Source organism: Pelobates fuscus, chromosome 2 (genome assembly GCF_036172605.1).
Source record: "Pelobates fuscus isolate aPelFus1 chromosome 2, aPelFus1.pri, whole genome shotgun sequence".
Taxonomy (NCBI): Eukaryota; Metazoa; Chordata; class Amphibia; order Anura; family Pelobatidae; genus Pelobates; species Pelobates fuscus.
The window spans coordinates 244,246,178-244,390,356 of NC_086318.1; the positions used below are offsets into that span (position 1 = coordinate 244,246,178).

General features: G+C 40.6%; 2 protein-coding genes across 2 annotated transcripts in view; one reads left to right on the plus strand and one right to left on the minus strand.

Moving 5' to 3' along the window:
- SYTL3 (synaptotagmin like 3) overlaps window positions 1–13,223 on the plus strand; it is a 100,877-nt gene extending 87,654 nt beyond the window's left edge. Inside the window, exons 14-15 of the mRNA XM_063443302.1 lie at window positions 838–1,043; window positions 12,211–13,223. Of these exons, the coding sequence (XP_063299372.1) occupies window positions 838–1,043; window positions 12,211–12,341 (337 nt within the window). The 3' untranslated portion in view covers window positions 12,342–13,223. The remainder of the gene's footprint in view (window positions 1–837; window positions 1,044–12,210) is intronic.
- A 29,105-nt stretch (window positions 13,224–42,328) lies between these two features.
- On the minus strand, window positions 42,329–103,825 carry EZR (ezrin). Its single transcript, XM_063443301.1, has 14 exons — window positions 103,718–103,825; window positions 101,653–101,743; window positions 72,501–72,584; window positions 68,800–68,895; window positions 64,864–65,138; window positions 62,060–62,143; window positions 57,915–58,061; window positions 52,081–52,177; window positions 50,509–50,672; window positions 49,636–49,766; window positions 47,478–47,638; window positions 45,819–45,911; window positions 45,232–45,480; window positions 42,329–44,171 (listed from the first exon to the last, which is right to left on the minus strand). The coding sequence occupies exons 2-14, from the start codon at window positions 101,662–101,664 to the stop codon at window positions 44,007–44,009; spliced, it is 1,758 nt and encodes a 585-aa protein (XP_063299371.1). The 5' UTR covers window positions 101,665–101,743; window positions 103,718–103,825; the 3' UTR covers window positions 42,329–44,006.
- Between the last annotated feature and the right edge of the window lie 40,354 nt (window positions 103,826–144,179).

Genomic DNA, 144,179 nt, shown 5'->3' on the forward strand with positions numbered 1-144,179 from the left:
AGGAAACAAGGATACCAATAAACAGGCCAAGGTCAAGCACAAGAAAAGGTAGGATACACAATACACAAAGCCAAGGTCAGGGATTCCAGAGATAAGAGTAGTCAAAATTACTGAGCCAAGGCAAACCCAGAAAGCACACTGAATACTCTAACACACACTCTGGCTATTAAACGACCACTATAGTGACAGTAAAACAAACTTGTTTTCCTGGCACTATAGTGCCCTGAGGGTGCCCCCACCCTCAGGGTCCCACTCCCGCCAGGCTGAAGTTGGAGGAAGGGGGTTAAACACTTACCTTTCTCCCGCACTGGGCTCCCTCAGCGCTGGGGTCTCTCCTCCTCCTTTGGCCGTCATCAGCTGAATGCGCATGTGACGCAAGAGCCGCGCGCGCATTCAGCCAGTCCATAGGAAAGCATTCTCAATGCTTTCCTATGGACGCTAGCGTCTTCTCACTGTGAAAATCACAGTGAGAAGCGCGGAAGCGCCTCTAGCGGCTGTCAATGAGACAGCCACTAGAGGCTGGATTAACGCATAGGTAAACATAGCAGTTTCTCTGAAACTGCTATGTTTACAGCTGCAGGGTTAACCCTAGATGGACCTGGCACCCAGACCACTTCATTGAGCTGAAGTGGTTTGGGTGCCTATAGTGGTCCTTTAAGGATTAAAAAACTACCTATTCATTTCCAAGGACTACATGTCCTGGGCACTGAGGCGAGCGATACAAATTAGACATGCCTGGTTATTACAATTTGGAATACCGATGTGCGAGTACATTTTAAGTAATGCTGTTGATCCTGAATTCTTTTATGACTATGTGACTATGTGTTCCTTTTTCAGTTGTCTTGTTATACCAAACAAAGGGGAGAAAAAGCAAAGTACACCAGTTCTCAAGAAACAAGTTTGCCCTGAATGGAAGCATTCAATAATTTTTAACATTCAGAATCCAAGCGATCTTCAGAATGCTCAACTTGATCTTACAGTCTGGGACCAGGCTTTTGGTGGTATGAATGACCGTTTCCTTGGTGGTGTCAGCCTGAAATCAGGTAAATATATTTAAACCTTGTGATCTGTTTCATGTCAGTGGTCCTGATTCTCCTATACCTACACTACCTCCTGTTTCCTTTTAAAGGTGGCTCAGTTGATATGATTACGCATACTTGTCACATTCTTTTAGATAACTGCCGGGTTTTTTGGTTTTCTCCTTATTTGTTTATTTGTTTTTTGCTTCAGGTACATCCAGCTCCTTTGTTATTTTTAACTATATTTTCCTTTTTGTAGTCACATGCACTCTGTTTATGCCTAGCTGGTTCCCTGTGATGAATTCACATAGTTATATAATAACATATGGGGCAATTTACAAAAGTGAGCATTCGAAGTGTAATTGAGGAGAATTTCAAATTTAAAGCCAAACTGAAAGCATATCTGACTTTTAATTCTCACTTTAGTGAATAACTCTGTTAATAATATTGGCTGAAAAAGATTAAAGTCCATGTAATTCAGCATTTTACATATTTGTATTGTTGCTGTTGATCGAAAAGATGGAGAAAAACCCGATTAGCTACAATTTCCAAATTTGCCACAAATTCGTTGTTGACAACAAATTGGCATCAGCAAGCAGTTGCTCCAAATTTTAACTACTACTTAAATATTCTGTTAAAAAAAAATTACTTTGGCACTCCAGATCTTGTGGACTACATCTCTCATAACACTGAAGTAAGATCAGGGAAGATGTAGTCTAAAATATCTAGAGTGCAGAAGGTTGTCTATCCCTTATCTATGTATTGTAAAAACCAAAGAAAAGAAAAAGTTACCTGCGCTCTCTACTTAATCCCTATGTATATTTAGACAAATCATTTAGTTGCTCCAATTGCCAACGTCAAGGAAGACCCCCCTAAAGCGGGTCCTACACTGACCCTTCAGCCTGCTTCCTTGATCTTCTGGCAAAGATATCTCTAATGAGACAGAGAGGGGTATTTTTTAAATACACCCCTATATACTTATTAACCCTTAATAGGGAAAACATGGGATGGGCGGCAGCATTGTAACAAGGCTGTGTGATACAAAGTAAATACAAATACAAAAAGATAAGTCCTGCGCTCACTCCCATCAGTAGTGATGGGAGTGAGCGCAGGACTTATCTTTTTGTATTTACAGCACAAGTAAACAGAACATTAACCAATCATACAGAGTAGAAAGGCAATATACAGTGAGGGAAAAAAGTATTTGATCCTCTGCTGATTTTGAATGTTTGCCCACTGACAAAGAAATGACCAGTCTATAATTTTAATGGTAGGTGTATGTTAACAGTGAGAGACAGAATAACAAAAAGAAAACAAAATCCATCAAAAAAGTTATTAATTGATTTGCATGTCAAAGAGTGAAATAAGCATTTGACCCCTTCAACTTAGTACCTTTTTCTTGAGCAACTCCTTTGTTGCCTTGGCTGTTTGTTTTGGGTCATTGTCATGCTTGAATACCCATACACGACCCATTTTCAATGCCCTGGCTGAGAGAAGTAGGTTCTCACCCGACGATACATGGCCCCGTCCATTGTCCCTTTGATGCGGTGCAGTTGTCTTGTCCCCTCAGCAGAAAAACACCCCTAAAGCATAATGTTTCCACCTCCATGTTCATGGCGTAGTGTTACCAATGTTTTTCTCGGTGACTATGGTCCCAGCTGCCTTGAGATCATAAACAAGATCCTCCCACGTAGTTCTGGGCTGATTCCTCACCCTATGATCACTGAAACTTCACAAGGGGAGATCTTGCATGGAGCACCAGACCGAGGCCTTGTGTAGGTCTACAATCTTGTCCCTGAGATCCTTGGACAGCTCTTTGGTCTTGGTCATGGTGGAGAGTTTGGAGTCTGATTGATTGCTTCTGTGGACAGGTGTCTTTTATACAGGTAACGAGCTGAGAAGATTGCCAACTCCCTTTAAGAGTGCTCCTAATCTCAGCTTGTTACCTGTATAAAAGACACCTGGGAGCCAGAAACCTTGCTGTTTGATAGGGGATCAAATACTTATTTCACTCATTGACATGCAAATCAATTTATAACTTTTTTGACAAGCTTTTTTCTGGGTTTTTTTTTTGTTATTCTGTCTCTCACTGTTAAAATACACCTACCATTAAAATTATAGACTGATCATTTCATTGTCAGTGGACAAACGTTCAAAATCAGCAGGAGATCAAATACTTTTTTCCCTTCACTGTAAGCCCTAGCCCACAAAATCACCTCCTCTTTCTTTGATCATGAATGAACATAAACATATAAAGTCTATAGAAAAAGTAAAACATACGTTAAAAGAGGAATGGGATAACTCTGAATCACTATGCAGAAGAACCGGAACAGAAGGTAAATCCGATCAAAAAGAAACAAGGCCAAAGGAAGGCAACAAAAGCAAATAATATGCGAACTCTTAGAACAGACATAAGCTCAGTAGCTTGCTCTTCAGTTTAGTCCCCACTCAGGTATCAAAAATATTTTGCTCACTTGATTATAGGTACACTAACGCTAGCATAATCTGCAATCTTAACATGACAGGAGGTTTCATATTTGCTAGTTTGACACTCTGTTAAAAGAAAGAGAGACACGACCAGCTGGCTGATTGCATATCTGCAAGAGATGCTCCCAATAATAAAGTTAGAGAAATCGCTGCACCCTGAACAGAATGTGCTCCAAATTAAGAGTCAACACCAGCTAGACAAAAATTCCAGCACCCCCACTGAGACAAATTGGTCATAGACACTGCTTTAAAAGGGCACACATATGAAATTAGGAGTTTAATTGAACAAGAGAAAAGGAAGTCAAATCTATTTATTGCTGAAGCGCGGAAGCACACAACTTAGAAGAATTAGTAAAATAAATGGATAAGAAAGATAAATTGAATTTGATTTAGTGCAAAGAGAAATTGTGAATGTCCGACACGCAATAGAAAGAAACAAGGCATACAGTGCCTTGCAAAAGTACTCACCCCCTTTGGCATTTTTTCGTGTTTTGTTGTCTCACAGCCTGGAATTAGCATCGATTGTTTGAGGATTGCATCATTTCATTTACAGAACATGCCCACAACTTTGAAGATTTTTTTTTATTTTTTATTTTTATTGTGAAGCAAACAACAAATAGGACAAAATAACAGAAAAAGTCAATGTGCATAACTATTCACCCCCCTAAAGTCAAGACTTTGTAGAGCCACCTTTTGCGGCAATTACAGCTCCAAGTCGCTTTGGATAAGTCTTTATGAGCTTGCCACATCTTACCACTGGGATTTTTGCCCATTCTTCCTTGCAAAACTTCTCCAGCTCCTTCAAGTTGGATGGTTTGCGCTTGTGAACAGCAATCTTTAAGTCTGACCACAGATTTTCTATTGGATTTGACTAAGCCATTCCAACACATTTACATGTTTCCCCTTAAACCCTCCCCTTAAACCAAGTGTTGCTTTAGCAGTGTTTTGGGGGTCATTGTCCTGCTGGAAGGTGAACCTCCATCCTAGCCTCAAATCACGCACAGAGGGGTACAGGTTTTGCTCAGGAATATCACTGTATCACTCTGACCAGTTTCCTAGTCCCAGCTGCTGAAAAACATCCCCACAGCATGATGCTGCCACTACCATGTTTCACTGTGGGGATGGTGTTCTTTGGGTGATGTGTTGGGTTTGCGCCAGACATAGCATTTTCTTTGAATGGTCGAAAAGTTAAATTTTAGTCTCATCAGACCAGAGCACCTTCCTCCATAAATTTTGGGAGTCTCCCACATGCCTTTTCGCAAACTCAAAACGTGCCATTTTGTTATTTTGCTCAAAGTAATGCCTTTCTTCTGGCCACTCTGTCATAAAGCCCAGCTCTATGGAGCGTATGGCTTATTGTCGTCCTATGTACAGATACTCCAGTCTCTGCTGTGGAACTCTGCAGCTCCTCCAGGGTTACCTTAGGTCTCTGTGCTGCCTCTCTGATTAATCCCCTCCTTGCCCGGTGCGTGAGTTTTGGTGGGCGGCTGTCTCTTGGCAGGTTTGCTGTTGTGCCGTGTTATTTCCATTTGGTTATGATTTGATGGTGCTCATGGGGATCATCAAAGATTTGGATATTTTTTTTATAACCTAACCCTACTTCTCAACAACATTGTCCCTGACTTGTTTGGAGAGTTCCTTGGTCTTCATGGCAGCGTTTGGTTAGTGGTGCCTCTTGCTTAGGTGTTGCAGCCTCTGGGGCCTTTCAAAAAAGGTGTGCATATGTAATGACAGATCATGTGACACTTGGATTACACACAGGTGGATGTCATTTAACTAATTATGTGACTTCTGAAGGTAATTGGTTGCACCAGAGCTTTTTATGGGCTTCATAACAAAGGGGGTGATACATACGCATGTACCAATTTTCTGTTTTCTATTTCTAAAAAATAGTTTTATGTATATATTTTTCTCATTTCACTTTACCAACTTAGACTATTGTGTTCTGATCCATCACATAAAATTCAGATTTACTAAACATTGAACTGTAATGTAGGAAAATAGGTAAAAATTCAAGGGAGGTGACTACGTTTGCAAGGCACTGTAAGAAAGAAAGAGTATGTTTAGCTGAGAGTAGTGTAGGAACAAAGCAGAATTGTCTGTCCAATCACACAAGAAACATCAAACCACATCAACGTCCCCCAGAGAGGAGTATTTAAGAGTAAGCGAATGTGACTACAAAACAAAGGGTGTCTACCAATGGGCATACCGTGTATGGGAGCATGTGCAGTTGATATGGCAGATCGCACAAAAGAGTTCAGACGAAAAATTGTAATCACTGGATGTAGCGGATGGCATTGGACTGTCCTCAAGGGTTATATTAAAAATGCAATCCGTGTGTATATTTCCCTGTGTAATTAAAAGTGTATGTAGTATTCGTATGCTTGTTCATTAGTTTTCATCCGTATCCCATACGAATGAAAACTACCGAACCAGTAGACCACCCCGGAGAGAAGTGTGTACCTTATTAAGCTTTCACACTTCTCTAACCACATGTTAATTGGTACTTTATTGATGTATCTGGGCCATCTTACGCACGAAACCTCAGCGGTGTTTGGTCGTCGAGTGTCTGGAACTCAAATCGGACACTCAATTACCCGAACACCGCTGAGACCTCCAGAGCTCCGTAACTCCTGAACGGAGGGGCCAATCAGCCCCTCGTTCGGTGAATTCAACGTACCGAACAAGGGGATTCATACGAACACCATTTTAATAGTGGATGGCAAATATTTATGTATGTTTTATCTCCCGAATGGAGACCGACCGCAGGGCCAAAACACATGGAACCCTTTTCGGCTACCATCTCATGTGCGGTCGGTCAAATTGTCTCTTCCACATAACTCCCGAACCCCTGGTCTGATCTGGGTGAATTTTGAATATGTTCGTCACCCAGATCAGGACTAACAGGGGGTGCCACTTAGAGGATTGTACCTCACAGTTTTAGGGTACATCCAGAAACCGGGTAAAACTGTAACAGAGATAAGTGGATTATGTGTCACACTGAGGGGAGGAGATGTATGGGAGGTAACTATTGTACTATTGGCCTATGTACCAATTACTGTAAATCCCTCCCTTACATGGGAGAAGCCTTTATAAGGAATCTGTGTGATTAAAAGTTCAGTTCTGCTCCTGATGCTGTGTGTCGTCCAGTCATTGGGATTGATGTTGGGATATTGTTGGATTGTTTTGCCTGCTGGAATTATTGCCATATGGATTTACAATACTTGTTCCTGAGCCTTACTGGGATCTAAAGTGGAGATAACCTGTGTAATAGCAGCTCTCCGCTACACTGGAAAAGGGGCGTAGAAAGATCGAGGTGTCATTTTGGACACCAACCATAAATTCCAGGTGAAACTGTAACATATTCTTGTTGCTGTAGCCCACGAGTCCCATAAAAGATCCTTAGACATTTGCAATAATCCTTCGACTGTCTAAAATCCCTGACTGTTTCCCCAGAAACAGTCCAAGCCACCAAGTGGAGGTGGTCCTGGAGAACAAGTTGATGAGGATTTCCCAATGGATCTTTGAGCAGCATCTGGAATAATGGAAGCAGACACAATCATTCTAGGAGGTCTGGGAACCATGCCTGACAAGAAAGGGGTTATTAACAGGATTAACACTCTCTGTAGATGGTGAAGAACCTTTGCTATCATCAAAGGGGGGAAATGCATAAGCTCCCTGTGGTTCACTCAATATAAAGGCCAAAGATCACTGCTCTGGGATTCACCTAGGTACTATAAATATTCAGAGAAACTGTGGTTCACCCAGACAATATAAGAGCACCAGGGTTAGCTGAAATATTGTATAGAGGTTGTGACGAAGTGCCCTTTGCCACTTGTGCCTGGAGAGCACTAATTGCCAGCCTCCTGCCATGTGACTATTGTCCCTGGGAGACTTTGCCAGTTAAAAAGACTATTTGGGCTTATTGGCTTTTAGACTGTTTCTGCTCTTTGATTCCATGGGAGCATGCGTCTCTTTCCCTCCACCTCTAATACCTATACCATTGTTCTCCAGCAGGGCGTTGTCCCAGGGACACTGCCAAACCAGTTGAAACAAGCTGTTTTGTCCCAAATAGGACTTTTACCTAACTTTTGAACTACTGGAGGGAATTGTATGATTTTTGGGTATGTTTATAATTAAAGTGTGCTGAGTTCGAATATGTGATTATGTTTGTGGCATGCATATCTTTAAAGTTACAGTGTATGTATAACAAGTGTATTTTTCCTGCCTGTGATAAATTACATTAACCCATTGTGTTCAGTAATTATATCACAGGCAGAGGGGAGGGATTGTATGTTTGTGCTGGGTGTGTTTTACGGTTTTCCTGTATATGATTGGTTGTACTGTGTCCCACCCTGTGGGATGTCCCCTTGCATGGGGACTTGCATAAAAGCAAGTGTGTGGTCATTAAAATCAGATCATCTTGAACCTTTCTTGAAGCCTTGGCTCATGTTTGGGGGAAGGGATACCTACACTCTTGGGATTGCTATAATCACTTACTCCCCAGAGTAAGCTCTTGCAATAGCTTGATTTGTTCCTGCTGCGCTCTCTGTATTTAATAGAGGTTCACCCACTGGGAGCTGGATCCTGGTCATGGATCCAGGGTGGGTGGAGACGGCGAGACCCCGGCGCAGCTGCATCGCTGGAAGTGGGGTCTGCAGTGCTGATGGTGTCGGTTGGAGTACTTGGAGTCCTCAGCGAGCACTAGGAGCATCGATTGGCAGAGGTACTCAGTCGGAGTGCCAGCGTTCTGTCACATTTGGTGGCAGCGGCGGGATGGCGTCCTAGTGCGAGGACCAGCAGCTCGGAGACACCGGTAACGTGTGGAGTTACGGATTTATATTTGAGGGCAACGCTAGTATTCGTACAGCACCCCTGTTCACAGCAAACATGACCTATCGCTTTGAGGGCAATGATTACAGGGAGGAGGTCAAGAGGCAGTTAACCAGATATGGCCCGAATCCTTCGACAGACAATTATAGCAACCCTGCACAAGTTGGCTGAGGAGAATCGAGCGGCATGGGAATATGAGCTTTGATTGCGGAGATTGGGGCTGTGGCCAATGTGTCTCTCTCCCCAGTGGCAGCATGCATCCCAGGGAGAGAAGATTGTCGGTCCCTCGTCCCTGCAGAGACCATCATTACAGGGAGCCGAAGGTGTCGTCCTTCCTCCCCAGCGGCAGTGCGAGTTACAGGGAGAGGAGACAACCGGTCCCTCTCCCCAGCAGCGGGAGGAGGTGATGGTAGATCCTTCCACTGTACAGCAACCAGCGCCCTGGGGAAGGGAGGCAGCCGGCCTCCCTTTCCAACAGCAGCCAGAGGTACTAGAGGTGGGCAACCTCATAGACTTGTCCTGGGGGGACACACAGATGCCCAGCGGAGATGGGACCGAGGTCTCTCTGCTGGCCCTACAGGGATGCTGGGCAGTCGGCCCAGGTCCCCAGCAGCAGTATACTATACAGGGAGAGAAGACAACCGGTCTCTCTCCCCAGCGGCGGCTTGAGTTCCAGAAGGAGGTGATGGTAGATCCCTCCACCGTACAGCATCAGCGTCCTGGGGAGGGGAGGCAACTCCAGGAGAAGGGGAGAACAACCCTAACCACACTGGCGCAGATGGGACCGCGGTCTCTGTGCCAGTCCTACAGGGATGCTGGATGGGCGGTCCAGATCCCCAACTATCCCCGCAGGGATACCAGGAGGAGGAGGTAAGCGAGCCCTCCCCTCCACAGCTACACCCCGACCGGGTCCTGGGGGCAGTGGATGAGCCTGCGATACCCACTGACCCCCTCCCAGCTGGCCTCTGCCCCCCAAGTAGCCCCATCTGTTTGCATAGCTGCACCAGGGAGACCGAGGATGCTGAACTGTCCCGCCAACAAATATTTAGACTGAAGGTGATCCCAAGTCTAAATAAGCCTGGGAGCACCAGAGAAAGGTTCTATGAGTCTTGCCCATTCAATAATAGTAAAAACACCTTTATTATAGGGTATAGATTCCCCACAAAATAAAGGAAACTTATATAAAATACTAACACTTCTAATAAAGCATTCAGGGGAGATGGTAATCTTATATCTGAAATAGGAGTAAGCAGATATCTTTCAAGATTGTGCACTGTTATACTCAATGCACAAATATGTCCATATAGCATAGAGTTTCTGTAAGAATCTTAGTAATATGTAAATACAGGTGGATAGACCTCCTAACAATAAGGGAAACTAAGATCTCTATGAGAAAAAAAAAAAAAAAGGATTCTCAATACCCCTTCAAAGTCAAGCTACTGCCTAATGTAATACATAATAAAAGTTGATACATTTAGACACTAAAGCCTTAGTAAAAGTATCCATTAAAGTATCCAGGAACAAGCAATTCTAAATAATAGGTTGCAGCTTCCTAAACAAACGAGCGATGAGCTAGCTTTGCAAAAGAGGTCTAAGCTATAACGGACTATCTGTTGTGAACAGACTGCTTAAATATGCTAAAATACCATATCATTAACCTCCATTAATCCAAACTATCTCCCCTCACCCAGTGAGCACACAAACAGTGCTGGTGATAAAATTAAAAGAACATAACCTAACGCACGTTTGCTGGTGCTTTCTAAATAAAAAATAATATGATATATAAAAGTATGCCATATTTAAGAGTGATACAATGATGCCTTGGGGCTTTCCATAATATGTATATTAAAATTGTGGCGAGTGACATAATGCAGGGGGCTCACCCCACATTCAATAGTATGTGATATGGGGCTTACCTCAGATTCATTCATTTATAGCAGTAACAATTGTGGTGAGTAGGTATAACTTAACTGCTATAAGAATAATGGGTAGGTACAATATACATATAACCATGAGGACTGCATTCAGAACCTATAAATGTGGCCAAACAAAGTAGAATGTATACTTATATAAAGCAAGGATAAGGCAACTTGATAAACATAAGGTATAGCATAACTGTAAACTAAAAAATCAGCTGTTGGGGAGAAAACAGCTGATTTTTTAGTTTACACACCAGAGAAAAACAAAATGGCCGACATAAAACTTGCATATGCGCAAGAACCAATATGGCCACAACGATTAGGGAAGGCTACAGACCAATTCTCCCAATTTGACAGGAAAGGGGGGCACTGGAAGGAAGTTCAGTAAGTGACTGGAACAAGATAACAAACATTATACAAAGTGGGGGGTGCAAGTGAAAAGAGAACAAAATGAATACTTATATTCAATATTCGTTAATCTTGTAGATAATCTTTCTGTATAAGGCAATACGGGTTGTTTACAGGATCATGCAGAGTTGAAGTGGTTGAAGCAAATACCGTATTTATCGGCGTATAACACGCACTTTTTCTCCCTGAAAATAGGGGGGAAATCGTGGGTGCGTGTTATACGCCGATATCCCATAATGACTTACCTGTCTTGAAGCGTGGGCCGGTGTTCAGCATGCACCGCGGTACTGGAACTTCAATTTCAGGTTCCGGTTTCTGTGCACACTTCCTTTCAGTCCCGCCGGAAACCGGAACCTGAAATTGAAGTTCCTGTACCGCGGTGCACGCTGTGAAGCCGGACCACGATTCAAGACAGGTAAGCAATTATGGGACAAGGGAAAGTGCACTAGGGGACACTATGGGAGGGGGTGGATAATTCTATGGGAGGGGGGGGAGAATACTATGGGGGGGAGAATACTATGGGGGGGGAGAATACTATGGGAGGGGGGAGAATACTATGGGAGGGGGGAGAATACTATGGGAGGGGGGGAGAATACTATGGGATGGGGGGAGAACACTATGGGAGGGGGGGAGAATACTATGGGGGAGGGGGGAGAATACTATGGGGGAAGGGGGAGAATACTATGGGGGAGGGGGGAGAATACTATGGGGGAGGGGGGAGAATACTATGGGAGGGGGGGGAGAATACTATGGGAGGGGGGGAGAATGCTATGGGAGGGGGGGGAGAATACTATGGGAGGGGGGGGGAGAATACTATGGGAGGGGGGGGAGAATACTATGGGGAGGGAGAGTGTTATACGCCGGTGCGTGTTATACGCCGATATATGCGGTAAGTACCTTTCAGTATAAGGCAATGTAAATAAGTGCAGGATGATGTAATTCAGGTTGCTTATAGGAGCCAGGATCAGAAGTTCTTTGTTGGAACACTGACTATAATGTCAAGGTGGAAGGAAGTTGAGTAAGTGACTGAAACAAGATAAAAAACATATAGAAAATCGAATTGCAACCCTGGCAGGAACTTGGAAAGGATAAAGCCAATGGGAAATATATAGGTAAAGGGCAATAAATGGGAAGGAATAAATAGAATATAGACAATCAAAATGTAAAGGGATTTCATTAAAGTGATGCACAGATTATACAAAAAAATAATTGGAATATCATCCATGAAACGACGGTGACACTCTGACCTGTACTGATATCCAGGAGCAGCAAATATAGAGGAGATACCTTGAAGCCTCCTGGGATGTGTTAAAAATTTCAGGCATGCCACCTCCTCTTAATGCCCATATCTAACCACTGCATATCTTTGCAAATGTTTGATTTAAATATATCATTTAAACAGGAACCCCATTCAATAATTCTAAGAATTTATTGTCACCACTTTACATACTATTTTATGTTGTTGCATTTTATACGTTGTTTGTGTGACTAACATTTTTAATGCATTTCTAAACTAAAAAGGTCATAATTTTGCTTTATTGTAGGAGGGGATATCGATACCTCTGAAGCTCACCAATCAGCCCACTGCTTATGGCAGCAGCTGCTTAACAGGCCCAATGAATGGATGGAGGAGACTCTTGTTTTGCAACCCAACGTGTCAGCCTTTCATTTCTAATTTTCCTCATATGCAACAGCAAGCCATTACAGGAGCTCTGTTCTCTGATAAATAATCTGTTTAGACATCTACTCATATCTCATTACGCTCAGTAAGACTACAGAGACTTTGACTAAGTGAAAAAAGACTGAGATAAACCAGGAGAGTACTGGTTGCTACAGTATTACAGTGGACAGTGATCCAGTGAGCCGTACACTCTGTCTGACATTAGGCCTGGCAGTGCCTGACTTTTCTCATTGGCTGAGAAACAACTTAGAAGCTTTCAGCTCTCTAGTGGAGGTAGTGGAGGCAGGGAGTGGCATTTTGATGACCCCATGTAAAAAGTCTGACTTTTCTTAAACAGTTTACCTTCTTACAATGATTGGGTAGCCAGGGCAGACCTTCACCATAACCACCACACTCTGCTTACAGTGGTTATGGTGCTTGAAGTGTTCATTTAAGATATATGAAATCATGGTGATATTCATATGGAGCAGAATAAAGCAACTTGATTTTGTGCTTCCTGAAGTGTATTAAATGGGCACATTTACAATGTATTCATATGTTACCAACTCAGGTGGCAGTTCCTTTAAGATACAATGTCCAAATTTGTTTCTGCTAGTGCCATTTACAGAGTATGTAAAAGCAGCCCTGTCAATTTTTTTATTTTTATTTTCCTTATGCCCTTTATATCTTCATGATCATATAGTCCCCATTGCCTCTATTTATATTTATTTCATTTCTTCCTTGTGCCGGATCTCAACATCTGGTTGCAGCCATTTTGTTCTCGTCTCCCCATGATGTTATTGTTTGTCCCTCTGAGAGATTGAATTTACTGATGGATTGTGGGTAAAATATTTTGGCAGCAGAAACAGAACAATACTTAAAGGGACAGTCCACTGCCTAAGAACAAAAAATAAAATACTATTTAAAAAAATCTTAAATTTAACAGTGCATTTTTTTCATTGGGCTATATCTAAAAACACCCATCTCTTATTTAAAGCCTTTGCAAGCCATCCCATTCTAACCCCGCCCAGGCTTTCTGTCGCTGTCCAATCACAGACTTCCCAATACAACTCAATGAGAAGTCTTTGCAAGGCAGGTGCTTTGGGCAATTGCTGCCTCTTGAATTTAGCTCTGCTGAGCTATACTACCAGGAAATAATAAAATCAGGTTGTCTGATTGACAGGCAGGGGGGATAACAAGGTTAATTTAGGAAAGTGCAAATTTCTATTTGATTTATTTGTGAAATGAAATAATTGACACACACACAAACTATTAACAGTTTAATTGATACGCTTTTATGAAGAAGTGGGTTTTGAATTAGTGGAGACTGGGTGAGCATATAACGGAGGAGGGAAGTGAATTCCACAGGAACGGTGCAGCCCTTGAGAAATTTTGAAGGCGAGCATCAGAGGTGGGAGTACAGACAGAAGATAGACGTAAGTTTTCAGCAGAGTGTAAGGGCCTAGACGGGACATACTTGTGTATTAGGGAGGATAAATAGGAGGGAGCAGCATTATGTAGAGATTTGAAAGCAAGAAACAGAATTTTAAATTGAGCCCTATATCTGACAGAAAGCCAATGTAGGGACTGACAGAGGGTGAGGCGTGGGAGGTTCGGGCGGACAGGAAGATGATCATTCATTATGGACTGTAACGGCACAAGTTGGGAGCACGTAAAAGAACACTGAGCAGCGGATTACAGTAGTCAAGGCGAGAAAGGACAGTGTAATGGACCAGCTCTTTAGTCACATCTGGCATTAAGTATGTTTTTGAGATGGAAGCAGCAGGATTTAGCGATAGACTGAACATGAGGTGTGAAGGAGAGGTCGGAGTCAAAGAGAACACCTAGGCTTCGAGCCTGAGTGGTGAAGCTGATGGTAGCCCCGTTGACTTGGAGGGAGACAGACACAGGAATAGCAACACTTCAGGGAGGAAAGACCAGAATTTCAGTTTTGGTCAAGTTGAGTTTAAGGAAGTGGGCAGCCATCCAGTTAGAAACAGCAGAGAGGCAGTCAGAGACACTAGTCAAGAGGGATGGGAAGAGATCAGGAGAGGAGAGATAGGTTTGCGTATCATCCACATAGAAATTATATTGGAAGCCAAATGAGCTAATGAGTTTACCAAGGTAGGCAATATAGATAGAGAGCAGTAGGGGACCAAGGACTGAACCTTGGGGGACACCAACAGAGAGGAGTTTGCAGACTAATTTAACTGTTGTGCTACTCAGACATGTTCAAAGAACCACCAGTTCAAGCATATAGTCAAGTATTTATTATTATGCTTAGGAAATAGTACTTAATCTATTACCAGGGGAAGTACTTTGAGGACAGGTTCTGAAAACAGTATCCTAGTGCAAGTTCTATCCATGAATGCATTCTCTACAATTTATTCATGTCACTTATTATAAAGCATGGAGTCCTCAGGTGCTAGCCCAGCATTTAGTGTTAAACCATTTTAATAGCAGTTTAATACTGAATGAGAGTCACTGGCTTCCCACAAGCCCAGCCCCTACAGGAAGGATTGTACTCTTCCTTCTAACCACACCAATTCATACCAGTAATGGGTAATTGATGAGAGTGTCTGCTAACTGCTATTAGTCTATCACAGACATATATTGCTGCTCAGACTGATGCTTCCTCATGAATGCAAGCAGATGGCCTGCTGGGGAATCTTATTTAGCATTAAAATCTTTTAAAATGGTTTAAAGATAAACTCCACACACACAAAGCACTTCAGATTGTTCCACTGAGTTAAAGGGACACTTCAGGTACCCAGACCACTTCTGCCAATTGGAGTGGTCTGGGTGCCAACTCCCACCACCCTTAACCCTGCAAGTGTAATTATTGCTGTTTTCGTAAACTGCAATAATTACCTTGCAGGGTTAAGTCCTCCTCTATTGGCTGTCTGTCAGACAGCCACTAGAGGGACCTCCATGTTCTTAGAACACGAAAAGTGTTTTAAATGATGCTGGACATCCTCACACTATGCATGAGGACCTCCAGCATCGCCAGAATCCCCATAGGAAAGCATTGAAGAATGCTTTCCTATAGGGGCGGTCTAATGCCAGTTCCGCACGTACACATTAGGTCTCCCCTGCCAGCTGACGTCAGTGAGGGAGGAGCATGGGCGGAGCCTGACCAGCGCTGAGGGACATCGGTTTTAACCCCTTCAGCAACATGGGATAGGGGGTGGGAGGGAGAGGGGCACTGCAGGATCCTGCAGTGCCAGGTAAACAGATATGTTTTCCTGGCACTGAAGAGTCCCTTTAATGGAAACAATAGGTGCACTAACGGAGAGCTTACCTACCACTTTCCCTTCTCAATAAGCTGTATTAGGAAACCTGCAATCATTGCCTTCAATGAGAAGCCTATAATCAATATATTCCCATTCAGTTTGTGCTAGAAGAAAGAGAGGAGGGCTTGCAAAGAGCTTCTGTCTGCAGATTTAGCAAACTCTTTTTTTTTTATACCCCCCTCACATATGCAGAAAAACTACATACATTATTTTTTTATGGTTATATCTACTAAATTGTTTTCAAAAATTATAAAAATATATTTTTTTTTCATTGGAGTGTTCCTTTAACACTGAATGGAAGTATGGTGCCAGACGGCCCCAGACAATATAACCATTTCACTCAGATAAGAGAGTTACAGTGCCTGTAGTGTCCTTTTAATATTGCATTTGTTAAACTAATTTATCTTTCATCAATAGTATTGTTAATGCATAGTAATTTACCTAAATTTCTGGCTATTTAATAACCATGTTCTAGTCACAACAGGTTACTGACTGGCCGGTATTTGAGGCTGCCTGGTATTGCAATAACATCAACAATGCAAATGCCGGTATTCTTTTTCAGTATAGAATGAGATTACGCAGGGCCGGCGCGTCCGTAAGGCGGCACAGGCGGCCGCCTTAGGGCGCACGGGCTCTGGGGGCGCAAGATTTCAGTGACCGGCAGGAGGGAAGCTCTCCCTCCTGCCGGGCCACCATCTCGGCCCCCGGTGCGGCGTGCGGCTGTGCCGAGATCAGATGCGGCGAGGGAGCTCTAACCTCTCTGCTCTGCTCCCTCGCGCGCTGCCTGTCTGCTGATACCGCGAGAGCCGGAATATGACGTCATATTCCGGCTCCCGCGGTATCAGCAGACAGGCTGGGTGCGAGGGAGCAGAGCAGAGAGGTTAGAGCTCCCTCGCCGCATCTGATCTCGGCACAGCCGCACGCCGCCCAGCAGCCCCACTGGACCCCAGGGAAGGATTCCTCATCCACACCAGCTCTCCAGGTAGGGAGGCTGGGTGGAAAATATGTATTTGTAAAATAATTAGTCAGTGTCTGTGTGTGTGTGTCTGTGTGTGTGTGTCTGTGTGTGAGTGTCTGTGTGTCTGTGTGTGAGTGTGTGTGTGTCTGTGTGTGAGTGTGTGTCTGTGTGTGAGTGTGTGTGTGTCTGTGTGTGAGTGTATGTGTGTCTGTGTGTGAGTGTATGTGTCTGTGTGTGAGTGTATGTGTCTGTGTGTGAGTGTATGTGTCTGTGTGTGAGTGTATGTGTCTGTGTGTGAGTGACGGCGTGTGTGTGTGTGCGAGTGACGGCATGTGTGTGTGTGTGTGTGCGAGTGACGGCGTGTGTGTGTGTGCGAGTGACGGCGTGTGTGTGTGTGTGTGTGTGTGTGCGAGTGACGGCGTGTGTGTGTGCGAGTGACGGCGTGTGTGTGTGTGCGAGTGACGGCGTGTGTGTGTGTGTGCGAGTGACGGCGTGTGTGTGTGTGTGTGAGTGACGGCGTGTGTGTGTGTGTGCGAGTGACGGCGTGTGTGTGTGTGCAAGTGACAGCGTGTGTGTGTGCGTGCGAGTGACGGCGTGTGTGTGTGTGCGAGTGACGGCGTGTGTCTGTCAAATCAGTGAGAGTATGTTTGTCATTGAGTCTGTGTGTGACTATCAGTGTGTCTGTCAATGAGTCTGTGTCTGTCAGTGTGTACAGAGTGTAGCGCGGTACAGGAGCTTCTGTTTCCTGTACCTGGCCAGACTGACAGGAGGTGCTCACAGAGAGAGCACTCCCTGTCAGTTCGGCCAGGTACAGAAAACTGAAGCTCCTGTACCGCGCTCCGCTACACTCTGTACACACTGACACACCAGGAAGGGGAGTGTGACCACTAAAGGGGTGTGGGGTGCACCAAGGGACAGGGAGGGAATGGGAGAGAAACACCAAGAGACAGGGAAAAGAGGGGGGAGGGGAGAAGAACACTAAGGGACAGGGAAGGGACCAGGGAGGGGCTGGTTAAGAGGCACATAGGTGAAGATGTTTTTTTTTTGGGGGGGGGGGGGGCGGAAAAATGCATCTTCGCCTATGTACCTAAAAATCCAAGCACCGGCCCTGAGATTACGTTCTGCAATACCAGTGATGGCAAATAGGGTGTGCTATGTGTGGAGAGAAGCAAGTTAGGAAGTTACCTAATCTCCCTGCCTCTCTCTACTGACTGAATCCATGGAAAGCAGCACTTCACAGCAAGTTCAGCCTGTATCTCCCAGCCAGCAGCAGACTGCATATCAGACACGTGAGGGATGGGAGAACAAGTGGGAGAAAAAGCTAAATCAGACACACTGGCAGAAACACAGAAGGGGAGACACAGATGAGAATTAACAGGAGGAGAGACACAGCTGGGGTTTAACAGGGGGAGAGACACAGATGGGGTTAACAGGAGGAGCAACAGATTAATTTTTATCTGGGGAGAGACACAGATGGGGTTAACAGTGGGAGAGACAAATTAATGTTTATCTGGGAGAAAGACACAGATTGGGGTTAACGGGGAGAGACACAGATGTGGTTTAATAGGAAGAGAGACAGAAGGGGGCTCGGACAGGAGAATAGACACAGACTGGGAGTTTGGATAAGAGGAGAGACACAGATGGGGGTTTGAACAGATGGAGAGACACAGACTGGGGGTATGCACAGGTAAAGATACACATTTTTGGGGTTTGGACAGGTCGAGAGACACAGATTAGGAGTTTTGACCGGTGCAAAGACACAGATAAGGGTTTGCACAGGACGAGAAACATAGATTGGGGTTGGCACAGGAGGAGAAACACAAATGAGAGGTGATACAGGAGGAGAGACACAGTTGGGGTTTTGCACTGGAGGAGAGACACGGATAGGTGTTTGCACAAGAGGAGAGACACAAATGGGAGGTTATACAGGAGGAGAGACACAGAAGACAGACAGCAACTAAGGAACGGTATAGTTCTATATATATACATATTGCTCATGTGGCAACTCTCAATGTCTTTTTTGCATGTGTGGTGAATAAAATCAAGTGAATCATAAAGCATTTAAGTTACTGCCCAGTGCCCATGGAAAACACTGTGAGCATCTACAGGAGTAAATGTCCCCTATAGCCATTTTAATAATTTAATATTTGTATGACGTTTTTCTTTTCCCTGCAGGAGCTAATGTTTCTAGAATATAACAAGCTTTTCATTTCTGTATTTGTATGAGTGCTAATGGCTTGCTAATTGAGTTTATCAGTTTTGTGACAGAGTCTGTGACATAAATGATACCACTGGGCTTGAGTGAAAACCAGTTGTGTCAGCCTAGTCATCAGTTCCGAACAGCTCCCAGACTTAAAGGACCACTATAGTGCCAGGAAAACATAATCATTTTTCTGGCACTATAGTGCCCTGAGGGTGCCCACACCCTCAGGGCCCCCCTCCCGCCGGGCTCTAGGGTGAGGAAGAGGTTAAAATCTTACCTTTTTCCAGCTCCCTCTGCGCTGACGAATCTCCTCCTTCTTCTGCCGTCATCGGCTGAATGCGAATTCAGCCAGTCTCATAGGAAAGCATTCTCAATGCTTTCCTATGGACGGCAGCGTCTTCTCACTGTGAAAATCACAGTGAGAAGCGCGGAAGCGCCTCTAGCGGCTGTCAATGAGACAGCCACTAGAGGCTGAATTAACCCTAGTGTAAACATAGCAGTTTCTCTGAAACTGCTATGTTTACAGCAGAAAGGGTTAATCCTAGAGGGACCTGGCACCCAGACCACTTCATTAAGCTGAAGTGATCTGGGTGCCTATAGTGGTCCTTTAAGCACTGTTAAAGTGAAACTAAAACAATGAAATAGAAGCAGAATAGTGTCATTTTAGGGTGTCTTGCTTCAATACCTTAGCCTTTTGTATGCACCCACATGCCTAAAATATTTATGTTTTCTACATCAGCCTTATTTTGAGACATTAATTCACAAGACATTTAGGATTGACAAATACAAAATAATGTTTTCTAAAATAATACACATTATACAACCAGAACACCACAAGGAGCACAATAGTCATATAAGTATTATTATTATTACTGTCATTTTTGAAGCAGCAAAATATTCTGCAGACAAGAGAAGATAATCAGACCAATACCAAAGGTAAAAAAGGCTTTTCGATGAGCTGAGATATAGCCACTGAAGCTCTTCTATACAAAGCACTTAGCTAAATCTTATATGAGGTTACAATCTAGAGGTTAAAATGGGGGAGTTGATAGGGACATTTTGGGTGTGATGTTTGGAACAATTAAAGGATACCTGTTGCCACTGATAGCATGTAAAGAAAATGAGGATGTAATTGAGTGAGAGCTCAAGCAGTTGGAGAACTTGCAAATAAGTTAGAAGGAACGAGGGTTGGTTGGGTTCTTGGTGCAGGGATAGGCAACTTTTAGGACTCCGTGTAATAAATAAATGCACAAACTGTACAACTATTCAGTGAAAACAAATAATGTTATAGAAATAATAGTTCTCTTCATATATAAGTGGTATAAAGATACATTGAAAACATATGTGTGTTTGTCAGAAATGGATTTATGTGAATGTGTGTTGTTTGAGATTTTGTCTAATTTACTGTACTATTCAATTTCTATGGTATTCAAAGTTGTGGTGTGTAACTAGATTTTCTAGGGCTTCAGTTGTAGGATTTATACCCTCCAGACTGAGCAAGAGGTCAGAATTTTAGAATATGGGTTTTCAATGATACTCATTATGATATTGTCGCATTCTGGCCTGTTGGAGGGTCCTGAATTATGCTGGAAAACTCTTGTTCATTTTCTCAAGCTGTAATGAATAACACGTTATTCTACGACTCATTAAAATTGTAAATATGCTAGTAATTAGATCACATTTTTTGCACATTGCACTTTTTCTAATAATGTAATTATTGCACAATTCTTTGCAGTGTATAATAAATTATATGCTTAATTGCATTAACTATGAGCTGTTGGGAATTAAATATACACCATCGTGCCCATTAGGGCTCTGATGCTTCTCTATGAACTCTAAATTGGCCAGAGATTATTATTGAGGATGATTTTAGAAGATGAGGAGTAGCTGCCATGGCGAGACCAGGACATGTTTAACAGATTTTTTTTCTTTTCATTTTAAAGGGAGTTGGGCATACCACAAAGTTAAGAAATACTCCAGCAATAAAAAGGAATCTATTTATATAGTTATGTAATGTTCCTTTAAAAGACTGGAAAAAAAAACTAATAAATATGGCATATGTAAAGGTGTGGGCACCCTTTTAGTCAACACATAGTAACGCTATTTCTAACAGTTCCAGGTTTTGTCTTGACTTCAACAGTTAACCTTAATTTACATTTCAGACTGTGAGAATTGCAGAGTACTCATTTAGAGATCATTTTTTTTTTTTTTTTTTTTAATTCTTTATTTTTGCACACGATGGGTAAGGCAAGATTCATACAGCTTGGAGGCTTGCGCAGAAGCCAAAATATACACAAACAGTTTCGTAAATGCGACAATGCAACAACAGCATGTAGCACAAGCCACCTTGATAATTCTATTCAACCTGCCCCCCATCGGGGGTTTTTAATTGTGTATATAGCATAAGTATCAAAATTCCTCACTTTTGCCCGAGGGTGTCATAACAAGAACGGTACTATTGTGTGTCCTGCTTATAAGCCTCAGTGGAAGAGATCGGTCTGTGGAAAACAGTCTTAACGACAGCTGTCCCCCAGACACGCTTATCCCTAGTTTCCGTGGCGCCGGATCCCCATCGGGGATATGGATTTATGCCGTACTTTTTGGCTGTTGTCTTCCATCATCTATTCGGATAAAGGACCAGGAATGTAATGTAACGTGTCCGGTTAGCGTGAAACCACATTAGTGATACAAGAGGTCACCTAATAGCCATAGCCAAACCATCCCGAGCTTCCCCGTACAGGTCGTCACAGTCAGCTGCCTCTAGTTGGAGGAAGTGTATATGACTCGGGGAATTACCCATTATCCCACAAGGTGTCTGGCAGGAAAAAGGCATCCAGAGAATATGGTATCTCCGCATTCCCCTATCGCACCGATCGTATCTGAGGAGATGTTGGGTATACAGGCAAAGTGAGGAACCAAGAAGGATGAGACCTTCAATAAAAAGAGAAAGCCTACCCCCGAAACCCGATGATGAGAAATCCGGGGTGGTTATAGGAGAGAGAGAAGTAAAAGATCAGAAGAAGAGAAAAAGAGGTGAGGTGCTGGAACCGGGACGCAGCGAGTGCGGGGCAACCAACCAGGGGCGCCACGCGACCGGCAGTGGGAGAGCCCGAGAGCCCCCATGCCCCATCCTCCTGGTGATCATAATCCGTTTACGCAGATCCTGCTACGCTATTATCCCAGGGCTCCCAGAGTTTTATGAACTTCTCTGTCGTACCCTTCACCCGTGCCGTCAGGTCGTCCATCAGTCGGCAGTCTCGGATCCGTGAGATCACGCCTGAGATCTCTGGACCTTCCGGGGAGAGCCATGCTGTCGCGATAGTACGTCTAGCCCCGAGGGTTAGTTTATGTACCAATGTCTGCTCCCGTTTGGTCCACCCGTCAATGGGTCTATTCAGTAAGTACACCCATGGATCCAGTAGTAGGGGTTTGTGGAAGGTCTGAGTCAGTAAGTCCTCTACTGCCTTCCAGAAGCTATGTAGTTTTGGACAATCCCACCACATGTGGAGGTATGTACCTTGGTTACCACATCCCCTCCAGCAATCATCGGTATCCAGTTTGTGCATCTTATATAGTTTGACAGGGGTGGTATACCAACGGAACATAGTCTTCCATGATTGTTCTTGGAGAGTGACGCAGACGGAGGAGTTCTTATTAGCCTCCCATATGTCCTGCCATTCCACCCCCTCCAGAACCTCTCCCAGATCTGCCTCCCACTGGTCGGCGTAGGTCAGACGTCCCCATTCTTTGTTCTCCGAGCTAAGGTGGGCGTACAAGAGTGTGATCATACCCTTAGGGACGGATCCTTCTCGGCACAGCTTTTCATAGAATGTCATCCCTGTTTGCGCAGCTCCCTTTATATGGGGTTTTTTGGCGAAGTCTCGAATCTGAAGGTAGCGAAAGAAGTCTGATGGTGTTAAGTGGGAGTCCCGTCTAAGGTCGTCAAACAGGATTATCTGTCCGTGGCGGTAAAGTTGGTGAATCCGCCTTAACCCTAGTCCCTCCAGATTCCTAAAATCTCCAGGAGCCATTCCCGGTGGAAATTCCCTGTTACGGAGGATCGGGGTCAAGGGGGAGGGGGAAGAGGACAGACCGTATTTGCAATTAGTCTCGTCCCAAATGCGGAGCGAGTTCTGGATGGACGGGCAGAATGCCCGTGTCAGAGGCCTGTATTCCTTCGGGACCCACATAGTAAAGTGGGGGACGTCGCTCCCCATCATCCTGGACTCCATCTCCACCCATCTCCTCTCCCCTGTCGGCGAGTGCCACATCGCAACCTGAGTCAACTGGGCTGCCAGGTAGTAGAAGTAGACGTTTGGTAGGCCCAGGCCCCCTCTATCCCTACGTCTGTAGAGGACTTGGCAGGATATCCTATGTCTCCTATTCTGCCATATAAATGCGCTGATTGATCTTTGTAACGGTATCAGTTGGGTTTTCGTAACTCGGATCGGCAAGGCTTGGAATAAGAACAGGATGCGCGGGAGGACGTTCATTTTAACCGAGTTAATCCGTCCGATCCAGGAGATGGGCTTGTCCGTCCACTTCTCCAGGTCTCCGGTCAGAGTGCGAATCACGGGGTCATAATTAGCAGAGTATAGGCGCAGAGGGTCGGCCGTAAGTTGTATACCCAAGTATTTCAGGGCATCTCTTTCTATTTTGAGGCCATAGGTCTCTTGAACGCGGTGAACGGTGGCATCGGACAAATGGATCGGCATTGCGCTGGTCTTGCTCATGTTGGCCTTATAACCCGACATCGCGCCATACTCTCTTATAACTCCTTGTAGAGCGGCCATGGAGTCCAGGGGGTTAGTAACGGTAAGGAGGATATCATCGGCGTATGCCGATACGGTGAACTCACTATCCCCCACCCGTGCTCCACGTATGTTTGGGTGATGCCTTATGGCTTGGAGCAAAGGTTCCAGGGCCAGTACAAATAAGAGGGGGGAGAGTGGGCAGCCCTGTCTAGTACCGTTAAACAGCCGAAACGGCGTCATAGGGGCTCCCGTGATCCGCACTTGTGCCTGAACGTTGTGGTACATGGCCTTTGTGGTTGTTATGAATTCATCCGGGAACCCCAGGTGTTTCAGTACCGTAAATAGAAATTGCCACCGCACCCTGTCGAAAGCCTTTTCTGCGTCGATAGCTACCACCAGCGTCGGTACTTTCGATGTCACTTGTTGCCAGATCAAGCCTATATTCCTCCGAGTGTTCTCAAACAGCTGTCTATCCTGAATAAAGCCAACCTGATCGGCATGCACCAGAGAGGTCAGTAACGGGTTTAGTCTATCTGCTTGTATTTTCGCCAAGATCTTAAGATCATGGTTGATCAGCGAGATAGGCCGGTAGTTTTCAGGTGCGAGCGGGTCCTTATCGGGTTTGGGTATCAGTACCATTGTAGCTAGGGCCATTGTTGGATCCAGCCGACCCCCCTGCCGGAGGTCGGTAAAGAGCCTGGTCAGTGGAGGCACTAATTCTTCCCTAAATATTTTATAATAAGAGCCCTCGAAACCATCAGGTCCCGGTGCCTTATTGCTTTTTAAGTTAGAAATGGCTTTACTTACCTCCTCCTCGGAGATATCCGCCGCAAGGGCAACCGCGGCTTCCCCCTTAAGTTTGGTCATCCCAAGTTTATTAAGGTATTCAAGTATGATCTCTTCCTCACCTACCTCACTCGTCTGCTGGTCCGGCGTATGGTTGTATAATTGTTTATAGAAGTTTTCAAACACCTTAGCGATCTCATCGGGTCTCGTTTTGGTCGATCCGTCTGGGTGTCTTATGGCTGTTATATGAGAATGTTCCTGTCTGGGTCGCAGAGTCCTGGCAAGGAGCGAGTCCATTTTGTTGGATTTCTCGTAAAAGGACCGCCGCGACCATACCATGGAGCGCGCTGCATCGTCTAGCAACAAGGTCCGGATGTCCCTCCTGACGCCCTCCAATCGTTCGAGTGTCACCGTATCTGGGGCCGTTTGGTGTTTCAGTTCAAGGGTCCTCAGTCGTTCCAGTAGAGTTTCCAATTGAAGATGTTTCAGTTTCTTACGTCTAGTAGCCAGCTTTATGAGGGAGCCCCTGATGACAGCTTTGTGGGCTGCCCAGATCGTGCTCGCGGAGACGTCTGGGGTATCGTTCATGTCAAAGTATTCATGGATGTCTCGACGGATCTGTTCCCTCAAAACGGGATCCTGTAGCAAGGAAGTGTTCAACCTCCAATTCCATGGAGAGGCCACGCAAAGGCTGCCCAAAGTAATGGTCACATCGGCATGGTCGGACCACGAGATGTTACCGATTCTCGAGTCGACTATCCTGGGCATCCCTGTTGCATTGGCGAAAAAGAGATCGATCCGTGAATACGTACCATGCGGTGCCGAATAGTACGTGTACTTCTTATCCCCCGGGTGGTGGGCGCGCCAGACATCCACCAGGCCAGAGTCCGTCAGAAACCGGTTAAGCAACCGATCCTGGCCCCCTCGGCCCTGGGACCTCGGGGTCCCGTCCCTAGTGCTCCTGTCTACTGCCGGGTTCGGTGCGGCATTGAAGTCCCCGCCGACATAAACCATACCATGGGGCAATGTCGCAATTCTCTCCCGGAGGTTCCGCCAGTAGGCGGGGTCTGGTTGATTAGGGGCATACACGTTGATGAGGTGGATCGTATGTGAGTGCAGTATGCCCGAGACTATAATGTACCGCCCCTCTGGGTCCGACTCTTGGGCCGTTTTCCTGAAGGGGCAACTGGATTTGACCAGGATGGCCACTCCATTGCGTTTACGGAGAGACCTGGCTTCATAAGAACCCTTGAAGGCATGGTCCCTCAGGCCAAACTTGGCCTGCTTAGGAAGGTGTGTTTCCTGTATAAATGCTATATCAGTATGCAGCCTCTTGAGTTCCCTAAACAATAGGCGACGCTTCCTGGGGGCGTTGAGACCCTTGACATTCAAAGTAGAGATTTTAAGTGTCATCTTGTTTCATGGTCCCCCCGCTTCTGTAGACCGGGACATACGGGTCTCCACTCCCCCCCCCCGGGTCCCACGACCCCACCGAGGCCCCCCCCCACCCCCCACCCCCCAGCTCCGCACCTCTTGAAGAGAGAAGAAAGAAAGAGAAAAAGGAAAGAGAAAAAGGGAAAGAAGAACCAAGGCATCCAAACCCAGGGAGGGGGGGGAGGGGGGGGGGGAGGGAGGGGGGAGGGAGGGGGGAGGGAGGGAGGGGGGGGAGGAGGGGATGTGGGAGGGGGGGGAGGAGGGGATGAGGGAGGGGATGAGGGGATGAGGGAGGGGGTACATCGATCCAAACAACACAAGAGGCATAGCATTACAAATACAGGCTGATTGCAATAAACGTGATAATTACAGTTCCGTCCTGGTGTAAGTTCACTTAGGGACAGGTAAGGCAGGAACCAGATGCCCAGGAGGCCGATGACTTCGGGTCGGAGTCCCAAGCCCACGGAAAAAGCCCCCACATACTGACACCCAGCCTCGAGCCCCCCTAAACCAAGCGGGGGGCATCCGGGCTCCCCCAAAAATAAAGCTTCCTTCCGTGGCAGAAGTGGCATACAGTAAATAAGGGGAAACTGGCAAACCGGGGGTAGCAAGAGGTTCTGCAGAGGAGTCCCGCAGGGAAAGCAATAAAACTGAGGCATCAGGGGGGGGGCGAGACAGGCACCGCTGATCTGGACCCGGCCAGGGCTTTAAAAACGCCCAGCATGGGCCCTAGCTCCATGACCCGTACCCCCACCCAAAAGGGAAGACGGCAGCCTCCCCGACCCGTGTGGACACCCTCCCCCGGCAACCCCCCTCCCCAAGGGGGAAGGCAAAAAAAAAAGGTACCCCTCCGGGGACAGGGCAGAAGGGCAGGGGTCCCCCGGGTATGGTGTGGGGAAGGCACATACACTACCCTGTGACCTTCAGCGATGGCTCCTGGCTCCGGCGGCACTCCAGTCGTTCGGCAGCTGAGGGAGGTCATCGATGTACAGGGAGACGTCTGGGATCTCCGAGGGCGGCTGAACTCCAAGGCTCCGCAGGAAACGCTGGGGATCGCCGCCAGGTGATAGAACGTGCGCCCGGTCACCCTTGAACACCTGCAGCTTGAAAGGGAAGCCCCAGGCATACTTCAGGCCTGCTCCTCGCAAGGCCTCAGTGATCGGCCGCCACTCCCTCCTGCGCTGCAGTGTCGTGGGCGCCAGATCATGGTATAGGGAGACAGCTACCCCCTCGTGCCGGATGGGCCCATCTCGGCTCCTTCTCATGAGGGCCTCTTTGGTGCCGAAGTAAAGGAAGCGGACAATGACGTCCCGCGGTGTGTTGTTATCCGCCCTCTGGGCTCGCAGGGCTCTGTGCACCCGCTCAATGTGCCACTGTTCTTCAGGGAGGTCAGGGAGGAGAGGCCGCAGGAGAGTAAGCAGTGTCTCCCGCAGATTTTCGTCCCGCACCTCAGGGAGCCCCCTAAGGCGGAGGTTGTTCCTCCGGGACCTATTCGCCATGTCCTCCAGTGCCAGGTCAGTATCCACCATGCGGGCTGCCATCTGATTCACCCGTTCAACAACATCGTTGTGGGCTCGAGCGGTGGTATCCATGCGGTCCTCCAGGGCTGCAGTGCGTTCCCCCAAGGCTCCGATATCTGCCTGGAGCACAGCCGTGGACCTGGCTATTTCCCCTGCCAGGAAGGCCCTGACTTCAGCCAGTTTGGCCAGGACAGTTTCCTGATCAGCGGTCGGTGCCTCAGTATCGGCCTGGGTCGGGGTGCGCGGAGATCCTCCGTCGCCATCTTGGCTCCCTGTTCGACCAGGCCGTTGCATGGCGAAGTGGTCGAGGACGGAGGCTCCGGATTCTGCTGTTTTTTTCCCCAGCTTGTTTGTACGCCTCCTCTCCATGTCTGGGGACCCGTTTTGGGGTAATTTGCGAATATTTAGGTCGCTTTAGTGGGCTTTAGGGCGCGATGAGTGCGGAGCACTAATGAAACACGTCCGTGTTCATCGACGGTTCGGCCACGCCCCTAGAGATCATTTTTATAACCATACCCTGTGTTGTAATGGTCAGAAAATAAAAGATAATTGACCCTCAATTCGGTACTTAAAAGAGCACATGGTTATCGAGTGTAAGCAAAAAAAAAAAACATAATAAACAGAAAACAAATAACCTTTTAGTAACATTTATAAGGAGCTCACAGCAAAACTGGAAAATTCCTAGGTCGGGAGATGTCATGACTCTTTTTTGTCTATTCATAAAAAGTTTGCGGCGGGGGGGGCGGCGCCTGACTTCTGGTGCAGATGGAAGCGTCTGACTAGAGCTCTGCAATGTCTGGCGACTTCAACAGCTATTTTCAACATCAATTGCCGCTGCAAAATCCCGGTACCTACCTTACCCGCTGCCAGAGACCCCCTATAAGTGCTAACTTTGGGCGGAGGGAGGATGTCCAAGCAGGACTTGGCCGTAGCCCCAATATTCCGCAGCCACAGAGAGAGGGGCCTGCCTCGTGCAGATGACCCGCCAGAATCAGACTACGATTCAGGAATTAGTGATCTGAGTAATGGCAGAGACACTGCACCAGTAACCAAGAAAGATCTTAAAGGGCTAATCAGGGACATTAATGCCAACATGGCCACTGAACTGGCGAAACACATTAAAGCAGGCCTTGATGCAGGCCTTGCAGACCTTGAAGACCTCACCAGGCGCACAGCTGCAATAGAAGACAAAATGGAGGATCTTACCACAACTACCTCCAATCCCGATTCCGCCATCCCAGACCACCAAGACCAACTGCGTAACCTGGAAGACTTAAACAACAGGATTCGAGACCTGCCAGAAACAGTGACTGCAGACATGCTCAATGCAGCCATCAGAGAAACATTCATCAGCCTGCTCCCAGAAGCACCATCAGCAGTTTTTCTTACATTGTGTAACGAGTATATACCCCTACACGCAGGATCCAGCCAAACAGAAGACAGCACAGAGGAGAGATACGTCTACCGGACCTTAGAGTGGCCGGACTCGACGTAATAGGAGAAGTACAGAGTCAGGAACGATCCGAGGTCAAGGGCACAAAGAGACAGCGTAAACGAGAACTAGCCGGGGTCTGGTACACAGGAATCAGCAAGCCGGCAAACAGTACAGACAAGGATAAAGCGAAAACGAAGTCAGAATACAAAGCCAAGGTCAAATACGGAGAAACACAACTGAACACAACAAGCACTAAAGGGAACTGTAGCAGAAACCACGATAGGGCAAGGAACTAAGGGAAAAGGGTGAGTATAAGTAGCCTTCAAACTAATGTGATTGGCTCCTGTCATTTCCACATCCCCAACAGGTAAGTGTATGGGGTGATTGGCATGACAGGAGCTCCCACTGTCTCTTTAAGAGCGCGCCCGAGACTCGTGGCGCGCTCTTAGCTGCAGGCGGGACACGTGACCGCATCTCGCGGTCACTGCCCGTCTTCCTGTTGGGAGAGTCGGATGAGCCGCGCGCGGCTCGTGCAGCTGCAGGACCGCGCGCGGCTTGGAGAGGACCGCGGCCGGCCCCCGGATAAGGTAAGTAACGCTACAGTACACCCCCTGAGGACACGCCCTCCGGGCGGGCAGGACCAGGCCTGGCAGGAAAACGCGAATGGAAAGAACGTACAAGGCGGGGAGCATGAACAGCATCCGCAGAAATCCAACTGCGCTCCTCAGGCCCATAACCCTTCCAATGTACCAAGTACTGAAGCCGACCCCTAAGGAAACGAGAGTCAATAACAGCAGACACTTCGAACTCCTCATGACCCTCCACAGAGACAGGAGGGGGAGGGGGAGTATGCCGGGTATAGCGGTTGCGTACGTAAGGCTTCAACAACGAGGTGTGAAATACATTAGGTATACGCAGATTCTTAGGCAGACCCAAGGCATAAGAAACTGGATTAACCTTATGTATAATGCGATAAGGACCAATGAAGCGGGGAGCCAATTTCATAGAAGGCACCCGGAGGCGAATATTCCGTGTGGAAAGCAAAACCCTGTCCCCCACAACATAGGAAGGAGCCGCTCTGCGATGCTTGTCAGCCTGAGCCTTCTGGCGGGCAGCAGAGTCCACCAAAGAACGCTGAACCTGCTCCCAAGTATTACGCAAACCAGCCAAATGCTCATCCAGAACTGGCATGCACTGTGAGGAGAATGCAGCCGGAAGAACCACGGGATGCTGGCCATAGACAACGTAAAAAGGGCTTTTGCCGGAAGAATCAAGAGTGGCGTTATTCCGAGCAAATTCAGCCCAAGGAAGCAGGTCAGACCAATTGTCCTGATGGTGAGACACAAAACAACGAAGGTACTGCTCCAGAGACTGGAAGAAAATGAGAGAGAAATACCCATCTCCGAACAAAAGGCTTTCCAGAACCTGGAAATAAATTGGCTACCCCTATCGGATACAATAGATAAGGGAATACCATGTAATCGAAACACTTCTCTAGCGAAGATAAGAGCCAGTTCCTTGGAAGTGGGCAACTTGCGAAGAGACACAAAGTGAGCCATCTTGGAAAACCGATCCACTATCATTAGGATGACTGTGTTACCATTCGAAGGGGGTAATTCAACAATAAAATCCATTGATAGATTAGACCAAGGTCTCTCGGGAACGGGTAACGGATGCAACAGCCCACAAGGAACTCTACGAGAGGATTTCATACATGCACAAGTATTACAAGCACTTATATAGTCAGTAACATCCTTACGTAAGGTATCCCACCAAAAATACCGGGAAACGGCTGACACCGTTTTGGAAATACCAGGATGTCCAACAGTCTTAGTATCATGATACAGTGACAGAATATCCCGTCTCTCTGGAACGTCAATGAACAATTTATCATTAGGCCTCTCGCTAGGTGCCATGCTTTGTTTCGCTTGTATGGCCTGCAAGAGGGACGAGGAAATAGACAATATAGTAGTTGCTATTATCCTGTCTGGGGGAATGACAGGAGTGACATCAATCTCCTGTTTGTCAATAGTTTCGAACTGCCTGGACAGAGCGTCCGCTTTAGTGTTCCGATCACCTGGCCTATAGGTGATTATATAATTAAAATGAGACAAGAACAGTGACCACCTAGCCTGCCTGGAAGACAATCTTTTAGCTTCGCTAAGGTAGGATAGGTTCTTATGATCAGTAAATATGAGGATAGGATCCTTAGTGCCCTCTAACAAATGTATCCATTCTTTGAGTGCTAAAATGATAGCAAGGAGTTCGCGATTACCCACATCATAATTCCTTTCTGCTTTGGACATTTGTTTAGAAAAGAAGCCACAAGGATGCAATGGCTTGTCAGGAGACTCTCTTTGGGATAAGACAGCACCTACCCCTATATCGGAAGCATCAACCTCAAGTATATATGGCAATGAGGGGACAGGATGCTGTAAAATAGGTTCAGAGGCGAACGTAGTCTTAAGAAAGTCAAAAGCCTGAAGTGCCTCGGTAGACCATGCACGTGTATTGCCATCCTTTTTAGTCATACGAGTAATAGGTGCTACGATAGACGAAAAACCTTTGATAAAACGTCTATAATAATTAGAGAAACCCAGAAAACGCTGGATGGCTTTCAGACCTTGCGGCAGAGGCCATTCTATGACTGCAGCGAGCTTCTGGGGATCCATCCGAAAACCCTTAGCGGAAATCAAATACCCCAAAAACTGGACCTCGGATTGGTCGAATAGACATTTTTCTAGTTTGCAATAAAGACCATTAGCAAGAAGGGTCTTCAGAACTGTCGTAACATGTCTGTGATGAGTGTGTAAGTCTGTAGAATATATTAAAATGTCATCCAAGTACACAATAACAAATGAGTGAATAAAGTCCCTTAAGACATAATTAATAAATTCTTGGAATACTGCTGGGGCATTGCAAAGCCCAAATGGCATGACAAAATATACTCATAATGACCTGACCTAGTGTTAAAGGCTGTCTTCCATTCGTGGTCCTTTTTTATACGTATCAAATTGTATGCTCCTCTAAGATCTAATTTGGTGAATACCGTAGCATGTTTGAGCCTGTCAAACAATTCTGTTATTAATGGTATAGGGTAAGCATTTTTGATGGTGATTTTATTAAGACCTCTATAATCAATGCAAGGTCTTAAATCACCTTCTTTTTTTGATACAAAGAAGAACCCCGCTCCAGCCGGAGAAGAGGATCTCCTAATAAATCCCTTGTCTAATGATTCTTTAATGTACTCCTCCATGACACGGTTTTCTTGAACCGATAGAGGGTACACCCTGCCCTTGGGAGGTATAGTGCCAGGCAACAAGTAAATAGCACAATCGTAGGGTCTGTGAGGCGGTAATTTGTCAGCCTCTCTTTTATCAAAGACAGTCTTTAAAGATAAATACTGAGAGGGTATAGGCGTAGACAAAGGAGGAATGGTAGAAACATTAATAGAATTCACAGGCGTGACTCCAATAGTACATGACTCATGGCAGGCTTCACTCCATGATTTTATCTGCCCTGTTTCCCAGTCAAAAATGGGATTGTGGGCACGTAACCATGGATACCCTAACACCAACTGTGAAGAGGGAGAGGTGATGACCTGGAACCGAATGGTTTCATAGTGTAGAACCCCTGTGTACATGTGTAGCGGTGCAGTCTCGTGAGTAACAACTGGAGATATCAATGGTCTACCATCTATGGCCTCAACAGCCAAGGGTATCTCCTTCTCCCTGATGGGAATATTGTTTTTCTTTACAAAACCAGAGTCTATAAAATTCTCAGCTGCCCCAGAGTCAACCAGGGCGTATATATTTTCAACTATACAACTCTCTCCCATATGTAAAGAAACAGGGAGAAGCAGTCGGTTAGGAGGCAATGTAGGAGACTTAGAAATCACACCCAAGGCCAGTCCCCTATAAGGTCTTAGGTGCAAGAGTTTTCCGGGAGCAAAGGACACTCCCTTACCTTATGGTCTCTCTTACCACAATATAGGCAGAGTCCCTCCCTTCTCCTATGTAATTTTTCATTATCAGAGAGTTTGGCAACCCCTAATTGCATGGGTTCTTCTTCAGATACTTTTACACTCTCCGGTGTATTAACTCTGGGGTGAATAGGTGTAACAAAACGTCTATTCCTGTTCTTGATATAGAGCCTGTCACGAATCCTATTATCTATATCGATGAGGTAGTCAATAAGGTCCTCTAAGGCAACAGGAAGCTCCTTAGCTGCTACCTCATCCAATATAGAGTCTGATAAGCCTTCCATGAAGGCAGTAGTTAGCCCATTGTTGGTCCAATCTACCTGTGAGGCAAGGGTACGAAACTGAATAGCGTAATCAGCCACAGACCTAGAACCCTGTTTAACCCTCATTAATGCTCTTGCGGCATTCTTAGACCTTTTCATAGTGTCAAAAGTTCTGCGAAAAGCTCTCAGGAAACTGTGAAAGTCATGCACCAAAGGTCCATTAGCCTCCCAAATAGGGTTTGCCCATTCAAGTGCTTTGTCGGTAAGGTGCATAAAGAACCCAACTTTAGACCTCTCTGTGGGAAATGAACGTGGATACATCTCAAAATGAAACTCGATTTGGTTAATGAACCCTCTGCATGTCTTAGAATCCCCTCCATACCTAGGAGGAGGCGTTAAATGGGCCGTAGCATTAGGCACAGTCGATACTTCAGGAAGCAGGGGTGTAGGAGGGTTAGGTGCGGTTGCTGGAATGGTTCTAGCTAAGAGCGTCTGGAGAGCCTGAGCTATCTGATCCATACGGTGATCCTGCTCTACAAATCTAGCCTCATGGGACGCCATCTGTTGAGCTAAATCTGCGGGGTCCATGGCCCTATCGTAATGTAACAAGTATATACCCATACACGCAGGATCCAGGCAAACAGAAGACAGCACAGAGGAGAGATACGTCTACCGGACCTTAGAGTGGCCGGACTCGTAATAGGAGAATAGGAGAAGTACAGAGTCAGGAACGATCCGAGGTCAAGGGCACAAAGAGACAGCGTAAACGAGAACTAGCCGGGGTCTGGTACACAGGAATCAGCAAGCCGGCAAACAGTACAGACAAGGATAAAGTGAAAACAAAGTCAGAATACAAAGCCAAGGTCAAATACGGAGAAACACAACTGAACACAACAAGCACTAAAGGGAACTGTAGCAGAAACCACGATAGGGCAAGGAACTAAGGGAAAAGGGTGAGTATAAGTAGCCTTCAAACTAATGTGATTGGCTCCTGTCATTTCCACACCCCCAACAGGTAAGTGTATGGGGTGATTGGCATGACAGGAGCCAATGGGAGCCATTTTGCAATTTAGGCTCCCACTGTCTCTTTAAGAGCGCGCCCGAGACTCGCGGCGCGCTCTTAGCTGCAGGCGGGACACGTGACCGCATCTCGCGGTCACTGCCCGTCTTCCTGTTGGGAGAGTCGGATGAGCCGCGCGCGGCTCGAGCAGCCGCAGGACCGCGCGCGGCTTGGAGAGGACCGCGGCCGGCCCCCGGATAAGGTAAGTAACGCTACACATTGCCTGCAGCGCTAGGGGACTGGACATCACCAGTGGCTCCCACCTGTCCATCTAAGTTCACCAGAGGCAGTTCACGCATTAGCTGGGCATAAAACACTGCCGACATAGACAAGCAAAGGACAACACACGACGAGCCATTGATCTAACGTGGTTCACCGAACACAGATGCATTCTCACCACAATCATCTCCCTAGATGCAGAGAAGGCGTTCGATCGCCTTCTCTGGCCCTACTTAACCCACATGCTTACATATATTAAGTTCTCCCCTCCTTCATAACATTTCTGGAGGCCACATATCATACGCCTCAAGGCGCACTGCTCCTGCCTAACATTAACCCACCTGATTTACTATCACAGGGCTGCCCACTCTCGCCCCTACTATTTGCCATCTCGCTAGAACTACTACCAGAGGTGATAAGATCATGCCCGGAGTGGAGGGGGTCACCATCAGGGTACAATCATATAAAGTATCAGTATGCGCAGATGATGTCCTTCTGACGTTGACAAATCTGGTCACTTCTATAGAAGCTTTGCTGCAACTGATTCACACATATGCAAAGATATCAGGCTACAAGCTGAATCTGGATAAGTCGGATCTCCTCCCGATCCATATAGATGAGCCGACCCTCACAACAAATTTCCACTACGCATCTGCGAACCCTCCATCGCGTACCTAGGTATAAAACTCACAAACGATGTGAGCACACTATACCAAGCCAACTACATATATTGCAGCCTGGAAAAAAGACCTAGGGTTACCCGAAGAGACTGGGCAGAGATATGGGAAGCAATGTCCTCCATCACTATATGCGTGACCCATACAGGGCCAGATTAACATAGGGGCTGATGGAGCTGCAGCTCCAGGCCCATGGAATAGGCCCATTTAAAAAATATATATATATATATTTTTTTTTACACACTACTCTTAGGTTTGCCACCTGACTGGTATTTTACTGGCACAGCCGGTATTTGAGGCTGCCTGGCCATGCCGGTATTGCAGTAATACTGGCAATACAAATGCAGGTATATGGAAATTACTCTGCAATACCAGCACCGGCCAGTAGGGGTCACTGTGTGTGGAGAGAGGCAGGGACAGGAAGTTACAGCCTCTCTCTTCTACTCACTGATCCATGGGGGAGCAGTTACACAGCACAGAGAGTCCAGACAGCAGCTCTACAGCTCAGGTAAGTGAGGGATGGGAGAAAGGCAGCAGGGACACATGGAGACACTGAGACACTAGGGGACATATGGGGACACTGAGACACTAGGGGACACAGACACTATGACACATGGGGACACAGACACTGGGAGACCTGGGAACACTGAGACACTTGGGGACACTGGAAAACATGGGGACACTGAGATACATGGGGATGCTGAGACACATGGGGACGCTGTGAGACATAGGGACATTGGAGACACTGAGACACGGAGACACTATGTCCCAGTGTCCCCATGTCCCCCAGCCAGTGTCCCTATTGTCTCAGTGTCCCCAAGTATACCAGTGTCTGTGTCCCATGTCTCTCAGTGTGCCTAGTGTCCCTATATGTCCCAGTGTCCCCATGTCTATGTCCACAACTGTCCCCATGTCTCCCAGCCAGTGTCCCCTAGTCTCCCAGTGTCTGTTCCCATGTCTCTTTGTCCCTAGTGTCTTAGTGTCCCCATGTCTCCCAGTGTCTGTGTTCCCAGTGTCTCAGTGTCCCCATGTCTCCCAGTGTCCCCGGGTCTCTCAGTGTACCCCGGTCTCTCAGTGTCCCCATGTCTCTCAGTGTCCCCATGTCTCTCAGTGTCCCTGGGTCTCTCAGTGTCTCACACACTGAGCCATTGGGACACTGGGAGAAATGGGGACACTGAGACACTGGGAGACTAGGGGACTGGGCGACATGGGGACACTGACACTGTTATACATAGGGACACTGAGACACTGGGTGACTTGCGAGACTGAGACACTGGGAGACAGGGAGACACTGGGAGCAATCCATCTATACAGCAGAATCTAACTGTGAGTAGTTTGTTGGTGATTTTACATAATTTTCTCTGATGTCACTCCTTGTGATTTACATCATGTGATGTCACGCATAACTAATTAATTATACAAATGATTAAGGCTGGTATTTTTTCTAAGAAAGGTGGCAACCCTAACTACTCTTCACATACTCTTGCTTAAAGGAGCACTATAGGGTCAGGAACACAATCATGTATTTCTGACCCTATTATGTTAAAACCTGATGAAAGCATGACTTAGAGAGAGATTAGCATAGAGTATGTGTATTCTTATAGCTGCATCCTATGAGTTTCCATCCAGCACCATCTCCATCATATACATGACGCTAGAGAGGTATGACTGTTTTAGTGTTTTTGGTCGATGAGATTCTGCAATTAGGCCCATCATAACTGTCAGCACCAGGCCCACTGTGCTCTTAATCCGGCCCTGGACCCATAAGGAACAGGTCTACAAAATTATATTTCACTGGTACCTCACACCCCAGAGACTGGCAGCCATGCATCAGCTACCCTCAAACCTCTGTTGGAAACTATGAGGAGAAGCAGGAACATTCTACCACTGCTGGTGGACATGCCCAAAATTAAAACCTCTGTAGCAATCCATCACGACACTACTCACCCATATACTGACAAAACCATGCCCCCCTGGACCGTGTGCCTTACTACTCTCCAAACCCCTAGACCCCTTCACTAGAGCCAAAACAAACTAATAGCACGAGTAGCTCTTGCGGCATGCAGGGCGATAGAAGAGGTATAGTCGACACTACGTATACCCACACAACGGGTGATAGCTAAAAAGATCCAAGACAGCATCGAACTTGACAGGCTGACTTCACACGTACACGACACACCCAAAACATTTCACAATGTCTGGGATCCGTGACTGGAGGGAGACACATCCCTACTGTGGTGATCATTGATCGCAACACCCAGGACTCAACACACAGGATTCATGGACAAGTAACAATGAAAGCTCTCCCATTGCCAAACTTGACCCCAACCCCAATTTCCCTCCAAAAGGGAGGGGCGGGAGAGTGGGACTCGGAGATCGAGTCGCTCTTCTTTCCCCTTCTTCTCTTTTCCACAGTTCTGTTTCACTTCTACATTCAGTCCCTTCCTGGGCTAAACACCTATGCAAACTTTCCATATCCCAATGACCCGGTCTAGACACACCCCAGGCCTCAGACACAGACCAATAATAGGCAACCCAAAAGAGCAGGACACCACTCACCATATAACCATGATCCCTATATGGTACACTAAAACTTCCACATAAGATCAAAGGCTGCCTTAGACCGATCACAGCACTCAGGGACTCCACACTATGACTCATGACTACAAAGTGCCCAATTACTACGCACAGTTTCTTTCGAGTCCCCACCTTCTTGTGATTGAATGGAAAATGAGAACAACCAAAACAGCTAAACACAACTAGCACTCCCACACTCCCAGAATGATAACTATATTGTATGGGAACGGCCACACAACACAATATTAATATCTGGACCCCTAGGGCATCTTGAATGAGGAAAGCATTGCACACTTCATGTAATGGCGAATACTGCTGTAAACAGGTGTGCTGTGCATGGAGAGCCTGTATCACCCAACTCTATATTCTTATTACTTTTATCGTATCACTATACTATGCTCATTTATGGTGTTTGAAAACCAATAAGACAAATAAAGAATAAAAATGTAAAAAAGAAAAAGGGGGGGGGGGGGGTTTGCTATCCTTGATCTCAATAAAGGCATAGCCAGAAACTCATGCTGCACAATCAGGTTTTCAATACAATCACACAAGCTGCCAACCTAATAGAGAGATGTGCAGCAATGTTAGTTCCCCAGCACCACTCACGGAAGTTGCACAACTCCCCTCTCATTAAGTAGCCTTGAGGAGCACTGTACTAGTGATTTTTCTTTTTAGATCAGGTTGCTGCTTTGGGTAAACTTAAAATGAAAAACCAGAAACACTAATATCATTCTGCGCTCACCTTTACTTGTCAAGATCATGGGCTGAAGAGTCCCTTAGCAATGCCTAGAGGGCTGCAAAATAGATTTCCTGTAAGCATATGCCTTCCAAGTGTCAGAGTAATCAAATGATAATTTGTGGAGATTGCATGTATACTATTAATTGTCATATGAATCCATTTCATTATTAGTCAATTAAGAAAAACATTCACTATATAGTCCAGATTATATTGGAGACTGCTTATAAACAGTAAATTCAGTTCTTCATTATACTTTGTGTCATTCTACATTTTTACTTTGGGTTGACCTCAGCAAAAATTGTATATATGTATTACAGCCTAAAATAATATATAAGATATTACTCAATGTAAGAAACAAATTGGTCAAAGGTATATTAGCCATCTAAAACGTAATTTGACTGAAGTATATTGATGTACTAATTTCAGATTATAAATGTTGGCATTGTACTCGATGTTTTAATACTTGTAATATCAAGACCTTTAATCCTCAAACATGACTTAAAATAGTATTAAGGGTTTTATATATATGTATATATCAGTTTTTATCCTTGTTCCATGTTAGGTGTACAAGAGATCATATTTCACAACACAAACAGCCATAATTCTGGTAGACAAGACAGAAAAGTATCCAAGAAATAATATTGCTTTGCAGTATAGGTTAAAAAAAATACAAGTTTATTATAAAAATGCTGAACCTTAATCTCTGGCTTACATCGACCTTTTATAAATAGAGTCAGCATTTGAGAGTAGCAGGGGTCAGAATTGATATGAATGGTTTCTGCAACCGGATGATTATTCTGAGTTGGATCATTGACCAATGCATATCATATTTTAGGAATTAGAGGAATGATTGCATGTATAAATGGGTACCTGAGTGTCTAGAATATTTGTGATGGAGATCAGAGTGCCAGGTTGCACCCCCGTAGCTGCAAGCAGGCCCGAACTGGCCATTGGGAAATCCAGGAAAATGTCCAGTGGGCCACCAAGGCCATGGGTCAAGACCGGCAGTAGAGATCAGATGGTCTCCCCTGCCGCCCCATGCAGAGCCAGCACACTCCAAGCACCAGCTGTACTGTGTGCCATGAGGGCCAATGGGGAAATAAAAGAGCTATCTAACTGGCCCACTGGCAATTAAGTTTGGCAGAGAGGAGAGGGGAACGGCCTGTGAACGCTAGCCTGCAGGTTGGGGCATTGCCATGGAAACCAATGGTAACTGATCTCACGACAATGCACTCTAGCCCTAGGAGCTGCAGGCTACAGTTCATTCACCATCGGACCTCCAAGGTTTACCATGTCCACCTTCTCTGAGAAAAGGTAAGGTAACGTTGTTTCTTCATAAAAAAAAAAAAAAATTGCTTTGCTTCCATCTTCTCTCCCTTCACACACACACAGCACCTCTAACACTACACACATTTGTACCTCACACACACTGCACGCCTACACAATAAATCCCCTATAGACACTACATTTATAAACACACACTTTACCATTTACACACACTCTGTTCCCTCTACACAAATACATACTAAATCCCCTATACACACTCTGGATACTCTATTCGCACACTCGATCCCCTGTAGACACACACTGCTCCACCAACACACATACATAATTCCTGATTTACACACTCTGAATACCCTATGCACACACAAGATCCCCTGTATGCAAATACACACACACCTTATTCCCTAACCACACACTCTCTTTTCAGTCCCTACACGCAATACTTTACCTGTACACACACACTACGCCCCCTATGCACCTATACACACACTCTCTCATTCTCTACAGCCTCTAGCCACACATTTTTCACCACAAACACAACACCACTGAAACTGACCTATTTACACAAAACACCACAACACAATCAGCTCACTCCACACACATGGCCTCCAAACACATGCACAATATGCTTTCCTGGCCCTTTTATCCTCTGGTATCCAACTTATGTAGACACCAGAGACAAGTCACAAGCAAACACAGTGCATCCATGTCATTAAATTTGCTTGTGCGGTGCAGAACAAATGCAGGGCCTTTTTCTTATGCGAGAACTCTTCAGCAGGATTCTGAGCATGGTCTGCCCTGGAAGAGCACTGAACCAACATGCTCATTTTGAGAGGGGTAGTGCTTGCCATTGATGATGAGTAAACACCCCCTTCTCCCCCCCCCCCCTTTTTCAATAGGCCATTGTGATTCAATTTTGAAATTATTGCATATATAAATGGGTACCTGAGTGTCTAGAATATTTGTGTATTTGTATGTGGAGTTTGTATATCTTAGTGTCGCTAAGAATGTCCCATTGTGTTTACAGGAGTGTGTCTGAGTGCAAGTCCATATGTTTGAGTGTCTGATTGTGTCCATGAAACTACAAGTTTGAGTGTTTGTTTGAGCTTTTGTAATCGGAGTGTCTGAATGTGTCTTCAAAGAGTGTGTCTATTTCTCAGTATGCTTGTGTATGTAAAGGAGTTTACAAAACTTTCTGACACCTCCTGCTTTATTGACACATTCGCATACAGACACATTCGCAAACTCACTCAAACACTCTGAATAATGATTGTGTCTGAGTTTGTGAGCACTTTTAGTAATATGCTGCTTTTTTAATAAATAAGTATTCATTTCCATTTGAATATTTAATAATAATATAATGTAGCTGAGCTAGCACTAATTTCAAAGCCCAGGTTTGCTGGCCACAACACGCCAGATAAGAGACTTAGATCACATTGGCATGGTCAATGAGAGCATACCTGGTACAACCAGCCATTGTTGGGTTCAGCTCACCAGCAAATAAGCCACTGGTAGGTGCTGTTTCCTTAAATAAATACTACGGTGGCACACTTAGACTTCTGTGCAATCCTGTAGTTTACTTCCTATTAAGTGGTTTCTTGGAAGAGCGGCTCTTTAATTAGGCAATTTAGGTGGCTGCCTAAGGACTCATACTGACTGGGGCCTCGCGGTCGCCTAAATAGCCTTAGGGCAGAGTGACTTGTTGGGTCCTTGGTCCATGAGCGAGGACCCAACATCGGGAGGGGGCCCGGCAGCTTGTTCTGTATGCTGTCGGGTGCTGCTCAGAGAGTGGGGGGCCTCCAGTCTGCAGCTCTGCCGGGTATGATCTGCTAACTGTGCAGTGTCTTGCGATCTCAGAGCTTTGCCGTGGTAACCTCTGACTTCTGGAGATCGCGAGACTCCTATCGCATTGTCTACAGCTATGCACCTGGCAAACTCATATTTGAGTTTCGCCTAAGGCATTGCAAAGTCTACAGCCACCCCTGCTTGGAAATATACCTTGTCAAGTGCAACAATGTCTGAAAATAGAGCAGAGTTTTCATTACCCAGAAAACAGGAGAAGCAATCAACAGAGGCCAATTTTTAAACTACATCAACAGTGGGGATGAAAAGTGTTTCTTTGGTTTGTACTTTCTAAATAAAGTATAGAGCAGTTTTTTCTCCCATTGTATTTATGATATTGCTTTACATTTATTTAGACACCCTTCTATAAACCACATCCATTGTCGTATCTCCTGAAAGTAGTGATGCTCTAATGTCCTTGTTGTTTTAAAGCGACATAATTCCTTCTATATTTTATTTATATTTACAATTAAGATTATGGAATTTCAATTTATATTGCTTTTCTCATTGTCAGTATGAATATACTCTTTCCAAAACAGTCTTACCACCAGTGATCTGAGAAAACAAACATTACTAATAATTTCTATTACAATAGGTTAAAATATGATCTATACAAAGAATATATTTAATCTTGTATGTTGAATTTTTTTTCTAAAGGTTTATTTTATCATCAACAATTATAGCATTATGCCCAACGCTGGCAGGTGGTTGCAAAATGTAATTAGTTAGATTTATGTGTATTCACTTCCACCATTGGAAGATGTATATACATTTTTCATAATAATAATATTTAAAAAAGAGCAGTATAACAGTCACTTCATTTTTGGAGTCTGAAACAATATAGTATAAACAATAAAAAATAAAGAAAGACATTAAGTTAATCAAAAAAGAAGCATATCATATTCGTTTTGTTTTAAAAGAAAAACACACAACTTAAAAAGAAAATTAACTGTGCAGCAGCAAATTAGTCTACAAATCTTTTCAGTAAAATTTATTTTACATATGCAATTTAATTTTAATCTGTAAAAGTTAACAAAAATATACAATGCAAATGTTATTTCCCTTTTTTCTCTAATACATTAAAAACGTATATTTTCCGATCATATTTATACATAAATACTACATTCCAGACCTGATTTGTTATTATGTTCTAATATAACACATACTGTAACTAGAGATTCCTGAAAAAAGGTTCCCCAAATGTTTGTCTTTTTTTTTAATAGAAAAGTAAAAAAAAAAAATGTCTACAGGACTAACTGTCAGTGCCAAGAAAACACATCACTCTCTATGTCCCATATTTGAATTTTCAAAACGAAATGCTTTAGCATCGACACTTTGTTGATTTTACAGCTAGGTGTAGCCAATCCTCTTCCAAAATCACAGAATCATTCAATAGTCTTAAAAGTAGAAAGGCAACATGCACCTGGTAAAGAATATCAAATAAAGTGTATCTCTATGGTAATAATAATGCAGGTACTTAGTAAGTCCATGACAAACACAATATATACATTGGTTGTTATGTATGGAGATAAAGCAAAGATCAAAAATTAGAGCTATCACCATGGAAACCTATAGAATGTTTCTGCTGATTGTTTTACTTTTAGAACTTCCCAACAGAAATCCTCTTTAAAATAACCACCAATTTCTCTGTAGAAATAAATCAATATGTTGTTACTGGGGTGTACTGATATTCTAATAATTTTACCTAGCTAAATATGTTTCTTTTAGAAATGAAGAGACTGCGTGCCACACATTATATCTTCATAATTATTGTATGAAGATTATTTTTAAAAATATGCATTTTTACCTCTGGACGCAAGGAAGACAAATTAAGAGGCAAAAAAAAAATAAAGTGTTACATCTGAGCAAATAACTGTGTGGAAATATACTTCAGCACACAATGTCCTTAACAAAAAAATAATATATTTGACACATCGGCAAGTTCTTACATTTAGCCTTCTCTTTTTAACACACATATTTGATCTTGCTAATTATCAGTGGATAAATACAGATTCTCATCTTGTGGTGAAATGATTATACAGAAAATGTATGGCACAATATTCACCCAATAAATCTTTAATCGACAACAAATACCAATGCGATTTACAAATAAAAAAAATACAAATAAAAACAGACATTAAAAAATGACCCATAGGCATACATGTGTACACAAGTATGTGGATCTAAATATCTGAAAATGTCAAAGAAAATCAAGCCTTAAATACAAATAGCGTGTTCTTTTATTTCCACTCCATGATAAAAAGGAGAAACCAGCCTTTTGGCACCATTATATCAACTAGTAATTTGTTTGATCTAATTAATGCTATTGAAGACGTCATTTCTAGTTAGTCGTTTGCTTAAATAATTGAATGGTGCAAAAATGTGCTGCAGTTGCATATAGAAACTGTAATACATTTTGGCCCCATTCTGCATAGGACTGTTACAGGTTACTATGCTTTCAAGTAGAAGACTAAACACAAATATAAAAGCGGAGACTATATATATATATATATATATATATATATATATATATATATATATATATTTATCTATTTCCAAGGCTGCTTTTCTAGCCAGTAGGATCAATAATATAAATTTGTCATTTGGTGACACTTCCAGATCCACCAATCTCTACTGACAATTTCAAAATTCCATTACATAGATTCAAACTCATCAATTCTTTGCTTGGTATTGCCCTGCCGAATCTGTCTCAGGGTCTTGTACTTGTCCCGGCCTACTTTAAGGTTCTCTGTATGCAGCATGTCGTTGTGTGTCTTCTTGGTTTCATCTCTTGCTTGTGACAACTCGTTTGTTAGAGCCTGTTGAGTGACAGATAACAATTATAGAATGGTAGAATATATTTATGAAACTCTAATATGTGATCAATTTAAAACCAGGCAAAACAATCTGACCTATTCTATTATATATTATAATAATAAAAATGTGGTCTGAAATTTGTAGACAGGTCCAAGAAGTAAAAGCTAGCCTGATTGGAGAAAAGTACAAAGGTTTTACTAAACATTTCTAAGCATATGATTTGCTCTTACAGTCAAAAACAACTTTAGTTTAAATTGCCCTCTGTTGCTCTGCTTCTGAATATGCCTCATGACCTCATACTCTTAAAATTTCACATTTTGTCCATTCACACATTCAAAACGCTTAAATACCCACACACACCCTCCCCTGACTTACACATCCACATTATTACTAGCCCCACACCCACCCATACCCACTCTTAAGATTCCCCAAAACACAAGATCTTTCTCAATTCTTCCATCTGAGATTCTATTTTTCCACACACCCATCTCCTCTGTGTCTTGGACCCCCTATCTTTCCTTTCCCAGACCCTCTTCGTTATCGGCCCTATAATTCTACCCAGAACAATCTTTCTTTCTCTTTTTGCTTCCTTTTCCTCTCTTGTCCATCTTTTTTTTTCTCTATCTCGGCTCCCTTTTATTCTCACACCCAATTTTCTTCTTGGAACCCATTTTCTCCCCTTTCTTCAGTGATCCCTCCCACATCCTGTGATCCCGCAAGTTAACAAGGGGGGTGAGGGTAGACACACATAAAAATACAAATGTAAAAACAGAAAACGTTTTTAAAGCTGGGCTGAATGAGAGCTTCTGTGGCCTCTGGTGGCCCATTGCAGCTGCCCTTCATGCTCTGCTGACAGACCATATGACAATTATATTATATACTGCTTTTCTCCTTGTCAAAGTGGAAAATCATTTCACATTTAAGATATGGCTTAATGGATGTAATTCAAAATTGAACTGAATGCATTTTGATGACATTATTGATGTGTTATTATATAGATGAAGTTGTCTTATATAAAATATTTGTACATGTGTTAAATAAATTCTAACATTTTATTCTTACCATGAGCTGCTTCTGAACACGTTCATTTTTCTGTGCTTCAGTAATGCGTTCCTCTTCTTTGCGGTCATCCTGGAAGTATTCATTGGTAAACTCTGCGCTGTATTCCATTCCATCCTCGTGTAGGTTTTCATGGACATAATCTCTAACAGGCTCATACACTGGTGGTGGTGGCAGCGGCAGTGGTGGAGCAGCCATCACCATATGTAGCTCTTCTTTTGTCCTCAGTAAGTCACTCTGGGCTTCCTGGGCCTGTAAAGGATAGTGAAAGTGTTTATAACAGTACTGTGAAAAAATCTGTCTTGTTTTTAGCATTGGAATGCTGAGTAGTAAATGATCAAAAGTCAATCAGAGTGAAACTTAAAAATGAATGCTTTCACAGATTCACCCTACATGAATTGTATTATTTTATAAGCAAGAATCAAGGTAACCAAACCTATCTATCTATCTATCTATCTATCTATCTATCTATCTATCTCTATCTCTCTATATCTATCTGTTGTCTGCTAGTGGCTCTAATGCAGTCTGCACACAGCAGACCCAGCCTACATCTATTAACAATAATACTAAAAATAAAATAGAGAACTTACCCTTAGTTGCCATTCACCCACTTCTTCCTCTTTGACTTTCCTTGCCTGCTCAAGCATTGTTATTCTAGATGTATATTCTTCCAGCTCTGCCGCCTAAAAAAATAAAGTTTTTATAATAAAAATGTTTTCACCGATTATATAAGGAAGAACTGTCAGAGTAAAGCTTGTATACATATAAGTGGAAAAAAGGGGGAGTACTGAGAACATAAAATATGGTATATATGGTATTGGATCTACAAATATTAAAGGGCAGCAGGTAACTAACCAGTTGGTGGGATATAAAGTTGCATTTGTAGTGGGACATTGCTGTCATTTTTACTCTATATTTTCTATGACTCAGTATATATGTCAATGTCTGTTTTCTAGGGGTGAGGCAGAAGACATCTCATATTGCTTAGAGTAACAGGAATAACACTTAGTGAGTATGTGAATCAGGTATACTTCTACTTGACAGAATCCAATCCCCACATTTTTGTGTCTCCTAGAGTATAAGTAGACAAACACAATACTTATAAAGGTAAGACTATAATGGAGGGTTTAGATGTAAATTAGTTTTGGTCCAAAAGGCCTATCATTCGATTTTGGGCCGATTGGGCAATCGGTCATTTCCTGAACTTGTAACTGAAATGTACCTAAATTAACCAAACCAACTGAAATACACAATTGCTGAACATGTTCATTTTGATTTGTGATAAAAAAAAAAGGATGATTGGTGGTTAGGGGACAGTCATTAAATGTTGATTTTATTCACAGATGAAGTGAAAAGTGACCAAAGAGGGACGGAAGAAGCAGCAGCAAAATGTTTTTTTTATATATATTAAATATTTAGAATATATATATTATATATTATATATATTATATATAATTTTTTTATTTTTTATTTATATATACACACATATATTCACACGCACACACTTTTCACAAAATGTTTCTAACTTCTTTGAACCAAATCTTTGAACCAAATGGCTGGAAAATGGTCCTATCCGTGTACTGCAAAATATATACATAATATTTTATTATGTATATATTTTGCAGTATACTGATTGGCCCATTTTCACATTCTTTTCGTTCTTCTGATTTGTTTCCTAAATCAGTTTTTCGGTACTGAAATTCTGCCAAGCTGAACAGACATATGGTCAAAATTCAGGTGACACACAATATGTTCTATTTTTTTTTTATTTTATTAAATGATTCAGTTGAGCTAAATTTTTTGATGTGCACAAGTCTAAAGTAAATAGTCATAGTGGTTTTCAGCAAATTACATTATTCAGAGGATACTGAATAAGATAGCTGTGTTTGGCAATATAATAAATTATATTCCCAGCTTGATACATTTTGAATATACAAAGTAGGATTCATTACTGGAATCAGGTACAGGATAGAGATGAAACTTGATAATCTATTCTGTGAAAAAAAATGGAAATCAGAGGATAAATAATAGAGGACAGTGTAAAGAAAAAAGTGAGATAATTAAAGTGCCACTAACTGCAAAGAGGAGAGCAAAAAGTGAAGGAATCAATATAGGGAAAATTAATGTTCCTACCAATTACATTAATTCCCCTGGTAACATGCCCACTTTTAACATTTTCTGCCCCTTTTTTATTAGCAAATTTTTGTGTCTCCCATACATAAAATGGGTGCCATTCTTGAGTGACCTACCAGCTGCTCTTGACTCTTCATTTGATCAATAGCTTGCCTTTCCAATTCTTCCTTAGCATGTAGAGCAGCAATGCGTTCAGCCTCCAGTCTCTCTGCCTCTAGCTGAGCTCTTCTTTTCTCCTCTTCAAGTTCTCTAGCCTTTTGGATCTGCTCAGATAACTCTGATAAAAGAGGGCAAGATATTCTATTAATTCAAAGATTTATCATAAACTTTCTGTGGATTTTGTTGTACTGTAGAATGATCAATCATACATCCACGTGCATAATCATCATAAAAAAGATCATCATATGGGAAAAAAATACATACAGAATTGTAATCTTTGCCACCAAAATCTGTTTGTCACTGACACTTTTAAAAATGCATTGTCCAAAACTATTTTAAAGCAGACCTCACTTTTGTATTAATATATAAAATATGATCACATTGCCTATACTTCTAAGGATTTAATTTAAAAACAGCTTAACGTAGTGGCTCTGGTGTCTCCCGTATGTCCTTGCAGTGTTAGTGTTTTCAGAGAAAAGGTTGTTACTAGGTTGCTACCTAGTGTAACGAACCCCTTGTACTTCATGAAGTACGTTCGGTCGCACGTTCCCGAAATGCTAGAGGCTTGAGTGATTATAGCCCATTCGCATAGTATGCTGGTTCTTGCTCTCCTAAAATCCAAGCAGGCCATGAAAAAAATCAAGCGTTTCGTCATTCGCATACCCAAACATCAGTCGAAACTTGATGAAGGGTACAATAGGAATGTTTTATCATGGCCAGATGGTCCACTTATATAAACAGACCCCCAGCATGGGGTCTCCAGCAGTAACATAGGAAAACACTCCTACAACATGCCCAGGTGTTTCTGTGAGATAATTGAGTGTGCTTTGCTTAAACTAATTATCTCCCAAGCACTAGAGGTACAAAATATAAAACATAAAATACCCCAAAATACATATAACATACATAGGAACCCCCACAAATAGTATATCCCCTGATAGCCTGGATCTGAGTGCCCAACATTTCCAAATAGCTCTCAGATCCCACGAACACAGCTGAATCGCCACCGGAGTAATGTTTGGATCGACCGCACATGTGGCGTCTGCCCAAATTAGTTCCAGAGAATCAGTGGTCACCTTCGGGAGTTCCAAAACGAACCAAATGTTGAACAGTTCATAAGTAGCGATTGTTCGCCTGGTTTGTGCAAACAATCCTACCGAACAGCGCTCTCCTGGCTTGTCGTGAAAGTAAGCAGGCGTTCGGAACCAGCTGATCGATGTTCGCAGAGTCGAGTGTCGGAACAGAAGTTCCAGACACTCAACGATCAAGTACCGATGCCTGCTTTCAGGAGACAAGATGGCTGCCATTTTCCAGTGTTGTTTGGTTATGCGAACGACAGCCACACAGAGAGAGCACTTAAGTTTGTGGTTTTCTTTGAAGTTAAATGAGCCAGGGATCAATCTACCAAACGCAGGGAAAAATAACTGGGACAAAAAAATACGGGGTTTTGTCACACCTAGAAACACCTCTAATGGCAGTTACTTAGACTGCCACTAGAGGTGCTTCCTATCTTAGTGCTGCACAGTGTCTACATGCTCTGCTTGGAGGCACTGAACATTCCTCATATAGAGATGCATTGAGTCAATGCAACTCCATGCAGCGATACTGATTGGTGTTTTGTTGTGTATGTGCACTAGTCCCCAATGCTTTTGTATGGGATAGCATTGGATTGCCTGAAATCATCAAAACTGATTATCTCAGCCATCAAGGCGGGACCAGGCAGGGCTAGACAAGCATTGTAACTGACAAAGGGTGAGTTTCCAAACATTAATCTCCACAGAGAGGGGAGCCAGGGACCTAGACAATGATTCCTGCACTACAGTGTCAGGAATACATGTCTGTATTTCTGACACTGTAGTGTTCCTTTAAGTTGAGACGGCAAACAATGTGCAAAATGTAGGTTATATAGCGAATCCGAAATAAGTCTCCAACTCAACACAGATGATGGTTGCCAACTCAAGATAACACATTGTGAAGTCAGGAAAATCTTGTACAACATTTTGGCCACAAGAGCAGCGTTGGCAATTTTTAGCCAACACAAAATATAACTTTGTGAATAAATATTTGGTTTAGTGAATAAACCCCACATTTTTGTAGATTTATGGCTTGGTTTACCTCGTTCGGCTCTCTTTGTCTGCTCTTCATATTCATGTAACCTATGCATCAGTTGCTCCTTTTCTTTTATCATCTGATCTTTTTCTTTTTCAATAGCTTCTCTCCTCTTTTTCTCACTTTCCAGCTGTTGTCTGCATAGCAGATAAAAAAAAAAAAAACATGAATCACAATCATCCCAACTCATAACTAAGTAAGATGGAAAAAATAGCATTATGCATTCTTAGAGCCTCCCGGTTCTAGTAACAAAGAGGAAGTGAATTATTTATGTTTACAAATTAGCTACAAGCCAATGGCTATGTTTTTATATATACATAACACTGATAAAGACACAGCAAAATCATTCAATAAAAATGTAATGATTAGAGTTTATTTGGAAGTGAAATATTAAATATCACATGAACATATGTCATGTTATAACTGATATTTCTACAAAAATTAAACAGTTGCTCAATATACAAATTATAGCTCAATGAACAACTTTATACTGCAATGCTGGCTTGCTTGTTGATTTCTGGTATTTTGTCCCTAAATTTGAAATTTACATTGAATTCTCACTTTAGTAAATAATCCTGACAATTTGCTTTTCTTTTTTTTTTTTTTTTGAAGTGTCAATTAATTCAATAAAAACAATCTGTGGTATGAGTTCAATTTAAAGAGTGAGTTCAAAGTTGTTGCATAACATTGATAATAAGACCAGATGTGACTATGAAATACACATGCATAAAGTAGCATTAATTATGTTAATAATGCAAGTAAAGGACTAATAAACTGTTACAATCCCTGCATATCATCCCTGCATATTAAATACTAGAAGGACAGAAAAATATTTTAATGTATTTAATGTATTTATATAGCTTTTTTTTATTATTTTACCGTTCCAGTTGTTTCTGAAGCTTCTCTTCTTTGGCCTGTGCTTTCATCTGTTGCACCTCAATTGTATCTGGCTTTCTGCGGCGCATGTATAGCTCATGGTTACCCATGCAAAGCTGCAGAATGCGCTTGTTGATTCTAAGACGAGGAGCATAGAACACAAAGTCCTGAAAAAGAAAGGCAGAACATAAACCTATTACAGTATGAGATTGGCTTATGTCTCTGATTTAATGCTCTGTCAGCTGCCGAGAGAGATTTAAAGGTCAAGGAAGGATGTTACAAGATTCTAAAAAGTGCACTCTGACTTGTATTTAACATGCCCAAAACCATTTTAGGTGTTTTAGTTTGTAGCAGAGAGAAGCAATCCAGGAGAGTGTAATGAAAACAAAAAGGAACATCTGTAACACTAAACATCTCTTATCTTCTGTTGCTAAACATTTAAATACACAAATATTTGATTTCAATTCTATGACAGTATGGGGGAGATTTATCAAAATATTTCACACTTTTATATCAAAATTTGCCAATTTTGTATTTCTTTATATTTGCATCCTAAACGTCATAAACCTTTATTTCTACTTTTTTTCAACAGAAAAGAGTTCTGTTTCACTTTTAGTTTTCTGTCATCTAAATTTGGCTGTATTTTGAAATAGAAATTGCTGTGATAAATGGATGGATTTACGATGAAGAAAACAATTATTCTTCATTTCATTTTTAAAAGACTTTAATATTAAATGTGATCAATATAATGACGGAAGTTAATCGTTAATTTTCAGGATGCTTTGATAAATATACTCCAACAGAACAGGGTTTTCAGACATCTTTAATTTCCTTAGGGAGAGATGTTGTCCAATGGAAAACCACATAAAATAGTATCGGAACCCTGTTTTGTGTTCAATCCCATGAATAAGAAAACAGTTGGTCTATAAATAAGGGATTATGAAACTAATCTAACACGTTTATGCAGGATAGTAGCTAATGTTAAAACTGTGTTTCTCAGACCCTAGTAACTGTTTATGTAATCACTATCTACCCACATTTACTCATTTTGCCTTTTTATTGCTCAATCAGAGGAGTTATCAGTGTGAAGTCATATAAGGCCAGATGTAGGATGGGCAATCTTGTAAATTAAAATGAAAATCTGTAGTCTTGTGGCATGATTGTTGTACTCCTACTTTCCAATAATGTATAACATATGAGTAAGCCATGTTAAAAGCATATGACATGTTTCAAACATGATGGCTCTGTAATAATTACATATAAATCTAAAACAAGTGATTATATATATATATATATATATATATATATATATAATAAGCACTTGTTTTAGATTTATCTGTAATCATTACAGAGCCATCATTTCTCTAAATTCCAGAAACAGACTGCATTGCACATAAGTCTTATAGCACATTAATGTACTCCTCTCATATCCAAGTCATCAAATTATTAAGGATCCAGAAAAAAAAAACCATCAGAATGCAAAATGTTATTACAAACTCCATGCACAAACATCTTGCACATGGGTGAGGTCACCTTATTAATACAGCCTACTAATTATACTGCCTCTACACTTACAGGTGCCTTCTTGTCAATGGGTTTAATAACAAACTTCTTGTCATTAAAGGAGATGTTCCTGATTTCACTCCAGGGGAAACCAATCTTCGGGGTCAATCTGAAAGAAAGTCATTGAAATACTGTCACTTCATATGTACAAATACTGGTTGAAATGAATATATCTAAGGTGTATGTACAGTCTGTAAAGTGTCCCACTATTTATTTACTAAACAAGCAAATATACTCCTGGAACCAATTAATTGGTTAAGGATCCATTTGTCATATACCAGACCCTGAAAGTTTAGATGAGGAACTCATAAAGAAATGTTTTCTGTAGAAGACACTCAATCATGATTTGACTTGAGCCCATGTTCTTTTCCTGCGGGAGACTAGTGCCTCCTTGGGAAAGATTAATGAATTAAGAAAGACCTTGGTGTAAAATTTTAAAACTTAAACCATTGACTAAAACATTGAAAATCACCTATAATGAATTTAGCTATCACTATTAATTAGAAATATATTTTAAACGGTGTATACACACATTTTCTTCTGCTAGTTATTCATCCAAAAACAAATATACATCAATAAACAGATATGGAAGATGATAAATGATTTTTTTTATTTGAGAAATAAATTTAAATAAATGCCTCAGAAAGCATGTTTTTGTTTATATGTAATTATCCGAACCTATATCGGCTCAATGTCTAGTGTGTATGTTCAACAAGTACCATAATAAAGTTATTATACAGAAACATATGTTATTGGTTACTAGGGATTAATAAAACCTTAGAAAAATCTTAGGTCTATGACTAATCATAAGCAATGTATACTTGTATTCCTAAAAATGTATCATTCCAAGCAAATTAATTTAATCCACAATATGAAGTCCTGTCTAGTTACTTTAAACTTGCATTCTTTACAACAGCATTCATTTTTCCTGTAACATTTAGTTATTTTAAATATGAAAAATATTATACTTATACTGCAAAATGCTTACAGCTAATTCATTGTCATCTGAGATAAAAATTGGTAATTAGCACAGCCATCATGATATGAATAATGGTACACAGCGGCACAACATACTAAGTATATTAACACAATTAAACAGCAGGTCTGAAAATGATCTCACCACTTGCGCTGTACATATTATTACACTCCTAAGCTACACTTGGAGGCATATGAGTAAAATAATACAATTATAATAAGAAACAAGGGACTAACTGTCCATGTAATACAGGCAGAAATACAGCTAGCAATAACAGTAATTATCACTGGATCATAGCTGAAACTGGGAAGGCAGCCAGGAAAGTGCTTGTCAACAATGTTATCAAAAATCTAAAGGGAGCAAAGCTTAACTATAAAAATATTTATTTATATTCAGAGTGGAAAATCTAAAGAAGGAGCTTTTGTACATAGTGGTATAATCAATGAGATTACTGTTACTTCTGTAAAGGGAAAGGAAAAAGCAACCAACAAGAAAAATTTATAAAGAAGAAAGGATGCTATAAGTGCACTGGATGTGTAACATGCAGTCATATGGTTTCAGGCACTTCTTTTGCCCATCCCCACACGGGCAAACGGATTCCCATTCAGCACTATATTACCTGCACCACAGACCATGTCATCTATATGATCACGTGCCCATGCGGGCTATCTTACGTGGGAAAAACAGATTTAACTGTCCGAGATAGAATCAGAGGACATCGTTCAGGAATTACCACAGCTTTTCGTGACCAACACACCGAGAAACCAGTCGCAAAACATTTCTTAGCCTTACAACATTGTTTACCTACGCTCAGGTTTATCTCCATCGACCATGTTCCACCGTTGCGTCGAGGAGGCGACAGATCCAAGATTTTACTACAGCGCGAAGCACACTGGATCCACTCTTTAAATACTGCAGCTCCCAAAGGACTTAATGAACATGTCACCTATTCTATGTTTCTTGAAATACCATCTGAGTGATACGCATTTTTTGCTTAGAGCAGGTCTTTTACGCAGTCTTTCTGCACTTTTGCATTTTTTGCATTTTTTGTGCATTTTTTGCACATTTTTACTTTTATTTTTATTTTTATTCTGTTCGGAGCCATATGATGGAGCTAGTAGCTTGTTTCCACATGTTTAGACATTTAAATACATTATAGAATTATTTCTGTTGGTCAGCAGGCGGTTCTTTATTGTACTGGACTTAGCCTCATTTTTGCATTTTATTTTTTGCATTTTATTTTTTACATTTTATTCATTTCGTTTATTCTGTGTAATAGATTAATTATTGTCACAGATGAAAATGATCTTTTTCCTTTAAGAGTTAATCCCTCTAGATAAAGTAGGACCTATATTTATATATTAATTTTTCTACTATATGTGCATGGTTGGGTCCATTAGCCACTATATCAGGTTGGAATTGATACACATCACGTATTCACTTTTCTTCTTTCACTCCTTTTTTTCACTTTTGTTCACTGCTAGTGGCCTTTAGACTCCTATTATGTTCACATAGCTATACACTTAGCATCATCTGACCTTATCTTCCTTCTTGCTGGTTCTCTTCCACTATCACCGTTTATTCTCTGTTTATCACAGAAACCGGCACTGTAAGAGTGTACAAACCGTTGCCACGGTAACCGTTGCCATGGTAACCATCTTTCAATTCCGCCGGACGTCGTGACGTAATGACGTCAGGGAGGCGGTCCTAATTCACTTCCGGGTTTTGGTGGAGGGGAACACAACGCTAATGATTGGTAAGCACACTTTTTCTTTTCTTATATAAACTCACTATTTACTCAGACACAGTAACCTTGAAAAAGACCTGCAGAGGTCGAAACGTTGGTTCATCTGTTTGCATATGATTTAAAATAAAACGAAACACTGCTTTTCACAAGTCCTGAGAGTGCATCTTGGATTCTTCATTGATTGTATATATATATATATATATATATATATATATATATATGTATATATATATATATTGCAGGAGGATATCTTGCTTGGTAGGTTACCCACCACCTAGCTATGTGATCTACCATGTTCCACACCTGACACCTACCTACAGACTCATGTCCTCTAGGTTTCAGCGCTTCCTCTGTGTCACCTCCGATGCTCAATAGCAAACGTTCAGGTACAGTTATAGAGGTTGTTAAACTCAGTGTTGCTCTATTTTCTCCAGTGTCTGCGTATGAGGTTGGACAGGAAGTGCAAGGGACCACTATCCTTCTGCCCACTAGCAGCGTTGTACACAGGAAATGCTTTCCAGGAGGAGTAGGGACAGCACTGAGTGATGCTCACTGTATAATAGCTTCTGAAGCTCAACAATCTATCATATAATGCTGACAAAGGAGGGTATGTACTTTGTAATTAAGCCTTCAATCTCCACGTGCCCTAAACGCAGTGTTCTCTTTTTTGAGGGGAGCAATGGGTGCCTTAGAATTCTGTTCCTATAGGCACGTGACATGTAAATCCGGTCCTAATAGTAGGAGGTGCTTTCATCTAAGAGGAAAACCTCACTGGCTGTTTAGTTGGCCCTAATAATAATAATAATAGCTAATAGGAGGGAAAACAGCTAGTCCTTTTCTAGTAGGTAGAGAGTCAAATGAACTGAATCAAACATTTGCATAGAGAGTGCCAACTATGACTGTAACACTACTGTACAAAGCTTTAGCGCTTTCGTGCCAATCTATGGCTATTTACACAATTAGATTTGGGTCCTCAATAGGTGATAATATTGTGTCATATATATATATATATATATATATATTCACACACACACACACACACACACACACACACACACACATATATATATATATATATATATATATATAATTTTTAACAAGTAAAGAATGAAGGGCATATGTTTAATTAAAGACTATTTTCTGCAAATGTTAAATATGATACATGTAGGCAGCCCTTTTTTGTTTAGTAAGTGCCTTACTTCCTGTTTGGTCTTACATACAACAGCTTGAAAAACCTGTTTGCGTCTCCAAGTGACATTACACAGATACCAGAATTTCAAGTAAATGAAATAGAAAAGGTTAGTAACAGTTTCTGTTACCTAACCTACAGACAGGCACACCCTAATTCTACACAGGGTGGAATCTGGGAGCCTGGCAGTTAGCTACGTAATTACCTTATGCACTTCTTGCAGAGGTTTGTGCCACACCTTGTTCTCTGAGCATGTCATCACTGAGCATGTCATCACTAGGTTACAACTCACATCTGAAGGGTAGCAGTTACTTTGTTAATTATAATTACTGCAAAAAGAGTTTTACACAATGCAGTTTTCCCATTCTATTCCTTATTCTTCCAAACCTGCATTATTTGGCATATTGTTTGTTTGAAATTGCTCTAAAATGTTACCTAGTACTGAATTATTTTACATAATCTTTAACATACCTATTAACAAAATATTTTATGGTAGCCTTTTATATAATTTCCAAGAGGGAAAGAACACTGAGAAAAGACTGGAAATGACTGCCAGAGCTACAAATCAAAATAATAGCAGGTTTGAGGACCTTTGATTTTCAAAGTTACTCATGTTTGGCTTCATTTTGCACACTACAGTGACACATAATGCTGCTAACGCTTCTCATAGAGAAGCATTGAATTCAATACTTCTCTACAAGAAGCATCAGAATGGCAGGTTGATTTTTAAATAACCACCATAAGTTCAATGTATAACAATGTATTTTTACATTTAGTGTGTTCCTTTATTACACCTCTGTGGGAAAAACAAGCGAGAGGCAGAAAAGGGACTATGTCATACAAAGTATGAAAGAATAAAATAGTAGTATCCACATATTGTTGTAATATGCACTGCAATGTTATGTCCATTAAACAAACCAAATACTGAAAAAAAATATTTGTATGTGTACACCTGTATGTGTAAAGCATTACATAAATGATATTAACAAAAAGGTGGAGATTTGAATAACATTATATATGTTTACATAGCTGACACATCACTAGTACTAGCATATTAGTTTTACTCATCCTTGCTACACTATAGCTTTATTGATAAGTTACATCATTAATCTTTCATGGAAATACAAATAAAATCCAGAAATTTATTTTTGTGGGTCAGCATTTCAAATGTTAGTAGCAACCTTTATCAAGACTATATAAAAAGTGAGGCTTGAGGAGAGTAATAAACTCAGCACCCCAGTTCTCAGAAAACCCAGAAATTCTGTTTACTGCATTATGGAAATAAGGAACTTTCAGTGAATTGAGAGTTCCACGTTGTACTGTACCAGGCACAATAAAAACAATGGATAATGCTTATATTTAATTTTATTATACAATGTACTTTTAATATTTTGCATGATCTGTTTTCATTAATTTTCTAGCTGGAACCATGCTTGTATCGGAAATTGTCTTACTTAGCTACAAGTGCTTTGTGTTTATAAACTGAAAAAACACCCAACTTAACACACAACCTGGCTACGTATAGCATTCAGAATGGACTGTAACAATTATGGACCCAGCTGCAAAACAAGCTTATAAATTAATCTAACATATGCACATGTGGTATCCCTATCATGTTATTACAGCAAGTTAATTTGTCAATATCGGGGTTCTATTCCATTTTGACCCCAGTATCTATCCAAACTCTGATATACAATAAGAATTACTAAAAATGTACACATATACATATAAACATTTTATGTTTTTTTTTTTTTTTCTATTGCTTTAACAACACGCTGGAAATGTATTTTTTTCTTAGATAAATTGTTGGGCATTTCCCTAGTAATGCATTGTAGGCATATTAAAAGTGGATCTGTCACTCTCAGGGATTTGGCCAAAATGTAGCAAATTACAGTTTTAATTAGCAAACTTTTTTCGAACTGATCTCTACTTACTTGTCATCTCGCTCATAAATATTTAGCCCCAGTGAATCTACTCCCAGCCAGAGGTCAGTTCCTTTCTTATTTTTAATTTCAAAGTAGTTGATTCCATACATCTCCAAATCTTGAGCAATCTTGAGATATTCCAGCATAGCATCTTCTCTGAAAAGACATAAAGTAACATTAGCCAACAGATAACAAAAAAAACTAAAACTATGCTACATTTATAGTGAATTCAGATTATCGCATGCTACATACTATTATTATCAGTATAATGTTTGCTTTCTTTCTTTTAGTGTACAAGTTTTACATATATAGTGCTAAATACCTTTCAAAGTAATATCATCCATTTAAAAACTTTGCAGTGTGTATTCTGCAATAGTTTTAGCAAAGTATCCTGGGAGTAGATTTGTATGATGACAACACATTTCTCAATTACTGCTTGTCATATGAGGTTACGATATTAACACACATAACACATATATGATGTTATATGTATTATGTGGAATTACATTCTTTTAATGTTTATGTTTATAATAATAGCAATATTTGAGCTCTCCATCCTACAAAAAAAGAGGCTCTACTGAGTTATTGAAGATATTCCTCTTGCTGAGAAAACACCTACCAGAGTGCCTCTAGCACCAATGTTGCATTGTCAAATGAATCTTGTCCTCCAGTGACAAAATACACCAAGTATCAACTAAACACCATGATTAAAAACTGATTAAAAATATCTTAAACAGGGGGGGCGTGGCCAGCTGTGAACCTGAACAGACGTGCTAGTGGAGAGCTCCGACCTCCACCACTCTAAATCGACTAAAAGACCACAGAAAAAGAGAAAAACGAGCATGAAACTACACCCACTGCTACCCTAACCCTCCCGGGTCAGCTATGGGACAAAAGAACAGAAAAACAGTGCATGCAGAGTATTCTAATTTACCGGACATCCGACGGTCGTTTGACAGGCCGCAACAACAGGCCCGACCCAAGATGGCGCTGGAAGAAACACAAAGTTCCAGCGAGTCCGAGGAATTCCACGATGAAGGGAGATCTGGGGGGTCGCAGACCACGAGTGGGATACACCAAAAGGCCGACTCAGACTCAGACACCTCAAAAACCTCCTACTAGACCTGCGGGCAGTCTGGAAGGCGGATCTCGCGGCCGTGCAGGCCGAGATGGGAAGCATCACAAGGCGAATCGAGGAGGTGGAAACAAGAGAAGTAAATAGAGACGGACGGATAGAAGCCACAAGCTCCCAAGTCGAAGCCCTCTCGCAACAGGTGCAGAGGCTTGCACGCACCGTGGGCTCCCTGGAGGCGCGACACCGCAAACGGAATATACGCATCCGCGGTGCACCAGAGACGGTGGGCCCGGAGGCCTTGCTAAATTACGTGAATAAAGCGGCAGAAGCGCTAGGCATCTCAGGAGCAAACGGAGAACCATCACTGGTCTCAGCATTCAGAATCCGGAAAGCCCCAACAGCGCCTGTAGATGCTCCCAGGGACATAATTGCAATCACCCGAGATGTGTCATTCAAAGGGGCGATACTGACCCAAGCCAGGAAACAACCCACTGTCCAAGTGGAAAACCACCGTATTAGGATTTTTGATGACTTAGCTTTCTCGGTTCTATTAGAGCGACGCAAGCTGCAAGCCATTACCAGGCAACTAAGAGAAAATGGAGTAAGATACAGGTGGGGGGTATCCGGAACACTGGTGGTGACCCGCGGAGACGAAGTGCTCACCGTATCGGCGGGAGAGGACCCCACGAGATTCTTGGCTGCTCTGAGGCTCCCGGACACACACCTGGACGCCCTGGACACACAGGGGACTCCCACAGAGGAGGCAACCCCAAGGATACGCGAACAACAATCCAAACCCAAGGGAGGCCAGCAACCGCCTCGCCCGGAGAACCCTCCATAGGACTCCAACTGATAAACAGTAAGCCCCACAGGGGAAGACCTGAGTCCTACACAAAAAGTGATCAGTACTTTTGCCTGCTTTCATAGTTGCTGTTAAAACTCAAACCAGGGAACAGAACTCCCATTGACCTAGCAACAGCTAACCCAAGCTACCCTTCACACACAACCAAGTTACAGAGAAAACTTCATGAACTGCAACGAATAATTACAGCTTGCTCCCAGTACTCTACAGCTTAGCCCCAAGGCTCTTACAATTTCACATCACTCATCAACAGCACAGTAACGTTGAACAAGTTTTCCCCCACTGTGAGAATTTCACACATCTGAACTTTGCATCGAGACTGACCTATTAGTGCTGAGCTGGGTGAACGTTTAACCCCTTAAGGACACATGGCATGTGGGACATGTCATGATTCCCTTTTATTCCAGAAGTTTGGTCCTTAAGGGGTTAAGGACTTTTTCATTTGTACCTTTCTGGCTATTATTTCGGCTTACTGTTTATATTTTATGTGCAGGTTCTGAAGAGTTCACGTTAGGATACTTACTATTGTCGTATAACATGTGACACATGTAGTATAGCGCACAGCAGTTAGAGTCATGCTTCACTGCAATGTGAGTTTAATACTGCTTGCATAGGCCGGGCACGACACAGCCCATGTGGGACCGCGGGGCAGTGCTTAATCACGGCACGGACGACCAGTAAACTATAGGTTACACTGCTTTGGACGAGGCCTGCTGGCCACTTCTTGCTGTTCGCTTTGCCTTACTGTGGACGTGCTTGCCTCGCAGAATAAACTCGGAGATCGGGGTGCTGCCGGCAAGTATGTCCACAGCGATGTATTTGGGTTCCCCATGCGGAACCAGACCAAGGGCCCCCTCCGGATAGCCACAAGTACCCGCCAATGTCCACACATAGGCCAGGGCTAGGCTACAGCGGCTTATGCACCTGACATCTATTGTTATCCTCTCTTACAGGTTTTGGGGAACTGTTAGCAATAGAATTTGTGATCCATTTAGATATCATCGCTTAAAACTTTTTAATTCTGCAACACCAAAAATCCCTGAGAGGCTGTATATGTAGGAGCCAATTACCGCGAGCATACCAAATGATTACCTTATCTCACCTCTGTGTAGTTATTCACCGGCCTTAGATAATACATTGGCTTGGGAAGATAGGGCTCAACACTACGTCAACCAACCACAGGACCCCACTTGAACGTATGGCCCATTCCGGCTATTGTTTAACTCGAATTAGGCCTCTAATCGTGTTCTTGTTGCATGCACCATGTCAAGGCAATGTTTACTAAGCATGTATATTATACTGTGTTTCAACTTTAGCTGATAAGAAAACATGTGTACTCTCCCACTTCTTGTTAAATTGCGTACAGCTCCATACGGGCCGCCTTAGGTCCGCTTAAGTTCCCGGCAAGTTAACCCTAAATACTGAAACTACAAGGGGCTGATAACCTAACACACCAAACTGCTCACCCTAAGCCCAGCCTACCAGCGGGTAAGACATGGCACCTGAGTTAACCCTACGCCCCCAAGAGCAGGAAGTAAGCTAAAGGGAAATATATACCTTAGGCCCGATAGAACTGTTACACTGGGGAGCCATACTGAAACCCTATAACCCAAAAGGAAAGACAAAGTGCTACAGCGCTTGGCTCACCCCTAATCCGTACTAGCGGCTGGTGTATTATACAGGATTAGTATTAACACTGTTTGCTTCCCGTACATGCCACCGAAGACACCAGAGAAGCTAGCATGTCAAGCTCAGAGTGAATTATGTTTATTATTATTTACTGTGTTGATTGAATTGCATTCCTTTTTGATTACTTTTCTCTTTCTGTAACGAACGTTTATAATCTACCATCAAAACCGGTGGGCATTTTCCCACCACAAAAATAAAGAATTAAAAAAAAAAAAAAAAATATCTTAAACAAAATAAGGATTTTGAAATTGGATACTTATGAACGTCTGTAGATAAAGGGCTGGTTGATTAATATTATAACATTAATATTTCGACTCAGTCTGACTCAGACAGCAAATACAACAGTTTCCCATGACTAAACAGGTTATATATGTTACCTCGTCTGCCAATAATAAAATGTAAAAAAAGATCTTAAAAAGTCTCTTCATAAGTCAACACCCTAAATTGTCTTTCCTTTATGGTTTACTTGTTGTAAGTCTTTAACATTTGCAGAAAGTGAGATGTAAATACAAACCACAAAATACTCACTTCAACATGCCACGGTGTTCTGTGTGCCACACCTCAATTCTTTCTTCCCACTGATCTCTGGAAAGCTTGTGCTGGTCTAAAACCCTAGAAAATAAGGGAGAGATGCCTGTTACAATAAAGTTAATTTTAGTAACACATGAGCAAACCATTCATGCAGAAAATGTCAGTGAGTGAGAATGATTATGAAACATGTCTGCACCTTTCAATAACATAGGCCAAAGATGGAGCCATTTTCTCATGACACTTTCTAGGTCCCTTGAAAAGCCTGGTTTAGATGTGCATTGCCCTTAGTTCCTCAGAGAGAAACATGAATATACATCAGGGATATTATATAAGAAAGCTGTTGTACGCAACTTCAAAGAAAATCCTTACAGCTCTGACACCCAGCTGACTGCCCTTTATTTTTAATTGAGCTCAGAAGTATATATGTTAAATAATGAATGAGGTGTAGTGATGTCCCGAACTGTTCGCTGGCGAATAGTTCCTGGCGAACATCGCTTGTTCGCGTTCGCCACGGATGGCGAACACATGCGCTGTTCGGTCCGCCCCCTATTCAACATCATTGAGTAAACTTTGACCCTGCCTGTACCTCACAGTCAGCAGACGCATTCCAGCCAATCAGCAGCAGACCCTCCCTCCCAGACCCTCCCACCTCCTGGACAGCATCCATTTTACATTCATTGTGAAGCTGCATTCTTAGTGAGAGTAGGGACAGTGTAGCTGCTGCTGATTTGATAGGGAAATTGATAGCTAGGCTAGTGTATTCAGTGTCCACTACAGTCCTGAAGGACTCATCTGATCTCTGCTGTAAGGAAAGCACCCCCAAAAAGCCCTTTTTAGGGCTAGAACATCAGTCTGCTTTTTTTTTCTGTGTAATGTAATTGCAGTTGCCTGTCTGCCAGCCTGTGTGTCAGGCTCACAGCATATAGTGTGCCCACTTGCCCAGTGCCACCACTCACTCACTGGTGTCACAACAGCTTGCATTTAAAAAAAATAAAAAACTTTTTTGACTGTAATATAATAGCAGTCAGTTTCCTTCACGAGTGTGCGTTTCAGGGCCTGCCAGGGCACAGTGTCACACCAGTGCAACTCATATCCGGTGTAACAGTAGTGTACATTTAAAAAAAAAAATGAATTGAATAGCAGTTAGTTGTCTGCCAGCGTGTGTGTCAGGCTCACAGCGTATACTGTGCCCACTCACCCAGTGCCACCACTCACATCTGGTGTCACAATAGCTTGCATTTAGCAAAATAAAACTTTTTTGACTGTAATATAATAGCAGTCAGTTTCCTTCACTAGTGTGCGTTTCAGGGCCTGCCCAGTGCCACCACTCACTCATATCTGGTGTCCCAATAGCTTGCATTTAAAAAAAACTAAACTTTTTGGACTGTAATATAATAGCAGTCAGTTTCCTTCACGAGTGTGCGTTTCAGGGCCTGCCAGGGCACAGTGTCAAACCAGTGCCACTCATATCTGTTGTCACAGTAGCTTGCACGCATAGTATCACTAATCGAAAAAAAAATGAAAGGCAGAGGCAGGCCACCCCGCAGGGGCCGTCGTGGTCATGGTGCTGTGATTCCCTTTGGCCCTAGAATAATGCCCAGTGTTCAGAGGCCACGTACCCTGAACTTGAAAAGTTCTGAGGACATAGTTGACTGGCTAACACAGGACACCCAATCTTCTACAGCTTCCGCTCGGAACCTCGACACACCATCCTCCTCCAGCTTAGCTTCGGGCAACCAGACTCTGCATCAACTATGTAATTTTCCATGGGAGTTTTGCCATGGATCCCCCTCCGGCATGCCACAGTCCAGGTGTTAGTCCCCTTGAAACAATTTTTCCATCACTATTGTGGCCAGAAAGAGTCCCTGTGGGTTTTAAAATTCGCCTGCCCATTGAAGTCTATGGCGGTTCGCCCGGTTCGCCCGTTCGCGAACATTTGCGGAAGTTCGCGTTCGCGAACCGAAAATTTTATGTTCGCGACATCACTAATGAGGTGATTAGACACATATAAGTAGACTGGTTATTTGTTCAGATATTACACTTTTGCATCACTTGCAGGATTATTCAAAGTTGCTTAGCAAAATAACCAGATTGGAAAAATAAAATCTCAAAATCAGCTATGTTTCAAGTTGGCTAATTTGGCCTAAAATCTGAAATGCAGTTTGAACAATGTTCACTTTAGTGAATAAGTCTGACTTGTCAGCACTGTATTTAGCACAAGGCTGGCAAGGCATTTGCCTTGGACAGCACTTTCAGGGGGCATCCCAGCATGCCCTGGCAAATGCCTTTCCAGCTTCTTGCCCTGTGGGCCGCCCGAGGCTAGCATCACCTGATGTTGCGGGCACCGCAGTGATGCCGGAGCCACAATATGATGTCACTCGGGCTCCGGCATCACTGATATTTATGAAGCACTAAATCAACAAATCTCTGAATAGTGTAAAATAGACATTGGTGGTGGTAGTTTTGACATTACCAGTTTGCATGAGAGAAGCTGGGATGTGGTTATACCTTTTATAGACTACCTAAGTGGATTTACACTACAAACATGTCTCCATCAATACCTTTAGGCATGTTCTTAAAATTAATACATACTAGAACAAAACAGCAGGGGGATCCGAATTGCACAAAATGGAATTCAAGTGTCCAACAGGTATCCAGGTTACTAAAATGAGTAGTTTAGTAATGTCAGCTACAATAAATCCTGAACGTTTAAACTTCTCCGCTTCCAATGTGCAGATAATATAATTGGTTTCTTAAAAAAATATCTCTCATTAAATGTAGAATTGTCCCAGTGCACTTACCTTTGTGGCAGAAGGCGTTCTGAATTGAGGTATCCAGACTTGTGTGTTTCTTTGTTATAGTCCCCGAATTTGGCCTGCACTGCATATGAGCCAAGAAGGACAGCGGTCTCAGGGGGACAATACACCTCATCGCTCAGGATGCTCTCTTTTACTTGAAGGAAAAATAGCTTTTGGGTAATGTCCTGAATAAGCTCCTCTGAAACATCCTCAGGGAAAAACTTGGCACGGAACTTGAACTGAAGAGGGTTTTCCTTCCTCACTTCCTGAGCAGAAACCTGCCATTAAAATGGGAAAAAGGGGGGTAAATATGCTAATTCATTATTTTACTAACAGGGGTATATACTAAATGAATTTGAGAATTCAAAGTGAATTTAAAATTTAAATCCAGAGTAGTCAATCTTAAAGCTTAACTTACTTAGACATGTTTTTCTGATTGGCTATTTTGACCTTAAACTTGAAATTCACCTTGAATTCTCCCTTGAGAAGATATTGGTTTAGCACTATTAATTGCAGCTCAATCAAAACATAGCCTGTCAAGCACTTTAACTTCTAAAATACAAGTGTAAAACCAGATAATAGTGTTCATACGATGAAACAAAAGGTAATTAAACATTTTAATATTTCAATTTCAGCTGTTTAATATTTTAAAAGCTATAAGCTAATGTGCTATCAAGCATTAATATGCCAAGGAGTAATACGCAGACTTGGAGATTTATTTTGTTCCACACTGTGTCCAAATTTGGACCAATCCCTAATTCTCAAACTCTAAGCAGAAATGTAGCTGAACAACAAACCAAATAAAACGCACATTGGACGAACAGGTTAATTCTGACTTGTGATTTAGAATTCCACTTGTGGAGCCAAAAAGAGAGATGATTGATAAGAAAAAAATGTAGTGATGGCTAGGGGATAGCCACTAAATTTGTTTATATTAATAGATCAAGTGAGCAGTGGCAAATAGAGGCGGGAAAAGGAAAAGCAGTATACAAATCTATATATTTATATATATTATATATTTATAAATATAAAATATATAAATAAAGATTTTTCTTCTACTGGTCCTCCTATTTTTCTCTCTGTTGATTATTTTTGCTCACTTAATCTGTGAACCAAATGGCAGAAAAATGTGACTATCAGTGTACTGTACACAGTGGTGTATCCTGGTTTTGTGCTGCCCTAGGCATGACAAAACCCAGCTCCTCCCTCTTCCCCCCCGCGCCTTCCTAATACACATACACACTCACTGACAGACACACACTTTCACTGACAGACACACATACACTAGCTAACAGACATACCACTCACTAACATATATACACACACACTCACTAACAGACACATACAGTCACTAGCAGACACACACAGTCACTAACAGACATGCATACACTCTCACTAACAGACATACATACACACTCACTAACAGACACACACACTAACACACTCACTAACAGACACACACACACACACACACTAACAGACACACACACACACACACACATAGTAACACACTCCCTAACAGGCACACACACACACTAACAGACACACTCACTAACAAACACACACACACACTAACAAAAACACACACACGCACTAACAGACACACACATAAACACACTTAATTTTTTTTTTATTCAATCCCCCCCAGCCTCCCTGAGTGCTGAGGGGATTCCAGATTTCCCTGGGGTCCATGGGGCTGCTGGGCAGCCGGTCCTGCAGGCGGCGAGAGAGCACTGATCCGCCTGTTCAGCTCCCTCGTGCACCGCGTAGTGATACCGGGGCCAGAGTGACGTCATATTCCGGCTCCGGCATCACTGCAGTGAGTGCGAGGGAGCTGAACAGGAGGATCAGTGCTCCTTTGCCGCCCGCCCGGAAAGTTCTGCCACTGCCAGCCTTGGGGGCCCTGAGGCCAGCTCCTGGGCCCCCCAGGACAAGAGGCTGGCAAGGCATTTGCCACCCTATGCCTTGTTTGCCTCATGGTAAATACACCCCTGACTGTACAATATATACATGACAGGTATATTATGAATATATATTTTGCAGTACATTGATTGGCCCTTTTTGATTTGTCTGATTTGTTTTCTGAATCGTTGATCGTTAACAACATTTGTACGAGCCAAATTGCTATATGGGTAAAATGTGGCCTTCATGAAAATGTTATTTACTGTGCACAAGAAAATGTCATATCCTACTCACTGTCTTTATTATATTACACAATGATGAATTTTGCTCCCCTGTACCTCTTACTCAGCCCCTGTACCCCTTCCTCAGCTCCTGTACCCCCTCTCAGCCCCTTCCACCCCCTCAGCTCCTGTCACTGCTAAGGCGGCCAGCCCTCCCCTGGTCTGAAGGCAGTAGAAGGTGCATTAAACCATGGTTGTTCACCGAAGGGTTATTTACTAAAGTGAGAATTCAAATTGAATTCAATGTGAAATTCAAATTTAAGGCCAGAGTGGACAAAATGGAAGCACACGTGAGTTTGAGAATTTTTACAATTTTGCGATTTTGACCTTTACTTTTAAATGTAATTCTCACTGTAGTGATTATACCTGTTTAAGCTATAATAAACAGAATACACAGTGTTAATGGCTAACTAATACTAAACTGGAACTAAACTCAAGAGGCAGCAATTACCCAGAGCACCTGACTTGCAAACACTTCTCATTGGGTTGCATTGGGAAGTCTGTGATTGGAAAGCCACAGAAAGTCTGGGTGGGGTTAGATGGGGAGGACTTGCAAAGGCCTCAAATTCCACAAGAGATTTTCAGCTTTTGTGAGCAGAGATTGGTGGCAAAATTACCAAATAAAAAATGTCAAATTGCCTCTAGAAAAATATATACTTTTCTAAATCAAGTTTGGTTTCTGTAGGCACTACTACACTCAAAGGTCAAGATAACAAATAAAAATAAATGAAAAAAATAAGCTTTAGAATGGTATTGTGCTGCTTGAAATTTGTGATATATTCTTCTCTGTAAAGAACATACTTGAAAACTAAAGACATCTTAACTTTTCATTCCTGGTAAAATATTTTTATAAATAAATAAAAAAGGAAAAATGTAGTCCGAAGTGCTTTTCTTTAGCTGCACTGACAATGTACACAATAATTTTAATTCTTTCAAATCAGATCTTATATATTTATATATTGCATCACATCACAGTGCTCTCTATACTTTAAAATTGTATATGTGTAGATACAATAATGAAAAAAAGGAAGGTATATTGGAACACACAGCAACATTGCCAACATTTCTTCCTTTCTTTGTCCGTAAGTACCAAACGAGCAAAATAAGGCTGTAGCAATAAGGAATTAATGAGTTGTCTCATAATACATTGCTTTAGACATAACATTCATAGGCATAAAGGTACTATTTTGATGTAGATGTGAAAATACAAGAAATATTATGCAAAGCAGAAGATGCATACATCATTTTTACAAGCATACAGTTGTACACATAGGGATATTCCTAAAAGTATAAATTGCGCAACATGAATTCCAAATTCTACAACTAAGCTTGTTTTCAGTTCAGCTATTTCGACCTGAAATTTGAAATTCACTTTGAATTCCCTGACAATTCCCAATTTAGTGAATACTAAACACTGAAAGTGTTATACTACTGGTATTTTCATAAGTGGATGCTTCTGGGTGACTCGACGGGAGTCGAGCTGTTGAATCCGTTTATGGGTCTGGCCATTGATCCAATAACTTGCATAATTGATCTTTACGGCAAGTTGATGTTGGCAACTATGCAAGCAACAATGGCCTAGGATAATGCTAGAGATTAACCTAGGAGACAGGTTTCTTAGATGAAGAATTTGTCTCACTCTATATGTTTGTTCAGGTTAAACAGTTACAGCTTGATTGCTGCTGCTGAAGAATCAGCAACTATCTCAGGAATTCTCTGGTGACTTCTGGACTCAATAGTGCTAGAGTTTGTTTACCTTTTTATCAAGCTTCAGCCATGTCGGGAATCCTTTGGTATCCGTATACTGCAGTCCAAAGTACCACACTTCTCTTAGACCCACAGTCTTAACCACCTGCAACAACAGCCCAAGACAAACAGCACATGTGTTAAATGCTCAACGCATTACAAACAGTTAAAAATGGTACCATAAAAGTTTATACAACATTTATAGACTTGGTTCCAACAACATATCAGCTTCAGCTTAGAAAAAGTTTAAATAACATCAAATACCTATTAAATTGCACAATGCAAATAGTAGATGTTCAATATGTAATGGTAAAAAAAAAAAAGATGGGCAGATCACTGCTCTGCAATCTATTGCATAAATGTTTAACACTCTAGGGCCATTTATAAAATACAGACATGTATTTTACTGGTGCAAATTGTGAGTGAAAATTATTGGTAAAATTCTATGCATAGAGAGACACGTCCATAGGTTCCTACTAGTTGGTAGTACAGCACCTGTCAGGCTATCTAGTGTAAAATTAATATTCAATTTAAATCAGTTTTTATGGCAAAATGGAGAGCAACATGTGATGTGTACTCTCTTCCTTGGGGCTGCACCATCCCAGTTGTTAATCAGACAGATGGTAGGGTGCTTTTCCTGATGGCTTTGTACTGGGGAAAACATCAGAAAACTATGCTTCATTGAAAAGCAATGCATTTAATGCTTGTCCATTAGAAGCATTGCAGTACATTGAACCGATTGCCGCACATGCACCCTGCATCACAATGTAGATTGGCTGGAAGATCTTACGTACTTCTGATCTCAAGGAGGCAGAGCAAAGCTACGGCAAGTGACTGTATCACCACTGGATTTGAGGTCACTGTTTAAAATGAAGTTTTTTTGGGGGGCGGGGAAAGGGAGCCCAATACATCTGTTTTAGAAGTCTAGCACTATAAATACATGTATTTATGTATTAAGTTATAAAGCTGTAATGTTCATTGAAATCTCTTCAATATGTCACTGATACTCGGCCTATGTCTGAATTCTGTGAATGTATTACAGGCCTTCTGTGAACTTTTTATCAGCTGATGTGCAAATCTGGGTTTGCTAGCAAATACATGCAGGATCATCAGCACTATGAAAGTTGTAAATAATCCTTCAAAGCAAAAAAAAAAAAAAGTAATATGTAGCTAACCCTATTATGAGCCAAAGCACAGCAGTGAACGGAGTCCAACCGGTATTTTACCTGAACTTTAATAGTGTTTGTCTTTTTTAGTGCAAATGACCCAAAGGACAGTGGCAGAGTGGACACTACAGGAATTGCTGGGTCATCTGAAAGTGGATCACCATGGAAGAAAGTGAGGACACATATTCAAATAGTAATTTGTCAATCATGATTGCAAATGGAAAAGTAGGTTGTACCCACTGAGATCACATAAGGCCTATGGATGCATACCATTGCAGTTTAATGATATCCTCTGCTGCTACACCTCAGTAAAACATTAACTTAGAATTATAGGTGATTAATCAAAGAAAAGAGTGCAATGTCATTTTGTTTGTTTCACAATTAATATAAAATCAATACGCTTGCATAGAAATATGTGCTTGGTTTCATTTTCTGGAAAAATTAATACATTTATTTACATAACCTAACACTACATTTCTCCATGTCAAAACTCTCCACTGTTTCACTCTGTCCTTTCCACTCTCTCTGCATCTGGCAGAGGGAGTAGTGCATGTTGTAAGGTAATCTCAAAACTGAAATACAGAAGACCAACGTACTCACTGTATTACTAGGAGAAACAAGCAATCTACATGGTACATTTTCACATTATTTATTCTACAGTGTGAGTCTAATCTACCTACATTTTCTCTCTAGGGAGTTTAATCACTAAATATCTTGTTGACTCAACACAAGGCACAATTAGACTACATGCACAAAGCTTAGGGTCTCCTTGATATATCTTTGGTGATGTTACTCTGTGAAATTGTCCCATTAAGGCAGAACTGATCACGTTGATTGTGCATAGTACACTGTGGTAGTCTAAACAATGTAGGATTGTTTCAGTACATATAAATGAAACAGAATTCCCATAAACCAAGCTTCTTAACAAAATCGAAAATAATATCTGTACCAAAACTGTCATTTAACTCTATATCAATTATAGGATAGCCAAAAGCTTGGAATTCTATGCTTGTGTTGAAGCCAAGAATCAATGTAATCAGCTTAAAAAGAAACACACCTTTGTTTACTATATCAAATAACATCTATATTATAAAAATTATGTTTATGTATCTAATATGGAGAAATTGAGTAATGTTTTCTTATTTCTTTTTATTTGCTGATAAAGTGCAAGGTGAAATAAGGACACCTGTTATTAAACCACAATGGCACCTGACTGCTCTTAAAAAAAAAAGTTAGTGAAGAATATTTTGGTAGAAAGTTAAAACATTTACTTTTGGCTCACAACATTTTTAGCAAATTAGTACTCGGCTGGTCATTGTTCCTGCTGTTTTAGTTCATTAGCCATACACAATACATAGTTATCCAATGGGCATACACAGAGTCCTAATAAAAAAAAAAAGACTTCAATAGGGAATTCTTCAAAAATCAAAGGGCATGCAAAACAGCGGACTAAAGAACTCATGCCAGGCAATAGCTAGTGTACAAATCTACATTAATCCTACAAGACCTCTCCAGGAGACAAAACCACAGTGTTAGATCTGTAAGTAACCATTTGTAAACTAGTGCTATTTAATTTGCTGGCACTTGATAAAAAAAGAAACTTAAATAACAGAAAAGGGATTGGTCAAGGAACCAGACATTTAATTAACACTATATTTAATTGATTGTTTTTGTGCTTAAAATGGCAAATCACACTTGCGATTTATCAAGTAAAATTTTATTTTACATCCTTTGCAAAAAAAATAATGGTGTGAAGGGAGCTAGCGTTGAACTAAGCGGACGTGTGCTTCTTGAGCTCCGAGGAGAGACTACGTATTTATGTTATTTATGCCTCATCCACTAAGATTGCAGAGTTTCCTACTGTTCCCCTGAGCACTACTCAGCATGGGACACAAAGCAAATATAAAGATAGGTGGCTCTTCATCGAACAGCACTCAAATATCTGATCTGCTTTGCCTAATTCCTAGGGCACTTGTAATAAAGGTGACACCTCCAAGAAGGCCTTTCCCTGAGTACTCAGACCATAGTGCCATGAAAGAGCCAGATGATCTTCCACGAAAGGACACAAACCTTACAACTGAAGATCCACTGGTTCTTACCACACATACAGTAAGCGAAAAAATTATTATTTGATCCCTTGCTGATTCTGAACATTTGCCCACTGACAAAGAAATGACCAGACTATAATTTTAATGATATGTGTATTTTAACAGTGAGAGACAGAATAACAAACACAAAAATGCATGTCAAAAAAGTTATGAATTGATTTGCATGTCAATGAGTGAAATAAGTATTTGATCCCCTATCAATCAGCAAGATTTCTGGCTCCCAGGTGTCTTTTATACAGGTAACGAACTGAGATTAGGAGCACTCTCTTAAAGGAAGGGCTCCTAAGTTCAACTCGTTCCCTGTAAAAAAAGACACCTGTCCAGAAAAGCAATCAATCAGATTTCAAACTCTTCAGAATGGCCAAGACCAAAGAGCTGTCCAAGGATGCTTCCAGCACTTTATCTCCCAAAAATGTAATACTTATAAGGAGTCTGACCTGATCAAAAAGCTGCTTGCCTGTAGTGTTGGGCTGTATAGCAAACTCCAACTCTGCGTCCATACTGGTCACACGGACATTGACCTGGAAAGAGAAGATTGTGTTATTACACAAGAGTTACTGTCAGTATGGCACAGATTCCCAAACATTTCATTGCTTCATATCACAACCATCCAAAGATAAAAAGTTTCACCTCTACAGTCACAGAAAAGGTGTAGTCGGTGTGACCTAGATATTTAAGGCAGTGTGAAAACCTGCTGAATGCAAAATGGTCTTCACATACGGAATCATCATATTTAACACCACACTGCAACATCAAACTGTACACCTGAGTGCGTTCATATTTGACGCTAAGGGATTTTACTTTGCTCTCCAGTTAATGGTAGATGACCTCACTCTACTCTTTCTACACTAATTTACTAGCATGAGTATGTAAACACTCTAAATATAAGTTTATATAACAGTTGAGTTGAGGTGACCTGAGCACTGAATTTCAACATTTATACCAAACTGAAACTTGTATAAAAGGGGCAAAGCCCTCATTCCACTTAAATGGACTTAAAGTCAGTCCCTTCTGACTTTTTGCAGTAAACACTGTTTTATTTTAGAGAAAATGTAGTGTTTACATTACAGCCTAGGAAATACCTCCAGTGGCCACTCCTCATAAGGCTACTAGAGGTTCTTTTTGGGGCAGGGCTGCACAGTGTTCTGCATGGACACGCTGAGCTTTCCCTATAGAGATGCATTGATTCCATGCATCTCTATGAGGAGATGCTGATTGGCTAGAGCTGTGTTTGGCTTGTGCTGGCCCTGCCCCTGATTTGCCTCATTGACAATCTCAGCCAATCCAATGCTTTTCTATGGAAAAGTATTGTGATTGGCTGAGATCACCACTTCTGATGATGTCAGCCAAGGAGGCAGATCAGGGACAGATCCAGCACCAGCAGACTGGAATAAAGGTAAGATTTTACTATATTTAGGGGGGCAAATGGGGACAAGATGTGGTTTTTAACACTATAGGTTCAGGAATATATGTTTGTGTTCCTGACCCTATAATGTTCCTTTAAAATGTGGAAGTCATTTTTAAGTCGCCACAAATTGTTCTATGCAGTCACTCAGCAGCACCTTATAGATTGAGCCATGCAGTTTTTAAACACTTATCATTCCTTGCACTGAAATAAAAATAATATGCAAATATAATATTACCGTTGGTTAAGAAGTACAGAACTTTTAGAATACACTGGTTCTCATATGTCACCTCCTCTGAATGATTCTCTTTGAGAGGATTAGATTGCAAGAGTGCAGCACTTGCAGCGTATATGCTTTTCGTCCCCAATGCTTCTCTATGTGGATTGGACAAGAAGACGAAGAAGCAATGCCTGCCATATGATGTTTCGGAAGAAGCAGATGGCTTTACCAAATGAGTCTTGGCCCAGGAAAAAAGGTAAGGTAAAACATTTTAACCTGAGTCTAAACCGTGAGTAGACACGATAGCTTTAGGAATTCATGTATGAAACTCTAACATTATAGTGTTCATTTAACCAAAAGTATGGTTAGTTAAACTGTGGTGAGCACTTCATATGTCAGTATATATGTGTATGAGTTGCCAGCGCACACCCTCAGATTGAATGGACACTATAAGCACCCAGGCCACTTCAGCTCATTTAGGCAGTGTCCCTGTCCCACTTAGTCCTGCCATGTAAAACAGCCACTAGAGGCACTTACTGGATTCTAGCAGACTCTCTTAAACGACACTGGATGTCCTCACGCTCTGCATAAGGACATTCAGCATCAGTGAAATCCCTATAGGAAAGCATTGATTGTGTGGCCAAGGGCAAGAGTTCTCTGAGAAGTTTTAGGTGACTTACTTACTAATTTATGCAAATAAAATAAATTTAGAATAGAAAAAAATTAGCTTAAGTACACCAACTGATTTCTAAACACATTTTATAATACTTTAAGGACAAAGACAATACTGTGAGTATTATTGTAATGGAGCTCTGTTATATACTCCTAGAAGAAAGGGAAGAAAATAGGGACAGAAGGATTTGAGTCCAACAAAGAAACTACCCCTCCTCATAGAGACACTTGTGAAGTATGAGTTCTACAGTAAAATTAGCTATATTGGAAAACATGGATGCATCATTTTGCAAGATCAGCGCATCTGTCACTGGGGTTGAAGAATACCTATTTCAGCTCATAAATATTCTACAAACCTCACACCAACTAGTATGATGCCAAGATCATACTTTATTTCACTATACAGTAATATTTTGCCAGCTACTCACTATCGAGAAATATCAGACTCGAGTGAAATAGAAGTTGTTGCAAACATGATCTTGGCTAAACATAATAGAATTTGTAGTCTATGCCGGCTGTAGTGCCTACCCTATCAGCAAATAAATCGTTTTTACTATTAGTCCTTACTGTCAGGAGCAAAGGAGCTTAGTATTTTTCTTTTCTTTAACAATATTTAATATCGGGGTTAGGAAGCAAATAATGGAAACACTTTTCTAAATTTTTGTTGGAATTATTATAGTCTTAATAACACTAAAGCTGCTTATGAAAGTTACTGGGCCACTAACCCATTAATGGCTTTTTGTGCAGATTACTTTCCAAGTGGAAAATAACTTGGGAATTTGCTGTCAACAATAGAGAATTAGGTATTTTTTCTGAGTGATTGCATGTATTAGGCTTATGAGCGGATGATGAAAGAGGAAAAATTCATGAGAATAAGTACCAAAATGGCTGAATTGGCAACAGAAAGGGTTGGCAAAGAGGAAGTATTTCAAATCCATTACTTTTGCTGACACTTTTTAAGGTACTTTAGCTGTAACAATGCAGCAAGATTTAAATGGAGTATAAAACATTTTTTATGTTTACTTTATTCGATCCAAATATAGTACAGAGAGTCCTAGAACAATATGGGTTAGCCATACAGAGTAATTAGATGGTAGAAGTCAAAAAGTCACACTATAGAAACCAATGCTATGTTCTTGAGCTTTGCCCAATGATTGGTTTTCACATATCGACCAGGTGGATCATATGTATAAAAATTAATCTAGGGCAAATAGGAAATGTGGAGCTGGAACACTCATTGTGAATGCTCCACATGTAGCACTTTGCCCCATATGCAAGTATGCCCACTAAGGTAAAACAAAGAAATTAACTTTACCTAGAGTTAGTATTGTGCAGCGCAGCTCAAATTAGTACAAGCTGATGCCAGATTCTGTTTACCTGTAATTTATATTTTAATCTACTCTGTATCCCAGACCTTTGGGTGTCTTTCAGTTGCCAAGCACAACCATTGTGTCCCAAAGCCATATTTTCCACATACCATATTTTAATCCCAAAACCTATTCCCTCATCCACAGCATTAATCGATTTTACATCAATAACAGTTTTTCACAATCATGCCTCTACCACAGCTATACTGGCCCTAGTCATATTCTCTATTTTTACTGCTATTCATATTCTCTATTTTTACTGCACCCTAAAAAAGCAAAAACAATTCACCAATATGCCGTTGACCTAGCATGTATTCTTGTGGCACTGGTTTTCCTATTAACTCCAGATTTAGCATATGTTAATTCTTCCTATGTAGTTTATGGTGTTATTTGGTGGGGACTGTGGGTGTGAGTGTAATTTTGAGACTGACACTTGACTTGTTTGAGTGTTCACAAACATATGGAGTCACATATTCTTTTCTGTTTTGTTCTTCAAATAAACTAAAATATATTATGTACCAACACAAACTATGGGTTATTTTGAAAATCGATTTTGGCCAAATTAACCTCAGCTCCAAGTAAAGCCTATAATAACTGCCTGCTGCACACACTACTAGAAGTTGATGTTAGTGATGTTTGCTTACATCTCATCCTTTCGGCATCCTTAGTTTAACATTCATGATGTAATTAAAAAATGTCTGCTTCTATATTGAAACAAAACGGTCATATTTCAAGTAGTAATTCAAGATAAATCCACCTTAGTGAAATGAAATTAACAATGCTTTGGGAATAATGTTTAACAAGAAGAAAAAAACAACTGAAATTGGTACGGACTTAAAACACTGAATTGCTTATATAAGTGCTGCATCTCCAAGAGGAAAGTATAGCCTTCCTATCTTGGTACAATCCATGCATCCTGTTTATTTTGTTGACACTTATTATACACTGGCCTGACGTATATAGAACACTCTGTCCTAATTGTTGACTACAAAGAACGTGTCTGACAATCCACAAGAAACATATGAATATACATTTCAGCACAAATACCTTACCCGTTGCAATGTATCAATGGGGAATTATGCCTGGGTCTTGAAAAGAATACTCACATGAAGACATTTTTATTGGTATGACATTAAACATTAGCATTCTAATTAGTTTAATATTGGGTTATGAGGGATAGGGGGGGGGGCAGGACTGCAGGTACTGTAACAACTTCAATAAGATTAATTAATTTGCCTACAGTGTAATTACAGAACATCATTATAAGAGGTATAGACTGGGTATTTCATGCAAATAACAAGGAGGGTCATGGCAAAAAATGAGAAAGTCATGGCAAAGTTTTATTTGCATATTATAATCTGAATAAAAACAATGAACTGAAGTTATTGATACTGTGGCTCGTATTTTAAATCTCTGGCTAGTTACAATGTAATAAACTTTTATGAACTAGGTTCCCTGTGTGTGTGTGTTAGCATGATACAGCTGCACAAAAAAAAGAAATGTTAGCAATGTAACAAAGTATAGCACTTATAAAGACCACAGCAGCCCAGATTTCAGTACGATAGAGATCAGGGCGAGGTATAGTTAAAGTTAGGTAGAGTTTCATTGTTATATTGTGTAACTGCAGAACCACATGATAAGAAAAATCAAAGGAAACATTCAAATCTATTTTAAGAGGCATATGAATGCAAGAAATAACTACGGTAATCAGTTAGGAACTCACACTCAATGAACCTCAAATGGAATGACGGTTTGAATATTTTGTATTATTTCCAGGTGGCTATATGTCATACTAAACAGGACCAGACGGTGGTATGGAACCTATAACCTGCAACACATTTATCTCTTACAATTGAATAGTCATCTATTTATAGAGTTAAAGGGACACTATAGTCACCAGAACAACTACAACTTAATATAGTGGTTCTGGTGCCTATAACCTGTCCCTGCAAGCTTTTTAATGTAAACACTGCCTTTTTAGAGAAAAGCTTTATATCTGAACTCTGTGCCTGAAGCCACTTATTCAAAGTACCACATAATAAGGATTTGGTTTCCAGGAATTGAGTGGGGTCACTCCTCTCTCTTTATGTGATGAAAACACTCTAAATTAACTGTCATGCAAACTAATAACATGCAGTGAACTGGGTTTCACCACTCCACCAAGCTCAGTTTTAATTTTGATGCTTTGACATTACACTCACAGGACAATATGTTGAAGTCTGAGAATTGTAAAAAACCTCTAAAAACCCTCAAAATATTACAGAGGCAGTATAAGCGCCATAACCAGTACACCCTGCTGTAGTGGTTATGGTGCTAGCAGGCTATGGGCACTGTCCCTTACTTCTTGGATCAAATCACGGATGCACCCAGCTTATCTCTGCCATTCAATTATTTGTGATAGATGTTTGATAATGGCCGGGTCAGGCTGAAAGGTTACCTGTATACTTGGAACTACAATAATGGATCACTGACTATTGTGCTCAATCTTTTTTACTTTATTTTAAATACCTACTGGTTGTAGGTGGAGCCATAATTCGTGCAGTCGTGTGTGGATGAGAGGTTCCTATACCTCCCAAATGTCCGTATTATAGGAGGGGCAGTCCCTATTTTTCACCCAAATCCCTATGTTCCTATTTTCGATGCTAGTGTCCATCTTCTCTAGGAGGTCCATAGTGTTGGTGTGTTTGAATTTATAACAGAGTTCCGTAGTACAGAGCTCCATAATACTCACAGTTATGTGTCAATAAACTACAATAAATGTGTTTCAAAATCAGTCTCTGTAAATAAGATTATTCTCATTATTCTTTTTCTAAATTCTATTTTAGTTCAGTGGTTCCCAACATTTTTTTCACTTGAGTATCCCTTGGCAGCACATTTCCATAAATTGTACCCTTCATATTAGCAAAATGCTTGTAATTAATATAGTTGCTATTATGTCAAATGTATATATGTTTTTCTCTGCCACATCTTCCTTTTCTATCTGCCCTAGACACCCCGGCTTCTCCTCTGTCCAAGGCTCTTCCTTCTTCTCCTCTGCCCCATGTAAGCTGGGATGAAGTGTCTGGCTCTTTATTGAATTTTTCATTTTTCTGCATACCCCCAAGAGAACTAAATTGTAGTATGCGTACCACAAGATGGGAACCATTGTTTTGGTTTCATAAATTATTAGCAAGTCACCTAAAATTTGTTAGAAAAGACCTGACCCACCTCCCACTTGCGCCCCTAAAATTAAAGTGCACCTCTTTGTCTGTTTAAAATCTTGGCAGGCATGGGTTCCTCTCTGCTATTTTATAATTCAAATATGGACAGAATTGATTTTGCTAATGTGGAAATGAAAGTTCTGCTTCAGCAATAGGATAGGTGTGGACTGAACCGTGGATGCCTCAGTGACATTTGCCAGCTAAACTTTCTTTTATTTTGGATTAGCTGTACATTTTAGAAAATAGGCTATTATACTTAGGAGCATAGGTGTGTGCAGCACATTTCAGTAGGGTGTGCACCTTAAGCTGAATATTTATTAAAGAAATATTTCAAACACCATAACAACTACCAGCTGCTGTAGCGGAATTGGTGCCAAGACTTCCCTGGTGTCCTCCAGTGTAATTTGTCATACTGTTTTAGAACAATTTAACTAGATCCCATCCTACACCTGCTGCCGCTGCCTTTGATTGTCCTTAGCTAAAGTAGCTTTATGCGGTGTCTTCTGCAGGAGAAGTCCAGGTGTAATGTGTGTGGGGAACCATGGAAATTGTCAATTTGCTAAAACAGTGAGTTGTGCTTGTGAAGGCTTTATGTATGTGGGAAATTACTGTGGTTGTGTATGAGTATGGTGACTACAAGTGTGGTAGCTGTGTGATGCATATGTTCTGACTGTGTGTGAGGTGGTTTTATGTATGATGTATGTGGCTAGCTGTAAGTGATTTGTGTTGCACACACAGTGACCAATACACACTCATAGGCACACACAGTGACCCATGCACAGTTACACCTACACACTCACTAACACACACACACAGAGTGACCATGACACACTCACTGACACAGAGAGTTACCCCAACACACTCAGTAACACACACAGCGACCCATACACACTCACTAACACACAGTGACTCATACACACTTACTAACGAACACAGTTACAAAGTGACCCAGACCCATACAAACATATTGACATGCACGCACTAACTCAAAGTGTCAATGGCGATGCCTGTCCTCCATGTCTCAGATTGTTGGCCACCAGGATTTGACGTTATTATATAACCCGGCGGCCTTTAACATTGTAAGTTATCGCAAGGGTGAATTGCTATTGTCACTCCTCACACCTCCCCAACACTCTTCCAAGGTGGGCAGGATAAAAAAAATTGCATGCAGCGGTGGTTCAAATAGAAGTTCCCTCACAAGAGAGAGGGATCACAGGCACCTGTCAGGAAGATATTCTATTGTAGCAGGCACATTAGGGTGCACACACCTATGTTTAGGAGGCAAACTAACTTTGGCTAAAGCTAAGAAAGAGGTATATTATGTAAACAATTAAGAAATAGTACATGATAACATTTTTATGATCTATATATAACTAGAACCACTCAACTTATTGTTAATCTGTAATGCAGGGATAAAATCGACTGAAAGGCAAGATACACTGGTGAGAAACTGATGCTGAGACCACTACAAATAGTCCAATATGATTAAAAAATATTTTCTATTTCTGTCCTGTTCCAGATGGATCAGAAATTATTATTATTATTTTTTTTAATGTGAAGGTACAATGAAAGGAGGAGGCACTAAACTGAAAAAAATCTAATTCTTACATGTGTGAAGAATGTATACAACATGACAACTGCCAATTTCAACTTATTAAATTAGAATTTTCTTTTTTAAGCTGGTATTATATGAATTCTGCCCCCTTCCAATATAAATAACAATATGAAGATATAAGGAATGTCCTGTAAGACTGTTCTGTATCCTTACAAAAAAGAACACCCTGTTACAGTAAAGGTCCACTGTTAGAGCTAAAGGCAAGTGGGATTAAAGAGCAGATGGGATTAAAAACACCTACGCACTAAGCAATCTTTTAAAACCTGGTGAAATGAAGCCTTCAACAGGCTGGCAGATAAAAGTGATTAACTGCAGGAACAATGCAAAGACAGAACCTCCATAAACAAGAGAAACCACTCCACATGTTCCAATAAAATAATTGTTTTTGCTGTCATCTTACTATTGTGTCCAACAGAAAGCTGTATTCTCCAAAATACAAGAGAGAATAATACCAGTTTTATGTGTATAGTGTATCTGTAGGACAGGCAAACAAAAATAGCCCAACATACAGCTGCAGTCTCGTACGATAGGGCTCTGCAAACCAATGTCTAGAAATAACAAAAAATAGAGGTGACAAAGGCACATACTGTCACAACTGTCTCTGTAACATTGCTGTCTGAATGTTCATCACATTTGGAACAGTATTATGTAGGTAACACGTGCATACATACCTTTTTTAAATCGTTTCACAGTGCTGTGAGTTCCATTAGTTATGTTTGCCTATAAAATCAATCAGAATAGGGGGAAATATCCTATCCCAATATATGACACAGTGGATGGATTGACTAATTGTTTCTGCCAAAGGAAGCTAGGCATTTGCTTGTGCATTGCTATTTTTCATCCCCTTTCCTGATGTATTGAAAGATGGACTACATTAATGGTGGCAGATGAAAATAGCAGTTGCAGCGCAGAAAGGTAACTCCCACTAATCTCTGTCAGGCAAGGATATATTTGTCCCAGTGCTGCACAAAGATTATGGGCAGTATAGGATTTGAAAACATACTTGTGTGATTATGTGTAGATAGAGAGGGCGATGATTCATACTGTTTAAGTGTGTGCCATCAAGGAGTTCTTTAGAAATCGTAAACCAAGAAATTGTATGCTGAGCAGTTTCTGGATGGAGTGTATGTGTTCAACCACACATACACTGATACATATGATTCACAAACACAGACACACACAGACAGATACACAAGCTACAGGGGGACTTCTATCCAGGATGTACCCACTGTTTCCATGCTGTTCCTGATTCACCGCACCCATTAATTCTGCCCCTCTGACGTTATTCATATGTGGGGTGAGTTACTGGGGAGAGTCTCACACCATAACTCTCAGCATGATTCCTACAATCCACAGAAAGCCCTGAACATGTATGCATGAAATCACGTATATATGTAGAAGGCCCAAAGATTTGTGGAACTGGGCCTTAAAGTTGCAGTAAGAGGAAGAAATAAAGTGGTTTTGTTTCAGTTGGTTTGTGGAAGTGAGAGGTAGGTATTAATATTTTGTCTGAGAGGATTTGGTTGGTAAATATTTCAATTGTGTACTATAAATGAGTGCAAAAGTCTGCTTTGCTTCCCCCCTTCTTACACTTACATAAGTACAGATATGCACAGTAACCATAACTAAATAACAGGCACAATCAGTGAAGTATGTCCTGATGGGAATTAAATTCTAATCCCTTTTTAATGAACCTGTGTGTATGTTTCATGAGTGTGAGGAAGCCAGTACTGTCTGGTGAACAGGTGACTTAGCAAGCTATATTTTGAAATACTTCAAATTCCAAAATATTTTTTGCTTTTTGATTTTGTATGTGATATGTGATAACATAAAATATGAATTTAAAATTTCAGGTTATAATACACAAGTTCGACACTCTAAGTCAATGAATGCTCATCCAGGTAAATATTAAACTGTTCATAGCTAGTTAACTCCTTATCCTCGCACCCCCTTCATTCAGGTATATAATGCAGTATTATGTATGTCAAATTTCTATATGGCCCTGCATTTTCACCTTACTATTTCCATGCAATAAAGAAAATAAGTATTTTTCCCACTTGCACACTGTAATCCCTGAAGTGTGAATGTATTTGGCTTTGTCTGGTGATAAGGTATACTTATTAATTTTTTATTTTTTTGTGTGTGTGTATTACAGGCTTTGTAAAAGTTTGACAAAACTGGCCCCATTCTTCATAAAGGGAAGCTGTTAAGCAAAACATGACAAAATCTTGTTTTAACATCCACTTAATTTTATAAATACATTGTAGTCGCAAAACAACAAGCAACAGGATAGATAAAGAGCATTTGAGTGCTAGTTTTTGAGCTTTAGTTTACATTCTCACCAGTTACCAAGCCAGAGATTTCTATATATTGAGCAATGCACAAGAACATGATGGTGATATCAGCCTTGAAACATTTTAATGCTTGTCAACACTTCACGGATTCAGAAAGGTCGAGAATGGTCAGCAAACCATTAAATTATTAACAACAGAGGTCACCAGCAAGTTCTGTATACTACACAGTAGAAACCTATGTAAATGAAAAGCAGGAAGTCCCTGGTGTTGTTTGGCATCTTGTCAGACTATTTGACATGGAGATCAATTCAAGAAAAGCTACCACGATTTACAGAGAGAATAAGATGCCATTAAAAGACATGCATGAGCAGGCCAATTTGTGACAAGAAAAATGTGATTTTTACTTATTTAATCAACTTTTAGATTGTGGGATTTTTTCTTATCATGTTTGTGCATTTAAGTAAAAATGCAAAAAAAAATATATACACAAATGAAAGGTGTTTTATTTGAAAACTGTTTGTACACTCTCAGTAACCATTATCCAAAGGGATAAAACAAAAAGTATATGCTACAAAAAACAGCCCTGTTAATATACCCTGTATGTATATATATCTAGGTCACACAAAAAAGCAGAACAAACAAGTCAACCCATATATAGTCATAAATTCAATAACAGAGGAATTTATTGACTTAACAGAGTTGGTGAGTTGACAACTGACTTGTTAAATGTAGACTAAAAAAAGCCAAGTTAGGAAAAATAATCTCCAATAGTCTCATTTTCCAGAAATAAAAATTGAGGTCACATTAACTCTTGAAAAAAATGAAAGTATTTGGGCAAACAGTAATCAAAGCCAAATTGGAACATGTCTAGAACAAATATGTAGATCAAATAAAACGTTAGCAACCCTTAAAGGAAACTCTGAGACCTGGAGATCACCACTTTAGTAATCGGAGAAACCTGAGGAATGTCTACCCTCCACTACACAATGACGCAACTAACGTCCTTAAAACAATGGCAACATTCAAGGGCAGCCAGATTACACAGCAAAGAAAGGGCTTTGAAAAAAAAAAGGCAGAAGAAAGGAAATTGCTGAAAGTTCTACTCAAATTCAATGTCTACCATTGCCAGTCACAAATTAATTCATCACAACTGAAAGCTCTTTCCAGTCCTTGAAGACCCTTCACAGTTAATGCTTTACAAATAAACAGAAACCTAGTCATTTTCTGAGAAATCACACATTTAGTTTTAAGCTACTTTCCCAAAAGTATTCGGCAACTGAGTAGCAGATATCTATCCTCTAGTCATGTAGTCATCTCTTATCGCACAACTACTAAATAGATTTAATGAATTGAAAACCTGTAAATGAAGGTGATAAAGAATAAATTTCCAACTCAGATGGACAACTTACATTTTGGATGTTCTCTATTAACTTGCACAAACCATCTCAGTTGTCCCCCATATTTGCAAACTCATCCTCCTTCACTTTTTAGATATTTAAATGTGCTTTCACTGGGTAGTAATTCCATGTGGCAACATTTCATGTTTGGCACCAAAAAAACTACTCTCTGCAATATTTTATAGTCTATCCCAGGGATAGGTAATCTTCAGCACTCCAGATGTTGTGGACTACATCCCCCATAATGCTCTTACACCCATAATGCTGGCAAAGCATCATGGAAGGTGTAGTCCAAAACATGAAGGCTGCCTATGCCTGGTCTATCCACTTCATCCCACTTATGCAACTAACAGATCAATGAAATATGGTTGGAAACAAGTAGTTCAAGTTGAACCCTGATCAAACTATTCACAAACAGCCAAATACAGAAATAAAACTTACAGGCTAAGACATCTTGAACTGACCCTGAAAGACCTAAATGATGACTAGCTGCTAATTAAAAATGCACAAGCAACTGGCTTGGAGCCGACAATTGTTACTAAGAGCACTAGCAGTGAAAATGTGACTAGAAGCAGACACAGAAAATATGCACCTCTTCTATGCTACATGTACAGAAGCATGTTTGTCATGACTGTGATGCAATTGCCATTACTCGGATCCAGAGGAAGAAATCTATAGGTAAAAGGACTATTGGGTCAGATGTATAGAATGTCTTTCTTTTAGGCATTTTATACATACTATTACAACTATTAAAGGACACCATAGTCACCAGAACAACTATAGTTTAAAGGGACACTAGAGTCACCAGAACAACTACAGATTATTGTATTTGTTCTGGTGAGTATAGTCATTCCCTTCATGATTTTGCAGTAAACACCATCTTTTCAGAGAAAATGCAGTGTTTACATTACAGCCTAGGGATACTTCCACTGGCCACTTCTCATATGGCTGCTAGAGGTTCTTCCTGGGGCAGTACTGCACACTGTACAGCACTGCCATACAGTGTCTCCATCATCTGCATAGAGACACTGATCTTTCCTCATAGAGATGCATTGATTCATTTCATCTCTATGAGGAGATGCTGGTTAGTCAGGGCTGTGTTTGGCTTGTGCTGGCTCAGCCCCTGATCTGCCTCCTTGACAGTCTCAGACAATCCATGGGAAAGTATTGTGATTGGCTCAGAGAATCACTTCTGATGATGTCAGTCAAGCAGGCAAATAAGGGGCAGGTGCAGCAGTTGCAGACTTAGATAAAAGTAAGATGTTACTATATTTTGGGGGGAAACAGGTCCAGGGGGCTAGATGGTGGTTTTAACACTATAGGGTCAATAGTACATGTTTGTGTTCCTGACCCTATAGTGTTCCTTTAATGTAGTGGGTTCTGGTATCTATAGCATTTCCCTGCTGGCTTTTCAATGTAAATGCTGTCAGTGTTTACATTAATGCCTAGTAAAACCTTCAGTAGCAGTCACTCAGATGGCCACTAGAAATGCTTCCTGGGTCAGTTCTGCACAACGATACTTTCCACTGAGTTGTTCAAGGTTGCCCATAGAGATACATGGATTCAATGCATCTCTATGAGGAGATGCTGATTTGTGCAGCAACCAATAAATCTCTGAACAACAGTCAGAATTACTAAAAGGTAAAGCAATCGTCGTGTGCATAAAATATCTAAACTTCCTGAAAGAAAAAAAAGTCACTTTACATTTTAAAAGCAACACTGACATACTTAACATTGCTTCAGAAAAATCTGGATTTTCCAGAGCCTGCTTTAAAATATTTTCTTAAAGTTGCACTATCAGCAAAAAGTGTACATGCATTATTACATACAATGTCAAAACACAATGTTTCAATGACACATTGCTGGTTGGGTCATTTAATAATTGTATTCAATTGCCATTACCATACAATTCCCAGTATAATTACTTTTAAATCTGCTAAGCATTTCTTTACTAATTTACTACAATTGAATGTTTACTGAATTAACCAGAAGAAATGTAAAAGCAGGACCCTTATATTTTATTTGGGACTAGAGAACAATCTGACACATGTAAAACTATATAAACACTTCCTTTATACTATCATATTATCAATGTATGAGCCACTACTCATGTCAAACCTTTTGGACGGTCTATCCCCGAGTCTTAAAATATGGCTTTCTGGTTCCTAATTTTGTCAACACCTACTTTGAGATTTTTGTCTGGCTAATTATTCTAGATTTCATACATTTTAACTTGAGGAGAATTGCCAATAGAATTGAAACCAAAAGAGACAAACCGGTATCAGTCGAGTTTTAATCCTTATTCCAGCTATTCTGTTTTGGCCTACAATTTGGAATTGCTTTGTGAATTAGCTCCAGTTCTCGGATTAGTGAATAAAAAACAAAAATTGATAAAAATCAGCCCACAAATCTATTCATATACAGTCAGCTGTTGAAAGTCTAGATATTCCATGGGCAAAGACTTAAAGGGACACTATGGTCACCAAAACCACTACAGCTTAATGTAGTGGTTCTGGTGCCTATAGCCTGACCCTGCAGAGTTAGCACTGTAAATGCTGCCTTTTCAGAGATAAGGCAGTGTTTACATTGCTCTTCTAGTGGCACACCTCTAGTGGCTACCACTCAGACAGCTACTAGAGGTGCTTTCTATCTATATTCAGTGTCTCCATGCAGGCGCTGAACGTTCCCCATAGAGATGCATTGGTCCAATGCATTTCTATGAGGAGTTGCTGAGTGGCACAGCATGGCATTTTGCCGCGTATTCGCAATAGCCTCTTAATGCTTTCATATGAGAAAGCATTGGATTAGCTGAGATCATCAATGTACATGTCTGTTTTCCTGAAACTATAGTGCTCCTTTAACAAATTGCTTTTTTTAGAATATCACATCCATAACAAAATGTTTTTAATTATTTTATCAACTTGAGGCCAAAAATGTTTTACATAAAAATACAGTTGCTGATTAAGCTACAGCATACAAATTACTTCTACAGCTTTTCTCAAGACATACAGTCATACAGTGGAGACATACTACCAGACCTACACGTTGGACTAGAACAAAGCAAGTTTTGTTTAAAATAGGAATACCACCCAGGGCTACTATGATCCACAATGGCTGTGTTATGACACTTTGTCATGATATCTGTAAGTGAACAATGTATCATAGATTACACAGTGTCTATCATTCTAAAGCTGTAAACACCTTTTGTTCTCTAAAGAGGGTTGTTTTGCAAGTTTCCTTGTTCATCCAAAGGGTCAATCAAGAAGGACAAGTTCAAAATGAAGTGCTACAATTTTTTTAATGAATTAAAACTACAAAAAACATTCTAGCTTTAGATGCTGTTATACAGACATATACAATCTAAGATATATACAGTGCATTTGGCAAATATTCAGATCCATTTTTTTCTATTTTTTTTAATGCTTTCCGCCTTCTGCTACAATTGTTTCAATATTGTTTTTCACATCAATCTACACTCAATACTCATATCACATTGGCATATTCTGAACTTTAACTCGGTACTCTGTTAGGTTGAATGGGCACTGTCAGTTAACAGCCATCTTCAGGTCTCCAGAGAGATATACGATTAGGTTATAGTCTGGACTCTGGCCGGGAAATTCAAGGACATTGACAGAGCTGTCCCTAAGCTACTCTTGCGCTTTCTTGGCTGTGCACTTAGGTTCATTTTCCTGTTGGAAGGTGAGTATTCGGCTCACTTTGAAGTCCTTAGTGCTCTGGACTAGGTTTTTTGTTAAGGATATCTTTGTATTTTGCTGAGTTTAGCTTTCTCTTAACCCCAGTTAGTCTCCTAGTTCTTGTTGCTAAATAAAGCAACCCCAAACAACCTCAATCTTCATTTGATTAGAATAGAGAATCTTGTTTCTCACAGTCTGAGAAGTGTTTTCATGTGTCTTGCAATAATGGCTTCAGTCTGCCTTAAAGACCAGATCGGTGGAGTGTTGCAGTGATGGTTGTCCTTATGCAAGTTCATGCCATCTCCACACATGGAATTCATCTAGAGTGACCATAAGGTGCTTGGTCACCTCTCTGACAAAAGCCTTTCTTCCTTGATTGCTCAGTTCGGCCAGCTCTATGAAGAGTCCTGGCTTTTAGAGTAAACATATCTGGCCCCTGAACAGTCAGCCTTACACGAGTGCTGGCCCAGTGAGCAAGCTCCACAACTGGCTGGTGGGAAGATCAAACCCTTCCCTTATTTGCCAGGGCCCCCGATAAGGCTGAACAAAATTCTCTACTCCTCCTAATATATCAGAGCATTCCCTCGCATTACCATGGCCTGACATTACCTGACATTGGCTGGAAGGAGCAGTCTGCACCCACTGGGGGTCCACACAAAGCAGCATCTCCCACCAATATTTAGGAACATTGGGTGTTAGAGTTTCTAATTGTGGCTACACTAAAGCACAGGAAACCGTCATACAGAATCAGCAACATTTGGAGAACACAAACTAATAATTTGACTTAATTCGGAATGTAAAATCAGTTATATAGATGGCTCATGGTGGTAAGCTCTTTTGAGAAGGGTCCTACTTAACTTGCCACAGTACTCCTAAATTGTGTAATATCCCCAACATGTGTCTTCTCAGCATTTTAAACTAAACCTAAACAATTAATTATTTTCAAGTGTGTTGATTATTTTTCATTCTATTATTTTAGTTTTACGTATTCACAATTCCTGTTTTGTGGGGTTTGTCTAAACTTTCCCTGAAGCTATAATGTATTTTTTTATTTTTGAAAAAAGTATATGTTTTTACTTTTTTATATCGCCAGCAACAAAACTAATTTTGAGATTATTAGTATAGATTATTTTTTCTATTTTAATGCATTTTAGCAAGATAAATACTCTATTAACCAAGGACAGCCAGTATAGCAGGACTGGTCTCCAGGATTTTCACAAGTCCTTTTAACAGACACCAATGAGAAATTTTAGATGTAGGGCTGTATTATTTATGGTTGAATGCAGACCACATCTACCCATACCAATCAAATGTCCTTGATGGCATAGTAAAATATTATACTATTTACACTGCCACCAGGGATGCATAAAAAGCAAAAATATTCACCTTTTGTCTCACTCGACATCTCTGTAACACCTACAAACCACTTGTGTTCGAATTGCTTACCAATATATCATAAATACACCAAAAACAAGTAAAAATAGGCGCTGGTAAAAATAGTCTTAAATATCAATATTAAAAGAATATAGAAAAAGCTGCACCTTAACAAGTGTAAAGCTCCAACACAACACTCTTACAATATAAACAATCCCAAATAAAGGTGCGCTGTGTCTTTAAGACCAAAATCTTATAAGTGCCAAAAGTGCAATATGTGATAAAGTGCAAAAATATTTGAAAGTGCACTTAGAATATTAAACAAATTTATACATACATATATGCGTCCTCTCCAATAGTAATGAACATATGAAAGGGAGAGATAAAAAACAATAATAGTGTAAATCTATTTAAAAGCGTATAAATACGGTGTGATAAGAAAATTTTCACTCACAAAGATAGAGCAGTAAAAGCCTGCTCTAGCTGTATCAGCTTCTTCAAATATTTCCTTTAAGGAAAATGACTCCTGTGCTAAGTTGGGCATTAAATATCCATGAAAAGAATCGTTTGTCCGTGCTGTCATTTTCCTTAAAGGAAATATTTGAAGAAGCTGATACAGCTAGAGCAGGCTTTTACTGCTCTATCTTTGTGAGTGAAAATTTTCTTATCACACCGTATTTATACGCTTTTAAATAGATTTACACTATTATTGTTTTTTATCTCTCCCTTTCATATGTTCATTACTATTGGAGAGGACGCATATATGTATGTATAAATTTGTTTAATATTCTAAGTGCACTTTCAAATATTTTTGCACTTTATCACATATTGCACTTTTGGCACTTATAAGATTTTGGTCTTAAAGACACAGCGCACCTTTATTTGGGATTGTTTACCAATATATCATGCAAACTATTGTCAACTATTGCCTTCAGCGTGTTTTGGCTCCAAACTCAAGCCACATTCAAAATAAGGATTCTGACAGGCAAGATAATGAACATAAAAACATACATTGAAACTACAGAAGGACTTAATAGGGTTCAGTTTTGATCTTCAAACATATAAAACACTATGCTTCATTAAACCCTCTACATTCAATTATGGTGCTGACTGGCAAATATATCAGTAATAAACATACACATGCAATTACAATGTCCTGCTTAGATATGATTAAATTACAAGACTACACAGAGCTTCATCATTCATATGTCACTCCTATTAATATTTACATTTGTTATTGTTACAAATGGTAATATATATATATATATATATATATCAAATGGTGAGGATAAAGCTGTATGTTATAAATACATTAAATACATTACCTATACCACAAGGGCACGAAAAACCATATAGTATAATGGTGCTTGGAGAATTTTCGCATTTTTTATTATGGAATCTGTGGCTTTAGCTCTTAATTTCTAACATGGCTGCAGATAATGTATTCCACTGAATGTGCCTGTTTGGAAACTTGGACTATGTTTAGAATCATATAGTCAAAACTACAGTGTTATGTAATTTATGCATTAATAGAGAGCACAGTTAATAATTTGATGATTCACATTGAAACTGCATTTTTGCACCAATAGCATCAACTGTGGGATGAGGGATGTTTCTCTATAGTGTGAGATTCTTCCTTCCTGGAATGTCAGCTGAATCACCTACTCTAAAAGAATGTTGCATCAGTTCAGTAGATCTTAAACAGGTAGAATGACACCACATAGCCAACCCTTTGCTATAGCAACACCGTGTACTATGCAATCTAAAAAAACATTTATAGAAATGGGTGTAGAGAATGACACTGTAAACCTTTTTCTAGAGCTACATAACTTCACACCTGTGTCTATACTAAGAAAAAAAAATCAATCTTGATGAGAACTGCCTAACAATAGAGGAGTGGCCCCTTAAACTGCAAAAGAAATATATATGATTGCATATATCAATTATATAATAGTTTATTCAATAGTTTCGACCTCTGGGAGTGCTGGAGTGAATTCAGTGCATGCCAGCCTCGGGGGGCCCTGAGATGGCCAGCCGGCCAGCTCCTGGGCCCCCCAAGACAAGAGGCTGAAAAGGCATTTGCCAGGGCATTGGAGGGCCGCCTTCCTGAAAGTGCCACCCAAGGAAAATGCCTTGCCAGCCTCACGCTAGATACAGCGTTGCATATACCAAAACCATATGGCTGTAACCTTTGCAAGGCTTGCGCAATGACAAGACTGACTCGATGACATCACAAACGCGGGAGCATCAAAATAGATGTGATCGACAAAAAGGTATTCATGGAAAACGAAAGAAAGCATCCAAAAGACACACTGAAGTCCAAACAATATATAGCATGCTTGCTGATTAAGGAGGCAGATCGGTTGGCTGCACTGACGGTATATTAGTGCTGGAAACAAGTAAAGTAAATACATATTGTAGTTAAATTTTTTTAAGGAAACTAGGTGGGCAAAGGCCACTGAAATGTTAAGGAACTTACAGGGGTTTGGGTTAGGGGGGCTGTTTGCCCCGAATGCCACTAACATTGTAGAGGGGACAGCTGGTTCCCAGCACACGCTATCTTCTGTTTCCAGCAGGTCCTCTCTCTTGAAGAGAAGAGATGAATATAGCGTACATTATTAGTATCATTATGAGGCAATACAGATATTTGCCATAATGCTGAATATCGCCCAATAATATTGTCCAGAACGATAATAGATTGGTCCCTAATGCATAGATTAACAGAATAGAGAGATTCCAAGAGACAACTTGGTGGGTCTGTGAGTGAAAATATCACTCACTTGACTGTACAGATGTACAGTCAGGGGAAAAATAAAGTACTGCCTCTTTGAATTATATGGTAATACATATCAGGATAAAATTACAATCATCTGTTCCCTAGCAGATCTTAAAATTAGGTAAATACAACCTCAGGTGAACAATTACATGACATATTACACCGTGTCGTATCGTGATTTTTTTTTTTTAAACATATCTTCTTTATACATGTATTATTACACAATATATATCTAAAAACATTAGCCAACACACCTAGATGAAGACCAAGAGGTGGAACCTCCAACAGAGTCTAATCTTTTCAAGCAAATTAAACCACTGATGAATTTAGTATGCAGGCAATTTATGCCAGGCTGTGAATATTCAATATGGAATAACAACTTCCTTATAGCGTAATGGCATATTGGACTGTAAACCGTATGAGAGCTATAAATACTTTAACGCAACACTCTGAAATAAAAAATACAAATATTTATTTTAATGCTAGTGTGTTGCTTACTTTTTAATTTATGGCCATCTCGTTTTAAAAATTAAAAACATAATTTTTACCAATCGGCAATACAGTCTCAGAAATTCGACACAGGGTCATGCATGCGGGTCATGTCTGCTCCAATCCAATGTTTCTTATGGGGATGCATTGGGAACCTACTGATGTATAGAATGCAATGTGTTTTTTCTGAGGCATTGACAGGGTCTGGTGACATCATGCTGGGCCTGATGATGCTTAACCTACATACTTTCAATTATTAAAAGTCTTCCATGAGGCAACCCCTCACGTGGCTGTCAGTTTGACAGGCACTAGATGTGTGTTTATGAAAGACACCTCCTAAGTGGCCATATGGATATGGAGGAACAAGGTATATGTGCTAAAACCATTTCTTTAAGATGAAGTTGCTTGACGTGTCTTTTTAACCTCTTCTTAGTAGGCATTTAGTGTGTTGTTGTGACTGACCTGATAGATGGGTTTACATGACCTAAACGTGATGCAGTCCCATTACCTGGTAAAATAAAATGCAACGTATTCTCCTCTCATCAGTAAACTTTTACTTAGTTTAGTGTGTATTCATCTTACAACAATAGTTTCTTATGTCTGTAAAGAGCATGCTTATAAATAATGCCTTGCTGTAGCAGTTTGTTTCTTTTTCTATTTTAGTTTTCATGGTTTCTATCAACTTGCCAGCCACATACCAAAATATATATTTCATTAGATTTATTGACTTTTTTATGTGTTGAGCTTCAAAGCTTAGTTTAAGGTGCTCTGTGCAAAGGCTATGCAGCCTCCTTTATCCTGTCTTCCGAACATATCACAAATGGACATTTTTATTACATCACCAGTGTCTAAAGCTGTGGTGGAATTGGAATTGCAATGACAAGAAATTTAGCTCAGATTTGATCATTTGATGAAAAAATTTAAAATGTTTGCAACAAACTGCATCAAAACTGTAGATAAACTGAAATAAAGTTCTGTTCACTTTTACAAAAAAAGATGCTTGCATGGACAAATAGACAGCAAATGGGCACTTTTTTTTAAACAAAACTGTCTAATGTAGTATAGTGGTGGATGTGTTTAGTTACATATTACCTGTGTTCTAATTTGTGTAACTAGATAACCTCTGGCTGTGCTACAAATGATCTCAGTTGGACATTGGCCTTAAATTAGTAGTTAAATAACTTCTTGTGTACCAAGGGTGTGTGGCTAATGTAACACAATGCACACCATCAAGTCCTGAAACTTCCATTGAATCATATACTAACAATAACTAAAATGAATTAACACAAGGTACAATTGCATCAATTTAGTGTTCTCTCTCCCACTTCTAAGTGTATGAATCAGCATTCCTTCAGTCAATAAACCTGAACATTGTACTTCTCTTGAATTCACATATTTACAAACTGTTGATAGAGGAATTATGTTGGTTGCTATGGCGCATTTATCAATATGTTAATGATATTAGTCATAAACACACCTCTTCCTCATCCAGATCTGTTTCTCAACTAGTAACTATTCTGAATTTTACTTAAACATTCCTCATGTTAGCATGACAACATGCTGCAATACTTCATCCCAGCACATTTTTTGAGCTTTAAAATGCCTAAACCAAGGTCACGAGTGGGAGGCATGCTAAAGTACGCATTTACTGTCTTTATACTATTATAGCGACGTATGCTGGAATCCTTAGGTGACATTGTGTAAATTCATATAGTCTGGCCAATTTGGGGTTTCTACATGGACAACATTTTACATTCATATGAATTTATTGTTTCTACTGCCAGTGTCAGTAAAAAGGTATGCAGTATTTTCACTAATAAACAAATCACTGCTGATCCCAATACTGGGAGATGCAGAATTCTCCTTTCTCAGGAAGATGAGGTAACCACTTGCAGAAACAAAAGGCAAATGAGCTCACTGGATGCCTGACTTTTAAAATATGTGGATAGCGATATTAGTAGTACCGTGTTTCTCCGAAAATAAGACCGGGTCTTATATTAATTTTAGTCACACAAAACACATTAGGGCTTATTTTCAGGGTAGGGCTTATTTTCAGGGTAGGGCTTATTTATTTACGGTACCGGTATGTACATTGAACCCCCCCTTTAATTAATCCACCCCCCCTTTAATTAATCCACCCCCTCTAATTAATCCACCCCCTCTAATTAATCCACCCCCCCTTTAATAAATCCACCCCCCTCTAATTAATCCACCCCCTCCTTTAATTAATCCACCCCCCCTCTTTAATAAATCCACCCCCTCTAATTAATCCACCTCCTCTAATTAATCCACACCCCCCTCTAATTAATCCACCCCCCTCTAATTAATCCACCCCCCTCTAATTAATCCACACCCCCCTCTAATTAATCCACCCCCCTTTAATTAATCCACCCTCCCTTTAATTAATTCACCCTCCCTTTAATTAATTCACCCTCCCTTTAATTAATTCACCCCCCCTTTAATTAATTCACCCCCCTTTAATTAATTCACCCCCCTTTAATTAATTCACCCCCCTTTAATTAATTCACCCCCCCCCCTTTAATTAATTAAGTCCCAGACATAAAATACCGGTATCTACTCACAGTTCAAAGACCACTGGGTGCCTCACCGCCCAGAATGGATCCTTCCGCTGAAGATCCGTGAAGGCAGACTGACGGCGCTGCGCACGTCGTCATCACGCTGCGCGATGCCGCGGCCCGCAACGCTCCTCCCCCTCCTCATAGAAGAAGGAAGTCCCGCCGGGCCGCAAAGGTAAAATGCCTAGGTCTTATTTTCGGGGTAGGGCTTATATTGCAGCCCACCCCGAAAATTCGGCTAGGGCTTATTTTCGGGGTAGGTCCTATTTTCGGGGAAACACGGTACTAGTGATTAGTCTAGAATGTATTAAAGTCTAAAAACAGGTCACAATGTAGATAATATTATTAGACAAAATTGACATTTAAATATTTTGAAAAGTTTACTCATATACATACATGCCACATAAAAATCTGTCCAATCTCTAAAAGAAGTGACAACAATATTGGGGACCCTCACTAACATTTACAGCTACTTAACAGAAAGTACCATATAGACCAGAGGTAGGCAACATATGGCACGTGTGCCATGCACGGCACTCGAGGTGTCTTTGCACGGCACTCAAGGCTGCTAGCGCCAAGCAGGCTCTGGCCTATCAGGAGTCCCAGAGAAACTTCAGATATCTATAAATAACACAAGCAGAATATGGCAACATACACCTCAATTTAAAAAAATAGGACCGACACGCTACGGGACATCACAATGTTATTTCGGCATAGTGCTGCTAAAAAGTTGCTTAGCAATGATATAGGCAATGGGTGCTAAAAAGTCACAAACAATAATATCATCTCTATTATACTAATAAGAATAATATCAGAATATAATATCACCAAAACGCATTTTATCAGGAAAGATAAATTTACAATTCCCTAGGTATCAATTACACCCTATACCCTAGGGCAGGTGTAGGCAACCTTTTAGCAGCACTGTGCTGAAATAAGATTGTCATGTCCCGTAGCGTGCCGGTCCTATTTTTTCAAATTGAGGTGTGCATGTTGCAGTATTCTGCTTGTGTTATTTATACTGCAGTTGCCTTATATCGTTGTATTTGAGCTATTATATTGTATATGTTCATGAGTAGTTTGTGGTATTGTGTTCCTATGAAAGTGGGCTGTGTATGAGGGCTGCTTATGGAATTGTGTGTTGGTTTATATGTCACATTGTGCATTTGGTGGTGTGTATATGTGGGGCAGTTTGGGGAATTGCATGTGAGAGGCTGCATGTGGGGTTGTGTGCATGTATGGGGATTGTCAGTGGTGTTGAGTTTGTGTGGATTGCATTTTGTGTTTGTGTGTGGGCTGTTAGTATTATTTGTATGAGGGGAGGGTTATTCTGCAGCTCTGTGTATATCTAGCTGTGTAGGTGGCTTCCCTAGGTTCCATTGGGGACCAGGATGGCCAGGTACAGCTCAAGGACAGGAGATGCAACAGCAGCTGCGGGCTGCTGTACTACTGTGTGGATTCCCATTCACAAGTGCTGGGAGGAAGTGATCTGAGCTCACTTCCTCTTTGTGCTGCAATGCATAAATTGAGGATTGCCCTTTATCACCTTTTCAAATTAGCAGATATCTGAAGTTTCCCTGGGACTCCTGATAGGCCAGAGCCTGTTTGGCTCTAGCAGCCTATTAGCAATGAAGAATGACTTAACTCTGCTGGGAACGCAACATGCAACAATGAGGTTTGAAAGGCAGAAGCAGTTAACTGAGCTATTTTGCAACGCCCATTTCTGATGCTGTTGATGTGGTGTAGGTGTCCTTATGGGTGACATTTTTAGCATTAGACCACAAAATGTACTTCTTGCACAGATATATGCGGTGAACCAAGTACTTGATTAGAATTGGAAACACTGTGTTGAGCTATAAACTTTAAGAATGTTTAAAGCGGACATCTTTAAATTAAATATTCTTAACTGTATACATTCAGACCGTTATAAAAATAGATTTCTTGGCAGCACTAAGAAACTGTTAGCACAGTAAAGAAGATGGAGAGTGGTCCTCCTGACACTTTCAATCCACACTATTTGTAAAAACAATATCACAAATTTGTGCTTGGAAACCTTCAGTAGATAGGTTCACACTCCACACAAATGTACCTGATGCAGGAAGTGCCTATTTAACCATACATACAACTAGATAGACATCTTTAAATGCAGTCTTTCTATGCATTTAACATGTACAACATTCTTACAGTTTCATTCTTGGCACAGGACACCCATGACATATTTATTCCCATGCAAATATGTCAACTGTCAAGAAAACTATTTAAACAAACCATATTCTCTGTTTTCATATACAAATAAAATAACATTCAAAAGGGTCACCATTTTTCTTACAGTTACTGCTACGATATACCATACACTATAAGAATTGGGCAATAAGAACATGTGAATTTAGAACAATTCATTGTTAATCTTCTAAATTGCTTGTGGGCTGGGCATTAAGAACCAGTTCTATTGATCTGTTTCTGTATGATAAACTACATATTACTATAACACCCTTTGCTCAGTATGTGCAGCTCTGCTAAATGTTTGTGAACTCTTCAAATACGTCTTAATAACTATATGTCTTATTGATTAAAAAACAAATATATAAAAATTAGGAAAGGTATGAAGCAACCTTTTACTTAAAGCAAAAAGCATTAACAGTGTTTGTCAGTAACCTCGTTAAGATCTGTTAAGCGTAAAACCAATTAGTTTTATTTAGCCACTTTATTTTACTATATTAAAGGACAATTGCAAACACATTGAAGATAATAAATAACTAATATTAAACAATAAAAATACAAAGAAATCCAGGTTGAAGCAAGCAACTTAGGAATTACCTTTAATTAAAAGGACACTTCAAGTACCCAGCACATTTGGTGCAATATATAGGTTAGGTTGCAGTTAGTTATACTAAGTGTTTTTTTTTTTTTTCATTAATCTCCTTCAGTTATTTTTTTTTTTAAAGATAATGATTACTTTTGCACCAAATACATTTTTTTTTATTTTTATATGTATATACTTCAGGTTTTATTTATAAATCTACTCATGCTGAAAAACAAACAAAATAAGCTTAAACAAGCACACAGGCATAATTATAAGAGGCCATGATTAGTAATATATTCCATATATAAACAAATGAATAACAAAATGCATAACCTGTTTATATGATTTATTTAAACACATATTCTAAAACATGGCAGTTCCTCAAAGCAAAATTAAAATAATAACTTTTATTATTTGGGAAACTACTAGGTATAGAAAATTCCAAGAGGTTTTTATAATATTAACAAGGGTGCTTTTCTGTGACCCTCATTTTCTGAAAATGGTTTAATTTTTTAAATAGACCTTAAACAATTCTGTTGTTTTTTCTATATCACACATGTGATGGTGACCAGGGACATGCTTGAGCCAAATTAACAAGTGCAAATAAAGCACCAATTTCATGGTAAACATCCTCTCACTGAACCATTTCTTCATAATATGTGGCAGCTGGTAATCTCTAAGAAAAAGCAGGTTTTACTTCTGGGTAAAGCAAAATCCACCGAGAATAAAATGTTATGTCTTGATGATGTAACACAGTAATTTACGAGAGTGGTTGGTAAGGAGTCAGGAAAATATATGATTTTTAGATAGATAAAAGGAAGAAGTAGCCTCCTTCTAAAAAGTGGTCCAAAATTCTAAAATTGGGGCAATAACCAAGGAAACTAGTGGAAATAGCAGACACATTGGTGACTCCTCTCATTTTACATTTATACACTACTTTCTACAACAAAAAATTCTGATAAATAATTTCAAATATATAAGTAATGGAAGCAATAACTCCAGTTATTTTGTTCTGTTACTGTTTAAGACCTTGTAGGTTATGGCCAAGTAAAAACATGATAAAGACCAAAATTGTCCTCTCAGTGAGGAGCACAGCCACTGCTGGCACAAGGTACAGAAATGTACTTGTGGCTTGTGATGGGTTTGGTTGAATGGAATAATGTTTAAAGTTATGTAATACTTTGTCTGTGGTGTTTGTATATTTTCTCTGTGGTGTTTCTATATTTTCTCTTCTGGCCATAGTGTTTAACAAAGAATTTAGTCAATTTGGTATCTAGTGCCACATATGACATTGTCAGGTGAAAGACAGGTTAACTCAGAATTACTCACAGTAAAAGTGTTAGCTCACTGGCCATGCAGCATCAATATTCACAAATTAAATGTTCCAGAGTTGAGTTCCAAACAAGGTACCTCGGAAAAAGTGTATAACGACTGAAAGGATGGTAAATCTATCTAGTATCTCTGTGTGAAGCGTTAAATTAGTTTTCATAGTATTTATAGGGACCAAGGTGCTAATGATTTTCAGGCAAATATAACCTCTTTAGTTCCTTTATTTGATAAATTCTAAAAATGATTGTTATGTCAAATATATATATATATATATATATATATATATATATATATATATATATATATATATATATATATGGACATAAGTGAAATATGAAGGCATAGAGCTATAATCCCTGTATTATCCTTAAAAAATATATATAATCCTTTAGAATTTATCAATAATTGTAAATGTTAGTAACAGATAGAATGATAAATAAATTGATTTAATTATTTATTGCTTTGCAAAGCAGTTGAATTGTTCTCTGGAAATTCTTTTCTCTGTAAACAAAAAATCTAGAGAATGTAATAACCTGTTGCATATTTTTTATATTGCCTCAGCCTGGAGACACATTTCAATAAATGCTATTACGAGAATGAGATCACAGTCATAAAGGAAAACCATGTATTAACATAATCGCTGTGTTAATGTATTGTTTGGAATTTATCATTGCTACTTACACTCTGGCATAAACTAAAGTAGCCATTCCTCATTGTTCTAGACAGATCGTATTGAATTAAAACATATCAGAGCGTAAAGTACGACCCCAGACAAGCCAATTTGGCACATTTTTTTATGTCATTCCCTAATTCAGAGCTAGTACTAGAACAGGACTTTTGATATATCTGTCTTGTGACTACAATGTAATTGCAGAATTTGTCATTGTTTGAAATCCTTTAGTTACTTTAACAAAGAATAAATTCCACATTGGTCAGCATGCAACTATAATTCTTATTTTGATGACAGGTGCATTGTATGAGCATTGGAACCCAGATAACATTCAGCCTGCTGTTTAAACCCATTGTTCCAAAACTGAGTTATGCTTCAGCACTGATTGCATGTGGGTGAGATCCATAATAGGAACAGCATGTACACCTACAAACATGTGTATAAAAAGATCCTCTGCTATAAGGCGTTTCATTTATCAATGTCAGGTTCTTCTCAAACCCTAATAATACCAGTATAAAAGTGTAAAAATAATTACACAAATAAAAAAAATATCTGTTTTCCTGTATCATTATTGGATTCCCCTATAATTAACATAATGTTTCTATAGAGTCTATTAGACAAAAGTGCTCTGTAATTTACAGGTTAGTCAGTCACCATCACAATGGAATCATGGGCCTTGTAGTTTATCAGCAGCTGAGGTGTATACTTCCTCAAAATGGGATAACTACAGGTAGTGTACATCTGCTATTATGCTAAACAAGGAACCTGAGAAAAGACGTAATGAGTATTAGATTTTATTTATTTTATTTTAGCAAAACTCGCTCCATATAGGTTTGTTACTTCTACTTTGTTTTAATGTGGTCAACAGTGAGAATTACTTTTGGGGTTTACTGTAACAAAATAAGGGAACTGACAACTGTAGGCACTTTTCATGAGTCTATCACTCAATAATGTCTTATTCGTAAACATTCAATACGATATGTCAGATATCTTTGTATTAACACTTTGTAAACAACTGTACTTGGATATAATTATCTTGCATGCAATTGGTTACTTGTTGGTTTTCCTCCTCTTAAGAGGATTTTCTAGGCAGAAAGCTGCTATACAATTAAGGACTAAGTAAATGTAACATGTGATTGCTTCCCTCAGAATTCTAAAAACAAAAAACGAATTGTATGTTTTGTATGTTTTCTAAAGGTATTTTCTAAAGGTATTTAAAATGGGGATATTTGTGGCTACTAAATGTAGGCAACAAAATGTGCCAAAAACAAACTGAATAGTAGTTATGGTTTCTCATTAACACCATGAAAACTAGCTCTGAAATAAAACAAAATTGAATCTGTAAATCATTGTTGCCCTGCAAGATGGCAAACATCTATTTAAACATTAAAAGAAAAAAAAATACAATGAATGCTTCACTTACAGACTGTCAAATGTAAAGTTTGTATTTTATCATTAATACAAAACTAAAATAATCACAATATCTAAATCCAAGTTTTATGTTTATATCATTCTTGGGTGTTGAATGGTTTGCTGAGGATTATGGTTGTTGAAAATTAACAGGCAAAGGCAGGTTACAACTTGACATACCTGCACTAGTCATTTTGATAAAAAAAAAAAATCTTATTACCATCTTATACAATTAAAATCATCATCCAAATAATGATTAAAGTATTCAATAATTACGTCATAAAAGTTTGCACTTACTGGTTTCGGCATTTTTGGTCCTGCACTTGGTCACTCCTTCCCCACAAAGAAATTGGATAAAATCCAATGATTTACGCCTTGTCACCAGAACCTAAAATATGAATGATGTGTAGGTGAAAAATGTAGTCTAAACAATCTTAATAGGTAGAAGTGGCTGGCTCAAATAAAAAAAGACTTCTGGAAATTCTAGCTTTATATTTTTAAAGTTTACTTATAAAGTTTATGAATCATACAGCAAATGAGCAAGGAGTTCCAAGTCACTCTGAAGAAAAGGCCTCACCCAGTGGAAGAAAGTCCAATTGCAACCTTTAAAAAGGTCACTTGATTCACCACACCCATAAAACTAAACATATTTAATATTTAAGGTGTGAGAGAGCAGATTAGCCAGTACTGAACACTGCCCTTGCTGGATGGATTTACAGCTATATCCACTTACATCCCTGGTCAATTAGCTGACTTGGACTAAAACACCTACTGTCTGGGCATAATGGGAGTTACAGTCCACATGTAGTGGCGTGTAAGAAGTTGCTTATAGGGTTATTAACTAAAGTGAGAATTCAATTAAATTATAAATAAAGTGAATATCCATGGTAAGATGGAAATAGCCAAACTGGCCAGTTATGCTTTGTTTGGTTATTCTGGCCTTAAATTTAAAATTGACTTTGAATTATCACTTTAGTCGAAAAACACTGAATATTTTTGCTGTTAGTAAGCAAGAATCATTGAAAGGATACTTCTGATTTTATAAAGGAGACATTAAAAAACGACATACACACATACCCTTTTTATAAACCAATAACCATCAACACAAAGTGTGCTGAATCAGTGGAATTGTAAGAGCTGTAATTAGCTCCAGGTATACATATATATATATAACATGCAATGCAGTAAGAAGAAACTGTAAACAGGAATAAATGTCTTTTTAACACCAGGTAATATTACAGGTGCATATAAACCTTGTATGCTTCCAGCCCCACCTCATCCTGTCTGAGTTTATATAACTTGTTCTCCAACTTTCATACCTCGTCCACTGGTGTTTTTACTGAGTGGCCTTTCCTCTGGTTTCCCCAGGTAAATAGATTCAGTTTCTGACACTTTGGGGAATACTCGGATTCATTGATCGCTACATAAATGTATGTTCAATAATAAAGAGGTTAAAAACATTTTCCCCACTGTATGCCTCATAAGGCACATGAACTACTAGAAGCCTTCAATGCTTAATGTCACGCCCTGAAATCATACATAATCCCAAATCAAAGTCAGCAGGTAGAACACTTGAAAAAAACTAAGATACGCGCCACCCTGTCCAAAATAATCAAGAGCTGACACAAAAAAATGACCATAATGTATAATAATTTTAAAAAAGTACTGCACATAAAACCCAGGGCATATTGACTAAACAGTGAGTAGTATGGTACCATTCCGACCGTAATGATCGTGCAGGAGACAGTTTTAAACTAGACCCTGGGAAGTCAAAAGGCATGTCAGACCCCCCTTCTGGTAGGATAATGAGAGCTGTAGTTCTACATCACCCGGGAATCCAACTTCCGGCCCCAGTTCCCTAATTTGGTCAACTCGCCACATCTCGCAGTTTAGTGAATAGGCACAAACTGCTTCATGATTCCCAGGTGACAAGGGGTTGTGATCTACTAAGACCCACAGCAGCCATCACCCTCTGGCATTCTAGAAGTAGAACACGGAATCTAGGAGACTGAGGACATACTACATTTTACTTCTCATTATATGAGATGCTTTCAAGATAAAACAAATCTCAGCTGTCCCGCATGGTACAGCATTAATGGGCACTCAGGTGCACAAGTTTTACTAACTATTAAACTTAGCCATAAACTACCTCCAGTGCCCCACGCTAGGCTGGCAGAAAAAAACTGTGCCCATTGCAGCGAGCAGCTGGTGGCACTGATATACAGAGCAATCAGCAGCTAATCCTTGTAACACCTGTTGTCTCACTGTCCTTATTCCCTGCACACAGTGCCAGGGGTTGCTCCAAGGGGGGATCACACTTACACCCAGAGCTCTGAAACAGAGAAGAAAGAGCTTCACTCACCTTGTCACCCTCAGGCAGACTGTTTGGGAGAGCTATTCTTGGTGATCTCTCACTGGGTGCTCTTCTTCTACCCTCTAGCTGCAATATGGCTGACTTGCCAATTTAGCCCCACAGGTCCCTCCTTCCCTCCCTCCTGCCACTCCCTCGGCTGGGAATTGTTGTGAAAAGCTTACCTGCCTCTCCCTGCTAGACTCATCCAGCCTCTATCACTGTGTGCGTGGAGGAGAGCTACATTACCAATATGGGATGAGGGGGGCTTCTCCACAATCAAAACAACAAGATGCTACTTCCTAGCAACCGCCAACCTACTGAATCTATTCTCTGCTTTTTATTTAACCCAATGAATACCAGAAAGTGGGTAGCACACTAGAACGGTTTTTTTCATGTTTATATTTATACATTTATTTAACCCCTGGATAAAATTCCTTTATTTACATCAGAAAAGTTATAAATGGGTACATTTCTATTCATTTACAAAAAAAACGTTGGCTTGTTGGGTTTGCGTGTGTCACGATTATAAATGAGCTGTTTAATTATATAAGAAATATTTTCTCTGACTCAATGCACAGGATGCTTTCTGTTTCAGGTACAGCTGTTCAGTGCTGGAATAGAAAGCTGGGAAAGCTTGAGTGGTATGTTTAATTGTCTGCTGAAAAGACAACATACGTTGATACAGTAAGCAATAAACACGGAAACAGCAATAAGGAAGCACTTAAATAACAGCTGATTAAAACACTTCTCAACCAGCAAATCCAAAGGACTTTAGAAAAAATGCATACAATTTCATCATCTGTAGTGTTACTTCAGTCTTCTTGATTACAAGCGGAAGTTGTTTATTTATTTATTTATTTATTTATTTAAAGTGCCCAGTCTCCTCCATATGTTTTTGCAAATATTAATTTATCATTTATCCAAAATATCATTTATCCATTAATCACTGTCCCCAAGCAGCCACAAAACCCAGCTTCTCTCTTCTGGAGACACTGGTCACGAAAAAACAACAAATCATTTTAACAAAAGAAGCATGGATCCCTTTATACCCCCCAATGTTTCATATTCCTATAATACAAGAGATTGTGCATGTTGTGGTGAGGTTTGATGTCACAAATGCTGAAAGGGACGCTATACCTCCATAGTAGAAAATAAATAGAAATCACTGTTTAGTAGATAGACCCCCCAATTCAATTTTTTTTTTTTTTTTTTTTTTGCATTTTTATTATGCATTGTGTTCGTTGGGGGTATACCAAAGTTTGCAGAAGCTGCCTTCCCAATCCCTCCCAGACTTTCTGTGGTTGTTTAGTCACAGACTTCATAAAGCTTAAAGGACCACTATAGGCACCCAGACCACTTCAGCTCAATGAAGTGGTCTGGGTGCCAGGTCCATATAGGATTAACCCTGCCTGCTGTAAACATAGCAGTTTCAGAGAAACTGCTATGTTTACCTATAAGTTAATCCAGCCTCTAGTGTCTGTCTCATTGACAGCCGCTAAAGGTGCTTCCGTGCTTCTCACTGTGATTTTCACAGTGAGAAGACGCTAGCGTCCATAGGAAAGCATTGAGAATGCTTTCCTATGGACTGGCTGAATGTGCGTGCGGCTCTTGCCGCGCATGGGCATTCAACCAATGACATCAGAAGAGGGAGGAGAGTCCCCAGCTCCGAGGAAGCCTGACGCTGGAGAAAGGTGAGTGTTTAACCCCCTTCTTCCCTGCGGGAGTAGGACCCTGAGCAGGCCCGGACTGGCCATCGGGCACACCGGGCAAATGCCCGGTGGGCCGCGATGACCGTGGGGCCGAGGCCGGCAGGGGAGATCACAGGATCTCCCCTGCCAGCCCCTGCAGGGCCAGCGCTACCCGAGCGCCGGCCCTGCTGTGTGTCTCCATGGGCCGGTAGGGAGATCAAAGATCTCCCTCACCGGCCCAGAGACACTCAGGTGCGGCCGCCGGCTGGGGAGTGTGGGAGGGAGGGAGGCAGGAGAGAGGACCGGCGGAGCTCTAGCCAGCAGCTCCGCCGGGTCCTCTCGCGAGGTCTGAGCGTTGCCGCGGTAACCGCGGCAACGCTCAGATCTCGCGAGAGTGAACTCTAGCCTGCAGGACCACCAGGGACCACTGGACCACCAGGGAAGAATGGCAGCACGGCACCCCTCCTCCCCCCAGGCAGAATGGACGCCCCCTCCTCCCCCCAGGCAGAATGGACCTCCCAGGATAAAGGTAAGAAGGGGGGGGGGGGGGGGGGGGAGGGGAATATAACTTTTTTTTTTCTTAATACAAAAATATATTTAAATAAAATATACATTCACACTCACACACACAGCACCCCCAGACACACAGCTCCCAAACACAAACAGCACCCACAGACACACACAGCACCCACAGACACACACAGCATCCAAACACACACAGCACCCCCAGACACACACAGCACCCCCAGACACACACAGCACCCCCAGACACACACAGCACCCCCAGACATACAAAGCACCCTCAGACACACACAGCACCCAAACATACACAGCACCCAAACATACACAGCACCCAAACATACACAGCACCCTCAGACACACACAGCACCCTCAGACACACACAGCACCCTCAGACACACACAGCACCCCCAGACATACAAAGCACCCAAACATACACAGCACCCAAACATACACAGCACCCAAACATACACAGCACCCAAACATACACAGCACCCAGACACACACAGCACCCCCAGACACACACAGCACCCCCAGACACACACAGCACCCCCAGACACACACAGCACCCCCAGACATACAAAGCACCCAAACATACACAGCACCCAAACATACACAGCACCCAAACATACACAGCACCCTCAGACACACACAGCACCCTCAGACACACACAGCACCCTCAGACACACACAGCACCCTCAGACACACACAGCACCCAGACACACACAGCACCCAGACACACACAGCACCCACAGACACACACAGCACCCAGACACACACAGCACCCAAATACACACAGCACCCAAACACACACAGCCCCCACAAACACACACAGCCCCCAAACACACACAGCACCCAAACACACACAGCACCTAAACACACACAGCACCCAAACACACACAGCACCCAAACACACAAAGCACCCAAACACACACAGCACCCAAACACACAAAGCACCCCCAGGGTTCTGTGTGTGTGTTTGGGTTCTGTGTGTGTGTTTGGGTGCTGTGTGTGTCTGAGGGTGCTGTGTGTGTCTGAGGGTGCTGTGTGTGTCTGAGGGTGTTTTTATGTGCCGTCACATTCTAGGTTTCTAATTTTCTTTGTCTGTTAACTCACTGAGGGTTATTTTATATATTATATATATAATATATAAAATAACCCTCAGTGAGTTAACAGACAAAGAAAATTAGAAACCTAGAATGTGACGGCACATAAAAACACCCTCACATACAGCACCCCTCTTATATACACACACTGCGCCCCTCACACATACAATACGTCCAAATATATATATATATATATATATATATATATACACACACACACACACACACACACACACACACACTACAGCACCCCTCACACTGCACCACTACACACATTACGCTCCAGATACACGCTAGATCCCTTACCCTATATGCACTCTTAAGCCTCTACACACACACACACACACTCTCCTATACACACTGGGTCCTTTACACACTAGATCTCCTACACACACACTACATTCCTTGTCAGCAAACACATACAACATTCTCTAAACACACCCTCTCTACAACCTCTACACACACTACGTCACCTATACACACACACTACAGCCCGTATGCACACACTCGCTACATCCCCTATAACACTATGCCCCCTATATACACACTCTCTACAGCCCCTAGCCACACATATTACACCACAAACACAAATGAAATTTACCTATTTACACAATACCACACCACACTCTACACACACGTAATCCCACAAGCACGCTCTAAACATATGCACCATACACTTTCCTGGCCCTTTTGTCCTCTGGTATCCCACTTGTGGAGACACCAGAGACAATTTAAAAGCAAACACAGCACAAGCATGTTATTAAATTTGCTTGCGCTGCGCAGAACAAATTCAGGGCCTTTTTCTAATGCCAGAGCTCTTCAGCGGGGCTCTGCGCATTGAACCAACATGCTCACTTTGAGAGGGGGCGTGCTTGTCATTAGTGATGACAAAACACACCCTCTCTGGCCCCGCCCCCTTAGGGGGCCGCTCTGATTGAAAAATGCCCGGGCCTAATTTTTTTCCCAGTCCGGCCCTGACCCTGAGGGTGGGGGCACCCTCAGGGCACTATAGTGCCAGGAAAGTAACCAGGAAGTAACAGAACCTATCGTCTGGGTGTAATAAGATTAATTTAATAAAGTGAATTCTAATATGAAATCTGCAGTCTTTGTGATATGAAAAAGAGGACACACTCTTCATTCATAGAACACTTCAGCAAGCTGAAGTGTTCGAGGGGGCTGGAATGGCCCTTTAATAAACAAACAAGAACAATAAAAAATCAGTACAGACCACCTAAAAAATAAATAGCACTAGTAAATATTTTTTTTATAAATGCCCACAATCAAAATTATGCAAAGATGTCTTGCAGATTTATGTTTTTGATCATTAATGGCTGTGGTTGTTTTGGCATTAGTGCTATGCATTTGTTCCCACTTTCTCATTACATGCAATAATAGACACATAACTTTGCTTTTAAATAATTTATATGACCTGAGTTTAGCAATTAGGTCAAGTAAGAATTAAAAACTTAAAAAAAAAAAAAAAGTTTGCAAATTTTCAGTATTGGGGCATTATTTTTAGTAGTGGTCTGCCAATCAAAAAAGCTGCATAAAATTGTATCAAAGATCTTTCATAAGTGTAGTGTTCAATTCTGTATGAGATATCTCTTACAGAATTGAACACTACACTTATGAAAGATCTTTGATACAATATATATATATATATATATATTTAAAAAGCACTCATAGTGTAAGATATACAATCATAGAGAAATTCGTAAGGAATCTCATAAGAAACTTCATGAGTGTTTTTTATACATTTTTGCTAGGGATTAAAGAACTGAACACTACACTTATGGAAGATCTCCAATATTTATTATGAAAATATTAATGAAAGGTACGTGGTATAACCAATAATTTTTACATTTCTTTTATGTGTTTCCACTATTTTCATCCTTTTTCCTTTTGTATGTCTTATGGTTTGTTTGTTTTTAGCAGTTTTAAACCACAGCGGTGGTGAACATTCTGGGGATTATGTCACTCTTTATTTGACTTCTGTGTAACACAAAAGTGCATATTTGCCGAAACTAAACTCCCTAGGGCAGGGGTGGGCAATCTGCGGCCCTCCAGATGTTTTGGACTACATCACCCATAATGCTCTTAGGGCCATAATGCTAGCAAAGCATCAAGGGAGATGTAGTCCAAAACATCTGGAGTGCCGCAGATTGTCCATCCCTGCCCTAGGGTAATAACCATATTAATTTAGGATAAGTATGTAATTTTTTATTTAACAATTTTATCACCAATCTCTGCCAAAATCTAAGCATTGCACACATTCCAATGTAATTTCACTGCAATTATTGCAATGGTGATAGGGCATTATAAAGAATAAAATTATTCCTGGAGTAATAACTCCAGTTTATACAGAGGGACGTTATAAAGTAAAATTACAGACCCATGGATATTTCAGAATTCAGGCTTGCAATGTTGTTGGATTGAATTATTAGGCCTTGTCACCTTTGGTGCAGGATAGTAGCCCCTACAGCAACTTGATCCCATCATGTCTTTTGATGCAGATGTTTCATCATTTTCAGCAATTTCTGAATATAGCAGTGACATTATTTGTGTGTTTTCCCACCACTTGTTGCTTCTCACAGACCTGAAGTTTCTTACTATTGTAAAGACCCTACATGTGTATTATGCTCCATCTTATATATACTTTCCTTGTAAACCAGGGGGGCGCAAAAGGTAGATCCCCAGATGTTTTAAAACTACAACTTCCATTCTAAATGTATGCAAAGCATCATGGGATTTGTAGTTCTACAACAAATGAGGATCTACCTTTTGGGTACCCCTGTTGAATACCATAACCGGGTTTGTGGAAAGCCATAGTAACACATTATGTACCAACATTTTGATGTGCTGGACTCCATTCTCATTTGGGGTAAAATAGCTAGCTCCAAATTGAAATTATCCTTATCAATGCATACAATATGCCAAAGCACATATGATATAGGGGTCACATGTAACTGATAAAATAAGAAGGTCCCCTAAAAGCATGCATGTCTAAGATGAGTACCACTTATGGTTATGATTGATAATAATCTAATATGCCAAGTTTCATTGAATTATATAATATATAATATGTTTCATGTAAGAGCATATTTATATTTCTGTCTACTAGGGTAGAGACAACAAAAAGAAAATCTTGACCATCAGTTCCAGTGGACCATAACTCCCACCCCACACAATCAGGTTGTGCCTAGAATAATTGTACCCAAGTTTTGTTATAGTTTCAGGAGCTCCATATACTCCTCCCCCCATCAATGTGCCCTATAAGTAATATTTAGATAAGGCATTCTATGTACGTAAGTTACAGTTTACAAAATGACCACTCAGCACTTGATAGGTATGTTGGGAATTGAAGTTTTTTCCTACACAGTCACTGCCAAAAATATATTTAAAAAAATCTTTATTTTTGAAGGGGGATAATGGGGTAATAATACCTCCAGAGAGTGAGTTACAGTAGTCCTTCTTACATACATGCCAAATCCAACTGAATACTGAATCCAATTGATAATTCCAGCTCTGCAAATAGCAAAAAAAATAGACATCTATATTATCTATGTGGGTACATCTACTAAATTGTTATTTAAAAAAAAAAAACAATTCATGTTGTGTTCCTTTTAGTCAGTTACAATTGCCCTATATGTGTTTTTTTTTCTTTTCCTTTACTATTGTATTGATTTATCTTTGTATGCTTAAGACTTATATTCCCAGATTAGCAAACAGCAGGATCAAACAGGGCTAGCCCACTTTTTCCATCTCGGGTTTCAACGTTGGTTAGTACAGAGTCCAATTGTGGTATTTATAAGATGTAATGTCACATTCTTTAAATAGTTTACACCATGCTTAACCAGCAGAGGCAGTCTTTGCAATTTTGGTAATATTTGCTATAGGGCCTCTGTCTCCTTATGCATGCACATTTTTAAAATGGCATCAGGCTACTTATTTAAAACAGATGACTTCCCTATTTCATATAAGCGGTATCATGATGTTATAATTTTACTCTCTGTAATAAGAGTGATAAAGCTTCACATACTTTTATTTAAAGGGACACTATAGGCAGCCAGACCACTTCAGCTGATTGAATTGGTCTGGGTACAGTGTACCTGTCACACAGTCTAGCAAGGTAAATCATTGCAGTTTTTGAGAAACTGCAATGTTTACATTGCAGCACTATGACAGCCTCTAGTGGTTGTCTACCAACAACCACCAGAAGCACTTACTGCTTGCTAGGCACCGACGTTGGACCTCCTTACGTTCTGCATGCGGACATCCAGCGTAAAATTACCATTCCTATGGGGAGGGCCTAATGTGCTTACAGTGTTCACTGCACATGTGCATTAGCCCCCCTGTTGGATAACATCAGAGGAGGTGGAGCACCGACCCAGCGCAGAGGGACATCAGCGCTGGGATCGGGTAAGTAAATAAAATGTGTTTAACCCTTTATTGTTCTGGATATCCCTTTAGAATAATGGTTTTAGCCTTATAAATTCTATTTGTCTGTTGGAATAAAATGTTTAATCTTACATTTTGAAAGTATATGTATCTACTTCTCTACATCTAAACTAATTGCTGCAAAAAACTTGCAGATAACTTGTGATTGGATAACTCGAGACAAGGTGCTACAGCTATTAAAGAAAATTAATGTAAATAAAGCTCTGGGGCCTGACAGTATTCACCCACAAGTACTTAAGGAGCTAAGTGGGGTAATAAGTGAACCTCTGTATTTTTTATTGTACCGGAGGATTGGAGAAAGGCATATGTTGTTCCCATATTTAAAAAGGATTCAAAATCCTTGCCTGGAAATTATAGACCTGTGAGCTTAACTTCTGTAACTGGGAAAATATTTGAAGGGCTATTAAGGGATAATATTCAGGAATTCATTGGGAAGAACTTTGTTATTAGCAATAATCAGCATGGTTTTATGAAACATAGGTCATGTAAACTAACCTAATTGCATTCTACGAAGAAGTAAGTAGAAGTATAGATCAGGGTGTTGCAGTGGATGTGATCTACTTGGATTTTGCCAAGGCATTTGATACAGTTCCTCACAATAGGTTAGTCTTCAAACTAAAAGAAATTGGTCTAGATTAATATTCTTGTTCTTGGGTAGAACATTGGCTTAAGGATAGAGTACAACGAGTTGTCATTAATGGTAAATTTTCATGCTGGACAAAAGTGGTAAGTGGTGTCCCTCACGGTCCTGTTTTGCGTCCGCTTCTGTTTAACATATTTATAAATGATCTTGAAATAGGCATTGAAAGCCATGTATCAGTGTTTGCAGATGACACAAAACTTTGTAAAGTAATAAAATGTGAGCAGGATATTGCTTTGCTACAGAGGGATTTTGATAGATTGGGGGACTGGGCACTAAAATGGCAGATTAAATTTAACGTAGAGAAATGCAAAGTTATGCACTTCGGGGTCAAGAATGCACAAGCAATTTACACCCTAAATGGTAGTGAACCAGGGATAACCACACACGAGAAGGATTTGGGAATTGTTATAGACAACAAATTAGGCAGCAATATGCAATGTCAATCTGCAGTTGATAAGGCCTGTAGGGTTTTGTCATGTATAAATAGGGACATAAATTCTCGGGATGCAAATATAATTTTGACTCTTTATAAATCGCTGGTAAGACCACACCTTGAATATGCTGTGCAATTTTGGGCACCTGTTCTAAAGAAAGATATCATGGCACTAGAAAAAGTGCAGGGACGAGCTACAAAATTGATAAAAGAAATGGAGCATTTTAATTTTAGACTCCCTTACACACACACATACGCACAATGAAACCAGCACACACAGACACACTCAGCATCCCCCGTACAGCTTTCACCCTCCTCCACTCACTTTTAAACACAACACTCACACACACACACATCACTCACAGAAAAAAACTTTCCTACATCAAATGAGGTGTAAATTAGTGATACCTGGTATATTTTTACCTAAACACTTAACCCCTTAAGGACAGAGCTTCAGAAGTTTGTCTTTCAATTAATGACAACGGCATTTTTTTCATTTTTTGCTGTTTGCGTTCAACTCCAATTTGCATTTTACTAATTTATTGCACCGACACATATTATATACCGTTTTTTAAAGGACAGAAAGGGCTTTAATTTGATGTAACATATATATACATAAATGCTTATTTATTATATAAAATACAGAAACATGCAAAAAAAGAAAAATGTTGAGTTTTTTTTACAGCTTTTGCAATAATAATGTGTGCACAATTAGTGCAGGTTAAGGAAAGTAATTAAAAATAAATTCATTTAGTTGTTTTGATTTACAGAATATATAATGTGTCTGGGATTTTAAGTTTTTTTTGGTAGTTACAGGTCCCAAAGCACAAGGAGTAAAATAAACTTTTAATGTGGAGCGATTTTAGAATTTGGTATGTTTGTCTTGTAAGCTTAATAGCCATAAAAGAAAACAAAATTGCCACACAAAAGTATATATTTATATAAAGTAGACAACAAAGGCTATTTACCTAACATTGTTTTGACACTTTCCACATAGCCATTTCACCGCCAACCTCTGCTAAATATTGGAGTAAAATTGTATTTTTGGGGGGTTTTGGCACACAAACTTATAACAAAGAACTTCTCATGTGTATTTTGTAAAGTTGGTGTGTGCTATTCCCGTACAAAGTTTTATTTTGTATTCAGTTACATCTGCTGAGTAAAATGACACCCCCATTGTATGTCTTTGGTACTATTTTGTGAAGCTACAGTGCCATATAGGAGACCTGTCCTTTTCAGTATTCACAGTCGAATTTTGAGAGACGGATTTAATGAGCCTATGCTTCCATTGGGGGCATTATAGTAGTTTGACTGTTCAAAAAAAAAAACACAAAGGCCTACCATTTGTAAAAGTAGACACTCCAGGGTATCTCATAAGGTGCATATTGTGCCTTAACATGCCCCCATTATTTCACCAATATATGACAAAGTATGTGGTAAAAAATTATTTTTGTTACATACGGATTGCATTTTTTGCTGGGCATTTTGTATATTTTATATGTGCCACTAAGTTCAAACCCCCCAAATTATGCTCAGCTAAGTCTTATGAGTAAAAGGACACCCCCAATGAATGTCTTTGCTTTTCGTGAAGCTACAGTGCCATATAGGAGACCTAGCCATATCAGTTTTTACCGAACTTTGAATTTTGATGCTGGGCCTATGTGCAATTTCCAAGCATCTTTGCAGGTTTTAAATTCACACTACCCCACAAAGGCCTACCATTTCTTAAAGTAGACACCCCAGGGTATTTCAAACGGCATATTTTGAACCTTAGCGTGGGATAATTTTTCCGCTAGCGTGTACCAAGTGTAGTGGTAATCCGCATTTTTTCTGCCTTTTTGACACACAAAGTGAGTTTGCACAGTATATTTTGCAAACCTTATGTGTACTACCACTGTATAATACTTCATATGTTGCTCAGCTATGTCTGCTGAGTACAAAAATACCCCCGTATGTACCTTTGCCAGGTATATGTGGACATCGGAGGGGCACATTTGGGACACAGCCATTCAATTTTTTTTCAAACTTTAAATTTTTACGCTGTGCCCATGTCCCATTTTAGAGTATTTTACCAGGCTATATAATCCAAATACCACATAAAGCCATACCATTTCTTAAAGAAGACATCCCAGGGTATTTCAAAAGGCATATTTTGAACCTTAGTGTGGGATCATTTTTCCGCTAGCTTGTACCAGGTGTAGTGGTAATAAGCGTTTTTTTCTGCCTTTTTGACACACAAAGTGAGTTTGCACAGTATATTTTGCAAACCTTGTGTGTACTACCACTGTATAATACTTCATATGTTGCTCAGCTATGTCTGCTGAGTACACAAATACCCCCGTATGTACCTTTGCCAGGTATATGTGGACATCGGAGGGGCACATTTAGGACACAGCCATTCAATTTTTTTGGGTCATCCTCCATGGGGCCTAGGGCCATCCCCAATGGTGGGGCTTTTGAGCGGCTTGGGTACCGCGAAGGTATGTGCCTCGGTGGGGCCTGCTAGTGACTTTTATGGAGTCATGATGCATACTGTGATAGGGCACCGCTACAACTCACATGGGGTAAGGCCAGCACCCCAATAGTACAGGTCGGTCTCTCTAGTGGGGTGAGCTTGAGCCTATTGGCGAAGTGTGTGTGTGATTTTCGTGGGGTTGAATCAGTCATATTAACCATAACTGTAGGTATCCCCTAAGGGGTTAAAACAAACATTTTGGTGGTGTGCGTTATCGATACAGGTGAAGTCATTATCGGCCCATTGTTAGGGCTTGTTAGAGTCTCTTGCGGGTTAAGACCCATCGGGACAAAATGGAAAACAACGGGGTTGGGTGAACTGGAGGGTTTATGTTGTCCTCTGTCACCTCCTGTGGTCTTGTGGACCTCGAAGATAACTTAGGTTATGTGGACAGGAGAGTCTCCTTATGGGGGGCCCTCCCGCCCTGTCGGGTGTGTGTCTCCAGTAGGTCTGTTTCCTTGTTTCTGCTTTGCGGTAGGGTTCGCTGTGTTGTGGTCCCCTATTGTGATCTGCTCTGGGGGGGTCGATGCTAGGATGTTGAGTCTTTTTAGAAACTCTGTATGGTCCTCAGTGGCCGACAGGGTGTGTATGGTATCCCCCTGTGTTACCACCAGTGTTCCTGACAGCCCCCAGCGGTATTTGATGCCGTGATCTCGGAGGGTCCGGGTGATGGGCGCGAACTTGCGCCGTTCGAGAAGGACTGTGAAAGGTAGGTCATCAAATATTGACATCCTATTGTTTGCGATCATCAGATGTGGGTTTTGTCTAGATCGCGCCATGATGGCGGTTTTCACTGAAATGTCTCTTGAGACAACTATGATGTCGCGGGGTGCGTCCGCGGGTGCCGTGGGGGCCTTCCTGACCCTGAAGGCCGACACTAGCGGTTGCCGATCGCCTTCTGTCCGGACTCCCAGTGCCTGCAGGTCTTCGGTGGCAAACTCGAGCAGGGCTTCTTGGCCTATTGTTTCTGGGGCCCCTCGGAGTCTGACATTTTTCCGCCGGTGGCGTGTTTCTAGGGAGGTCACTGTGCGTGTAAGGTGTTGCACTTGGTGGGTGAGGGCAGTGACCCGGGCGTCTGTGTCCGCGATCGGTTTCCCCTCTCCTCTTCTCGGGTCTCCATTGCTCCCATGCGGCGGTTCAGGCCTCCTATTTCCTCCTGTACCCCAGCGAGGTCTGCCTTCCACACTTCTCTCAGGTCCCGTAGGAGGTTTTTGATGTCTCCCTTAGTGGATGGGGACTGGTCGGAGTCAGATTCTGCTCTCTGGTGTACTCCGCTGTGGGTCCGGTGTGGTTGAGCTGTCTCATCCTCCCGTGAAAGCTCTTGAGCTGCGTGGCTCCGCAGGAGCCATGTCTGTTCGGGGCATCTGCAGCGCCCTGCAGAAGGACAGCCTGATGTCTGTATGTTTCTGGCCCTCCGCTTGGGCTGTTTTTCAATGCTTTCTGCCCATCTCTCTCGGAGGGGTGTTCCGGGTATCGAGGAGGTAAGTATTTGAGCTCTGTTGCAGTAATTAAAGCCAGTTTTTAGGCCTCTGGAGCGGGAGCTCTGCAAGTGTGCGACCGCTCAGTAGCTCAGCTAGCCACGCCCCCTCAAAAGGCATATTTTGAACCTTGGCGTGGGATCATTTTTTCTCTAGTTTGTTCCAGGTGTAGTGGTAATGAGCGTTTTTAAATGTATTTTTTAACTTTCTAAAACTTTTTTTACTTTTTAAAACTATTTTTTAAACTTTTATTTTGCTTATTCATTTTTTTACAATTTCCTATTCCCCATTTTCCCATAACTCCCACCCACCCCAGCTAGCAAAATATTTAATTATACAATATTTAAATTAGTTAATTAAATAAATTTAACCCCTGAGGGTTAAAAAATAAATAAAAGTTAATCGTCTGGGGTTAAAAAAAATTAGATCACAGTATAATACTGTGATCTGTATTTTGATCACTGTAGGCAGTGATCGACTGGCAGGGAAGGAGTTAATTTTTATTTGGACTGGGTAAAGGGTTTATTTTTTTTTTATTTTTTACTTAAATGTTATTAAAACTTTTTTTAACTTAATTTTTTAACTTTTTAAAGCTTATTTTAAAACTTTTTTAACGTTAACCCCTAGTTAGCCTAACACTAAATCCCCCAATTCCCCACTAACTTCCACCCTTCCCAGCTAGCTAAATGCATCATTTTAAAATATATAAATTAATTAATAAATAAATTTAAACCCTGAGGGTTAAAAAAAAAAAAAAATTAACCCTCAGGGGTTAAAAAAAAATCAGATCATAGTAAAATGTAATCCCTGCCAATTGATCACTGTAGTCAGTGATCAATTGGCGGGGAAGGGGTTAATTTTTTATTAAAATGGGTAAAGGGGGGTGGGATTTTAATTTAACTTTATTTATTTTTTGACAGGGGGCAGGATCACTGATGAGCCGTCTCCCTGCACTTCACAGTGAACCCAGAAGTGCAGGGAGGCGGAAGGTAAGTATACACAGCACATGTGCTCGCTCTGACATGCTCTCAGAGCGGGCACATGTGCTGGGACAGCGCAAGTCTGTGCTCCCGGTCTGCCTCTAATACAGAGGCATATAGAAAGAATCCCAGGCACTCACTGTGATTGTTCTTCAAGCAGGTTTATTGAAGAACAATCACAGTGAGTGCCTGGGATTCTTTCTATATGCATACATTTCTTGGGTTTTTTTTGCTGACCCTTGCCCAGTAGCACCCTGTGTTTAAATTGATGTGATTGAGTGCAACCCTATCTCCTTTTTTCTAATACAGAGGCAGACCGGAGCACCATTAACCCCGCGATCGCCGCAATTGCGGCGATCTGGGGTTAATTTTAACAGGTGACGGACGAGGTCCGTTACTCGTCGTTATGGCAATCCCCTGAGTGACGGACCTCGTCCGTCACTCGTCATTAAGGGGTTAAAATGTAACACTTTTAAACGGCATTTCATAAGTTATTTTTTTAATTACTTTCCTTTTTGTAAAGTAGTCTCTTGGTAGCTCGTTACCAAGACAAAAGAAAATAAAACAATATCAGCTAGTAATAGGTTACATATCTCAGCACCCATTTAACCGATTTATCTAATCATACATCAGGTCCACAAATCTGCAACAACTACACATTGTTAGTAACAGGCCTAACCCAAAGATCAGTCAGCATTGACAAGCTAAATTCAATTCCTGTGCCAGCTTGTATTATGCTATGAGCAAACCCTTGACCCACCCCACTCGGTTACTAGTACCTTCCTAAGCATAATGATTACTGGATCCCGTCATGAAAAAGAAGAGAATAAACAGTACTGTTTGCATGCACTAGAGCAGTTTGAAAACGAATCTGTTAATGGTTACAGTGATTCTCCTCATTTTAGAACATTTGTTAACTTGCATGTTATGGTGGATTTGCACTGAATACTTTATCCATAACATTAACCATTTTGTAAGGTTCTTAATGTATGGTTGGCCACATCAAAGATAATTGCAAAATGGTTTGTTCACTAAACTCTTAGTTGCTTTGAGATGACAACACGATTGTTATATTTAGACTAGAATAGTGATTCTAGAAAACAACGAACCATAAATAATGAAAGTGTTTCAGATTAAAACATTTATCTGATGGCATCTTGTATCTGCTTCACCAGTAGTGATGTACCGAACTGTTCGCTGGCGAATAGTTCCTGGCGAACATAGCGTGTTCGCGTTCGCCACGGCGGGCGAACACATGCACGGTTCGATCCGCCCCCTATTCGTCATCATTGAGTAAACTTTGACCCTGTGCCTCACGGTCAGCAGACACATTCCAGCAAATTAGCAGCAGACCCTCCCTTCCAGACCCTCCCACCTCCTGTACAGCATCCATTTTAGATTAATTCTGAAGCTGCATTCTTAGATAGAGGAGGGAAAGTGTAGCTGCTGCTCATTTGATAGGGAAATTAATAGCTAGGCTAGGGTATTCAGTGTCCACTACAGTCCTGAAGGACTCATCTGATATCTGCTGTAAGGACAGCACCCCAAAAAGCCCTTTTTAGGGATAGAACATCAGTCTGCTTTTTTTCTGTGTAATGTAATTGCAGTTGCCTGCCTGCAAGCTTCTGTGTCAGGCTCACAGTGGATACTGTGCCCACTTGCCCAGTGCCACCACTCATATCTGGTGTCACAATAGCTTAAGCTTGCATTTAAAAACAAAAAATGTTTTTTCACTGTAATAGATTGAATAGCAGTTAGTTGTCTGCAAGCGTCTGGGTGTCAGGCCTTCAGCGTGTTCTCTGCCAACCTCTGCCAGTGTACTTTGCCACTCATATCTGGTGTCTCTATAGCGTGTCTTTAAAAAGAAAAAAAGTTTTTCACTGTAAGCTAATAGCAGTTAGTTGTCTGCAAGCGTCTGGGTGTCAGGCCTTCAGCGTGTACTCTGCCAACCTCTGCCAGTGTACTTTGCCACTCATATCTGGTGTCTCCATAGCGTGCGTTTAAAAAGAAAAAAGTTTTTCACTGTAAGCTAATAGCAGTCAGTGTCCTTAAAGCGGGTGTCAGGCCTTCAGCGTGTACGCTGCCAACCTCTGCCAGTGTACTTTGCCACTCATATCTGGTGTCTCTATAGCGTGCCTTTAAAAAGAAAAAACGTTTTTCACTGTAAGCTAATAGCAGTTAGTTGTCTGCAAGCGTCTGTGTGTCAGGCCTTCAGCGTGTACTCTGCCAACCTCTGCCAGTGTACTTTGCCACTCATATCTGGTGTCTCTATAGCGTGCCTTTAAAAAGAAAAAAAAGTTTTTCACTGTAAGCTAATAGCAGTCAGTGTCCTTAAAGCGGGTGTCAGGCCTTCAGCGTGTGCTCTGCCAACCTCTGCAAGTGCACTTTGCCACTCATCTGGTGTCACTATAGCGTGCCTTTAAAAAGAAAAAAAGTTTTTCACTGTAAGCTAATAGCAGTCAGTGTCCTTAAAGCTGGTGTCAGGCCTTCAGCGTGTACTCTGCCAACCTCTGCAAGTGCACATTGCCACTCATATCTGGTGTCACAATAGCGTTGATTTAAAAACAAAATTTTTTTTTTCACTGTTATAGATTGAATAGCAGTTAGTTGTCTTCAAGCGGGTGTGTCAGGCCTACAGCGTGTACTCTGCCAACCTCTGTCACTGCACAGTGCCACTCATATGTGGTCGCACAGTAGCTTGCACGCATAGTACCACTAATCCAAAAAAAAATGACAGGCAGAGGCAGGCCACCCCGCAGGGGCCATCGTGGTCATGGTGCTGTGATTCCCTTTTGCCCTAGAATAATGCCCAGTTTTCAGAGGCCACGTACCCTGAACTTGAAAAGTTCTGAGGACATAGTTGACCGGCTAACACAGGACACCCAATCTTCTACAGCTTCCGCTCGGAACCTTGACGCACCATCCTCCTCCAGCTTAGCTTCGGGCACCTCTCAAGATACCACTCACCCGCCTGCCGCCACCACCAACACTAGCACCACAGCCGCTTCACTTGGTATGTCAGAGGAGTTATTTACACATCCGTTTGAAGAAATGAGTGATGCGCAACCATTATTGCCAGAGGATGTAGATAACAGGGATATATCTCAGGCAGGCAGCATTACAGACATGGACGTACGGTTTGATGATGATGTTTTACCCGCTGCTGCTTCCTTTGCTGAGTTGTCAGATTCAAGTGAAGCGGTTGATGATGACGATGCGTCCGTGGATGTCACGTGGGTGCCCGCTCGGCAAGAAGAAGAACAGGGCGAAAGTTCAGATGGGGAGACAGAGAGGAGGGAGACGAGTTGGAAGCAGGGGGAGGGCATCGCAAGGAGCTAGTGGCACAGTCAGACAGCATGCATCTGCACCCGGGGTCAGCCCGACAGCACGCCAATCAACGCATGCTGTGTCCACCACCAGAATGCCGTCATTGCAGAGCTCAGCAGTGTGGCATTTTTTTTGTGTGTCTGCCTCTGACAACAGTGATGCCATTTGCAACCTGTGCCAAAAGTAACGGAGTCGTGGGAAGTCCAACACCCACCTAGGTACAACTGCTTTGCGTAGGCACATGATCGCACATCACAAACGCCTATGGGATCAACACATGACATGAGTAAAAGCAGCACACAAACTCAAAGCTGCCATCCTCCTCCTGGTCCAGCATCTTCAGCCACATGAACCACTGCTGTCCTCCTTGCCCCCTCTCAACCATCCGCCACTCCGTCTCTCGCCTTGAGCAGTTCCCGCTCATCTGCCCACAGTCAGGTGTCTCTCAAGGACATGTTTGAGTGTAAGAAGCCAATGTCAGAAAGTCACCCCCTTGCCCAGCGTCTGACAGCTGGCTTGTGTGAACTATTAGCCCGCCAGCTTTTACCATACAAGCTGGTGGAGTCTGAGGCGTTCAAAAAATTTGTAGCTATTGGGACACCGCAGCGCATCTATGCGCTGTGTATATGTTTTGATACGAAGTCACGCTATTTTGGACATGATGCCGATCCGTTTTCAAGGAAGTGCCGTGTTTGCGTTCCAGTGATGTCATCTGCGTTTCACAGACCCGGAAGTGAGCCGCGGCCGGAAGATAGTGGATCTATCATATTATTTACTCGTTTATTTGGTTAATATCCTTTTGTTTTTCTTTTCTCCTCTACTCCTGGGCACTTATGGGTAAGCTACCTAGGTAAACATCTGGGTATAATTATCTACCTTTTATGTTGTCATGGGATATTCTTATTTTTACATATCTCATACTATCCCTAGCTATTTACACAATTATATATTTGATTTTGTTTTTCAACTGATGTTTGACAGATTAATGTATGTTGAATTTGATACAATGAATGTTCTCTGTGTTTGTTTTATAACATGATATATGTTTTTTTAAAAAAAAAAGAAAAAATTTCCTTGGCTGTATCAATTAACAACTTTTGTTAATTAGTTAATTGAATCATGGATTGATTTCCTGTTTGTCATTTGTTTGCTATATAAGCACATTTTTCATCTTGTGGTGTCAGCTTGAAAAAGACCTCTGTTGGTCGAAACGTTGCTTGGCGTTGCATTTTTTCCCCAATAAATCTGCATACGGCTTTAATTTGGAGTGCCTGTGGTCTTCTCCTTTTTGTACATTATCCTGGGATTGCTGGTCCTGATCCGGAGCACCCTTAGCCGTTGGGATTGAGTGCGGTTCCCACTATCCACTCTGCGTAATAGTATTTGTATGGAAGACCAACTAAGTACCTCTAGTACCGTAATGGAATAAAATAAAATAAGAGCTTGTCAATATATTAATATTATGTAATTTTTTATAAAAAATATGGATATAATATAACTGAAGAATTATGGACTGTGATCCACTAATGTTAAATCATTGAATAATTCTTATAATGATGAATCTATAGTTTATTAACCCCTTAAGGACGGAGGACGGTTCAGGACCGTCATCGGCATTTTTCCATTGCCGACCGCTGACGGTCCTGAACCGTCCTAACTTTAAGATGTACTTACCCGATCGCCGTCATTCCCCCGGCAGTGATCGGCGGTGCTCCCGTTGTGGGGAGACTGCCTGCAGCCTAGACAGTCTCCCCATGGCGGATTAGGACCCCTGGGGCCATGTGATCGCTCAACAGAGCGACCACATGGTCACAATAGGTGTCCATGTGTCTGCCTGCAGGGGGACTGTCTGTGCTGACAGGCAGTCTCCCTGCTAGTGTAAAATAAAAAATAAAAAGTTAAAGTTAATAAAAAAATAATAATTATATATGTGTATATATATAAATGATATATAGACATATATTATATCTATATAATATATGTCTATATATCATATATATATATAATGTCATACTAAGTGTATTTTTATATTAATATGTACATATATTAATATAAAATACACTTATAATTAAATTACACATGTATATATATAATATATATAATAACTATATATATTGTATATATATATTATTATAAAATACAAATAATAAGTAATTTAAATTAAATTAAACATGTAAAAATAATAATAAAAATAAAAAAAATTATGTATCTATATGAAATTGTATTCTAACTATATTTTGATATTAATATATATATTTATATCAAAATACACTTAGAATGAAATTGTATATATATCTATGTATATATAAATAAATAAAAAGAATAAAAACTATTCATATGTCCATATACAAAATTACATAAATAATTATATAAATATACACGTAGACTTCAAATATATAAATATGCATATATATTTAAATTCTACGTGCGTATTTATGTAATATTTTTACATAATTAAGTTATTTTATTGATTGCAATTTAAGGGACCTGCCTGCCAACCCAGGCCGAAAGTCCAGAGAATTTAATTTGCTATCACTGTATTTTACCCTGTAACGTTCTACGACACCCTAAAACCTGTACATGGGGGGTACTGTTTTACTCGGGAGACTTTGCTGAACACAAATATTAGTGATTCAAAACAGTAAAACATATCACAGCGATGATATTGTCAGTGAAAGTGACTTTTTTTTGCATTTTTCACACACAAACAGCACTTTTACTGATGATATAGTTGTTGTGATACATTTTCCAGTTTTGAAACACTAATATTTGTGTTCAGCAAAGTCTCCTGAGTATAACAGTACCCCCCATGTACAGGTTTTATAGCGTTTTTGAAAGTTACAGGGTCAAATATTTTTACATTGAAAATGGCCAGGTTGGTTACGTTGCCTTTGAGAGCGTATGGTAGCCCAGGAATGAGAATTACCCCCATGATGGCATACCATTTGCAAAAGAAGACAACCCAAGGTATTGCAAATGGGGTATGTCCAGTCATTTTTAGTAACCACTTAGTCACAAACACTGGCCAAAATTAGCGTTCAATTTAGTTTTTTACTTTTTTCACACACAAACAAATATGAACGCTAACTTTGGCCAGTGTTTGCGACTAAGTGGCTACTAAAAAAGTCTGGACATACCCAATATTGAATACCCTGGGTTATCTACTTTAAAAAAATATGTACATGTGGGGTGTTATTCAGCGATTTATGACAGATAATAGTGTTACAATGTCACTATTGATACATTTTTAAAATGTATGTTTTGAAACGGCAATATCCTACTTGTACTTATAGCCCTATAACATGCAAAAAAATAGCAAAAAGCATGTAAACACTGGGTATTTTTAAACTCAGGACAAAATTTTGAATCTATTTAGCAGTTTTTTTCATTCGCTTTTGTAGATGAGTAAAAGATTTTTCACATAAAAGTAAAAAAACATGTATTTTTTTCAATTTTTCATCATATTTTTTCATTTTTGTAAAATTAAATTACATGAGATTATATAAATAATGGTATGTAAAGAAAGCCTCTTTTGTCCTTAAAAAACAAACACCACAAAAGTGTAAAAAGATGCCTGGTCGCAAATGTACAACATCACAAAAAACAGTCCGGTCCTTAAGGGGTTAAATTTAAATAGTAGATGAATAATATTTAGTTATATTTGTCTTTGTTACCTTTTGGTTCAAGTGACTATTTAACCCCCTATAAGATATATATTATTCATTGTGAGACTATATTCTGGACATGTATTATTATTTCATGATACTTTTAGATATATATCACTTTATATTTAACAGATCTGGCTTTAAAGCGAGATATAAAAGTTGCCTTTTAAACATCATTCACCTTTGATTAATACTTGCACTCTAAATATAATTCACTCTTGATTGTGTTTGGATATTAGTATTGGTATAACATAACAGCACTTATTATAACTTTTAGATAGATATCACTTTATATTTGTTATGTCCTGCATTAATGTTTGGATATTAGTATTGGTATAACATAACAGCACTTATTGTAACTTTTAGATAGATATCACTTTATATTTGTTATGTCCTGCATTAGTGCGAGACATAATCTTGTTTTTTAAGCACCTGTCACTTTAAAGCAATGCTTGCTTTTTAAATATAATTTAATCTTTATATGCATTTTGTTATTGCTATTGCTAGTATATAAGATTATTGTTTATCTTTATTATGTTAATTAATTTATATCTACTTTATGTATGATGAATTATAATATTGTCCATTTTACTTTTCTGTGATTTTGCTAAGATGCAATATAATACTCTATGAATCATATATTATAATTGTGTGTATATATATATATATATATATATATATATGTTATAAATCATGGGTTTGTCATTTAAGAGCACTAGATGAGCTAGCTTTTAAATTCACATGTTATCCATTTATCCATTATTTAACTTTTCTCCACATCAAATATCATTAATTACATTTAAATACTATGATTATAATGGAGAGTAATAATGTTTGCTGAGGTTTTTTTTTATTAATATCATTTGGTTTATGTGAATATTCCATTGCCTTGCCACAAGGGTAAGCACCTGTCGCTTAAAAAGGCTTTTAATTAAATTGGAATTTCTTCATTCAATCAATTTATATTGGATTATTTTTGTGTATAATAAATCTATTAAAGAGATGTGGGCTCATTGATTAACAAATTGTAAATTCATTGGCTGTGCTCATCTAGGCTCCTTGACATACTTGATTTAGAAGTAGATGATTGGTGAGACAATTGTACTTTATTCAGATGTTTTATTTTGATGTCATTAATCAATTATTGTATCACATGTGTATTCACTGATTTAATATGTTATGCACCTATATATTGCATAATTTGTGTGTGTTTCAGTAGCTTGATAAAGACCCTTAGGGGTTGAAACGTCGCTTTGTAGCTGCCGGTTCCAATAAATTGCCTTTTTCTTGGAATTCATTTGGAGTGCCTGGATTCATTTTTACACACACACACACACACACACACACACACACACACACACACACACACACACACACACACTCTCTCTCTCTGACAGACCTACTAAAACACACAGACATATACACTGACAGACACACTCTCTGACAGACCTACTAAAACACACAGACATATACACTGACAGACCTACTAAAACACACAGACATATACACTGACAGACATACTGACACACACATACACTGATAAGTTGCTGAGGGTCTGCAAGGGCAAGAATTTTATTTTTGGACCGCCTTATATATAGCACAAGGTTGGCCAAAATGTAGATCCCTATCTGTCGTACAAGTTCACAATGCTTTGCTAGCTTGGGATCTACAATTTGCCCATCCTTGCAGGGTTGTATTTAGCACTGAGCAATGTGTGTGTGTTTGAATGTAAGCATTTTTGTAAGGAGTATGTGTGTGTGAATGTTGGCTTTTGAATGCAGCCGTGCATTTGTGTGTAGTGTATACACTGCCACACACAGATACACATACAGATACACAGACACACACATCAACAGACATGCAAATACACAGACACAAAGCTACACACACTGACTCATACACAGAGATACACCCACTGGTACTTACACACATTGACACACAGATACAGGGAGTGCAGAATTATTAGGCAAGTTGTATTTTTGAGGATTAATTTTATTATTGAACAACAACCATGTTCTCAATGAACCCAAAAAACTCATTAATATCAAAGCTGAATATTTGTGGAAGTAGTTTTTAGTTTGTTTTTAGTTTGAGCTATTTTAGGGGGATATCTGTGTGTGCAGTTGACTATTACTGTGCATAATTATTAGGCAACTTAACAAAAAACAAATATATACCCATTTCAATTATTTATTTTTACCAGTGAAACCAATATAACATCTCAACATTCACAAATATACATTTCTGACATTCAAAAACAAAACAAAAACAAATCAGTGGCCAATATAGCCACCTTTCTTTGCAAGGACACTCAAAAGCCTGCCATCCATGGATTCTGTCAGTGTTTTGATCTGTTCACCATCAACATTGCGTGCAGCAGCAACCACCGCCTCCCAGACACTGTTCAGAGAGGTGTACTGTTTTCCCTCCTTGTAAATCTCACATTTGATGATGCACCACAGGTTCTCAATGGGGTTCAGATCAGGTGAACAAGGAGGCCATGTCATTAGATTTTCTTCTTTTATACCCTTTCTTGCCAGCCACGCTGTGGAGTACTTGGACGCGTGTGATGGAGCATTGTCCTGCATGAAAATCATGTTTTTCTTGAAGGATGCAGACTTCTTCCTGTACCACTGCTTGAAGAAGGTGTCTCCCAGAAACTGGCAGTAGGACTGGGAGTTGAGCTTGACTCCATCCTCAACCCGAAAAGGCCCCACAAGCTCATCTTTGATGATACCAGCCCAAACCAGTACTCCACCTCCACCTTGCTGGCGTCTGAGTCGGACTGGAGCTCTCTGCCCTTTACCAATCCAGCCACGGGCCCATCCATCTGGCCCATCAAGACTCACTCTCATTTCATCAATCCATAAAACCTTAGAAAAATCAGTCTTGAGATATTTCTTGGCCCAGTCTTGACGTTTCAGCTTGTGTGTCTTGTTCAGTGGTGGTCGTCTTTCAGCCTTTCTTACCTTGGCCATGTTTCTGAGTATTGCACACCTTGTGCTTTTGGGCACTCCAGTGATGTTGCAGCTCTGAAATATGGCCAAACTGGTGGCAAGTGGCATCTTGGCAGCTGCACGCTTGACTTTTCTCAGTTCATGGGCAGTTATTTTGCGCATTGGTTTTTCCACACGCTTCTTGCGACCCTGTTGACTATTTTGAATGAAACGCTTGATTGTTCGATGATCACGCTTCAGAAGCTTTGCAATTTTAAGAGTGCTGCATCCCTCTGCAAGATATCTCACTATTTTTGACTTTTCTGAGCCTGTCAAGTCCTTCTTTTGACACATTTTGCCAAAGGAAAGGAAGTTGCCTAATAATTATTCACACCTGATATAGGGTGTTGATGTCATTAGACCACACCCCTTCTCATTACAGAGATGCACATCACCTAATATGCTTAATTGGTAGTAGGCTTTCGAGCCTATACAGCTTGGAGTAAGACAACATGCATAAAGAGGATGATGTGGTCAAAATACTAATTTGCCTAATAATTCTGCACTCCCTGTACATACATACATCCATTGGGTAAGTGTGATAGTTGGTGTGAGGGTAGGTGAGCATGCCACAGTTAGGTAGTGAGAGTGACATGGTTGGGGGTTTCTAAGTGATTGTGGGAGGGTGGCGAGTGTAATAGGGTTGGGGATGGTTAGTGACACAGGGGTGGGGGGCTAGTGAGACAGGGCTGGGGGGCTAGTGAGACAGGGCTGTGGGGCTAGTGAGGCATGGCTGGGGGCTATTGAGACAGGACTGGGGGCAAGTGAGACAGGGCTGGGGGGCTAGTGAGACAGGGCTGGGATGCTAGTGAGACAGGGAAGGGGGGCCTAGAGAGACAGGGTTAGGGGTTAGAGAGACAGGGATTAGAGGGTTAATGTGACTTTGACAAACCTGCTGACCTTCTGTGCATGCAGGGGAGGCAATAATTAATTTAATGGTGGTCCAGTGGGTCCCTGGTGGTCCAGTGTGCTGCTGGTTCACTCCCTTGTGTTGCTAGTGAACGCTCTGGTGGTCCAGTGTGCTGATGGGGCTGCTGCACTCCCTTGCCGTTCCGGCACTTTTTTATGATGTCAGAGCACAGGCTGGGAACCCGCCGCCTGTGCTCTGACACTCACAGTGCGCCGGAACAGTGTGGGAGTGCGGCAGCCCCAGCAGCCCACTGTACCACCAGGGAGTCCTTTTGTAACAGCTAGCAGGGAGATCTTTTGATCTCCCTGCTGGCTCAAGGAAGGGGGCTCAACCTTCCTCTGCCACTGCCCCCTCAGTATGCAGGCCCACAATTTATTTTAGGATCGGCAAACATGTATTCCTGACCCTAATGTGTTAAAACCACCATTAAGCCACCTCCCCCTGGCCTCCCCTTGCCTCCCTAAATATAGTAAAATCTTACTTGTATTCAAGTTTGCAGTTGCTGCATCTGCCCCTGATCTGCCTGCTTGGCTGACATAATCCGAAGTGATTCTGTGAGCCAATTATTATTATTATTATTTTATTATTTATATAGCTCCAGCAAATTCTGTAGCGCTGACCACAATGCTTTCCCATAGGATTAGTTGGGACTGTCAAGGAGGCAGATCAGGGGGAGAGCCAGCACAAGTCAAACACAGACCTGGTCAATCAGCATCTCCTCATAGAGATGCATTGAATCAATGTATCTCTACAAGGAAAGGAAAGGCACTTTCTCAGGAAGCACCTCTAGCAGCCATCTGAGGGGTGGTCAGTGGAGGTATCTCAAGGCTGTAATTTAACCCCTTAACGACGAGTGACGGACGAGGTCCGTCACTCAGGGGAATGCGTTAATGACGAGTGACGGACCTCGTCCGTCACCCGTTAAAATTAACCCCAGATCGCCGCAATCGCGGCGATCGTGGGGTTAATGGTGCTCCGGTCTGCCTCTGCATTAGAGGCAGACCGGGAGCACCGGATCGGGCTGTCAGAGTACATGTGCCCGCTCTGACAGCATGTCTGAGCGGGCACATGTGCTCTGTATACTCACCTCCGCCTCCCTGCACTTCCTGGTTCTGTGTGAAGTGCAGGGGGACGGATCTTCAGTGATCCTGCCCCCTGGTGGAAAAAAAATAGTAAAATTAAAATCCCACCCCCCTTTACCCCCCCTTTACCCATTTTAATAAAAAATTAACCCCTTCCCTGCCAATTGATCACTGACTACAGTGATCAATTGGCAGGGATTACATTTTACTAAGATCTGATTTTTTTTTTAACCCCTGAGGGTTAATTCTTTTTTTTTTTAACCCTCAGGGGTTCAATTTATTTTATTAATTAATTTAAATATTTTAAAATTATAAATTTAGCTAGTTGGGGAGGGTGGAAGTTAGTGGGGAATTGGGGGATTTAGTATTACGCTAACTAGGGGTTAACGTTAAAAAAAGTTTAAAAATAAGCTTTAAAAAGTTAAAAAATTAAGTTAAAAAAAAGTTTTAATAACATTTAAGTAAAAAATTTAAAAAAATAAACCCTTTACCCAGTCCAAATAAAAATTAACCCCTTCCCTGCCAGTCGATCACTGCCTACAGTGATCAAAATACAGATCACAGTATTATACTGTTCTAATTATTTTTTTTAACCCCTGACGATTAACTTTTATTTATTTTTTAACCCTCAGGGGTTAAATGTATTTAATTAACTAATTTAAATATTGTATAATTAAATATTTTGCTAGCTGGGGTGGGTGGGAGTTATGGGAAAATGGGGAATTTACTGTTAGTGCTGCTTACTGCTAGTTAGGGGTTAACGTAAAAAAAAAAGCTTAGAAAAATGTTAAATCTGTAAAAAAAAGTTTTACGAAAGTTTAGGAAACTTTAAAAAAATGAATAATCAAAACAAAAGTTTAAAAAATAGTTTTAAAAAGTAAAAAAAGTTTTAAAAAGTAAAAAAATACATTTAATAACGCTCATTACCACTACACCTGGTACAAGCTAGCGGAAAAATGATCCCACGCTAAGGTTCAAAATATGCCTTTTGAAATACCCTGGGATGTCTTCTTTAAGAAATGGTATGGCTTTATGGGGTATTTGGTTTATATAGCCTGGTAAAATACTCTAAAATGGGACATGGGCACAGCGTAAAAATTTAAAGTTTGAAAAAAAATGGAATGGCTGTGTCCCAAATGTGCCCCTCCGATGTCCACATATACCTGGCAAAGGTACATACGGGGGTATTTTTGTACTCAGCAGACATAGCTGAGCAACATATGAAGTATTATACAGTGGTAGTACACATAAGGTTTGCAAAATATACTGTGCAAACTCACTTTGTGTGCCAAAAAGGCAGAAAAAACGCTTATTACCACTACACCTGGTACAAGCTAGCGGAAAAATGATCCCACGCTAAGGTTCAAAATATGCCTTTTGAAATACCCTGGGATGTCTTCTTTAAGAAATGGTATGGCTTTATGGGGTATTTGGATTATATAGCCTGGTAAAATACTCTAAAATGGGACATGGGCACAGCGTAAAAATTCAAAATTTGAAAAAAAATGGAATGGCTGTGTCCCAAATGTGCCCCTCCGATGTCCACATATACCTGGCAAAGGTACATACGGGGGTATTTTTGTACTCAGCAGACATAGCTGAGCAAAATATGAAGTATTATACAGTGGTAGTACACATATGGTTTGCAAAATATACTGTGCAAACTCACTTTGTGTGTCAAAAAGGCAGAAAAAAACGCTTAGAACCGCTACACCTGGTACACGCTAGCGGAAAAATGATCCCACGCTAAGGTTCAAAATATGCCTTTTGAAATACCCTGGGGTGTCTACTTTAAGAAATGGTAGGCCTTTGTGGGGTAGTTTGAATTTAAAACCTGCAAAGATGCTTGGAAATTGCACATAGGCCCGGCGTCAAAATTCAAAGTTCGGTCAAAACTGATATGGCTTGGTCTCCTATATGGCACTGTAGCTTCACAAAATAGTGCCATAGACATACAATGGGGGTGTCCTTTTACTCAGAAGACTTAGCTGAGCATAATTTGGGGGGTTTGAACTTAGTGGCACACATGAAATATACAAAATGCCCAGCAAAAATGCAATCCGTATGTAAAAAATGCACAAAATTATTTTTTACCACATACTTTGGCATGTAATGGTAAAAAAATGGGGGCATGTTAAGGCACAATATGCACCTTATGAGATACCCTGGAGTGTCTACTTTTACAAATGGTAGGCCTTTGTGGGGTTTTTTTGAACAGTCAAACTACTATAATACCCCAAATGGAAGCATAGGCTCATTAAATCCGTCTCTCAAAATTCTACTGTGAATACTGAAAAGGACAGGTCTCCTGTATGGCACTGTAGCTTCACGAAATAGTGCCATAGACATACAATGGGGGTGTCCTTTTACTCAGAAGACTTAGCTGAGCATAATTTGGGGGGTTTGAACTTAGTGGCACACATGAAATATACAAAATGCCCAGCAAAAATGCAATCCGTATGTAAAATATGCACAAAATTATTTTTTACCACATACTTTGGCATGTAATGGTAAAAAAATGAGGGCATGTTAAGGCACAATATGCACCTTATGAGATACCCTGGAGTGTCTACTTTTACAAATGGTAGGCCTTTGTGGGGTTTTTTTGAACAGTCAAACTACTATAATACCCCAAATGGAAGCATACGCTCATTAAATCCGTCTCTCAAAATTCTACTGTGAATACTGAAAAGGACAGGTCTCCTATATGGCACTGTAGCTTCACAAAATAGGGCCAAAGACATACAATGGGGGTACCGTTGTACTCAGCAGAAGTAACTGAACACATAATAAAACTTTGTACAGGAATAGCACACACCAACTTTACAAAATACACATGAGAAGTTCTTTGTTATAAGTTTGTGTGCGAAAACCACCAAAAAACACAATTTTACTCCAATATTTAGCAGAGGTTGGCGGTAAAATGGCTACGTAGAAAGTGTCAAAACAACCTTAGGTAAATAGCCTGTGGTGTCTACTTTATATAAATATATACTTTTGTGTGGCAATTTTGTTTTCTTTTATGGCTATTAGGCTTACAAGACAAACATACCAAATTCTAAAATCGCTCCACATAAAAAGTTTATTTTACTCCTTGTGCTTTGTGACCTGTAACTACCAAAAAAAACTTAAAATCCCAGACACATTATATATTCTGTAATTCAGAACAACTAAATGAATTTATTTTTAATTACTTTCCTTAACCTGCACTAATTATGTACACATTATTATTGCAAAAACTGTAAAAAAAAAAAAAAAATTATTTTTTTTGCATATTTCTGTATTTTTTTTATAATAAATAAGCATTTATATATATATGTGTTACATCAAATTAAAGCCCTTTCTGTCCTTTAAAAAACGGTATATAATATGTGTCGGTGCAATAAATTAGTAAAATGCAAATTGCAGTTGAACGCAAATAGCAAAAAATGCAAAAAATGCCGTTGTCATTAAGTGAAAGACAAGCTTCTGAAGCTCTGTCCTTAAGGGGTTACATACTGAATTTCTCTGAAAACACAGTGTTTACTGCAAAAAGCCTGAAGGGAGTGATTATACTCAACAGAACAAACACAATAATCTGTAGTTGTTCTGGTGACTATAGTGTCCCTTTAAGTAAGCTTGTTTGAGCAGGGCCATCTTCGCCACCTGTCTCTATTATATTCCGTATGTAAATTATTGTTAAAATTTTCCAATTTTACAATTGTAAAGTGTGGTGGAATATATTGGCACTATATAAATGACAATAATAATATTAATAAAAAGTCAGGAAACAATACACTCCTATTTGATTGTGTTGAAATCAAAGCTCTAAATAAATATGTTGCAATCTGTCCCTCATCTGTAAAAAATTTTAACGAACAGAGGGTTCAATTGTTCAACCCATTAGTCTCTCCCTTAACCCCTTAATTACACATGACACTTTTATTCCAGTTTGGTCCTTAAGGGGTTAAGCTGACGCAAGTGCTTCTTTGTGTCTCATGCTGTGTTCATTGCAGACTAATGTCCTCAGCTTGTGCTGTTCATAGCAATCTGCTATTGGCTAGAAGTTGTCTCATGCTGGAATTGCCCAGCAATAAGGGTATATAAGGCTATATATTAATTGTCCCAGAGGCAATTCTCACAGACTGCTAAAAGATAATTACATTAAATTTATGTTTGCAGTTTCAATGACTAGCTTTATTAGAGAAACATTGTTGCAAGCAACAGGAATTTACACCAAGGTGTTTTTGCCTACTTACAGATCTACTGGAGGGGTGTTTGGAAGGTTAAAAATATTTTCAGTCTAATTTTTTATTTTAGTATATTATTCCACTGACTGACTAAACCAATTTCAAGATTCAGTGACACTTTTTGTAAAACTGTGGTGAAAAATAACTATTTAATGATGATTTGTATCATATGTTTATATACTATAAATATCTCCAAGTATAGTTGTAAAATTTTCTTGGACACGGCCCATTAAATACAAAAGAAACCTCACAAAAATATTTGTGGTAGAAGATTTTCTAAATATATACATACAATGTTACTTTCAAATGTTCTCTCAAGGATTTGGCTGTAGAACGTAAAGCTGCAAATTATGCAAACATTTGTTAGTGGTCTGAGCTGTGGTTTTTCTGGAGAATAAATGTAGGTTTTAATTGAGATTTCTGTGTTCAGGGTGGAGAAATGGATGCAGTTCTATCACTTATTTACTGTTACTGGGTATAATTTTAACACATGGGAAGAAACATGGGCTAAAATGGGGAGGTTGGTTGAAAATGAATCACCAGAAACTTTAGCAGTCTTTAATCTAAAGGATGGAAAGAAAAAAGAAAAAATGTCTGACAACCTTAGAATTTTCAAAGAAAATAATTGTTTCCATGTTAATATAGGTCTTTTGTTACTTAACCCCTTAAGGACGCTGGACGGTTCAGGACAGGCATTTTTCCATTGCCGACCGATGACGGTCCTGAACTGTCCTAAATTTAATATGTACTTACCCGATCGCCGTCGTTCCCCCGGCGGCGATCGGCGGTGCTCCCATTGTGGGGAGACTGCCTGCAGCCCAGACAGTCTCCCCATGGCGGATTAGGACCCCTGTGGCCATGTGATCGCCCAACAGGGCGACCACATGGTCACAATAGGTGTCCTAGTGTCTGCCTGCAGGGGGACTGTCTGTGCTGACAGGCAGTCTCCCTGCTAGTGTAAAATCAAAGAAAAATTAAAGTTAAAGTGAATAAAAAAAAAATAATAATTATATATGTGTATATATATATATATATGATATATAGACATATATTATACCTATATAATATATGTCTATATATCATATATATAATGTCATGCTAAGTGTATTTTTATATTAATATTATATTAAAATAAAAATACACTTATAATTAAATTACACACGTATATATATAATATATATAATAACTATATATATTGTATATATATATTATTATAAAATACAAATAATAAGTAATTTAAATTTAATTAAACATGTAAAAATAATAATAAAAATGTAAAAAATGTTTTATATATCTATACGAAATTTTATTCTAACTGTATTTTGATATTAATATATATATATTTATATCAAAATACACTTAGAATGAAATTGTATATATATATATGTATATATAAATAACTAAAAAGAATACGAACTATTCATATGTCCATATACAAAATTACATAAATAATTATATAAATATACACGTAGACTTCAAATATATAAATATGCATATATATTTAAATTCTACGTGCGTATTTATGTAATATTTTTACATAATTAAGTTATTTTATTGATTGCAATTTATGGGACCTGCCTGCCAACCCAGGCCGAAAGTCCAGAGAATTTAATTTGCTATCACTGTATTTTACCCTGTAACGTTCTACGACACCGTAAAACCTGTACATGGGGGGTACTGTTTTACTCGGGAGACTTTGCTGAACACAAATATTAGTGATTCAAAACAGTAAAACATATCACAGCGATGATATTGTCAGTGAAAGTGACTTTTTTTTGCATTTTTCACACACAAACAGCACTTTTACTGATGATATAATTGTTGTGATACTTTTTCCAGTTTTGAAACACTATTATTTGTATTCAACAAAGTCTCCTGAGTATAACAGTACCCTCCATGTACAGGTTTTATAGCGTTTTTGAAAGTTACAGGGTCAAATATATGGGTCAAATATTTTTACATTGAAAATGGCCAGGTTGGTTACGTTGCCTTTGAGAGCGTATGGTAGCCCAGGAATGAGAATTACCCCCATGATGGCATACCATTTACGCTCAAAAATGTCCTTGACAGACACCTGACTGTGGGCAGATGAGCGGGAGCTCAAGGCGAGAGACAGAGTGGCGGATGGTTGAGAAGGGGCAAGGAGGACAGCAGTGGTTGATGTGGCTGAAGATGCTGGACCAGGAGGAGGATGGCGGCTTTGAGTTTGTGTGCTGCTTTTACTCATGTCATGTGTTGATCCCATAGGCGTTTGTGATGTGCGATCATGTGCCTACGCAAAGCAGTTGTACCTAGGTGGGTGTTGGACTTCCCACGACTCAGTTACTTTTGGCACAGGTTGCAAGTGGCATCACTGTTGTCAGAGGCAGACACACAAAAAAAATTCCACACTGCTGAGCTTGGCAATGACGGCATGCGGTGGTGGACACAGCATGCGTTGATTGGCGTGCTGTCGGGCTGACCCCGGGTGCCGATGCATGCTGTCTGACTGTGCCACTAGCTCCTTGCGACGACCTCCCCCTGCTTCCAACTCGTCTCCTCCTCCTCTCTGTCTCCCCATCTGAACTTTCTCTCTGTTCTTCTTCTTGTAGAGCGGGCACCCACGTGACATCCATGGACGCATTGTCATCATCAACCGCTTCACTTGTATCTGACAACTCAGCAAAGGAAGCAGCAGCGGGTACATCATCATCATCACACCGTACGTCCATGTGTGTAATGCTACCTGAGTGAGACATATCCCTGTTATCTACATCCTCTGGCAATAATTTTTTGTTATTTAGCGCTTACTCTCTTTCTCTGTTTTACTCTGGCAATAATGGTTGCGCATCACTCATTTCTTCAAACGGATGTGTAAATAACTCCTGTGACAGATAAAGTGAAGCGGCTGTGGTGCTAGTGTTGGTGATGGCGGCAGGCGGGTGAGTGGTATTTTGAGAGGTGCCCGAACTGCTATTCAATATATTACAGTGAAAAAAAAGTTTTGGGGTTTTTAAATGCACGCTATTGTGACACCAGATATGAGTGGCACTGTGCACTGGCAGAGGTTGGCAGAGTGCACGCTGTTGGCCTGACACACAGACGCTTGCAGACAACTAACTGCTATTCAATCTATTACAGTGAAAAAAAAGTTTTGGGGTTTTTAAATGCACGCTATTGTGACACCAGACCAGATATGAGTGGCACTGTGCACTGGCAGAGGTTGGCAGAGTACACGCTGTAGGCCTGACACACACGCTTGAAGACAACTAACTGCTATTCAATCTATTACAGTAAAAAAAAATTTGGGTTTTTAAATGCACGCTATTGTGACACCAGAAATGAGTGGCACTGTGCACTGGCAGAGGTTGGCAGAGTACACACTGTTGGCCTGACACACAGACGCTTGCAGACAACTAACTTCTATTCAATCTATTACAGTGAAAACAATGTTTTTTGGTTTTAAATACACGCTATTGTGACATCAGATAGGAGTGGCACTGTGCACTGGCAGAGGTTGGCAGAGTACACGCTGTAGGTCTGACACACGCTTGCAGACAACTAACTGCTATTCAATCTATAACAGTGAAAACGTTTTTTTGGTTTTTAAATGCAATCTATTGCGACACCAGATAAGAGTGGCACTGTGCACTGGCAGAGGTTGGCAGAGTACACGCTGTAGGCCTGACACACCCGCTTGAAGACAACTAACTGCTATTCAATCTATAACAGTGAAAAAAGTTTTTTGGTTTTAAATGCACGCTATTGTGACACCAGATATGAGTGGCACTGTGCACTGGCAGAGGTTGGCAGAGTAGACGCTGTAGGCCTGACACACACGCTTGAAGACAACTAACTGCTATTCAATCTATAACAGTGAAAAAATATTTTTTTGTTTTTAAATGCATGCTATTGTGACACCAGATATGCGTGGCACTGTGCACTGGCAGAGGTTGGCAGAGTACACGCTGTAGGCATAGGCGTGCGCACGGGGTGTGCCGGGTGTGCCTGGGCACACCCTAATCCCCGCGGCACGCCTATGTATTGAAACCGGCAGGGGAGATCTCAGGATCCCCCCTGCCGGCTCATGCAGAGCCGGCGCTATCCGAGCGCCGGCTCTGCTCTCAGCCTCCCCTCCCCGGCTCACATGCAGGGAGGGAGGCAGGAGAGGACCGGCGGAGCTATTGCCAGCAGCTCCGCCGGGTTCCTCTCGCGAGATCTCAGCGTTGCCGCGGCAACGCTCAGATCTTGCGTGAGTGAACTCTAGCCCTGCGGGGCTAGAGTTCACTCTCCTCTGGACCACCAGGGAAGGATGGCAGCAGCAGCAGGATCCCCCCCTCCCAGGCATAAGGTAAGAAGGGAGGGGGGATAACTGATCTGCCTCCACCTCCACTGGACCACCAGGGACAAGGAACAAGAATCCCCCCTCCCCACATAAAGTAAGAAGGGAGGGGGGATATTAAATAATGTACCCCCACCTCCACCCCCCACAATCACCCACACACATACACAGCACACACACACACATACACAGCACACACACACACATACACAGCACCCACAGACATACACAGCACCCACACACATACACAGCACCCACAGACATACACAGCACCCACACACAGCACCCACACACATACACAGCACCCACACACATACACAGCACCCACACACAGCACCCACAGACATACACAGCACCCACAGACATACACAGCACCCACAGACATACACAGCACACCCACAGACATACACAGCACACCCACACACATACACAGCACACCAACAGACATACCCAGCACCCACAGACATACACAGCACCCACAGACATACACAGCACCCACAGACATACACAGCACCCACACACATACAGCACCTACACACATACAGCACCCACAGACACACAGCACCGACAGACACACAGCACCCACACACATACAGCACCCACAGACACACAGCACCCACACACACAGCACCCACACACATACAGCACCCACACACATACAGCACCCACACACATACAGCACCCACACACACATACAGCACCCACACACACAGCACCCTCACAAACACAAACAGGACCCTAACACACACACACAAAACACTACCAGTACCCTCACACACAAACAGCACCCTGACACACAGTACATTTACAGCACCCTCACAAGTGCACACACACACACACAAACAGCACCCTGACACACAGTACATTCACAGCACCCTCACAAGCACGCACACACAAACACCCTCACCCACATAGTACACTACCAGCACACACACATCACACTAACAGCACCCTCACACAGCACACACACAGCTTTGTGTGTGTGTGTGTATATATGTGTATATATATATATACATACATATACATATATATACACGCCGCGTGTGCTTGTGCTTGAGGGTGCACACCCTAATGCAATAGGCTGCGCACGCCTATGGCTGTAGGCCTGACACACAGACGCTTGCAGACAACTAACTACTATTCAATCTATTACAGTGAAAAAAAAATTTGTTTTTAAATGCAGGCTATTGTGACACCAGATATGAGTGGTGGCACTGGGCAAGTGGGCACAGTATCCACTGTGAGCCTGACACAGAAGCCTGCAGGCAGGCAACTGCAATTAGATTACATAGGAAAAAAAAAGCAGACTGATGTTCTAGCCCTAAAAAGGGCTTTTTGGGGTGCTGTCCTTACAGCAGAGATCAGATGAGTCCTTCAGGACTGTAGTGGACACTGAATACAGTAGTGGACACTGAATACACTAGCCTAGCTATCAATTTCCCTATTAAATAAGCAGCAGCTACACTGTCCCTCCTCTCACTAAGAATGCAGCTTCACAATGAATCTAAAATGGATGCTGTACAGGAGGTGGGAGGGTCTGGAAGGGAGGGTCTGCTGCTGATTGGCTGGAATGTGTCTGCTGACTGTGAGGCACAGGGTCAAAGTTTACTCAATGATGAGGAATAGGGGGCGGATCGAACCGCGCATATGTTCGCCCGCCGTGGCGAACGCGAACACGCTATGTTCGCCAGGAACTATTTGCCAGCGAACCGTTCAGTACATCACTATTGGCAGGGTGTCTAATTTGGCCCCTTAAAGGAATCCAACACAAATGCTACTAAGTTACATTGAGGTTTCAATAGCTTCAAGTAAGGTGAGTAGGTGTTGATTTGTGTATACCTATAGCTGTGTATAGAGCTATATACAAATCCTTGCTAGGATCCTTGATAAATAAAATAAATAGGTGGAATGTCAGGATTATTCATGTTCTCCAATTCAGCTGCATTTATATAAGGATACCAATTACTAAAAAATAATTATGGATTAGTACAAATCAAAGGACACAGTGGAAAGTTTCTGTTGCAGCTTTATTTAATATCCCATTAGCTGGATCCCCCCTAAAAAGGGGGAATAGATTTTGGCTAAACTGCTAGGTATTCATTACCATCTATTTACCACTTTATAACACTTGTCTGAAATATTTAAACAGTTTACCCAGGAGTCAACATCCTTGCTGATTTATGTTTATCTTCCTACGAGATAGATATATTAATTGATTGATCTCTTTCACACCTTTGGCAGATATTCTTCCTTTAAACTGGTTAAAGCTTTAGCCGTATCGTCCTAAAGATTTAATAGATTGAATAAACTGTTTAGACTTTGAAAGTATTCGTATGGATGATGTTTGTGAGTTTTGTCAAAAGATCTGTTGAATAAGAATTTTTAATTTCTAAGTGCTTATTAAGAAAATATTTATCTCCAAGATAAGTGTAGATATCTTTGTTAAGGAGAGAGAAGTCTTCTTATTAATATGTCTATCTTCGAAAATATCTTTTAATGTTTCTATACCCAGATTTTCCCAATGTTTTATGTTCAGGTCTTGTACATCAGTCATACCTATATCCAGCGGTAGACAAATCAATAACTTATCCTGTATTTTGAGCTTACGTTTAGAGTTCAAAAAGTGCTGTAAATAATTTAAAACAATAGATTTCTCACTAAAACTTTTATAGTTAGTTGGGCAGACCGTAAAAGAGACAAAATGGTGAGAGACTTGATTCACTATGGCTCCAACTTTCTATATTGTTATTTCCATTTTGAGATCTTAAACATGGGTTAATTCTCATGCATCATGACATTCAGAAATATTTAGGACTCCCATACACCTCTATTAATATTTTCAGAAAAATATTGCAAGGTAATTAAAGGTTTTTACTTTACTGAAGTAAAGCTATTAAAAGCATTGTGGCGAAACCGACCTCGCCACGTGTCCTTGGAGGGGGCTGCTTGCCCGCCTCTTGCCTTTGGACTATGGCCCTGGGAGATTGGGCCCTTTTACAAAACGCATTCGGCCCTAACAGAGTGCATGTCACTCATTCTGGCCCTTTAAACACAGTGGGGCCATTTGGTACTTGCCCTGTGTGAGCAGTGATACCCCCAGATAGCTATGCCATGGAGCCTATTCATATAATGAAAGACTATGGGAAAGACTTTGGCTCCATGGCAATTAAACTGTATTTGTGTGTTCTGCGTGCCATTCACCTAATAATGTGCACGCAGACCTGAGCTATCTGGGGATATGTTACATGTCTGTGTTTAATGTATAAAAAGTAACTTTATATATTTTAAAACTTAATCCTGTATTTAGGTCCCCACATGTGTAATGGAGTTTTGTCTTTGACCTGGGAGATAATTGGATTACTTCTCCAATTATCTCCAGGGCAGGAGGGAGGAAACCAGGATGCATTGTGGGGATGTTTTTACTTTTACTGTGTGAGCCAGATTAAAATACTACTGTCAGGATCGGGACAGGGATCCAACACGCAGAGTACAAACAGTAGCCAGATACGTATACCGGACCTTAGAATGGCCGGACTAACGTAAGTAGTACAGTATAGAATGTTCAAAGACAAGCCGAGGTCGAGGGTAACAGAAGACAGGTAAGCGAGAGACAAGCTGAATCAAGGGTAACAGAGATAAGCAGAGTAAGGTAAACAAGCCGGGTCAAAACCAAAAGGGATAATAGAATACACAAGCACTGAGTGACTAGAACAAGCTAGAACCACGACAGGGCAATGAGCTAATGAAAGAAGCTCTGTTAAATACCCTGTTCAGAGCAGTAACCACGCCTCCGAGGCGTCCTGATTGGTCCTGCAGCAATTGAGTGACAAGTCGTTCCGGAGGAGTGTCCTGATGACAACTTCCTGCCTAGATGCTGTAAAAGGCAGTCACTCCCTCGCGGCCGGCCTTGCATGACCGGATAGACCGTGGAGAAGGGAGCCATCAGGCCGTCTGGATGGAGGAACAGCTAAGTCTCTACCTCTTTCAGAGGTAGAGACCACAGGTACCCTGAAAACTACCAGCCAGGGGGAACAAGATACTTTTACTAACTTTTGAACCCCTGGTCTGATTCATGCCATTTTTTAATATGTTGTTCCCCTGAATGGATTAATTGTGGATATGTATTTTTATGTGAATTTTTCATGTGTATGGTTTTAAAGTTACAGAGTATGTGTGGAAACTGTATTTTTACTGTATGTAGTAATTATGTTAATTTCTTATCTGAGGGGAGGGGATGTGTGGGTTGTACTGTTACTGGATTGGTTGTTTTATGCCTCCCCCTGGGTGTGTCCTGTATGTGCACAACCGTAATAAAAACCAGGCTGGGTGTTCCAGACCTCAGATTCTGCTTGACCCTCAAACCGATGTGTCGTCTCGTTTTTGGGGGAATTGGATTGTATGCTGACTGCCAGGAGTGTAAGCGGATTATCTGCTTTTCCTGTTCAGCTATTCCAGGGTTCGTGTGTTTCCAGTTCGGAAGTTGGAAGATTTGTACAGTTTGCAGTCCGGGAGATTGGTGCTTGCAGTAGCTGCTGGTCTATGGAAAAGGGGGATATCGCCTAAACTGGGTTTTATCCTCTTGTAAGTGAAACGGTCCGTTACAAGCATTGTGTATCATTTTAAGCTAACTAATACGTAATTTAAATGGTAGCATACAGAATAATTAGATTCATTTTGGTAGGATATTTGCCCTAACTGTATTAATCCTGCCAGTCCAGGAGATACCCAATTTTATCCAATCTTTAGAATTGTATTCATGTGTTTTAATAATGAAAGAACATTGGCTTCTATATTTCTACCTGGATCTGCCATAATTTTGATACTTAAATAATTAAGAGCACTTCCTGTCCAGACTAAATCCAGGCAAGATGTGTATATAGCTCTATATACAAAAAGTAAATGAACTAACAGAATGTACATGGGTGCTTCCGAGTGCAAAGAAATAAATCTCTATCAAGATTCATGGGATCTTGATAAAGACCCAGGAGGGTCGAAACATAGCTTTTTTTCTTTGACCTAGACATGTGCAACAGTGAAATTTTTGTTTTGTGCAAATGATTTCCTACTAAATAAAAATGTAATTTGTCAATCCCGAATTTCATCTGCAAACCATTCGCTTTCAAACGGAATTCGTTAAAAAATTACTTGTTTTTGTCCATTAGGACGAAAACAGCACTGCGCATGCGCAAAAGAAAAAGGAAGCAAGGAGGGAGTCGGCAGCGCTACCAGCTCCCTCTTTGTAATAAATATTGACCCCCATCTTGATAAAAGGGAGGTTAAATCCTCCCGCATGCCCCTACTCGCGGCATGCCCCTACTCCAACCAGTTTTGAGTAAATTTACACAGCATGGGAAAATTCCAAAGAACTTTCCCACACTATGTAAAATGACACGGAGCACTCTTATTGGTTGGATTTCAAGCCAACCAATCAGAGTTCTGTGACAGGTAAATGTAGAGACTTACATCTGGCAGTCAGCATAAAGACAGAGAAAGTGAGAACTAATTTATTTTTTAAATTTTCCTGTTGATTTGACATTCTTGTTCAGGGTTTGCAATAGCTGAATGATATAATCAGCTAAATCTTTCATATGAATTTAAACAAAAATGTTATATTTTATGAAAAAACACACACGTTATAGGTGATTTTAAATGTTTTATTCAATGAGAAGTGATAGTTGCTCTTTTATGTCATTTCAGAAAACATTCACATTCAGATTCTAATTCTAATAACCCAAAACATGGATCTACACCTTATTTCCAGGTAATGTTCAGACATGAACTTTTCACCTGCAAAAATAAAATAAAAAACGAAAACAATAAATAAAATGTATATTTTTTAAAGATATGTAAAAGATAAGCCTGTTAACATTGCTCCACTGTATTGCACTAATATGTGTGAAACATATTATTTATATTCAAACTGAGAGCTTGTGACTTGGAATAGAAACACACCAGAGGTCACCTTATAGAATCTGTCTGATTTTTTAACGCATGCACCATTTCTATTTACAGTATTTCTCTGGCACAATCTCAATTGGCTGTTTCTATTCTCTCTGCTGGCCGAGCCTGGCCCTCACAATTTTGTTTTCAGGGAAGAATTGTGATACTACTTGCTCTTTAT

What these genes read in the sequence shown, in the direction of transcription:
- EZR (XM_063443301.1), bottom strand. An exon ending in GAACGCCTTCTGCCACAAAG is followed by an intron (nt 62,144 to 64,863) that starts GTAAGTGCACTG and finishes CTTATTTTCTAG; the next exon opens with GGTTTTAGACCAGCACAAGC. An exon ending in TGAAGAGTCAAGAGCAGCTG is followed by an intron (nt 45,912 to 47,477) that starts GTAGGTCACTCA and finishes TTATTTTTTTAG; the next exon opens with GCGGCAGAGCTGGAAGAATA.